The following is a 121,920-nucleotide window of genomic DNA, read 5'->3' as shown; positions in this document are numbered from 1 at the left end:
GAGGGCGCGCAGGGCGGCGGCAGCGCGCGCTCGCCGACAGGATCCCGCCGTGCGCGAAAGAGAGGCCGAAGCATCTCGTCTAGAAAGTCGCGCTTAAACCGCGCGTCGGCAGCTTCGGGCTGAGCTCGCTTGATGCGTTTTGCAGCCGCCTCGCGAGCTCTCACTGCATCGGGGTTTGCCTGCCGATACGAGCGCTTGCTTGCGGCCTCACGAACCCTACAACAACAACAAACGAACAAGAACAAAATAAAAGTTGATTTGTACAATGTACGCACACAGTCTTACGTCTTTCTCAATGATGTAATGGGCGAACTTTCACGGGAGAGTTACGGTTACCGATGATCTCCCCCTCGAGCTTCGCCCCACTTATCATTCATTCCGTGGATATGGCGTGATTTTTTCCCCCTTCAGGACAAAATGAAATCCGCCAGATTTAGCGGAAAATCCGCTAAATTGGCATCACTGGAGTCACTCGCTAAGTGAACCAAAATCAGCCTTGCTCGGGGGTAACAAATACATCCAAACAAATATCGGCCGTCATCTTTGCGAAGTGCGAACGGTAACAAAACTGCTCCTAATAAACAATCAACCTGATTTCTTTTGCAATTCACAAATGAACTGTTTACTTTTATAGAGCGCTAGATTTAGTTTGCTTGAAAGTAGAATGTTTTCAACAGCACATGTCTCTGGTGAAAGTAGAAAACAGCGGTAGGTAGGTAACTTTTTTCGTGTTTTAGTGCATCATTTAGCTGTGGGAGCTGGCCTATAGTTTTAGATCCCTTTTATAATTCAATTCTCGGTGTGCAGCAATGCGTAAAATACTGGGCTGATATTCAGAAAGCTGTTTGCACGTAATGTATAGTAAATATATTGATTAATCTGCGTCCGCATGACGTGTAATTTCTAACTAAAGTTTCTTTTCGACATCGAGCTACTAGCAGCTTCGTAAATCAGGGCCCGCTTTTTTTACTCCCAATGCCAAGAATTGCTACAATGGCAGTTATTCTGATGGAAAAATAGCTGTCGTACGGTCTACTTCATTTCGACAGATAGCAACGCGATGTCGGGATTGCGCCTAACTCCATTATCCTGGGCAGAGGTTCTCGGCCATGACTGCCCCGGGGACCCTTTTTGAGCTTGCGAAAGTGATAGGGGACCAATGATTTCCCTACACCCCCCCTAAGGGGTGTGTAGACCCCCCTAGTTTTGCTGGACACCCCCCCTTGAATCCCCAAATTTCACTCTTGTCAGTCCTTGTATGGACCTTTTTCAGTATCGATCTGCGCATGCGCGGGCTGCCCGTCTGCTATTCTTGGCAGTAGCCTCGGGCAAAATAAACAAAAGTGCACCCCCCGAGCTTGCTGTTAGCGTTGCACGTATTTATTTCCTTTTTTTCGACAGCTCGTGGCAAGTTCGTATGTGCACACAAAAAAGGCTTTCAAAGGAAAGGGGCAAAGTGGTTTGAGGCTGACCACGCTGCGAGCACATTGCTACCAGCCAGGGAGTAGCGAAAATGAAAGAAAAAAAAAAGTAAAGGAAAAGGGGAGCTTCAACGGCCGCAGATTAGTCACGGAAACTTTCGCCTGCTACCGTGACATTTATATGAAGGGTACGGGTGACGGGTGGGTGCGGGAGCAACTGCAGGACGAGAACATTTTGTGCACGAGTTCTCCGAAACCCAGATATTTTCGGGGGTGTGCCTTACTGCCATTTAAAAAAAAATGGCAGTAAAAAACAGCTAAAGAAACAGGATAAAAAAACAGCTTTTCTGTTTTTTTTTTGAGACACCCCCCCTTGATTCGATGCCTGGGGAAACCCCTGTAGGGGACCCCGCGATGAAGCACATACGTTGACATCGGTGTCATAATGTGAGACATTTTGTACTTGAATTCATGGGTGTCTTCTATTTGGCCTGCACTTTCTGCATGAGTTTTCCGAATTAAGCGCAGGCGCCGCCACTGCAGAACCGGTCCTACACTTCCTCCCTGTGGAGTGCAAGGAAAGTTGTAAACTCATCCTGCACTCTCTGCACAATCGGTAAATCGAAGAGGCAAGTTCAGGCGCCGCGCGCTGCACTCGAAAATCGAAGAGGCGAGTGCTGCACTGCCGGGATGGGTGCAGCAAGTGCAGCCATATTGATGTCTTTGAACACCTACCTATATGCTGCTTTTTGTGGGCCTGTGTGTTTGTTTTTGTTTTTCTCATAGCTGGCGTGTTGTGCGGAAAGCAGATGTTAACATATGCGCTACGCGAAGAAACTAAGCGTAATGAAACGTAATGCGGCGAAGCCACCTTTTTGCTTTGCAAGAAAGTTCTGGCAAAACTGAGAAAACATAGCGGGGGGGAAAGTTTTGGGGAGGCTTCGCGGAATCCTGAAATGCTTTCGCGGACCCCCGGGGATCCGCAAACCCCTATTTCAGAACCACTGATCCTGGGCAAACGTTAGTGGGACTTCTTCTGTGGAAATAACAGTGCGAAACGCGACGCTACTCTTCGCATTTTAAGGCGGCTCTGAGCATGGAGGATGGCTGTGAGCGACCGCCGGTTCTAGCGCGGCCGCTTCCGTTCCTTCACGTACGTCACGTCCGGTCGCCGGTAATGGCCGCCTTTTCTATTCAGTTTCGGTTCCGAAAACGCCAATGTCGTGAGCCGTTGGCGTCGTGCGCGTTCAGGTTTGAAACGTAGTATTTTGCATTTCGCATTCTTTTTATGTGCACTATTGGCTGACATTATTCTTACGTTGTCGAAAATTTGAGTGCAGTCGGCCTTTAAGACGACTTCAAGATAAACATCGGTATATGTCTTGTAGTAGATATCTTGTTCTGCGAAAGTTTAGACCTTAGAAGACAATTATAGATGTCTATTAGACGTTCAGCGGGTAAGTTCCTCGTATTTCTAGAAATGACGATTTTGCATGCCCACCACCGCATGGAGGCACGCTGGCCTCATTGCAACTACTAGATGGTAGGTTAAGTCCTCTGCGGGTGGCAGTTTAACATAAAGGGAGGGATTGTGAACGCTTTTACAGTAGACCCACTAAATAAGCTGATATAGTGGATCTAGTTTGTAGTAGATTGGCATCGGCGTTGCATCAGAATTGTGTGACATCAATTGCGGTGTGAAGAAGATCAACAACTCGGTGTCTGGCGTGCCGTATGAAGGTCTGTGGATTAATTTATACCACCTTGCTAAAATATCCGCGTGGGTGTTTTTTTTTTTTTTTTTTTGCCTCCATCGGAATAACAGCCGCTGTGGCCGACATCGAACCCATCTTCTGGGGCTAAGCAACACACCTTAGCCACTGGGTCGCCTCAACGCGTAATGATGACCTCGATGTTCATATGTATACATTACACCGCGCCATATATACCAGAACTTCATTCACAAAATGCATTGCAATAATTTTCGACTAACTGATTTCGGCGCACGATAAAGATCCCCAGGTGGTCAAAATTAATCCGGAGCCCTCCACTACGGCGCGCCTCATCGCCTGCGTTGCGTCGGCGCGTTAAACCCTACAATCATCATCATCATCAATTTTCGACTAACTTGCGTAATACATTGCTAGAGGAAAGGTTGAGTGGTGGCTATTGGCGGATAAGATTAGACCGGAAAAAACTTCATTGTTGCCACAGGTGGGACCTTTTAGGTGCGGAGCACCTTAGGACCGCACAATGTCCGTCCGCGTCCGTGAGCATAGCATTTACAATCGCAAAAAAATCTCACAGGCACTGGCAGGATTCGAGCCTGTGTCTGGTAGACCAGACAGAGTTGGTGTTAGTCTTACCCATTGGGCTACGACCGTGAGTTAGTACCCGAGAGTCAAACGGCTTACTCCCTCGCCTGTAACGGTGCGGAGTACCTTAGGGCCTCCCAATGTCCGTTCGCGTCCATCCTTGCGCACACCCCCACCAAGCGAAAATCAAGAGAAATTCGATTTTAGCCGTGAGTTGCAGTTTCCTTTAGGGAATAATCAATATGCAACTCGCGGCTCAAATCGAATGACGGCCGGGGCGGAACTTGGATGTCATTTCGAGTCCTCGTAATCCGCACCCTCGCCATCATCCACGGAGTGGAGATGCTGACGAATTCGATGCTAGACGAATTCGATGAATTCGTCTAGCGTATTGTGAAGGCCGAGAGAGAGTAACTTGTCTGTCGACAGGGTAACGGGGATACAATGTACTATAAGGTCGATGTGTGTCTTGCGGATGAAAAACCTATGGTGAGCCGGGTCCCTTTCCCGATGAAAAAATTGTACGGAGCGCAGGCGTTCGCCTGAGATGATGATGACGATTAGAGGCCCTCCCTTTATCGTGACGTTGGTTGTTACCAACCGACTTGCCTGTGTTGTTCTACTTATTTGCCCTACCCTTAACTAATCCAATGGGTTTGCCCACCTCCCTTTCGGTTTTAAACTCCCATCGCTTCCCCCCCTTCCTGCCCTTGCACACCTGTTTACCTCCCCCCCCCCCCTTCTGTTATAAATTCTAATCAGGTATATTACTTTTCCTACGTCCTGGTCCCACTCCCTTCCACACTTTTCTTCCACCACCACTTCGTCACCTCTATGGCCCTGAAGTTGAGGCTCCCCCTCACACCAAATCCCAAAGCCTTTGTCAACGTAGTTTCCCCATCGTACCGCCGCGCTCGTATATATATCAACCGTATCAAGAGAACTGCTGCAGCCAGCGCCACCTATAAGCTTTTAAATCAAACTAAACAGTTATTTGACGAGTTTTAGGAAACTTTACATCGTGAAATAAAGAAATAAGACTATGTAGGGTGATAGATAAGGATTAGTTTAACAAACAAAACTTCTGAAACCAACTAGTAAGCAGCGGCCGCCAGGGGAGCTGCTTACAACAGGAGTTCCTCAGCAGATATCGCAAAAGAGACCCCCCTAATCGGCCCCGGACGACACACCTTGCTCTTCAGGTACACTGTAACGGGGAGACCGAGGGCCTGTTTGTATGATTTACGTATCGGCTTCAATTTTGTGTGTATCGCTAGGTGGGGGGGGGGGGGGGGGGGGCGTATGCTATGTGGCTGAAAACGAAAGCTTGCACGATATGTGAGGTTGTTTTCTTTCACTCCTCGGCGTTTGGTAGCAATCCGAGTGATGGGTGGTGAAGTAAAACACATGCAAGGTTGCAAACCACCAAGCTGACTGCAAAACTATGAAAACTTCCCGGGCGAGCGACATCTCTGTCCAGGCGAAGTCATCTGGCGCCGAACCTGTCCCATCGGTTCGCTGTAGCAGCTTCGACGGCAGGCGCCGCTCGAACAACAGAAAAAGTATGTCAAGACTGCAGCATTCACGAGACGCCACCGGTTCGTAACAATCGTCGTTTAATTGGCGATGTCTTAACATGGGAGGTAACAAGGTGACCTCCTCTCGAAACAAAACAAGAAAAATACAACCGAAAATAAAGCGGCTCTTTGTGTTCTCTTCCCCCTTCCCCCTCCGCGTTGCTGCCCCCATTGTCTTGGGAGGGCTGACGTCACGTATGGCACGGCCGCCGCTCGCTGCTCCCTGGCCTCCGCGTTTCCGCCATTGATGGGACTGGCGTGGTGTCGGGCGGGGAGACGTTTTGGCGGCTCCTTACTTAGGGCGTCGCGCCGCCGACCTCGAACTCGCAGGCTCCTCCGGCGAACAGCGTCTTGGCAACGTTGGGCTGCAGGAAGGTGCCCTCGCCGCAGAACACGAACCTGTGACGCAAAGGAAGACGAGGGAACGGTTAATTAGGGTCGGCTCAGAGTTACTAGATATATATTGAAAAACTCTGGTGTCGGCTGTGTCACTAGATAAGGCTAAAAAGTGTCCGCACTCTTTTTCTCCTGTTGTTTCATGCTGCCGCAGTGATCATTGGTCAGTTCGTATCACGTGACATCTGTTTACACTGCGATGGTTCATGGGCTCCGCCATTTTGTTGTTTAAGCGTTTTCTGTCGGTCAACTGTGATAGTCTCAGTTTTTCCTCCCTGCTCTGCAGCTGCGCGCGACTGGCGTCGTTCCGAACGCGAACCAAAGATAACGCGCCTCGCAGCATTTTGGCGGCAGGAGTGTATCTGAAGATGCCGTGTTGCTGCGTCTTCGGCAGTGTTGTTTGCGAATAGCCTCGTCAAAGTTAGCAGTGAGACCGCAGTAGCGGCAATTTGGCAACACTCATAAACACCAAAATGGCCGCCGTTGCTCACTTGCGTGCCGCAGTGACGGTACTCTGTATCTTATTTAGTGACTCTAGTGTCGGCTACCTATAGGTAGCCGACACTAGAGTCAGCGAAAGCGCGACGTTTGAGTGTACTAGCTGATGTTAGGGAGCCTACATGCCGCCGTCTTTAAAAGACGGCGGCATGTAGGCTCCCTGGCTGATGTCGGCGTTGCGGCCAAGTTGGTGCACGGTGAAAGGCTGTGAACTTATCTGCCGCTCGCGTACAGCTCTCCGAAAGCTTAGAGCAATGCACCGAAAAGGGCGGTGGTGACGCTCTGTGCGGACTTGTTCATATCGTTTGCGAAGACCGCAGGTGGAGGGCACGCCGTGCATTAGGAAACCAAGTTGGTGCAAAGTCTAGTTAATATATAAGATACAAACGGATGCGGGCGATCCTGCGGCGTGAGCTCTAGACCGCGGTTTGGCACTGCGGCCCACGGCTGCAAGGTCCCATTTGTGTGCCTGGTAAAGCCTGTTTTCTCCGTGCTGCAAAAACGGACCCCGACGGAAGGGGTTCCGTAAAAAGTCGCTCCTCGACCGAACTCCGCCTTTACTCATTGTAACCGGTTTTTGAAAGTATGGAACACTTTCCGTTAGAGCTCGTTTTTGCAGCGCACGGAGTGAATACAACTGGCCCAAACCGTGGAGTCGGCCTGCGCATTTACTGCTTGGTCAGCCTTGTAGATGACATTGACATCGGCTCTGCATTGTACTACAACATCTTGCACCTTTCGGCGACTCAAGCTACTTAACTGCAGATTTTTTTTTATTTATTTAGACTTGCAGGCTTATCGGGTCTACAGTTCGTATGAAGTGACCAGGTTTTCCCAAGCTGATCCCCGTTCCAAGAAATTTAGCATAGCAATAGTGAGCGGTATTGTCTATAACGCAACAGTTCAACGTGGCGTTGGGTCCACGTGTGAGGAGGCGCTCTGTAACCCCGCAAATACTAGTGCTTTGACATCACCCCCCGGTAGCCAGACGGAAATTAAGTAAACAAATGCAGCTGCTGTTAGTTTGTGCGCGATGATCAGCGACGTCCGTATCACGATACCAACAACCGCGCCGTGCCTACATTCTGAACTGGACGCGGCGGCCATATCCTGCGCGAAGGCAGTTTATAGAACGGTGTCGCAGTGCAGGCGGCAGACAAAGCATCGTTTGGTTTGTGTTCCTTCCCCCAGAACGTAACCGTGAGGGCGGCGCTACCCGCCCAGTAGCCAGATGAGCGGTAGAACTACGTAGTAGAACTGCGCAAGAGGGCTTACTTTTCTCCGGTGGCGAGGTTGCGCACTTGAATGTAGTCTATCCAGAGTCGGGGCAGGTCGAAGCCCTGCGGCGCGGCCCCTGGCTGCTGCGGCTGCTGCGCGTACACCTGGTTCTGGTCCGGGTAGAAGACCTGGTCCGGCCGCCATTCCAGGTCCAGGCGGACGATGCGGCCCAGGTCTCCGGCGACCACGAGGAACTCGGACTTCTTGCCCGAGCTGAAGTCGTCGTATTTTCTGCAGCGTGCGCGGGAAGGTTTAAATCTCAGAGAAACGATACTGCTGGATTTGTTCCCTCGTCGCCCCTGGCCTGGATAGTTCATTAGGTTTACGCAAGAAACGCGTTTATGTAAATTCCAGAAGATACTTTGACACGTCGTCGTAAGTACAAGTCCTACCGCTAGCAGGTCTTCCCGGGTTTCATTAAAGGCTTCACTCTTTCCCTAAAGGTGAGGAAAATATTTTTTGGAGGAGGAAATAAGAGAGAAAACTTTTTTTGTAAAACTACCAACTGCACAAGGGTCCCTGCCTTAGTCTTAGAGGGTACAGCGTATCACACCGGGGCAATGCATACAGGCTGTACAGTTCTTGTGGGGAGGAAGCTGGTCCGAAAGGTAGACACGTAAGGTAATTTGCTGCCCCTTGCAGGTGTCTCGGGGCCATTATCAAAGGCAGCGAGCATACAGTCCAGCTTGTTGGTCGGGTAGATACCTTTGACAAGACGACGGTGCTTCAGTGTTTTAACACGAAAGTGTTTTATTCCCGGTTACACGCAGATTTCGCAGACGTCATATCCGTCACGGAGGTGAAGCCTGTACAACGAAGCAGACGGCCTGTACAGGGTGCATCCCTGCACAAAAGGTCTGCTTGCGGGGAAGCAACCTTTTGTACTAAAGAGTACGTTATACTTGAAGTTGTTCGTTTTCGGTTTTTACATTTGAACACGAAAGTGTTTTATGCCGGGATACACCGAGATTTCACTGACGTCATATCCGTCACGGAAATGATGCCAGTACACCTTTGCCGAAGCGACCCGCCAGCAGGACGTCGCTCGCGAAGCACACCCACAAGACTGCCGCCGACTCGCAAATCATGTTCAGCAGCAGATTTTGCTGCACATTTCACTTTCGTGTTTGGCTGATTCCTACGACAAAGGAATCGACCACAGTTTTAAGTGCAATGCACTTCTTAAGCGACCCTGAACCTGCGTCCACCGGCGATGTCCGCGCACGTGGAGATGGGCGCGCGCAGCCTGGCCGCTGACATAGCACATACCCACGTGGGGGATTGGCCAGGAATCTCCTCGTCTTCCTTGGCAACGGGGGGAGATGTGCGCGCGCTGCCTGGCCGCTGACATGGCACATACCCACGTGGGGGATTGGCCAAGAATCGGGCGTGAGAAGGGCTAATGCACCTGCTTAAAGGAGTACTGACACGAAATTTCAAAGCTGAGATCCGCTCTAGCAATCAAGTACAACAACAACACAAATAGGTGTCTGTGAATAAATGCATCTTTCTTTCTTTGTAGTTGTGTGTGTGTGTGTGATCTCTCTTTCGCGAACATTACCGAACCGCGCAAATTCAACTCGTGCATTCGCACTTTCACATTTTTCCCCTCGGGGAAATGCGGGGAATTTTTTGACCTGGTAGCCAATCGACCAAATGTTCAAGTCTTCCTATCTGGATTCGCTTTCTGACTTTAGTCATCGTTGGCTATCACTATCACCTCAGCCGATGGATGTACAAATGTCCGAAAGGTCTAAACCGGCAAGGGTTTATTTCTTTTAAACCCAGAAGGCTTGAAGCGTCGTTTCCTTTTCGATACAGTGGGTGCGGGAGCCCAAATAAAGGACAACCAGGTCTTAGTAGCCTGATATCATGCACACCTGTAAACAAGTCAATGTAAGCATTTTTATGAAGACATTTCCTGTAAAACATGGAGGCTACTGACGACTGTACACCTGAGTCATCTCCTCCTATTGATCCCTTGACAAGAGCGCGGTAATTGGAACTGCAACACTCAAACTCAAGCAGCCTAAAGTTGATTATTTTGCAGGGCTCCGTGGTAATGCAAACTACCCAATTTCGTTTGAAATGCTGGAGATGTCGTGTGCATGGGCGGTTCTTTTCTTTTTTCACAGCAGGCGAGTCATTACCACACTCAGGATTTTTGTCTGGGGGGTTTGAAATTTTGACAACAAACATAAGATGTAATAATATATAAATAAAAATATAAAAGAACATTTACAAACAAATGCAAATAAATAATATAAATACATATAAAGAATAAAAATGTAGCACAATATAAAAGAGCAGTCGAGTATTTCTTGATTTTCACACGAAAAAATTAATCTTCGAGCATCCGCTATATTATATAAAACTCGCCTGCAGGAGGAATATAAAAATGGACACACCTTTACATAACAAACAAAATTGTGATTGATTTCTTTGTCATAGGAATCGTTAAAATACGAGTGACATGTGCAGCGAAATGTGCAGCTGAGAATGATTTGAAGGTCGGCGGCTGTCTTGTGAGTGTGCTTGGCAAGCGACGTCCTGCTGGTGGGTCGCTTCGCCGTCATTTCCGTGACGGATATGACGTCAGTGAAATTTTGGGGTATTCCGACATAAAACACTTCCGTGTTAAAATATAAAACCCGAAAAAGAACAACCCCAAGTATAACGTACTCTTTAGTATTAAAGGTTGCTTCTCCGCAAGAAGACCCCATGTACAGGGGTGCACCCTTTACAGGCTGCTTGCTTCGTTGTACTGGCGTCACCTCCGTGACGGATATGACGTCAGCGAAATCTTCGTGTATTCGGGAATAAAACATTGTCGTGTTAAAAGCAGACACAGGTAGCCTTTTTTCCATTGCCCGAAGTCTGGGCCCGAGTTTGGAAGTAGAATGGGAAGGAAGGGATGATGGGAGATCGGGGTGGGAGGGAAATGCAACTAAAGCATTCCTGCATTTCTACTTTTCTGATGAACTCAAGCAAAGCTTTTCTGATGAACTCACGGGGAGTCTCCTCGTGACCATTACGTTTGCAAAAATGCAAAATTAAAAACAACTTTGCAGTGCAGGTATTATTCGCTGCTATAGCCGATAAAAAAAAAGGCTGTTCACCTGTCTACCAACTGTACAATATGGTTTGCACGGCGAAGCCAGTTTCCTGGAACAAAGGTAGAGCCGAACCTTGAAATTTGTCTGAACGCGAAATTTTACTCAAATTCGGTCTACCTGGAAGTGAACGCAATCTGTTAGTATACGTTGGCACAATTTGCGCTGAGAAGGCAAATGAACCCATATTTCTGGATAAGTGTTCAACGCGACATTATTGCTATCCGTGTTCACTAGTTTTCTTAACTGCGCGCGAAACGTTTCCGCTTTCCTCGCTAGGATTTATAAACTCGGTCGATATATATATAAATAAAAAACCGAACCCTTTTTATTTAATGGTACAGTGCTTAGTATTAAAAAAGCAGTTGTTTTACTTTTGAAAAAAAAAAGAAATTCGATCTGATCTTGCGAGATTCGAATTGAGGTCAGAAGGCAAGCTCGCTGATACTGAGTCCCAACCTATCGGAAATTTCAGTGTCCTTTTTTTTTTTTAGAAGTCGAGGAATGATTCAAATCTCGTGACGGAAGTTGCACACAAAAGTCCAGAAAGTGGTATAATGTGTCCCTACAAAAATTGTACTAATAGCGGTTTAACGTGGGCTATGAGGCGCGCTGTAGGGGGGTGGAGGGGGAGGGGGGGGGGGGCTACAAATGAGTTTAAACCCCCTAGCTATCCTTACGCATTCACGAATTTCCTACTCACGGACACTTTTTCTGTCGCTGAGAAGCACAGTCTTAAAAGCTCGTGCTTCTGTTTTCTTTTTTTTTTTTGTAATTTTCAACACCAGTATAGCTCGACCTCGTTATAACGAACACTTATATAGCGAATTATCGGCTATAGCGAACTAAATACAAATTTTGGCTGATCACGCTTCACTTCAATGACACTTCTTCTTTTACAACGAAAGTGAAACTGAGAGCCCCGGGCTGTCGGATATAACGAAGAAATATTTGACGAGTACGCTGAGAAGCTACTTGGAAAAACTCCCGGCACCCGAAACTGCAGAAGTATATACAAGCCCTTTTGTTCGTCGACACTGTGGAAAGCTTCATCCTGCTCAGCACTGTGAATAGCCACCAGACAGAGATCACATCCCTCCTCGAAAAAATAACAATTCAGGCCTGCTGTTGAAGTTTGTTCTGTTGTGATTTCCCGTTTAATGATCTGGTTCATTGAGCTTGAAATGCCTCAAGGGGACAGATTAGGGTTATCTTGTTTATAGTAGGTTCGAAGAATAAAATAATGCGTGTTTGTGTCAATGATTTTGATGGGAGCCAGATTACCGATCGTTTTAAGCCGATTTTCAGCTTTACTGTTACAACGAATATCGGATATAACGAACTAAATTACTGTCGCGATACTACTTCGTTTTAACGAGGTTCGGCTGTAAAACAATACTGTTTTTCAAGATTTAAGTAAGAATTTCCAATAATAAAAGCTTCCGAGGCTACAGATTTCGCTCCATCAACTTCGGTTGTCGGTTCAGTGGAAGAGAGGGGGGAGGAAAATTGGGTTGATGAACCTCTGAGGGGGAGGGGGATTACAACCTCCCTCCCCCCTCGGTAGGTGCGCCACTGAGGCGAGTCGCTCACACGCACACACACAAAAAAGGTTGGGCCGTCGCAGCCTTGTTTCGAACGAGTGACTCCGAAAATCGAACTCCGCAATTGCAGCACGAAAAAAAGAAAGAAAAGAAAAGAAAAGGCCGGACGAAAAGCAAAGCCGCCGTTGGTGGGCTGTTGAGTCCAAGGTCGCGGGTTAGATCCCAGCTGCGGCTGCCGTTCTATGGGTGGAGGTGGAAAAAGAAAACGGCCGTGTGTCGAGATTTCGGCGCACGTTGAAGACTCCCTGTGGTCGAAATTAATCCGGAGCCCTCAACAACGGCGCGCCCTATAGCCCAGGTGTAGAATCAACGCATAAAACTACAAAAAAATGTTAGAATTTCAATTTAAGCCGAGGGCCGCACTACAAACGCTGGCAGAGGCAGAGATTGTGACAATTGTGTTCGCCTCAGCTCTTGTTGTTTGGGGCTGTATAGTTAACGACTGTTAGGTCGACCGCGTAAGCCCGATCATGGCAGCTAATACCCCTGTCAAACGGCAAATCTAATATTATTGAAAGTGAATGGCGTTCGGTTTCGCCGTGAGGGTCTACACAGCGAAAGAAAAGCCATTTGAGAGTGATTGCGGTGACGATTAGCAACCTCGCAAAATTGCAAAATTATAGCCCAAGTGCGCCCAGAATGTTTTCATTTTTTTAATTAACCAGAAAAAAAAATCACCGTTTTAGGTGACTTAAGTAGGTATCATAAGCCCAGACACACCGCAAAAAATCCGCATCAGGGTTGGGGACCAGATTTTTTTTTAGTACTTGTTTGTCCTTCTTTATTTGAAAAATAACATGAAAGGTAAAATATAAGTATACTAACAATTTTCAGAAACAGTATTCTTTGGTTTATTACTGAGCTTTCTTCTGACACTCCACTGCTATCGAGGCTACTAATGAGCTCCCGAATCTCAGTTAGCCGCTAAATGTCATTCGCCGCAAGTGTCATTCGGTGTTCTCGTGTACATAGCGCCGGGTTAATGACATTTAGAGGGAATGACATTTGCTCTTAATGACATTACATCTGCTGTGGGACAGGGGTATAACAAAGCATCGAACTGAGTGTCATCTCCGACCAGGAAAGGAGACAGGATTGCGACCTCAGACAGTGTTGCAACCCTCCTCCTACCGTCCCCCAGAGACAGGGGGAACGTGCACGGTACCTGATGATGACGTTGGCCAGCGAGGCCTCTGGCCTGGATCCCTGGAGGTGGACGTAGAGCGACCCCCGGTTGCCGTGCTGCTTGCGCGTCTCCTCAGTGCTGGACACGCCGATCTGCACGTGGTACTGGTTGCCTGCGACGGGTACCCGTTTGCGCGCATGGCGCGGAAGCCCAATGACGTCAGCCGAATGCCATGCTTCCGCAAAATCGGCATAAACACACCATTCTCTTTATCTATGAATCGCGCGCGCCCATTTTGGGTGCTTGATTTGAAACTGTATGACCTTCTAAGACGCTTTCGGTAGCACATTGAGGCACTGGTCACTGAAGCACTTCGATAAGGGTTATCGTCCCAGGCATTTGAAACCATTCCCGATGCTTCATCTATAATGAAAGCGTTTTACTTTTGCTCACAAAGTCTGCTACCTGCAATGGCAGACGTTACTCGTTAGTTGCGAGGAAATAGGCGAATGGAGAGCTGAATATAGGAATTTTAGACATGTCCATGATTGTCATATAAGCTAAACGGATGGTGCGCAAGAAACAAACGGGTGATTTGAAGTGGGGTCTTATACCAGCGGATGAACTTACTGCAGGTTCCCTCTGAAAATCACTGCATTAGACGTCTGACCTGCGGATTGCCTAATTTGAGATTTCCAGGATTCCAGTTTTTTTACGAGTGTATCGATACTGTGCTTTGTTTACAGGTCCAGCCTGAGAAAGTTAAAAAAGAATTGTACCGTTCCACCTCAAGGATATTCAAGTAAAACCGGTAATCAGAAGAGAAATAGTGTACTATCTGGATTACCCGCCGGCAGCACTCGAAGGACAGCGTATCGCCACCACAACAGTTTGGCCCTTCATAGCTGTACACCTGCTCACATGTACAGGTGCCGTCATAAGTATTGGAACAAGGATTTGTGAACATCACAAAATATCGGCTTTATGACAGCCATTGCCGATTTACAGGAAGGTTTTTCTATTAGGGAGGACTCCTTTACACGCACACCAGAGCAGCCAGGCAGTTTCCGGAAGAAATTCCTGTAAATTTACGAGACTGTGTTCCAATCACTTTTGACGGCACCTGTACATCGTATGTTTACACCTGGTTTCCTTGCCCAAGCAGATGTTTGCTTTGTCTGCAGAAGGACCGAATGTTTCCAGTAATGGAATCCCGACTTTTGTTACCGATTGTACACGGCGCAGAATTTCCGCTTAGAAAACTTTCGCCGCCCAGGCTTACCAATACTCTTGCTGGGGGCAGCCCCTTCCCCTTGCATTCCGTCTGGCAAATAAACGGACGCGTCTCTCAACAAGGAAACCGTGTAGTATATACACACAACCTGTTTTTGTATTCGCGCGTAGTACAGTCCCTCGGGCAGGCCTCCGTTATTGTCCAAGCACCTGCCAAGTTATGCTTCCTATAGCTGTTAGAAGCACCAGCCTTTCGTAAACACTGACCTCTCCACGTTTGCGTCGGACTGTAGGCCCCGGATATTTTCCCTTACCAACGCTCTTCAAGCGGACGAAAGGGCATAGACCTCTTCAACTTCTTCATCCGGGTAGGGGCCGTTTTATTACTGGGCTGTGGTGGCGCCGGTTTAAATTAGCGCAGTCTACAGGACGACCCAACAGCGCATGCGCAGCACAGTCCAGAACATGCCAAGATGCCCTCAGTGTTTAAAGGATGGTCTATAGACCTTTCCAACTTCCTTACAGGAAAGCAGCCATTTTATCCTTAGTCATGCTAACTCAGATTCAACTGGCGCAGTCGACAGGACTATTCAACTGCGCGTGCGCATCACACTCAAGAACCTGGAGAGGCGTCATCAATTGTTCAAAGAAAGTTTGTAGGTGCACTCACGGCAGTACGGCGTCGTGGTGGCCGCCGTGAGGAACATGCGGACGCTTCGGCTTTCATCGGCGAAGCGGCGCCAGTCGACGGCCCGGTATCCCATGGGCGCGCACTGCATGCCGTCGGCGCCGCAGCCGGCACCGCAGGCTCCCGCGGTGAAGTTGGCGTAGCTGTCGCAGGCGAAGCCGTAGAAGGGGCAGTCGCTGTTCACCGACTCGGTGAAGTACTGCTGCGACCGCTGGTCGTTGCAGCTCACGTAGCGCCGGATTCCTGGTTCGCGCGGATTCCGCGGGGATTGAAGAGGAAGGGGGAGGAGGAGGAGGAAGAAAGAGGGGGAGGAGGGCACAGTGAGGAACAAGGGAAGAACGCACGGGATGGGGGGGAGACGTAATTTGACAGGTGGGATTTAGAACGGGGGGAAGTGCACACGGCGTAAAGGTGCCGGAGGGTTGAGCCCCAAAGGATTGCCAACAAGGGACCAGTAGGGGTAGGGGTAGGAGCACGTTTTAAAGTAAAACCAGGTTAGGCGTTGAGGGCCAGATAGCCACGGAACGTTTGGTGTAGGGAGACGGCGGGGGAGGAGCCGTCCACATTGGAGGTAGAACCATAGGAGGAACGCCACAGAATAAACGTAGTTGAGGGTAGATTGTCACCAGGTGGGTTCAGAGGTCAGTGAGGCAGCGTGTAAGTTGAACGGCGGCCGCAGGTAAATGGACATGCAGCCGCAGCGGAAGTGACAGAAGGTTAGAGGAACAAGGGCATGGGGGAGCGAATGAGAAGGCAGCGAAAGAGAAGGCGTTGAAGAGTGTAGAGCAAATCGAGTGAAGAGGGAAGCAAAGAGGCGCGCGGTTGCCAGCCGGAGCGCAGGCGCAGAGCAGTACAGAAGGACGCAGGGTGTGAGGTTCAAGAAAGTCGTGTGTGCAACAAGGTTGGGCAACAGGGAGGCGGAGGTACGCGCAGGTAAAGGAATGCAGGAGCGTAAAAAAGAAAAGAACACGGGTGCTGCAGTACAACCGCAATCACGATGCATTTAATGGAGTTATTAGGCATACGAAAAAGCATCCGCGGAGCAGTCTTCCTCGCTTCTCTCTGAAGATATTGCCGTAGTTGACGCGTTACATACCGTCGTTTGGGCCATAGCGATCCAAGCAGGCGTGCTTAAAACATGGAACTAGTGCTTCCTATTTCGTCTGTATCGTACTTATTCTTCACCTGTACGTTAGTGATGTACGAACAGCATTGCTGAAAGGACGCATCTAGCTTGGAGTTATGATGGTGTGGCACTCTATGTAAGGAAGCAGAGAGCTTCAGATGTGAAATGACGATCTTTCTTCTCGGTTTGATGTACCCGCTTGACTAAGACCATTAGTGAGCGGTTCCTGACAAAGGAAGTACACGGAGGTCAATGAATTACCTTTTTTGGTAGCCCTAAAACAACCGTGTTTGGTAACATTGTTCTTGCAAACTTAGTTTTGTGTGCTGGCGGTTTGGATCTGGGTTTTTCACGGAGAGGAGAGTTACTTCCTCGCCCTGCAAGTCTTGAGGAGAGGGAATAAATCGGTGTATGAGAGTTTTCAAAGGGCGTATCCTCTAATGATTCCTCGCGAACAAAATGGTCATTGTAGACATGGCGTGACGACACACTTCGCCATAGCGTCTGTTAGAAAACAGGCATACGGTGCTTTTCATTATCACCGACAGGTTAGGGTGGGAGCAAAGTTTCCGGTTTGGCGACCAGGAGTACTAAATTTTACTGGCTACGAAGTTAGCGTCACACCCAACAGGAATAATTATCGGCACAAGTTGCTTCACGGAATTACACCTGGTGGCTGCAAGAGAGTGCGCGATATATACATAATTCATTCTACGTGGGAGCGCGTTTGGTGTGGCTGGCTAGGGCGAAGGGCTACGGAGATTTCTTATGGATGTGGTGACACGTGGAGGCAATTTTAAACGCTGCCCGGTGAGGTACACTCCAACGTCCATGAAGTAGCACTTCAAATTCCCGGTGTTACTGGCGAGCAATTTCGCTCCATTGTACAGGAGGAATTGGTCATATTTCGCCTTTATAGTCTTTTACACACTGTCAAAGAGCAGAGTGCCAGCAGGCAGAATTTGATTTGATGTCCCGGTTCGTCCTCGATGCCGTCTACACCGTCTCCCAGCCACGACGTGCACGTCGCCTCACCCAGGCCCCCCCAGTCTCCAAGTGCCCCGAACCCTCGCGTACCTTTTGTAGGCGTTGAACAACACGACCGTAATTAAGTCTTTTAAAAGGCATGTATAAAGACGAAGAAAAGAGGAGGACTGGTACAGGGACAGTGATATTCTTTTCCTTTCAACCTTTCGTGAGTGGTGGTGGTGGTAATGATGTTTATTAACGGAAGGACCTAGCCTTGCAAGGTATGCCGGCAATTGCTCCCGCATTCAACACCTTTTTGCCGTTATGCGCTGGAAATCACCAGGAGGCGCTGAGGCTCGTGTCCCTTAAAAACCGGAGGATCAGGCGCAAAATGTCTCTCCTTGTGATCCAATAACGATCTCATGTTGACCGACAGTACAGCTATACCAGACTACAACACTTCAATCAGAACAGCATATCGGCTTCCGAGTGCCGAAGCCTGACTCCTGAGTACCGATTAACTATTTCAAAACAGCGCTAAGTTGCCTAGGTTCACCTTATAGGTTCACCTTGTTCACAAGGCCGGGTTAGTGAAGCATTTACACCGCCGCATAAGGGCCTCAAGTCTGCATCACAGTACGCACTAAGTGGAAATACAAGACATTTCTCTGAGTTCGTGCATTGACTCTTTTTGCCACTTTTCGAGGGCAAACACGCCCGCGGCTCTGGCGTGTCGGGTGAACAGCAGCGCAGCAGCACAAGCGGCGGCGGCAGCAGCAGCGGCAGCGGCGTACCGTAGACCCAACCGTCGTTCCTGAGGAACTGCTGACCTGGTTCTTGGCATTCGAGCGGGGCGCCGCCGTTCGGGTAGAAGTCCAGGTGGCCGTAGTCCTGCACCGTCGGACGGTCTGCGAGTAACGAGAAAAACAAATCGGCTGCTTCAGGGAGAATGTCTCTGGATTGTATTATTTCGATACCGCTCTTGTGGTGCTCCTGTAACCCGAGTACACACGTGTCCCACACAAGCCTTTTATGTGGTCATTTTATTTTGATCACAGTTGTGTACCGTGTACTGTGTTGCGTCGCTGCAAGTATGCAAGTATGCATCACTCCTGCCTTGGCCACGAAGATGTGGCTGGCAATGTGTATCAAATAAATAAATAAATAAATAAATAAATAAATAAATAAATAAATAAATAAATAAATAAATAAATAAATCTCCGTAGATGACCCAGGAAGCGCCTTAATTGTACTTGTACTGAAGTACACGGTGAGGCGCCATCATGACTAGCACAGAGGAGCACGCAGAGCTATAGTGGTTGGATATCGGACTAATAGTAAAATTATCACAGAGAGCTTATAATGTTCTCATAATAAGGATGAATGAACGTTTATTAGAACAGTCAAAGTTGTTTAGTTGACCACCAGGTGGAGGACCTCTTGTCCAGGCAGTTTTGGGTCTGAACCATCTGAACGGCCTGTCTCGCCCGGTCCCCTAGATGTTCGTAATACGACTTCGAGCTGGACAAACGTGGATAAACAGCAACATATGATGGGCCGGGCGATAAATAAATGATTAATTAATTAATCAATCAATCGATAATATGGATAACGGGTATCTTTGGGCTACCGCAGCAAGAAATTAGCGTATAACAATCATGATATATCATTACAGTCCCGCGTACGACTGGGCTGGTGCATGAGTCATGACAGTGAATGCCCCGTAAGTGAGCTGAAGATCATCTCAAATTTGCCGAGAAATAAAAAATAAGGATGGTTAAAATTGCAGTTTTATGGTTCGCAGCTCTGTACACCTCTTCTGTGAGTCGCGTCATGGGATATGGGATTAATTAAGCCAATTGCGGATATTTAACGTGCACTGGAACATGCACACACGGGTAATTTTGTTTCAGGCTCGGTTAAAATAACAGCCGCCTCAGCGGGAAATCCGTCACATCGCTCTCGCATTGCGAAGTTCGGCGTTCGGGGTGTCTTGTTGCATTTCATGACGACGGTCCCGCCATGCGGTGGCGAGGAATGCATACTACCTCGCAAAACAGAACGCGGCAAGGCGCTACCGAGTCAAGGAAAATGTGGAAGAAAAAAAGAAAAGTAATATATACATTTAGCGCAAGGACATCGCAGCGTCGGCGGTAACACTGTTTCGAGGGTCAAGGCTCGTGTATATTTTCTCTCGCTGCCACGCTCGGTGGGATACCGCGGGGATGGAAAAGTGGCTGACGTGTTTTGCCACCGTGAGGAGGCGGGTTCGTGCTACGGCTGAGCTGAAGTGGTCGCTGTTGTTGAAACGCGTTTATTACGTAAAAATTTTCAAAAAAATTAGCTGTGGCTTAGCTAGGCTATGCCATGGCACGGCCGCTGGATGAGAGCGCACTCATCCAGCGGCCGTGGCCATGGTGTGAGCTAAGGTTGAGCTGGTTATTCTTAGGTTTCCTGGTTGTCCAGGATTAATTTGATTGATTGTAGGGTTTAACGCGCCGACGCAACGCAGGTGATGAGGCGCGCCATAGTGGAGGGCTCCGGATTAATTTTGACCACCTGGGGATCTTTATCGTGCGCCGAAATCTCGTACACACGGGCGTCTTTGCTTTTCGCCTCCATCAGAAAAGCGGCCGCCGCGGCCGGGAATCGAACCCGCGACCTTGTGCTCAGCAGCGCAACGCCTTAGCCACTGAGCCACCGCGGCGGGTAAATTGTCCAGGATTAGCTGATTATCATGCTTACTGCTGCTCTAACAATTTCCAATCCAATTCAATTTAATCCAATCCAATTCAGACCAATCCAATCCAATCCAGTCGCGGCGGCAGCGGCTCCGGCGCGCCAGTCACTGCTCCTCGCGCATGCGCAGCACGGCTCTCCAGGAGCCACGCGAAACTGCTCAACCTCGGCCAGTGTAGCTCACGCTACAAAAAGAAGCCGCTCTGGACGACACTTCCGGTGGGAAGCATTCATGCAAAAAACACCCGCGTTCAAAACGTTAGGTGCGCGTGTCTTTCTTACCAATCTACCGTAATCAGCGTCAAAGTTATCGTCGGCGGTATCATCATCATGCGCCGCACGAAACTCATAGCGCAGCTTTGCTTCCGCGAGTTAAGGCGTTCACTCCTGGTCCACGGCATTTTTCGTAGAAGCTAACAAGAAGCGCGCACTGGATTTCTTCGTTTCCATAGTTGGCCTAAAAAAGGGTCGAACCTTAGCACTGTCGAATAGTCTCCCTGTAATCTCCCCATATGATAGGCCCCATTACTTGATTGATATAAAGTTTTACCAAGGCACCAGGTCAATAGTAATTTGTCTCATTATCGAGTGACCGTAATCCATGTGTCATTAGAGAGTTATAGCAGAGCGGAGAAACGGTCCTGGAACGATACCCGCCACAGCTGCGGATGCGCACAGCCAGTTATGCCGCCTCTGCGCACGCGCAGTAGCGCCGGTCGCCTACCGGGTACCGTACCAAGACCGCTTCTCCGCTCTGCTATAACTCTCTATTAAGCACGCGCTACACGATAGTTTCAACCTTATACAGATGCCTGTTTAACCTTTTTATTAGATGCGACGCTCAGAGCATCTCTTGTCGGCGGCCCTGTCCTTCCTGCGTGCGTCCTTTGTTGTACGCGTGCGTCCGTTGTTGTCCGCAGCCACTCTCCCGCTCTCCTCTCCGATAGCGAACACTCTCTCGCGAGGGGAATTGGATTGGATTCAATTGGATTGGCTTGGCTTCGCTTGGCTTGACTTGGATTTGATTTGGATTGGATTGGATTAAAGTGGATTGTGTTGGATTGTGTTGCGTCATAGCCGCGGCAGACGCACGGGCGCCGGCGCGTGCCCAGGTGAGAGAGTGTGTGGCCCAGCGCGCTCTCACTCCGCCGGTGGGCGGCGCTGCGCGCGGTGCTGCGCATGTGCAGTACTCTCTCTCTCCGCGGTCTCCTCTCCTTCGGGCGCGCTGCGCATATAACCGGTGTGCCGCTCTCCGGCGGCCTTTCGGTCGACGGTTGCTCTCCGCTTGCGCTTGAACCCCCCTCAGCGTCGCATCACACCAGGGTTCCCGCGAGGGGAGGTGGGCGTAATTTTTTCCTATTCTGTTGAGCGTCCTGTTTCGGACGACGGCGCTCTACGATGACAGCGCCTCAAAACAGAAACAAGGCTTGAGAAGGCGAAATGGAAATTCAAAATTTTGCTGAGCCTGTGAACCCAAGCAGCCTTAAAAACGCGAACCATCACTGCAATAAAGTGCACTTTTCAGGATGACTGCTTAATTTAAGCGTGTATAGTTGTGGTACCGCTCACTCCAAACAAAAATGGAATCTTCTTCTGGAGAGCAGATTTTTGGCAAAGAACATACAAATAGAAGAGTCCGGAAAACTCGCAGAGTCTATTCAATTTTCTTGCGGCAGCATACTCCAAAAGAGACTGCTCTAGCTGGTGCGCATTCTGTGACAAGAAGCTTCCTCAGCAACTTCAGTGCGCTTACTTTTAGGGGCGAAGCCCCTTAGGGGCTGGGGCATTTGCCGTCTCCTGTCGTCGTCGTAATCGTCGTTTTATGCGGTCACGGCACTCAAATACCAGGAAACTCGTTTACGCCTCGCGGTAGAACGTAGCCCGTACTAAAAAAACAAAACACCGGGCACTCGTTTACGCCTCACGCTAGAGCGCTTCGTAACGCGTACTAAAAAAAACACCGGGAAACTCGTTTACGCCTCACGCTTGGCCATCCTTCTTGGCCATCCTTCCTGTCCCACCTGTTCTTCCTACCCATCCATCCCTCATCCTTGTTGGGATTGCACCCCGCCATCTCTTGCCCCATCCTTTGCCTTCATCACTTCGTGGGAGCTCTGGCGGTCCCCCCCCCCCCCCCCCCCCCCCCCCCCCCCCCCCCCCCCCCCGACAGTGAACGCCCAGGCTGCCCAGGAAGCTCTCTGTGAACATGTGCACCGGATCCGCACGAAAATTCTCCAGAATTACGTGGACGCGATGAATTGAAGACTGAAAACAGGACCTGGACATTTAGTATGCTGGTTACGAAGGAACAAGAGAAGGTTCAGCTAGAGACGCACACGCAACACCCTAATGAAGGATTCGACACTTTCCTTCAGCAGACACACAATGTCTTGCGGCGTTAGAACCGAAAAAAGAAAGAAAGAAAGAAAACTGCGGTTCCAAAGCAAACCTGTTATGCCTTACACATATCGTGTGCGTGGGAAAAGTGGGTCCTGCGGACAATAAAGTTTGTTCTCTCTTTCCTCACGGTCAGAGCTATCGCTGCTCCGCGTACACCGGTTCTGCTCACGTACCGTCACGAGCTCCGCATTTGAAGGGGAACTCATCAGGCTTATTGTGGTGCCGCATTACGCAGTGGTTAGCTCACTTATCTCCTGCTTTCGAGGGCCGGATTCAAATCCGGCATTAACCCGAATGTGTTATTATTTATTTATCCTCTCTTTACAGCGACAGCCGTTTTGGTGCCCCCCTCTTGACGACGTCGACGACTATGACGACGACGATTACGGTCACTTTTCGTGCTCGATGAGACGCCCGAGGCTTTCGCTTTGAAATACGCTCTTCGAAAAGGGCCTCGGTACTTTCTGGTTGTTTAGATTGTAGTCAAATAAATTCAAATAAAAGAGAGACGGCAGGGAATCTCAACAAGCTTCTTCAGATTTTTTCGCCCGCACTCTCTTTCATCCCCTGCACACCCCTTCGCCAGTGTCGAGTAGCAATCCGGGCTCTAAGCCTGGATAACCTCTCGGCCTTTCCGTTTGCTTTTCTCTCTCTCTCTCTCTCTCTCTCTCTCTCTCTCTCTCTCTCTCTCTCTCTCTCTCTCTCTCTCTCTCTCTCTCTCTTGGCGTGACAGAGTTACTACAAAACGAAAAAGAACAGTCAAATACTGTATTTGTTTCTGAAAGATCGATTCAGTAAGCTCTTGTCCTAAAAACTCTCTGTACGCGGGTTGTTAGTGACGGCGTAGTAGCTGTCGTCGCCGTCGCACTATACACCCAGACTTCTCCAGCCTATAGGAAGTGCTACGTTACACTCGCGCTAAAAGAAAACGAAAAGGTCTTGATCGAAACGAAAGTAAAGAGTAAAAAGGCGTCATGGAGAAACTGGCCGCAGAAGGCGAGAAGGCGACGGTGATTAGAAACTCAAATGGGGTCTTTTCGTAAGAGGTGCCGGAGGCACGCCGGACGACCCTGACACGCCTGCTGCTTACGCAAAAAGAAAAAAAAAATAAAGAGAAAAAAAGGGAGAGGAAAGCGGGGAGTAATTGCTAAAGGCAACCGTGGAAATAACAGTAATAACTAAAGTAAGCGCGGCCGTCGCGCCGTGATGTGTCACGCAGCCGAGGAGGACAGCATCTCGCGAGCGCTGAGTCAACGGCACTCGCTGCAGCGCTCGCAGCGTAAGTTAGGACCTTTCGACACCACATTTTGCATGATGCGGAGGACAACGAGGGGGCTGGAGGGAGACGAAACGGCTCGGCGAAGGTGGGAGCAAAGTAGCGAGCACCGTCAACGACGGGTTAAAAGCGAGTAAGGAAATACGATCCGAACATAATTAAGCTTTGTACTGCCGTTTCAAAGCTGTATGATTAGAGCGCGGCGTGTTATACGCAGGGTATCGCAGCTGTCATGCACCAAGATTTTAAGTGCAGCGCACTTTAGGGGCTCGCCTTGTCGTCGTAGTAACGGTCGATGCCAAGCGACGGCCGGAATCAGGCGGTGCCGCGAGATAACGGACCCAAGTAGAACCCGGCGTTCCGTCGTAGGGCGTCACGCGGAGGCTTCGAAAAGCTCAGAAGGACGTAGAATGGGGCTAGTTGGTGGTGCTTCCTGTTGAGTTGCGCTAAGTATACAGACGAATAGGACGCTAACAGGACTTGGACGAGGTGCAAACTTGCAAGTGTTTATTTAAAAAGACGACAGAAACGGGGGACACCTAAATATACACACAAGGGCGGCACTTTGCGCTTGCGCAGTAAAACCGATACAACCTAAAACCAAAACGTGAAGGTGCAGAAACATATCTACTCATCCGACAACAACACACGAGAACACTGGCAGGAAAATCTGGGAGTGGCTGCTTGCCATATATCCTGTCTTTCTTATTTATCATGGTGGCTCTCTCTGAATGAATCTTCGTTCCTCACCAGTAAGCAGTATTAACGGAGTGCTAACGCACCCTTCTTTTTCTGTGCTTATGTGATGATACGCTTCTATAATCTCGCGCGTTATCCTGTCTTTCGCGCGTGCCAGAATGTGCGTGTTCTGGAACTGCGGCATGCACTCGCGCGGCTCGCAAGTTTTGCAATGGAGTCACAGCAAGCGGTTTATATAGCCATAACAGTTCGAAACTCACATCTCCCCGTTGTTCAGCGCTAAGAAAAGTGCAGGTACATTTGAGGCAAAATATACGGAATTAACCGGCAGTGCCCGCGTTCATTTAGTTAGGAACGCTCGTTGGGTTGGTTTTTGCGATAGTAAGCGAAAAAAATGGCAGTGCAACGCCGGCACGTGCGGGAGGAAAAGAAAGCACACAAAGAACACAACTCCCCCTGGCGCTGTTTCAGGCAGGGGGCGCGCGAGCACTGCGAAGGCGGGAAATTTGAATTGCATTGGATGGTAGCAGTGAGCGGATAACGGCGCTACACCCCATTATGGCGAATCACTTTCTCTGCACTTCCGACAGCTTTTACGTTGAGTGGAACGGCTTTAATTTAAAAAAAAAAAAAGAGCGATGGTGTTACTTCACGAGAACCGAGTGCATAATGTTTCCAGTGCAGTGAAGTATCGGCATGCAAATTTTTGGTTAATGAGGTCTAATTATTCAGTTGTAAATAATTATCCGGCTGGAGAAGTAGTGTCCTAATCATCAAAGTGTCAGTGAGGCACTTGTAGGTACCCACGAGGGGCGTCCAACTGCAGTATTTTCAGCGACGAACTAATTGCGTACTCATTTATTTCGACTCATAAAGAAACCCCGCGAAATATGAAAAATACCACCTGCCAAAAATATCTGCCACACGCGCCCCACGAAACTTGCTGTTGCTGCTCCTTCCGTGCATGCCATTATGAAGGTGATGCGCTGTCTATTCGGGTGTGTGACAGGCAAAGCAGTTGCTTTCAATCAGCTTATCTGAGGGCGCTGCTTTATGATTCTGGTGAGAGCGCCGTCACGTGGTATTTTTCATATTTTGCGGGCTTTCTTTATCACTCAAAATTAATCAGTACGCAGTTAGTTCGTCGCTGAAAATGCCGCAGTTGGATACCTCTCGTGGGTACCTAGAAGTGCCTCATTCGCACTTTAATGATTAAGACACTAGTTCTTGAGTTAGATAATTATTTGCAATTCATTAATTATATCTCAATAAACTAAATATTACCACCTCCCCTCGCGGGAACCCCTGTGTAGATGTGACGCATAGGGGGTTCCGTTGTTGTTTCCGTTAGGTTGATTCTCCCATCGAGTGAAACGTGCCGTGAACCCCCTGCCGTGGCTATGACGCAACGTGGCGCGTCTATGACGCAACACAATCCAACACAATCCACTTTAATCCAATCCAATCCAAATCCAATCCAAGCCAATCCAATCGAATTCAATCCAATGCCCCTCGCGAGAGAGTGTTCGCTATCGGAGAGGAGAGGGGGTGAGCGGCGGAGAGCGCAGCTCACGCGGCGAGGAGAATGGGGGAGGGGTGTGGACGGACAACAACAACGCCGTATGGAGGGACAAGGCGAGTGAATGAGATGCAGTCGCATCTAAAAGTTACAGGCCGCTACTCCACTGTACTGGAAACATTATGTACTATGTTTTCTTGGGGTAACGTCGTTGCTCTGAAAATATTGGTGCATGATAGCTGGGACACCCTGTATGTAATGTTCAGGGTGGTGCGACGGTAATTGGAGCATTTAAAAAATTTCCTGAGCGAACCCCTGCTCGCTTCGCGCTCAAACTTCACACGAAGGTTGAATTTTGTGGTCTATTTTATTTGATACCGGGAAAAACGACGGTGTTTACCTGTTTATTCTGAAAATAAATAAAAACCATTTTCGCCTATTGGAAAGTGACGGCCGATTTGAACGTGCGAGCCAGTGCAAGCTGATCTTGGAATGGCGGCGCCACAGAAACGGACGATGGAGATGCTTGGTAGGAAGGAGTCAGGGACCAGGAAGGGAAGGGAAAGGAAGGGAAGAGAAGGGACCAGGAGCATTGACCATCTGCTCCGGGGGGAGTAGTAGGAGTGGGCGTACACTCCCCCCTGCCCGCACCCGCCTCCATGTGGTGTCCCACGGGCAACGTCGGGTTCACGAGCCCGACTGCTAAAGGGGTGCGCGGCAACTGGCCTAAGCGGCCGTGGGGTGGAACAAAGGGTTTTCAGAGTTTCAGGAGCGCCGGGCCAACTCAGCCCGGCCTCCAACCACCACACACCCGGGGTGCGGGTAATCCCGGATTTGTCAACCACTTCGGCCTAGCCGGGGTGGCCACGGACTCGACCTACCCACCTAGCGGCTCATGCACAAACTGTGTCAGGGCTGACGTCTACCCCATCCGGGACCCCCGTGAGCAATCGGCCGGAGGTCTCCGTTCGGGGGAATGTCACCAGTTGCTCGTCTGATAGGACAGAGTTCGCGAGTAGTTTCCCGGCCCTGAACACTACGGATGGGTGGTTATCTGTATTGCACACTACGCCCGCGTGGACGCGTCAGGCTACTCGGGTACTGCGCGCGCACTGGGAACTCTGCTGGAGGCCAGTCCTCAACTGCTAGTCGCCCTTTGCGCAGCCGTACAGGGAGCGCGTTCCATCTTGCGTGTCCCGAGTAGGAGACGATGGGTACGCCCTGTCCCTGCGATTCGGCAGGTGGGACTCCGGTTGGCTGTGCTGGCGCTTCGGGCAGCCCCCACCTCCACGATTTTGACCCCCGCACCCCAAACAACCAACCATGACGTTGGCTGAGGTTTCCACCCATTTCCATTCAGGTGAGCGTATCTTTTTTTTCCCGAGAGTCTTGTGCTCCCGCCTTACCCATCCCAGATGAACGGTACATGTCATGTGGTTGGGCAGACCGGTCTCGTGGGTCCTCCTCGATCCGGATTCCTTCTCACCGCGGGTGGTCTCCGCATTACAGCTCGTCGCTGCAAAGCGGCGGGCGCATCAAGGTACTAGCAGACGGTCAGAAAATCTCTCGTCCCTAGTTTACGATGGCCAAAAATAGTTGCATAACAGCTGATACGAATCACAATAAAATATTCCCACGGTTCATCGTCGCCAATAATTTATTTCCTCACCTGCTTTCACATTTTCTGATCGTCTGCTACCCCATTTGGCTCCTTCCTGCCGTGGAAGGAGTGTGAATCCACATTGTCCGTTTCGCTCTGCATACCCCAGGTGGCGCCGTCGTTCCAAGATCAGCTTGCACTGGCTCGCACGTCCAAATCGGCCGCCATTTTCCACAGGCGAAAATGTTTTCTTTTTAATTTACTTTCAGAATAAACAAGTAAGCACCGTCGTTGTTCTCGGTGTCAAACAAAATAGACCACAAAATGCGACCTTCGTGTGAAGTTTGAGCGCGAACAGAGCGGTGTTTCGGTCAGGAAAAAAGTGTAAAGTGTTCCAATTATCGCCGCACCACCTTGTACATGTATTGTGAGGTGGCAGCAGACTCCGCCCAAGTAACCAGCTCCAACGGCCACTTGTTTTACTGAGGACGACGGTGACTCAACAGAACCCTGCAACCCGCGATGATGATAATGCACAACTGATGATTATGACGGGTACACGTGAGAGATTTGTCCCACCAACGTTTCCTCGAGAGAATCGGGAAATGGGCCTTGCGTCACTGACACGGCACCGTCACGGCGGTGTCGTTTTTCTCTCTTTCCATTTTCAATTTCCTTCTATTTTGTTTTCTATTTTTCTATTTTTCTATTTTCCGCAGGCGTGCAAGCGTGCGGATTGTTTGCATTTCGTGCTCGGTGCCACGCGCGCGTGCGTCGCCTCACTTAAGGCGCGGACGGAATGATAAGACACTCGAGCGAATGGAAGGAGGACTTGGGGTCTCTTTGTATACGTTGACACGCGTCGCGCCCTCGACGCCCTTGGGCTAAGCCCGCGCACCGTAACGCGTTGACCAACGCGCACTTAGAGACCGGCCACTGCATGCATGGTGCGGAAAACATGTGTCGTACAAACTCTCTGCTTCCAGGCAGTTCACTTCGAACACGTATGCTCTTCGAGTTTCGACCACTGAAGTTTCGTTTCGGTTGTTGTTGCGTTAAATGTTCAAGTCGAGATTTCACATCTTACTGCTTTGCGCCCGGGCCGTGAGGCGGCGACGTTAGCTATGTAACGAAGTCCTCAGAACTGACTTCTTTATAAGCGGTATTTCGTTAAAAGCGAGGATGATTTGATCTTTCTACACTGCAGTTGGGACCGTGAAAAACTTCGAATAAGGCGAGATATCGAATAAGCGAGTTCGTTACAGCGGTGGTTTTTTAGTGCTTTTTTTGAGGACGCCTCCCGACTTTTGACTAGCGATAAAACCCATAACACGGAGGGGCGTTTGTGCTTTGTCTTTACCAGAAAAACAGCCGCCTTGGCTGGGAGTCGAACCCGCGGCCTCGTGCTCAGTGGCACAACGCCTTAGCCGCCTATAGCCACTGTTGTGGTCCGCGCACCCTTCGGAGGCACGATTCCAAATCATGTATGGTCAGATTAACAAAGCGTTTCGGGTTCACTCAAGGAAACGTTACCACGGCGAGAAGCGTACGCTAAGGTGTACCAAAACTGCTTAGTATAAACGTGGCCGCTGCTCTCTGTGGATAAAGCATCATTGTCGCGATTTGTTTGGCAAAGGATTAACTTTATTTCTCTACCGAACACGCCAGACAGTCGTGCGTTTACTATAGGGGCGACTATATAGGACCGTGTTCATGTCTGCCGCCGTAGCGCTGTATAGGACGAGTTAAGAAGTCCGAATATTTCGCGAACTAGAAAGTCTTCATGCGCAACTGAATGCCTCTTGATCGCGCCTGGCAGGTAAAACACAGGGTCGAATTCGGCTGCGGCGAACACCGGTCGCAAAAGGACGAGAGGTTAAAAAAGCGGCACAGAATTGGGTCTGTTCCAACAAAGCCGCGATGCTTCTCAGAGATATGACTCGCATATAAAAGCCGTGACCGGCTGAAAAACGCCGAAAACCTCTTTTCAGGCCTCCTCAAGCTCACGAGAACCCTTAAAAAAGGGCGTGCCACAATTGGATAGTGCGCCGGTCTTCCATGTCTGAGCCAACAAACCGGGCTCAAAGCGCGTGTGCCTGATTGAACGCCTTTGTCCTGAATACTGTTTGACCGGTGTATTTTTTTAAGGCACCATCCAGGAAGTGTTGGCGAGCCCATCTTAAGAGGACAAGAAGTCGTTTTTTAAACCAAAGTAGTCCGGTGAACCCACGCCCGGTGTACATTTACTCTATTCTCATTTTATTTTCAGCAGCAGTCCGTGCCTCCTTTTGGAGTGTGACAATGTCGGGTTCACACTCACACACGGCCGAAATGCTTCTTCTGGAAAAAAAAAAAAAAAAAAAAAAGCATTGGACGACAATACCGTCTTCTCTTGTTAGGCGACCCCTTCGTCTTTCTTTTGTCCTTGCATACCGGAAAGAGTTTGTTTTCTTCTGAGGGGCCTTACCACCTTTCCAGGCAGGTGCTCCTCTTCTAACAAAGACATTGTCTTCGGCTACCGGCCGGGTGGGTAAACAGCCGCTTTTGTCTCCCGCGCCGCTTTCCTTTCGCTTTCGTCCCATTGAGGTTGGAAGCGTATCCGGCCCTAAAAACAAAGGGTCCCGGATGGCGGCAGGCGGCTCACGTTCTATTTTTCCCGGGATGGAAGCAACTTCCGCGTCACCAACTGGGTTTTCACACCTCAGGGCCGCAGCCGCTTACGCGCCCTACAGGCGGGCAAGGCCACGCGGGTTGCGGCAGGTGCGTCCAATGTTTCGCGTCAATGGAGGGGAAGTACACCGCTAGCACTTCTTACAGCGAAGCTCTCTCGCGCTGGGCTCTGACCAAAACTGCGTGTGTCTATCGGGTCGCGTAGACACATCAACGCACCCGCTCCTTGACGAGCTAGTGTAAAATTCTCTGTAGCTATTGATCTAATGTAGGTATACGAGAAAAAAATTGCCCTGGAACTTGTCGCTAAGACGACTCTGCCTTTATGCCGAGTTTAATTTACTTGTCATAATGAGCTAGTTCCCAGTGAAGTTGTAAACGCTACAAAATTGATTGATTGATTGTAGGGTTTAACGCGCCGACGCAACGCAGGCGATGAGGCGCGCCGTAGTGGAGGGCTCCGGATTAATTTTGACCACCTGGGGATCTTTATCGTGCGCCGAAATCTCGTACACACGGGCGTTTTTGCTTTTCGCCTCCATCAGAAAAGCGGCCGCCGCGGCCGGGAATCGAACCCGCGACCTCGGGCTCAGCAGCGCAACGCCTTAGCCATAAACGCTACAAAATTCCCGTCTGCTGTCAATACATAGACGTCTGGACAACTGCTGTAAATGTAGTTTTATCGAAAGTATCCCGAAAGAAAGTATATGGGAATCCCAAGGAATTAATTCTAGTGAGCTTGTGTGTATCTGTCTTTTTTAGATCAGGATAGTCAGTCACCATGCATAAGTCAATATATAGTCATCCACGAATACATCATCGCTGGTCTTACATCTTCACAGCAGCGGAAGAGCTCTAATTGTTCTTATTTTAACACGAAAGTGTTTTATTCCCGGATACACGAAGATTTCGCTGACGTCATATCCGTCATGGAAGTGGCGCCAGTACAACGAAGCAAGCAGCCTGTAAAGGGTGCACCCCTGCACATAGGGTCTTCTTGCGTGGAAGGAACCTTTAGTACCAAAGAGTACGTTATACCAGAGTCCTTCAATGCTTTTCTGGTCACGAAACTTCTCCGTAACCCTATGGGAGCGCTTGATATGGGGACCAACGCTCCCGCGCGGTGGCGCTACGAGTCTGGTGAAGGCGGCTTGGACGGCGGCGGCCGTATTTCCGTGCGTTGGAGCGCGAGTGTTTGCTGTGTGATATAGCTTTCTGAACTCATCACGATGGGCAAACTATGTGAACTACCGTGCCTCTGACGTGCTGTGTACCTGGTTGCCGCTCTGGCTATCGGAATACAACGGAAAAGGCTTCGTTGTTCTGCCTCCAAAGCGACCGCGAATAACGCGACAGGTGGAAGCGAGCCATTCCACGACAGGAGACGGGCGCTTTCAGCTTCGAGTGGAAGGCCGTTCGTGTGTTCGGGAAATATTTCGACCCCACGGACATTATTCGAGCCGATGAGTTCAAAATAAGTGAACAACCTGTGCTTCTGCAGCGAGAAGCTCAAGCTCCGCGTTGCCTCGGATATTTGAAAACCTGCCGGCGTATCTTACGAAGCCCAAGCCACGATCGCGCTCACAACGAGAAAATCCGTCTGCTAAACGTCGTCGCGTTTCGTCGCCGCACAAAGATCGGACTGCAGCTACTGTGATTTTAGTTATCCAACCAGATATTTTGAATTTGGAAAGCGGAGCATGGCTATCTTTGCCTGCATATATTTTTTTTTACTTGCCCGCCGCGCTTGCCCAGGGGCTAAGGCGTTGTGCTGATAAGCCCAAGGACGCGGGTTCCCAGCCGCTTTTCTGATGGAGGCGGAAAGAGAAAACGCTTGTGTGTTCGAGATTTCGGCGCAAGTTAAAGATGCCTGAGTGGTTAAAATTAATCCGGAGCGCTACACTACGGCGCGCGCCCCATTGCCTGCAGGTAGCGTGGGCACGTTAAACATCATAATCAATCAATCAATGTTTTTTAACTAGCCGTTTGGGTGGGAGGGGTGTGACAGGCACTGAGCGGGCGAGTTTTTATCTGTTGACACCCTATGCCGATGAGAACAGCCGAGAAACTAGCTCAAAACTGTAGCATTTACTCCTACCCTGGCCCCTCCGCAAGCCCATTATTCTGCTTTCATTTCGTGAGCGTTTTTTTCCCTGCTGTCCACTCTAACTTTCCGAATCTCTATTATAGTTTTACATTATTAGCGCGCTATAAAATAGCGCAAACACAGCGCTAACCCAACGTGCTGTACGTTTGCACACCTATTTGCTCAGCGCAGCATGTCGCGCCCAGGGGTGAATGCAGATTTAATTCTGGCGCTAGTTCACTCAAATCATGCAGGCGGCTGCAAAGGCTAGTCAGTAATTGAAAACGCCAGATGACCGCCTTTTCGAAGTGAGAATGTAGCGGTGCTTGCCGGAATGAACGAACACTGCAACATATGCGCCTCAGTAACACCCGTGGTCTCGCCTCAGTTTCACAGCTGAGCTACGGGACAACAAATGACTCAAAAACAACAACTGACTGACTCAAAAGCTGACTCAAAAACTTCGCTCGCATTTTTACTGGTGGAAATGAAGAGCAGATGAAAGTAGGCGCGCGCCGGCGGAGAAACAGCCGGCCAGGAAGCGTCGTCGACCGCCGGCGAAGCCTTCACGTTAACACGGGCGATCCTAGCGGCAGCTTTTGTCCCTGAATGAAACTTCGGCCGGAGTTTCGTGACCAGAAAAGCATTGAAGGACTCTGGTTATACTTAGGGTTGTTCGTTTACGGGTTTTATATTTTAACACGAAATTGTTTTATGCAGTGATACACCAAGATTTCACTGACGTAATATCCGTCACAGATATGACGCCAGTACACCTTTGCCGAAGCGACCCGCCAGCAGGATGTCGCTCGCCAAGCACACCCACAAGACAGCCTCCTACCCGGAAATCATGCTCAACTGAAGATTTCGCTGCACATTTCACTTTTGTGGTTTACCGATTCCTATGACAGAGGAATCAACCACAGTTTTTTTACTAATGCTTTTACACTTTTCTTTCGTTTTCGTTTTCTTTTCTTTTCTTTTATTAATTATCGGCTTCAATAAACGTTCCTTCTTCCTCTCCCTCTACGACTGCCATAATTAGAAACAGCGCAAGAGACAGGGACAGCGCCCGTCCTTGTCAGTTTCCTCGTCCTGTCTCTTGCGCTGTTTCTAATCATGAATCCTTACCGACTCGCCCAGCTTCGCACACTTGTTCGACTGCCATAACTTGAGTTCAGATACGACTGTGCGCACCAGCAGCGCAGTTTCATCGGGAAATTCTCGGTCATTCCGAACTTTATATAGAAAAGGAAAGTGCCCCATACTTCAAAATTAGCTCTAATGATGACACTAGCCAATCACAGCAGGGCATAAGTGTGCGATTAGGCCTAAGGTGCGCTTAGGCTTAGGACTAACCCGGCAATTAAACCTAATTCGAGGTAACCAACGTGGGTTGATCAGGCTTGATCTCAGTCCCGTGAAGCTTGATCTTCATCACGCCTTATGCCCCCCAAAAAGGGCTAATATCACGATACCGCTTCTACAATAACGCAGCGATTCCAGTGTTACAACAACAGCGAGGCGCACCTCTTTCCAAAACGGTGAGTACCCTAATTCCTTGTGGCGACTTTTGATAATGGTCTGGAGTACTGACTTTCAACGCAGTTGGTGGTAATGAAACCTATGATACCACGATCAGCGGTTCGCCTACCTGGCCAGGAGACCACCGCACTGCTACTCCATGAAACCCCCTATGGTCTGGTGCCTGTGCAAAGACCCTCCGCATGTGCGCACGGTGACTCAAGCCAAGCTCTCCTCGAGAGGAAAGACAATAGGCTATCGTCAAGCAACGCTATCGGCGCACACGATCTCTGTGGTCGTCAACGGCGACGATGGCTTATGTATAGCCAGGAGGCTGCTGCTGTTGCTACTACCGGCGGGGAACACTTAGCCAACGTCACACGCGCGTCGGCACGCGGCAACGTCGTGCGTTCTGAACGAGGAGCTCACCATAGTCGATGCCAAATTCAGAAGTGGAGTCTCGCCAATATTAGTGATATTCTGCGCGCTGTACACGCCGGGAGGCGCACCGGGCAAAACCAGCTGGCAGGCGTCCCGCTGTGCATGTTAGTCTCGCACACGCAAGAGAAAAAAAGAAAACTTTTCCTTGGATGCAGCGATCAAAACCGCATATCCTCAGCGCTCTATACGCGTTGAATACGAAATGAACGCTGTCTTTCTTGCCCTGGTTTCAATGTCATAGTATTTCCAGAAGAAACTTTTGCAACCCGGGGACGGATCTTGATACTGTTAATAATCATCTCGGTGATCCTTGGCTTTCACTTTGTATTTAGGTCGTGTAAGCCAGAACCTCGCCCGGTACGTTTAACATTTAATCGCATATGTATAAGTTCCTGCTATCACTTTTCCCATATTAATCTACTCGCGCTTCGTCCCGAAGTAAAGCAGCTTTTAAGTTCCGACATTTTGCGTAGACGTGTCTTCCATTAAGTATCATAAAACATGTATATTCTAACTCTTCTGAGGCACAGACGCATTAAGAGGCGCACGTGAACAAAAGAAAATGGCTGGTTGGCAGGCGATACTACTGTCTCGTTCGGCGGGAATTGACACTACCGTCACGGGGAAATTTGCATTGAGAGGGGAGGATTTTTAATTATCCGAAATATTTCCACCATAATGTGACTTTTTCTTTGGATGAGGAGGAGCGGGGGGGGGGGGGGGGGGTTACGCGCCGAAAGCGTTATGACGCTTACCTGGGCGATGAGGCGCGGCGTAGTGGACGGCTTATGGTTAATCGTAACCACCTGTGGATCTTCAACGTGCGCGGAAATCTCTACACACTGGCGTTTTTGCTACTTGCCTCCGTCTGCATTATATGACACAATGGGCGTGACTTTACAACGAAGCAGTCATACAGCACGGTGACTATACGCCGACAGGGAGAGCCCAATGGAAACCGCAGCTAGACTGTAGGCGAGAAAATCTAGCAAAGCGCAGTAGAAGATGCATCATTCCTATTACGGTTATGGCCTTTGGGTGCTCTACTTGCTTCCGGCAAATAAATTCTCAATTACAAAATTGTTACCATGTAATACGATGGCTTGAGCATTACTCAACATCCAATACTTGTAAGAAAGATGACTGTCGCTCGAAAGTAGTAAGTGGAGCGAGTTTCTTCATGTTCTGCTTTCGTCGCGTTTGACGAAACGCGCTGACCGCTGACCGCTGACCGCTGACCGCAGCACGATAGATAACCCCTTTTCTTTATCTTTTCTCTTTGATCAGTTTTGATTTCGCCTTTCTCCGACGCCGATTTTAACCCTACATAGTCTTCCTTTTAGTTAATCGCGTGACGGCGCCCAAACTTGCATAACTGAGCTTCACCCCTGAACACCAGGTAACCAACAGGTAGGCTTCACTGCATCGAGTTCGAGCAATTTAAGAAAGCCAGCTTTACAAAAAAAAAAAAAAAAGGCACTCTATAAGGGGTTTGACTGCTATGCACCTATTCCTCATAACATTGGCTTCACTACGCACAAATGCATGCTGAGAAGACATTTTAAAGAGTGAAATATAATCAATCATATATCAGAATACGACGGTGGTCCTTGCGTTTGCATTTTTAAAAAATTTGTTCTGCGATGCCGAGCACGCACATTGGGAGCCACATGAACCACGAGCAGCAATCTGTGCGTGGTAGCTGAAAATCCTTGTGTACCGACGGAAGGCCACTATTTTAACCTGAAAGTAGTGTTTTATGCCCGGGTACACCAAGATCTCACCCGCGTCATATCCGGATTCGCGCCACGGAATCTCGCCGCAACGGGAGGTACGCAGCGCTATGCCCACTGCGCTATCAATTCAAGCGCGAGTAGGCTTACGAACGAGCCTTATATCTTTCCCACTACCTTATTCATTCAGATGGTGCTGCCGTCTAGGAGAGGCGAAGCGAAGTAGTTAATCATGACACTAATGAGCGCCGACAGTCGGCTCCCTCGATGCCAGCCTCTTCGTGTACGCGGGACGCGGGGGAATTGTGGCACCCTCCGCCACCTACTGCTTTCGGTTTCGGTGTCGGTTCGGTTTCGTTTGCGCGGTTTTCAAAGGGCCGTGATTTCAGTCGCATTTACGCAGTGTTCCGGCGCGTGCAATCCAGTGCCTGACGTTAATGCGTCTAACGGTGCCACACCGACGTAATATAAATAGCGATGTGCAAGATCATATGGATGCACAATAAATGCTCCTGTGAAAGCCCATTTCACTTTCGTGTTTTACCGATTCCTATGAAAGAGGCATCAACCACATTTTTTGGCGGAATCAGACAACCCTCACAAGCTGCACTAAATATGTAATCGTACTACAAGTGCTGGAAAGTCATAGGGTGCCATCAGTATTCCTGCTTTTATCTTTAGTTAATTAGCTTTAATTAAATGGAGTCAGCGTCGAACTTCAGTGTTTGTCATTCCGGCAGGGCACCAATTCGAATGTAGCAAAGTTGCATATAGTCTCTGTGGCCCACATAAGAACGATTAATTCCGCTCTCGTCGGTAACCAAGCTCCGCATCGCTCGCAAGGTGCACGAATAACAAAAAGAAGGTATCGTCCAGACCGGTCGATAAAGTGTGTCGCATACATTTCGAGTTTATTTACATAGCATGCGCAAAAAAGTTTCCAGACGTGAATCTCCCCGTTAACCCATGCTATGGGCGTATTCCAAAAGATAACGTGACGCAGCCACAAGCAGCGGAAGACTTTGCGTCCAAGGCGGGTTTTCACGCCAGCCACGCGCGGTGAGTTCAAACGTGACAGTTTGACGCAACGCGTAAAGACCACGACGGAAGATAAGCTCGCGTTAAGTTGCAGGAAGTTTGCGCGTCTCTTCGAGGTCAAAAGAGGTATCGGCTTTCCGGGCACGTTCACATGTGGAAAAGTAGGAGTAGGAGAAGGAGCGGACGTCTTTCGTTGCAATGCCAATAGAAGATTCTCCGATGCTCTATAAAGGTATCGGTTTGCTACACTTGGGGTCTTCGGAGCGACCGGTAGCGTTGGCAAGCTCTTTAAACAGAGTGCTGTTATCTGCGTTGAGGGTCGTGAGGCTAGAGTTTAAACATTTTTGGTTTCCAATGTTCTTCGACAAGTTGGATGCGGACGTAGTTGGGCTCTTGTACAGGTTAGATTAGCGCCTGCAAGCCAACACCTGGGTTGAGTTTCGTTTCTTTCAGCACTTTTTGCCTTTAGCCGCGCTTATCAGAACGCCGTTGCACTCGTTGAGGTCCGTGAGACGAGCTTTCCTGACCTTGAGCATCACCCAAGAAGTGATGGAAGCCAATGTTCTGAGTCACCTTGGATATGAACACAGTAAAGCTCTTATACAAATTAGATAGAAGCCTGTAAAGAAACGTCTCTCATATGCTTCCTTCGGCCACATGTTGCCTTCAGCTGTGCTTCCTCATTTTAAAGCGACGCAGTTAGTGGTTGGGGTAAAGCTGCGGTACAATGTTTGTGGAGATTCGCAGAACAAGAATTCTGCTTCCACGACTTAATTTCGCAGTTTTTGTTCGACTACTTTTATGTCTGTGTTCTCTGGGCATTAAAATGGATATTATGCTTCTTTATCTTTATCTTTACCTTGAACCTGGTTGCGTCTGCTGCAGGACGAAGTCCTCTCCCAAAAATCTGCAGCCACGCCTATCGAGTGCCTGAAGGCGGTTAGTGTGATTGTATAATTACTGGGAGGTTTTTAGTAAATGTACTCAACCGGGATTGCTAAATCCTTGTCTGGTGAGGAAATGCTGTTTGTGTCGCAGGGAACCTCACCGGTTGGACCTATAGTACAGCCCCCCACAGCCGATCTCAAATATTTAAGGGCTTAAGATTGGTCACTACTTGAAAGCACTGGAAGATGCGCTGGTGCTCTGGTGCTTTTTTTCTTAATGGTTATGCAGGTCGCGGTGACTTTGTTTGCTTTATCTGTTCAGAGTTTATGTGGCGGGGCGTGTATAAGCATTTCCTAGTCGCTTCAGTTTTTCTTCGGCTGCGCGATCAATTTCTTCTCCACCGCTGCATCATTACGATGCACTTCAGTGACGTCACATAATAACGGTACAACTAACGTCAATAAATAACGGCACAACTATGAGCGAAACTGATGACTTAACTTGAGGCTATGGCACCGCCAGTGACAATGCTTCGGTCAAGACGTTACTTCTTGTTTTTACGGAGGATCACAATGGATGCCGGTCAGTGCGAAGGGCTCATCATTGAAACGCCGGAAATTCAATTTAAACGAAGCAAACAACGTTAAGCAAATAAGAAAAGCCCATGAGTGGAGGGCGACTGACTTGGACTGGCGTCGAAGGTGGACCCGCCGGTGTGGATGACGTCAACGAAGTCGGCGTCCGTAGGGTCCAGGCGAACAACCTTGTCGGTGTTGGCGAAGTACGGGTCAGCCGGGTCCAGCCCTGCGAGGTGGACAGACGACGCATGCGCGAAACGGACACGTTTGAACGTCCGACATGCCTCTGCAATAGCTTTGTAAATATTGCGCTATTAGGCTAGCAAATGCAACGAAAGCGATGACGTCACCAACTTGTGAGCTTGCAAGTCGTCTGCGTTGTCGTTTGCGTGGTTATTTGTCGTAACATTCTAGTGAAAGGTTTAGCGCGAATGCGGCAAGTTCCTATCGTCACTGTAAACTTTCAAATTTAGGAAGATACATATAGATACACTTTTCTCCAAAGAAATGCCTTGAATGTTGCACTGCTGAGGGCTGCGGTCCTGGGTAACTAAGACTGTACGTCTAGCAGACCGACCATTGGTTGAGATAGAAATTCTATTCGACACAGAAAGGTGGAGTTGAGTCAGCTGCCTCGGCCGAGGCGGCCGCTAAAGGCCCTGGTGATGTGGGCTGGCAGGTCCCGTATAGTCGTTGAGATATCAACCTTTGAAGTGGCGATGTGGAAATGACACAGTTTACTTGATAGCTCCGTACAAATGAGTCTCCTAAAACCCACCGGTGCCACTTCCAGCCTCTCCCCGCTTATACCGCTTAGGCACGAGGCCATACAGTATACCATGTGTCTTGGTGTGGTTTCATGAACCCGACCTGGTTTTATTTAGATAAATCAAAGATTTTTTTAAAGATGTTTAATACATCGGCTCCAGTAGTGTATCTATATTTTGTTGCTGAGACTCCCATAACCTTCAATGTATTGAACCAAATTCAAAACAAAATACACTACGTTTTGGCGGTAGGAAAAATTCATAACTGCAAAAAAAAGTTGGTAAGCACGGCACGATGTAAACAAATTTAATCACTTTTTCAAGGTGTGACAATAATCTTTCAATCTTTGCATTTAAAATCTATTGCGGAAGCCAGCCTTGGCTCGCGTTTTCTTTCACGTATCTTTAAAAATTCATACCGCATTTGACCGCTAAGACGACTGTATGACCATTCCCGTGCTTAACTTTATTTCACTGCCTTCTTGATTAGCAATTAATTTTGAAGTAAGTATACGCAATATTATAGCTGCCGTTCTCGCTGCTTTTCTGGCGGTCACGCTGGTTTAGGAAACACGACTGCGAACCAAATTGAAATGCGAACTCCCTAACGCGTTCCAAAGAATTTTCCCCCCCTAGGACAAAGCTGCAAGCCTACCAAGTTACATAGCGCTAGTTCACTCGGAAGAGTGCCAAACCGCAACTTGAAAACGATCGTAATTTGGTACCTCGCAGCTATTTCGTAAAGACCACCTTACAAAGGCGTCCCAGTCATCTTGGCATCCGGCCACATTTGTCCATAGCTGCCGTCGCCGCTTGCGGCTCCCGTCGACGGCATGTCTTCGCTTCGTGGTTTCCGTGTTTCGTCACTCGTGAGCGTTCCGTTACCCATTATAGACCTTTTAAGCCCCTTCCTCCTAAAAGCAGTCGTTTTACCCCTTATTCCCTTTTCCCCGCCAGAGCTTTTTGCCTCTTTCTCATTAAAGCCTATCAATGAATGAATGAATCAATGAATCAATCAATCAATCAATCAATCAATCAATCAATCAATCAATCAATCAATCAATCAATCAATCAATCAATCAATCAATCAATCAATCAATCAATCAATCAATCAATCAATCAATCAATCAATAAATCAATTGTTTTAGGAATGATTAAATTGGCGCAGTGGACAGGGATATCTCACTGCTCATGCTCAGCATAGTGCAGCAGACCACCCCAAGAAGTTATCAAAATTTAAAGAATGAAAAGGTGCATAGACCTTTCCAACTTATGCGTCCTGGGAGCAACCATTTTGTTGTGCCAGCAACGATTCCATTGGCAGAGTTGGCAGTGTCATCTAACTGCACATGCGCCACAAAATGCAGATTTCAAGATGTTTCAAGATGTTTCAAGATGTTATGGAGACTTAATGAAGGAAAAGTGAGAATTCGAAATGAAGCCCGTTCCACATGGTGCGAATTTACCTGCGAATTCGCTTGTGCGGCTAAACGATCTATTTTCGTTGCTGCCGCGAAGCTACGAAAATAGGTCGTTTTGCCGCACGCGTGGCGCCGCCGAAGCTGCGAATTCGCAGTTAAATTCGCACCATGTAGAACGGGCTTGAGGCGATTTTTTTTAAGCGAAGGTTTACTGTAGCATCATCGCAAAACAAATGGTACATGATCGTAACGGAAGCGCCGTATTCAAAGTTTTTCGCGGCACGAACCGCAGCGCAGAGAGCACTAAGCATGCCCGTTTTTAGCGAACTACCGCTTATAACGAATTCAGTTCCTGCACCGAGTACTTCGTACTGAAATTTCGCATTACGGAAAAGGTTGATTGCCGGCCATTTTTCGGCTCGTTGTCAATAACTAAAGTCACTGCTTTTGCTTGAATCACAATTGTGTGTGTCCGTATCTTCAAAGGGCCCCGTAGCGGCTCTCTTACCGGTGATACGTCCGATGCCCTTGACCCTCTCGCCGGCGTAGCCAGCGATGTGGGCGCCCACGTTGTAGCCGATCAGGTGGAAGTCGCTGCCGGCAACGCTGTACTTGTCCTGCACGAGCAAGAGGCACAAAATCGGACACGTCGTCGGCGTCAAGGGTCACCGGAGCCTAAAGGACCGATGATTGCAGGGCTCCGTTATGATGAAGCCATGCTGCCAATGTCCAAATTAGGCTTATTCAGTTTAAAATCACAATAGAAATACCGCAAAACCCGAACAAGAATTCCTGTCGCACGACGAAAAACTTTGTTGTTACAACAGAAGTCCTGTTGTTACGACAAAGCCATCTGTTATTGCGACACACATTTCTGTCGCAATGACAAAGTCAATTTTCTAAGCGACAAATGTTCCTGTAGCCACAGCACAACTGCCATTTACGCTACTCGTCACAATTGACAATAACATTAAAACCGTGTGCAACTACTGATGGAACATGAGGATGACGACAGGACAGGAATTCGGCGTGACGGAAGATCAAAATCACGACAGGAATACGACACACGACTGGACATCAGAATCACGGCACGACATGAATACAAGACTACAGTACGACACGTGAAAACTCGACGAACTACAGAAGCTTTTGTTGCCGTCATTTTCGACTGGGTACCACCAAATTCAAACAGGAATGTCTACGTTATCTTAAATCTTTGAATGATGTTGGTTTTCGCATGCACTCGTATTATTTGCACAACTCGGCTTGGGGAGGGATAGAAGCAGTTCAGTGCAGATTCAGTCATAAACCTTACAGTCATAAACCAAAGGGCTTTGCGTAAAAACATTCAGGGTAAATTGCAGCTAGGCAATCGTGTAGCACCCCTGAAACGTATGCAACGCAGGGCAATAACAATAATGCATGTGGTTTAAACCATTCTTAGCTTCCAGTTTCTCCGTGGCGTAATACCGCCGCCTACTCCAATCCAATCCAATCCAATCCAATCCAATCCAATCCAATCCAATCCAATCCAATCCAATCCAATCCAATCCAATCTCATCCAATTCAGTTCAATCCAATCCGATCTAATCCAATCCAATCCCCTTCAAGAGAGTAACGCTCTATGCATTCATCAGCATGCGGTGCGTTCCAGCAACCACGGCGTCCACAGCAACGCGCGACATGGAGGCATAATCGACCGCCCCCTGCCTCTTTACATCTCTTTTATTTCTCAACCGCATTTACGGTGCCCACAGCAACGCAGTGCCAATGTAATCGGAGGGATTCAAATTTCACGCTCTTCCCCCAGCGTGCACTGCGCTCGAGCCCCCGTGGCGTCCGCAGCAAAGCGGACCCGGTGTGACGCCACTGTCTACGAACGTCTTCTCCCCTTGACCTCGTTTAATGCACGCCACATGTAAAAGAAGCGCCCGGCGAGTGGTCGAAAATCGTTTCACGCTAAACCCGCCACGTGCCTTCTCCAACGATTCCATACCACGCCATAAATAAGAAGCTTGAACGTCGAATAAAGATGACTTATAGTGACGCTAATTTCCGGAGTGTAGCAAATCGTACCCTGTAGGCGGTAGGTACTCTTTCTCCCAGAGCACGTTTACCAAGCCATCTGCTTCTACAACCGCTTTTGATCATTGCTAAGCCGCATTTCTAAGCCACGCGTGATTCTTGCGGCATCGGCGATCGATTTCAAAATGAAACCGGTCGAAAGCGCTACTCCGCTTAACGTGAAACGCTAAACCCAACGCCCGAATCATTTTTCTTCATTCTGCTGTTCTCTGGCGGCAATAAAATGTCGCTAGCTTCCTGGATCTACTTACATCGCGAGTGGACGCACAGGCTGCTGCGTCCGTTGCATTCTTAATTCGTTACATCTTCCGCCCCATGCACTTTGCACTTTGCGGTTTTATATTAACGGGCGGGAGTGTGGAGTTGGCGGCGTTTCAAAATGTTGCGACAGCCCAGACCGCAGTGGAATGGGTGGAAAGATTAAAGTGCTGGGACGGAGTTACTAAAGCAATCTAAATTAAGCGGGATAATTTCGCACACGAAAGCCACACTTTCCAAATTAGCGACTATGTTCTGCGTTGTCGAAAATAAACTTGCAGTGAAAAGAGCTTGTCCGCGAGGAAAGAAGGAGAATTCTTCCTCTGCTGCCGAAGTCCCCTTTTCTGGTGGTTGATTTTAAATGGCGCACCCTTCGGCTTTGGAACGCTAGATTTTGTACCACTAGACATTGGTGAATAAGTTAGAGGTCAACCGAAACCAAACTGTACTGAGCCTCGATAGTCTTACCTCACTTGTTTAGTTATCAGCCAGTGTGTGCCGATCGTAGCTAGGAATATATATATATATATATATATATATATATATATATATATATATATATATATATATATATATATATATATATATATATATATATATATATATATATATATATATATATATATATATATATATATATATATATATATATATATAATACGAGCGGACACGTTTATTTCGTCCCATATACCCGCGGGTGGACTATAATACTGGTGGTGTGTTTCTTTCTCCCATTGATTTTACAAGCTTGAATTCTAACCTTCATTTTAGGATCCCCCTCTTCTTTCTTTCCCGTCATCTATCACGGGTTATCACCACTCTCCAGCTTTTAATCTACCCCTTGTATTTTATCTACAAGATCCACACCGTAATAATCAAGCACTGGCCTAGAGGCGACGATGAACCGATGAATTAAAGGGGTCGTGAAGAGAAAATGCATTTGCTTTTGCTTAATTTTGTCTGCTTGAACGACCTTTTAAGAACATAAATTCCAAATATTTTCACAATTCATCGCTTCTGGAATTTAGGAGGCGCCGTTGAAATTCTCGTTCAGAAGTTTCACGTTCGCGCAACTCACATTAGAGGCTACGTGAGACACGTCGGCAAACTTGTGCAAGAATATCGGCTAGCAAAACGACAGTTTAGACTCGTGGAAAACAGCGTAAACGGTTTACGAATTCCCAGTTTAGATTAAACGTGGTTACTTCTGCCTGCGCCACTCGCCGGTGTTGTTGACTGAAAGTTCGACCATGTTGATCAGTCCTATCAGAGATCAGACGTCTCCCGTTCATTTGCAGGGCGAGTTTCATCATGGCGCCGATGTTGTAGCTTTATCTGACCCTTTGCAAGCCCGCTCTATGCCGACATATTGTGCAGACGAGGGAGAACTGTGATTGGCTGCTTACTGACTTACTGAAACGTCACTTCACGAGTTGAGGAGGAAAGCCACGGTGAAACCGTAACTGCATTTATTTACCTATTTGCCGATATGGGATGACGAAACGGGTATGCATTGTTTGTTTATCAAGGTTCCACGGTTATAAGCGCGCACAACACAGTTTTTTTTTTAATCTCTTCACGACCCCTTTAAGCAGCTCGCGCGGGTGGGACTCGGACAGCCAGGCAGGGCTTAACTTCCGTCGCATGTTTTCCCAACTCCAAGCTTGTAACTAACGTATTGCGATCCGTGGTGCTGCAAATATAGTAAACTCTGGTAATAACGAAAGCCTTAGAACAGAAAACAGACTTCGTTATAAGCGATACTTCGTTCAAAGAGCGAATGGTTTATTTTCTCGTGCGGTACAGTCGGTAACATTAAAAGGTTTGAATTAAGCGGGAATTCAAACAAAGCGATTATATTATAACGGGAGTTTGCCCCAACTGTCTTACGTTCCGCTTACAGGTGTAGTAGGGTCACTAAATAAAGGCTTTTATAGTATCGGCACTCTTTTCTCTCATTGTTATGTGCCGCCAGGATTTTCTTTGGTCGGTTGGCAACACGTAATATTTGTCTACATATGGGCGCAGCCATTTTGTTTCTGGGCGCCTCTCCTCTCCTCTCCTCTCCTCTCCTCTCCTCTCCTCTCCTCTCCTCTCCTCTCCTCTCTCTCTCGCTCTGCTGCGCGGACGCTAGAGCGGCCGGTCACACTCTTCCCGTCACAACTGGCGGCGGTTTTGTTGGGAGAAATGGCAACACTGCGAGCCAGAAACAAAATGGACCCCAGTCGCTTCCGGGAGCACGAAGTGGCGGTACTCTTAAGCGCAGCTTATTTAGTGACGTTAGGTGCTGCGCTGTCGAATCCGGACTTGTTCCTCTGCCGTCAGACGTATTAAAATTGCCCCGAGGAAAATAAAGTTGAACTTTCATATGGCTTCCCTTTCAAGATTCACGCTTCCGTCGTCGCAGATTGGCACAGTCGTGCAAGACGGACACCGACATGCGGTGGTTGCATACGAACGCAATGCTTCCAGTTCTAGTATAGTTGGCATCGCAGAGGGAACACGCGCGCAACGATTGTGGCGGCGTTTCCTTATGTAATGCATAGAGCTCTGCGGCAAATACACTGGTCGCTCCTACGGTTCCCTATGCTAAGTACAGACATCGACTTCTGAGCTTCCCCGGATGTGGACAGCGTCCAACGGTGAATCCGTGCGTGTTGAAGTATAGTTTGCACGCGGAGTGCGTGTAAGCTCTACAGGGAGTGCGCGTACACGATTTCCTTGTAGCGTCCTTTCCGAGCAAAGAAAACAAATTGAGATTCGGGAAAAAAACTTTAGCGGGTCGTTTTTCCGTGAAACAAGTTAACCGCACTTGCAGTTGCGTCAAATTTGTCCAAGGTTCTCGAACACCTATTTGTCACGCACTCGAATAAGCTTGAACCGCAACAGACCGAGATAAGCCAAGCCTAGCGATTAATGTACTTCACTCAATGCCAGTAGGGTTACATTAAAACCTTTTTGTTTTCACCAGCCATCGAAGATTACGATAGAAACTCTTTCTGTAAAAGGAAGGGAAAGCGTTATCACGAATTAATAGCGTTATCATTCAGATGCCAGAGAAACAAGTGAGATCTGGAACAAGTGCGGAGTTATCGAAGAATAAACGAGGAGTTTAGAGAGCAGCGAGAGTGTAAAATGCAAAGGTGCGCTCTTAGACTATTCCGCGGAGAGACTATTCTCCTTTTCTGTTAATTGCACTCCAGTCCTTGAAGTCGCGGCTTCGATATCTACAGGAGAAATCTGTACGCCTGGCAGTGTCGCCCACCGCCGTTTCCAGTTATACAGGCCCTCGTTGCTCGATTCAACCACACCCCTATTCTGGGTGTAGACATTTGAGCACAGAACAGAGAAATGACTTCTGTCTCAGCCAGCAGCGATCGCTCAACTCTAAATGGGCGTGCCCTCCTTGGTTCTCGGCATATTTCCTCGTAGAATAGCTTGATTGATTGATTGATTGATTGATCGACATGCGTTTATTTCATGTAATGTCACCCTGTGACAGTTTTGTGTAAAATGTGAAAAAGCAAACACGCTAACGGAGGGGATGTTCAGGAATTAAGGGAAGTGGTGTTCTTGGGAAGAATTTCGTAGATAATTGATTTGGCCCGTCGACGTGGCTCAAAATGGCCTCAAAAGAAGGCAACAGGTTCGCAGGTTCTCTCTTTTTAACGGTGGTGTCGGTTCAGTCTTGGTGGTAGCGCTGTAGCTGTCATTTTTACGTTAATCTAGCGTTAGGGTTAGGAAACCGATGCAATAGCCTGAGTGTACACAGTACATAGTTGAAGAAACTGGTGATCGCCGACTGGAGGTTTATTTAAAAAGGTTAAAAAAAAACCGTTTCGTATTCCACACGGAAGCCTTGTTCACTCATGTAATGAAGGAATGAGGGAACAGGGCTTTCGTATGGTAGCCGAAACATCTTTTTACCTTTTTAAATAAACCTTTGGTCGGCGATCACCAGTTTCTTCAATTACGCATCTTTTACCCGACCAGACGAGATTTCGTCGAATCCTAGATTTCAGTGTACACCGTAGTTTTCCTGCTTAAACCTGGTGTTTCCTCCGAACCGATTCGAACTTTATTCCGAAGCGAAATTGAACTTTACTCCGAACCGAACTTGAACCTTTCTCCAAACTGAGCTGAACTTTTTTTCAAACCAAATTAAAATTTTTTCTAAGCCCAGATATAAACGAACTGAGTTCGGACGTTTAGATCACAAATTTGTGATCAGATTCGGGGTGACTAGATTCATCACGTATAGATCACGCGAAAGTTGGTCAGGGGGTCAGTTCATCTTAGAACGTGGTGACGACGGTTTGCATGTGTCATCATGTCTCTGAACTTAGATGTTTTGATAGTGACAGACCGACAGACATGAGGGTTAAACACACAAACGAACAAACTAAGGTCTAGGGAGAAACGTTCCGACGCAATGAGTCAAGGACGGTGTTGACTTGGCGCCGAGCATGGCTTTGAGACTACCCAGGGGCGGCGGCCTTCTCCCTGGCAGGGAAGGCGACGATGGGAGCGAAGCAAACATTACAACATCCGCTGGGCCGGCGTTAAAAGAGGGGCTCGGCTTTCGTCCGCTTCTTTGCACGTTTCTCACTCCACAAGAGCGGGGTGTGCTTGAACGTCCTTCGAACGAGAACGTTCGACGCGGCGGCGGGCGAAAGCGATGTTCGAACTCGCCTTCCGAAGACCTTGGAGAGCTTTGAGGTTACGGACGTTCAGCCAACGCGTGTTTGTATTCGCGAAGGGCCCTCCAACCGACAGGTAGATGAATGAGAAAGCGATGGCTGCTTGTCTCACCGCCGTTTGTTTAGTTTTTGGTTTTGTCTATTCACTTCTTACTTCTTTGGTGGTCATTGTCAAGGACAAAACAAAGTCGAAAGCGAAGAACGCGGAGAACTGTTTTGCGAACGTGCGTGTAGGCAGGTTCGGGGCTGGGTTTGGTTGGAATGCTCGAATGATGAATTATAGCCTTGGTGAAAGCTGAAGTTGTTTAATTCATTAAGCTTCCACTGACACTTCAGCACGGAATTTTTTATTCTTGGCAGGAGTTTTTCGTTAATAATACCGGCATGACGCACTTCACTCTTAATAAAAAAGGTCGTAAAAAGGTAGTAACGGCCGTATTTACTAACTCCTTACGAACCTTACTACTCCGCGGTTTTGTACGTAGGCTCTGGCACTAACAACTGCATGGTTAGTAAATTAACTGAGTGTAGGAAGTGGTAGCACTAGATTAAGGTCGTGCTTATGACTAGGTTGTGCATGGCCAGTTAGTAAACGCATGTAGCTCAGAAAAGTGCTATAGCTGGGACTTTACTAGTGGGGGTAGTGGTGCTTCCTGCCTGCTTCGGTTAGTAATTTTAACTGGGACAAGTAAGTTGTTAGTATTCCATTAGTGAATGCTCCGACCTTTTTTTTAAGAGTGTTGTATTTTTTTCGAATGCGGCAGAAAAAAAAGGGGGAGGAATGTCAACAAGAAACATAAAACAAGAAAATTGGTGTCAGTTGCTAAGCAAAGGGAGCGCACTTATTTTCCAAGAAGTACTTAGAGGTATGAGGCACATACCGCAAAGTGTGCGTGCGTATGCATGAGATCCTAGAAACACTTAGAAGGTGCATCTAATTGCCGAAAACGTGCTGCGTTAGCTCCGGAAAACAAGTCCGTCAAGGTTACAACGCATTCCTCGCAGTTCAAAGGCGTGGCGGTCGTTTTTTGCGCATGAGAACCACGCTCCGTGAGGGTGGTGTGCCTGAGGATTTCACCATCGCAGTAGAGTGCCAAATTATTCCCGCTTGTGACGAAGTATTCACTAATAAAAAAAAGAGGCGAGACCAAAGGCCGCGACGTCCGGGTGATGAGGTGATGTTCTATTTTACAAGATGGCGACTAGACGAAGACGAATCAGCTCGAGCGTGAGCTGCTCGCGCGCGAATACGGGCACCGATGATGATGAACTCATCGGTGCAGCGATGATGATGATCTATAAAGTTTTAACATTCACTATAACAAAGCCAGTTCCTGTCGCGAGGGCTGTGCTTTACAGCGAGGGTTTACTGCGCCTTCGAAAAGCTTCCGACAAACAATAGTGATATTAGAAAAAACAAATAAAGTTATGACGTCACTGTGACGTCACTATGACGTCACAGAATCTTGTTTGTGCGATTGGCAGCCGTCGGCCAACGCCATCTCAACAAGTGGGTCCTCTGTTGCAGTTTGATCGTACACTTGAATTCTAACGAGCAGTTCGCACACTCATAACTGTTTCGATCGCTGACCCACATCACGTTACTCCTGCCAATATTACTTCACTGCAGCGTGAAATTTGAATGTTTTTAAATGTTTCTTTCGTTTCCTCAGCAAAAAAGCGTGTCTTGTGGCTAGAATGGAGCTGGGTGAGTTACCAAGAGCTAGTAAATTCTTTCAAATTATATATAGAGGGCTATTTTGTATTCATGGTGCCGTCGAGAGTAGGCGCCCCACGTTGGGCGCCAATTGTGTGCAAGGGGGGAATTCTCACCTGGATGTGCATGATCATGTCGGCGACCAGAGCTCCGACCATGCGCGCGTTAGCCACGGCCTGCGTGTACGGAGGCTGCGCCGCCTGGCCCCAGTCGACCACGATCACGTTGTAGTTGTCCTTGGTCAGCAGCTCGGTGGACATGTCCTGCGAGAAAGGAAACGAGTAAACGGATGATATCCCCCTGGTCCCCTTGAGCTGCGCAAACAAGGCGTACACAAGCCGAGCGAAAGAAAAGTTATAATTAAGAGCGAGGAAGGATTGTACACCAGCTTTCAGTCCTGTTACACTGAAGGTCATGCACTGAAAGCAGGGTTTGGGCGGTGCCAGTTAGCCGAAAGCGCTCCCGGCCGGTAAAGGTATACATCAGCCGCCTTCTGCGGGGCGTGCAATGTTTGCGCCTTCACTCTCCCATCGTCACGCACCAGTGCACACTTTAACTGCATGGTGCGAACTGTAGCTGTTGTTGCGTGCGTTGTTTATTGGCGTACGGCTGGCTGTTTTGCCAAAGAACGCCAAAGAGCAGGGTTTTAATGGTCACTTCATATTAGTTACAAGTTTTCATGTATGAGTTGTTTGTGCAATGGCTGAACGAAAAAAAAAACACATGGTGTAAAGGACAGTGAACTGCAAACTAAGATTGAAGTATAGGACCATTTTGCAAAAAAAAAAAAAAAAACAGTGATAGTAACTGGGCATGTACTTGAGCAGCTGTCTAATCAACTACCTAAGATTGAAGTTCTTAAAAACAAAGATGCACCCCTAAGGATCGTGCTGGTCGAACACGATAGCTTTCTCGTGAGGGATTTCTTGGCTGTCGTCTGAGTTTAGACTTTGACTCGCAGGCGGTTCGGAGTTTTGATCGCAGCGGCTTTGACTTTGACCCTTTGCCATTTGGTTTCGCAGAAGAAAGCTTCGCGTTCAACCATTTTCGCCGTTAGGCGGAGGGGTGCATCATTTTTATGCCTAATTTTCTGCGTCCACGCACCCCTGTCTAAATCCAACCTGCTCCGAGCGTGCGGGAATGGCGTAATCGGATAGACGGCGGTTTCATAACGCGACGGACCCAGGTTCGATTCCGGCCATGAGAAGCGTTTTTTTTTTCTTTCACTTCGCCCACAATAGTCATCACCGTCAGAGAAAGTTGGCTTTCGTGCGGTGCGTTTTCGATCCGACGTACCCCATCAGTGAGACATAGATAGCTTCGCTTTAAAAATGGATTTGTGCAAGAAGACCGAAGATCTTGGGTCAACTGAGCCAATTCTTCAAGGCCTTCGTTACGCAATGACAGGTGGTAATTATGGGCGGTATGGGAAGGTCTTTAAAGACTCGATGCAAAATGAGTAGTCTACATCATGTTAATGAACAAACAAGCGTTCAGCTGCAATCAAGTGTGATGCATTTAACCAGGTACTGCCCGACGTATTTTAGGGCAAATTGTAACCGCGACCTTTTCATCAGCCTTAGATGCTTCCAAAGCGTGCTTACTTTCGGTTTCTGCTGCGGTGGATCAGCTGTGACGCGTAACTTCCCATACAGACCTGACCTGAGAGGGAACCGGGATAGAAAAGCCGAAGCATCTTTTTTTTCACGCATCTGCTTATCTTTCATTGGGCGTACGTTAACCGTATTGGTGCATGAAAGGGATGGATGATGTCAGTCAGCGCTTTTAGTACGCGAGGCTGGGCTGTTAGTCGGCATCAATCGTTTCTGGACTTATAGCAGCCGCGCACCCGTGATTCCACTCTCAGTTGAGTGCCCCTTCTCTGAACCCCCTCGACCAGGAGAGGGGCCGATGATGACATCGAAATTCACGTCGAAGGCTGATTTCTATGGACTCTCTTCGGGAAATTGAGCCAACTCCTTCAAAGTTGCTGAAACGCGTCCGTAGAGCACCATCGCTGCTGAAGGGGTGGTAGAATTGGCGGCGGGATTTTCGACGGCCAAGAAAACCGAACCATCAAGCCAAGTTCATGCTACGGCTGAAGATGAGAGACAGGGAACGTCTAGAAGACTGCAGGTTCGAAAACTTCGCGCGCCAAACCATGCACAAGCACCCGGAAGCTGTGCAAACGAGGCTTTCGTTGAAACGCTAAGTACCCCATTATATACCGCCAGCGGAAGAAGACCCCAAGACAACCCGCGTCAACTTCCCTGGCATCTACGAAGGGCAATGTTGATATCAATCGCACAGCACGATGTCGGCCACTTGAACAGTGGCGCATCTTAAGGGAGGGAGGGGAAGAGAGGTTGTAAACATCCTTGAGACTATAAACACACTGGGAGTCCTCGATCTACCAGTCCTGGACAGTCCGCGGGCAGTTCGAGGACTGCCTCCGGACCGGAAGTACCATATGAATACATGGAAAAATCGAGCGCCAGATGTGACATACGAATCTTGCGCGGCCAGCATACTTTTACCTGCGCAAACTTTGTAGTGAGCGGTGCAACCACCGTATTTTTTTTAGCCCTCAGGGCTGGACACAAATGGCAAGTACCGAAATAAGCCTTCTAATCTATTAACGTAGACAAAAACACGAGCAAATGCGTTTTATTTTCATTTGTGCACGCTCCAGATGAGTCAGCACTCCACCTGCAGAAGTATACATCTGTCACCTTAGAAATAGATATATTCGGAGGGTATTGCAGCAGGGTTTCTAGCGTTCAGACAGCGAAAATGACGACGACGAGTCAACGAGTCAACGTGTTAAGATGAAACAAGCCACTAATGTCGTCCGGAGAGAAAGGAAGATCATCCGGAGAACTTTCTTTTATGTGTTACGTTACGCCGATTGCCAGACTGCCAGAAATGAAAACCGAATCTATGATGTAGCTTTTAAAATGTAATAAAAACACTTAGTTTTGATTATGCTTATTTATCTGCGACTCTGCGCCCAGCGGAAAGATTCATGAATTTAAAGGCGCCATGAAGACACAATACAAGTTTGGTTCATTAGAAAAAACTACGTTGTCCTGATAACAATAATACAAATTTTAGCGTAAACTTCAAACACATAATGGATATATTAAAGAAAGCGTGTGAAGTAGTGGTGAATCCGCAGCCACTTTCCGGCAACTTTCGATGACGTCACAGAATCTTGTTTGTGCGATTGAAGGCGTCTGACCCATTGAAAAACACATGAGGCCTCTAGTTCCATTTGATCGCATCACTTCAATGTTAATGTGCAGTTAGCACACTGATAATTATGTTTTAGTGCCGGCCCTTATTACGTCACTGCTGCTTATAACACGTCACTGTAGCGCGAAATTTGAATTTTTTCGATACCTCTTGGGTTTTTTTTTTGTTAAAAACGTCGTTCGTTGCCGGCATTGATCTGAGTGAACTACTGAAGCCTAGCTCTTTCAAATTAAAAAAAAAAAGTTGTATTTTGTTTTCATGGCGTTTTTAAGCCTTCAAAATTTGCTAGATAAGTGGCGTCCGTACGCATCGGCAGCACGCAAATTAGTTGACGTGGTTTTGCGAGCTCTCTTCTCTAATCAGGAAGTCACCGTCGTGTATTAAAAGACGTGTATATAGAACGCGTATATAGCACGCCTGCAATCGACCATCTTTCCTGACTGGAAAGATGGTCGACTGCCGGTTGGTCGTTCACTTCCGTTTTTTTTCCCCTCCGTGTTCTGACCGAGGATCGGCCTCGAGCACACCATGCGCGCTTATACTACGAGTATGACAGCCGGGGAAATACGGGCTTGTCCTCAGGTGCGGCCGGTATCTCAACGAGGATATACTTCGCCCCACGGAATAAATAAATAAAAAAAAAAGGAACGTCACGCTTTCTTCTTCGTCCTTGTTTTCCTTGTCGATAGCGGCTAGTTGCAATACGCCTCGGTTACTATTCTCAGCCACAGGGCCCGGTGCAATAGAACAATCGGTCCTGTAGATCTTCGCAAACTTCTTTGTCGTATGAGCGGTCATTTTATCACTGGGCTGCGCTAGCGCCGACATAATTGGCGCAGACGACAGGATGATCAAACTGCTCATGCGCAGCAAACTCCAGACCGTGCCAATATGTTATCAAGTCCTAAAGAACAAAAATGTGTACGCTGACGTTACGCATGTGGCAGGTCTTGCCTTCTCTTCTGGGCGCGTCGTGGCGCACCCTACCCCCTGTATAGTTCCTCTATATCGAAGAACTCTATAGCTGTAGTGGACTGGCAAAACTTGGTTAATCTGGGGCGGTATTATCGTGTTTGTTTTGAAAACGTCCGTTTTGCGTCCGTTTTATTGTGACGTACTTCCAGCTGTAGGCGGGCTTTGGGTTGACTTTTGCACGACTGTTCTTGCAAACACATTTTAAACGACTAACCCTATTTTAAGTTATTTTTATGTGTTTATTGTTCCGCCTGCGAACCAACAGCAAGGCGACGATAAATCGTCTGCTCCCAATCGTCTGCTTCGAGAAGCCGCGGCTCATAGCTCCGCCGTGCCTGCATGGCGTCACATCCGGGTGTTCGCTTTTAGCCAATCAGGGGCGGTATTCTCGTGTTTTGTCCCTTTTGAAAACGTCCCTTTTGAGTCCCTTTCATCGTGACGTACTTCCTTTTAAGCAGTGGGCGTTGGCAGTAGGTTTGTTGCGCTTGCGTTACGTCACTTGCGGTTGTTTGCTTTTAGCCAATGAAGGCTCGCCAAAAGTGACACTTTTGAAAGGGACGCAAAAGGGACAAAACTCGAGAATACCGCCCCAGGTCTTGCTCGAAACGGACACTTTTGAAACGCACAAAAAACTGACAAAACACGAGAATACCGCCCCAGATCTGTATTGCGTGGTGTAGATCAAACCGATACTGCAGTCACTGACGTTTCCCTGCCATGAAACAGCTATCGCCCTCGACTAACGATGTGCCATTTTTAGACTCTCTATCGATTGCTTCATGCCTGTAGCATTGAAAGCGTGTTCCAGTTTGAGTCACTGCAAGGCGCGTGTAGCCTTGGGAACCGTACACCCTCTTTCACAACTCGTTGCACGCAGTACGTACCAAGACAATTGCTTTTTTTTTTATGCACGTCTACTGCATCCGGCCGCAGCGCCTTTTGTTAAGGAGCATAACACATTCCAACGTAACACTGATTTCTGATTGCACTTTAAGAAACCGCCTCTGCTTTCTTACCTTGGCACTTACGTTCTGTCCTGTTAACGACGTGGTATATATCCTCGTGGTATATATCCCAGTTAATATTGTTTCTTGGCCAAATTGTCAAAAAATATAGTATAGAGGGCAAGACACGGCGTATTACGTGAACCTAATTGTGTCCTCCCACTCATCAATTAGGTATACGGTTACTGGCGAAAAAAACTTTTGGCTTTGGATAGAACCAAACTGAAATTGACTCATAAAGCTGCGGTGGTCTGCCGAACGAAGCCTTCTGTCGCACAGTACAGAGACAAAAATATGAAAGTGAGGCAAGGCCTTTGGGATATTCCATATCATTACGTTTTTACGCGCCTTGCTCCACGTCAAGCGCTAGCAGCAGAAAGCCTTCGCCTGGTCGATGCGATGATAAATATATATTCCATGAGTCCCTATCTTCAAATAGGGAGGGCTAGAACATTGCACCTAAACTGAACCGAGCTTTTTATGAACAGGAAGGCTCGATAAGTGGCCTTGTATATCCTTGTCATGCGGATAGCGTTTGCGGCAGTTAAGTGCAGTCATAAATAACAGCGCTTACTAGCTGTTGACCCGCGGGGTAAACGGGGATTACCCTCGACCTCATGCTCGTTAGAGCAGCACATTAGTCAGCGCGGGTTACTTTTCCCTATAACGCGCAGCAAGTGATCCCGTGTCGCCCGTTTACACGGGCAAGAAGGTGTAACCGCCATAACTTGCACACATTTTATCACTTTGGTGCATGTTGCTGCTTTCATTAAAACACCCCATTAAGCTTTCAGACGCACGCTGCTTGAAAACTGCGCAGCCGCATTTGCAAAACGAAGTGCGAATTCGTCTGCGACAGTGTCGGACTACGGTGGCCGTTAACTGCGGTTATGTCAGGCAACCAAGGTTACACGTAACCGCAGTTGAGGCTTCCCGCGCGGTAGGAATATTAGCCCTTGGCGGAAAGGGAAAATACTTTCGGTGACAGCGTCGCCAGGTTGTCTGCGAGTGCCAAGAGCGCATGCGCACTTCCTTTTGGCCTGCTTAATTTATCGTCTGCGGCATGTACTGCTCCAACACAAACGCTGAGAAGTCCTCGGTTCGCGTTTATGAAAAACGCAACGACCGCCGACTTCCCCGTGGCACTAATTTTCGTCGTCACGCGTGCGAACCGTGTCAGTGTCGTGTCGTCTGCATGCTTCTGTCGTCTGCCGCCGCAACTCCGCAGCAGACGACGCTGTGGCGCGAGCCGGGAGGCCAGCAAAAATAAAAGGGCGCGCTGCACGCAAGGGCGCGCTGGCGCGAAGCCTTTTTGAAAAGACAGAGTCCCTTGGCACGTTCTCCGAGCGTTTCGCTTTCGAAACGAAACAACGGACTCGGCGAGTAATTACGCGCCGTGGCTTCGACTTAAGCGCCGCATTTGTTTGGCTCACGAGACCGCGGAATTCCCCTGGCTCCGACTTGGACGGTGGTAGCGCACGCTTGCGCAATCTTGTGCAATGCAGTAAGCACTCGTATGCGCAGACGATAATTTTTTCTTCGCAAAGGCCCGCTGCGCGGAAACACGGATTGAGTAAAAAAGGGCGTAATTCGGCACAATTTTCTCTTTTTTTGTAGGTAATTCTTTCCGAAGTATAACTCTGTGCCTCAGGGGAGAAGCTGTATTGAATACGAATTGCGAGTTTGCTCCCACATTTATTCGGTGAGCCAACCAATCCAATCCAGGAACTACACGCAACGCACGTATACTATACGTGCGTCGCGTGTAGTTCATAGGTTGGATTTTATGCGGAACACTGTTCCTCATAAAAGTTGAGAAAACCTGCCGCGTTCTTGTTCTGTCGCTAGGAACGAAGGCAGCGCATTAAGATTCGCTACAAAAGGCCGTTCAAAATGTATCTTGAAAGTGATCAGGAATTTCGTCCCATTTGACGTAAAACGAAGTAGCAGTAGGAAGTAGGAAGAACATGCCATAAGATTAACACTTGGTCAACTGAACGTGCACTGCAACGATAAGTGCGAATTCTTACCAAGATGGCTGGCTACGACATACTGTACAACATGAAACAAACAAACAAAAAAACGACGTACTATACTTCCATTTTTTGTAAGCCCTTCTCACTTTGGCAGTGCCCAAAATAGCTTAAACTTCTAGGCTAATGTTTCCAGCCTGCGGTAGGATTCTGGAGAACGCCGTAAGTGGAAGATACCGGCATAGTTTAAGTCACCTGGCTTTTAGCGGGGTCGTAGCGGGGTCGTACAAAAACGCTTTTTGGTCTTTCGCGGGGTTTGTGGTGTTGCGGAGGATAATATACTAATCGGCCGGGAGTAGAAGACTTCGGCGAAGATGCTCCGGCAATCTAAACCCGTACCTCTGTTCTAAGCCCGCAGCCGTATGCTAAATCAGGAGCTCTATACTATGATATAGTCATAGCAGAGGCAATGCGGGCGCGTGACCAGTGTTTCGTAATTCAACATTACTTCCGCCGTGTATTGCTTTGAAGCTGAGTATTTCGCAGTCATATGTAGTGCGCTTAGCAGGGAATGCAAAATCTTCTTTTATGTTTAATATCACGTTTGAACAACGGTTGTATCACTATTTATGGGGACGAAAGCCATATGATGTAGCTCTGAAAGCCGCAACCATTGGTGATTATGTACACAAAATTACTAAATGTGTACGCGGAGTCATGTAGCTAGGGTAGAATATAAGGCAAGATCTAGCGGCATGCAACATATCGCCTCGAAAGAAGTATTCTACTATAGGTTGGGAAAGGGACGCACCCAATGTGACTTTTAGTGGAAATGTTCTTTGCTGCTCTTAGTGACTGCTTTTGTAATTATCATGCTCAAATTACTCGTGTAGGCCTCAGTGTGTGTCTGTAACGAACGTTTGCTAAATCGAAGGCTACAACGCATTCTCTAGGACCATCTGAAGTAAGCTGATGTCACGGAACTGTGGGGGTGATGTGGATGAGCGCTTGTCAGTAGCTTCTCTGAGAAATACGGCGCCAGTTAAAACATTCGTTGACTTCTTGTACTGTGAGCCGTCGGTAATTTTGTGAACTTTCTGTAGGCCGGGGACGCGGGGTTTTCGACGTATCGGGTTAACTAAGGCTTTCGATTTGAAATGATTTCACGCCGTCCGTGAAAATTTTCCTTTTCTACAAAAATGCTTCACGCCAAAGGGCTGGGTAGATGAAAAATCTGGCTCCGTCGTCGGCGTGACCGAGAAGTGGCACACGAAATTGCCGGCGGCGCAAAACGAATAAAAGTAAAGTAAAATAGTTGAAAAGACAGAACATCGGGTAAATTTGGGTCTGGCTGATACCCACGGCTCTAGCTGACTAAAGACGTGCCTAATGAATGCGTTCGGGACTTCGATGTGGAAACCTGTGTTACATATGTAGCGAGGCTTACAGGAGTAATGGAGGAGCACGGCCGCGGAACACGCCAGATGGACGCCGCCTCCATACATTCTGCGGACAATCCTACCATGCCCGTAAGCTGTGAGCAACGAAGTATCGGGAACAGGCGCTTGAAAATGTCTCTCCCCTGCCTTCTGTAAATATGTCACCTCTATCCTCTGTCTCTCCTCTCTATTAATCTGTCATCCTCTGCCCCAACTCCCACACCAGCAGGCGTTCCGGTGTCCACCCCTAGGTGTGACAATTTACTCCTGCTGGTGGTCTTTCCTTTCCTTTTCCTTGACAATAAATTCATTCATTCATTCATTGTGCGTGACCCAGGAGTACGTGATTCCTTAAATAATATTCTCCTCTGCGTCTAACTCCTCTCACCGTCCTGAGAAAAAAAAAAATATCGGGGCGTTTATGTCTGCTTGCGCATGCTTCGAAATATCTTCGAAGTATTTGGTACTGCTACACCGTGTCGGCGTCTTTTTCGGTTTCGGTTGGACGGTTGGTAACCTTTTTTTTTTTTCGCTTTCGTTTCTTTGTCTTTTGGCTGGAATTACTTCGACCGGTTTATTTTGTGCTACTCAGGCGCATTCGCGTTCAGGTGCCACGCGGCACGCACTATATCCTGGGACTTTTACGTTTCCAGTTCACAGTTTCGGGAATTTTGCGAAACGGGCATGGTAGCCCGTAAAAGCTCCTGATTCCTGGTCAACCCCCAAGTGGGTGCCATATAGAGTTTCTTAGTAAGTATACAAGAGAGGAAACTGCGCTTAGGAATCCATGTCGGCTTGGGGGGTTATGGGAAGACCACAGCTACTGGCTTGGCCTTGGCATGACATTTGGATTCTAAGCGTTTCTTCGTGTTTGCTTTTTTCACTATGCATTGATATGTCAAGAGAACCATTCCGACAGACTCTCATTAAATGGAATACGCTTGACATCCGTTTTCGTTCGGTTTAAAACAGCGTGTTTTATTTCCTGCATATATAACAAAACACCCTTCCTGGCGTTTTTGTGATGCTGCGTTTGAATTTACGGTCAATAAAAAGCTTAGATCCAAGCCAATGATGAAACTAAAGCGAGCGCACGGCATAATGGCTATCTATGACGACACAGACGGCTTTGATGTGAGCCCCATATAGGGGCCAACACCATATTCCTCTCTAGTGGGTATTGTAAGAAACTCTACGGTGGGTACCAAGGAATAACAATAACAACAAAAGCGCAGTAGTAGCACATCGGGCGACTACAGTAGAGACACGGATTCAGATCCCATCGGATCGCAGTCGTGTTCTTTATTTAATCTTTAGATCAGCGACCATCTCCATGATCGGACAACTACAATGTCTCGCAGAATGGGTCACTTACGGATTTCGCCCCCTGTCGTGCTGCCTCCGCACGTTTTTCAAAAACCTTCACTGTAGATTGACTAGAGCTTCATAATAGCAACTTCCTTCACGAGTTTCACAATACTCAACAGTTGCATTAAAAGTGTTGTTGCGGGGAAAAAAAATATGTAATTAAATGACCCTTTCGCGTGTCGAGAACGTCCAGCGGGTGGGAAATAATAACTGTCGTAAGATAATAACTGATAATAACCGCCAACAAGGCGACTCGTATGCGCAGCAGAATCGGCATGGTTATTGGCGTTCGTTCAACTCTTTAAATGACACGCGAAGTACAGAATCGGAGGAAAAGTAGCGTCACTGATCGAGAAATGAATGCGTATAATTGCTCGAGCAATCCGACGCTTGGCGACATACACAAAACGAGCTTCTGGCGAAGCATTCATCCTAAGTTGTCGCATTTGGACTCCATGAGCCTGGTGAAGTTCTGGGCCTGTTTTAGTACCGTAGTAGGAGCTGAAATGAAACGGTTACAGTGCCGTGACCTTCGTAGGCTATTTCACCCGTTAAAAAATACATTCCTGCCAAGGTGAAACCTCTGTATAGAAGGCAGAGCGCAATTAGACGTTGCGGTCACAGGAATAGAGTTCTATTTGCAAACCTCCCCATTTGCAAAAAAAAAAAACTGTGGTTAATTTATCTGTCAAAGGAATCGGCAAAACACGAAAATGAAATCTGCAGCGAAATCTGCAGCTGAGCATGATTTGCCGATCAACGCCTGTATTGTGGGTGTGCTTGGCGAGCGACGTCCTGCTGGGGGGCGCTTCGGCAAAGGTGTACAGGCGTCATTTCCGTGACGGATATGACGTCAGTGAAATATTGGTGTATCCGGGCGTAAAACACTTTCTTGTTAAGATATAAAACCTGAAAACCAAGAACCCTAAGTGTAACGTTCTCTTTGGATCTAAAGGTTGCTTCCCCGCAAGAAGACCCTACGTGCAGGGGTGCACCCTTTACAGGCCACTTGCTTCGTTGTACTGGCGTCGTTTTCGCGACGGATATGACGTCAGTGAAATCTTCGTGTATCACGAAGTAAAACACTTTCGTGTTAATAAATAAATGGCCGCCATCCTGCCCTGTGAAGGGGGATGTCCGGCGAAGCAGTTGTAAACCACTACATATGCTGATGGGGGAGGGAATGAAATGTTCCTCATCGTCTCAGGAGGTTTGTTTCGCTTTAAAACACGAAGGAAGTATTGTGGGATCTGCGAAAATGGCTGAGCATCTTATACCCCTCATTTAAGCTCTTGAAGTTTGGCCGGGTGCGCACGCCTCGCTCCGTCTTCAGAAGCCCGCAACACGGCGTTTCTCACGCCCTTCTCGCCTTCCGTACCAATTGGCTTTGGGTCCTAACCGTCTCAATGGTCACGTTCACCCGCTTTACCAGATGCATTGGCTACCTGTCGCACCTGTAGTTGTCCACGAGTATTGGCACTTCGTCGCCGTCATTGCTTTTCTACACTTGTTTCTGACGTACTCGATCGTGCACTGGCAGGGCATTTCATTTTACAACGCGTATACAAGCCAAGCCTTGGCGGGACTTGTTGAGAAGCCGTGCGACGGGCGCGTCGGGCGGAGAAAGGGGAGCCGAGCTTCGACTTGACGTCACCATAGCAACTGGGTCGGCAGCGGTGCGAACGCAGCGCCACTGCAGCCAATTTCGTTCCCGGCTGAGCAGGCATGCATCATCCCTCGCCACGCGCGCACTGTCGTTCCCCGTTCCCCTGCTGCTCCTTCTCCGCTGATAGATGGCGCAAACATCTGCTAATTCACGTCTCTTGCCAACGCAATAACCATCTTAAGCCGTGGATCTATATACTGCGTGCCTTCAAGACAGCCGGCGAAGTCATGTTCCACCGGCGTCTGAGAACTGCTTCAATCTCACAAAGGGTGCTCAGCCCATGCACACTGCCGACACTTTCACTTGTGACTCCTACTAGGGATACTGGCATGCAGCTACTAGGAGCAGAACGTGTCATCGCGTACCAGGCGTAAGCACGCAGCTGCTTTATGCGACGCTCGACGTTTTTGACACGTATATGCAGCCCGAATGACCGCATTTCATGTTCACATATTCTCAGTGGCGACACGATTTCTTTCATGTGACGCTTACGCTTATACGATTATGACTTCAAAAAATGGCGAGTCGAACAATAAAGGGAATTCTACAAATAGCCTTTTCGCATCAAACTGCTTTCTCGAAAACGATCTGAATAACTGCATGTTTGCTTGCGCTGTGACTCAGTGACATTTCTTTGAATTTCACATCTCGGACATAACGCATATATTTCAGCATCTGCGAAAAAAAGTAAAGTATGGCATATTGCCTGGGTTTCTGCGTGCGTGAGGCGTTCTTGTCCCACCTGGTCTGCTTTACAGGGTTCCGCCTACATCGCTTAAAAACCGAGTATCTAAACATTTCATGTTTACTGATAATAAAATAGTGTTATAATAGTGTTAGAACAGAGTTAGAAACACGGGAGTTATTCCGGGAATTTACATAACGTAAGACAACCAATCGGCATCCCATACATCTCCATCCATCAGCCCCTCTCCACCGTGCTCATCCAGAACCTTCTTTTCCTCCACCCAGCGTCCTCATCCTCTCACCCTGTCACGCCTTCTGTTTAACACGTGCTAACCTCCTCTCTCAGCTGTCAGCCAATCAGCTGTGAGTCCTCCTCCTCCCTGCTAACCTCCTCCATAGGCTTCACTTCTTTTGGGCTTAACTTTTCATGACCCAAGTCTTTGACCGCTAGTCTAAGAGCGTTCCACGGTAAAAAATGGCTGCGGCTTAGTTCAGCTAACCTTAAATATGCAAAGTAGAAGCTTGGCCTAGTCTGATTGAGTCCTGGTTTCGCTTGATTAACTTTTGATGTAGCTGTATTGCCGACCACGGCTCAAAGCCGTTCGGTCCCGTGGAACGCTCACAGAAGGAGGCCCGGCCTCACTTTCATTCACGGCAAACGCGGCGTTCCTCTTTCGCGGCGAACACGGCGCAAGATGAGTCACGTAGGCCGAGACGACCCAGCGGCGCATGCGTGGGATGCTGCGGGGGTGGTCGGCTGCCGATAAGATGATCGGCTGCAACCGCCACGGCCGCCGCCGCTCATGGGTGAGCAGAACGACTGAAAACGGGGCAAGGCTTGTGCGCAGCGCCAAAAGCGGGCCCGGCAAATCACGCGATGCGCTTCGAGGGGTGTGCCGCAAGGGGTGAGTCTCCGGTCTAAAGGTGAACTTGCGCATCCTCAGCGAAACCGCTGGACGACAGTAGTAAAGCTTTTTGCTTTAAAACGTAAGTCTTCTGGGAAACATACGCAGACGTGGCAGGCATTTTAGACGAGTTTGGAGTTAAAAGGTCAATGCGCATGTTAATTTTACCAAGGGTGGCAACGTGCGAATTGCACGGACAATGCGTGGTAGCTAGTTCGCGTCTCCACTTACCAGGACCCACTTGAGATATCCGTGCTCGAGGTACCCGTGGATAATGAACATGGTGGGTCGCGTGCTGTCGAACTTGGAGTCGGCGAAGCTGTCCGCGTCGCCGGCCTTGAGCCGCTGGTAGTACTCGTTGTTGCGGCGCGTGCGGAGGAAGAACTGCACGTTCAGGGCCTCGGCCGGAAGCGGGAACAGGTTCAGGGGCCTCTGGATGGACAGGAACGGCTCGCCCACCGAGAAGCAGCCGTACTTGCCGTAGCACCGCGTCAGGCTGTTCCCGCTGGGCGGTGCTGCAGGGGGGGGGGGGAGTGGAAATGGCAGATTAGGCTTAGGAAAGGTCATCATTCTCTGGGTAAATGTCTATGGATTAAAACTGTCCCTCATGAGAAATGGCTCCGGCCAACGCAGCCACAGGAGATAATGCGTTGCAGATGATGCGTTGTTCCTTAGATTAAGTGGTGATTTGAGTGAGCCCTTAAGCGAGCTCAATAACTCAGGTTAATGAGCCTTTAAAGGCTCATTGTGACATGGCTCGGGATTGTGGAACCATTGCAGAGGAGGTACAATGGGGCAAAGGCGAAACCACGTCAGTACAAACGTCATCCTATAACGCAAATGGGTTCCCCGTCAATAGTATGAGTCCGCACTCCTAGCCGACATGGAGCATTGCTGACATAGGAGCACTAAGCACTGATGAAATGGGCCGAAGGCTTCGGCGCCTTGGAACCACGTCGGTTGTTCTGGCAGTGACATCATTCCAAGAGGCGCGCATCACCTAACGTTTTCATCAACAAGGGTTCGGTGAGTCGGGGTGGTTAGCGGTAGTCGCAATGAAAACTGTTGTGTTCTTGCGTAGTTCTTAGCCTGACTTCATCAACGAACGTCTTATCAGGGTCATCGGGGGTAAAAGACGCCTCATTTGTCATTTGCACGCGAACTAACGGTACGCGAATGCTACCCTTAAAATTACTTGAAGGGCCACCTGGAGGCCAAATAACCTAGTTGATTACGTTGGTCACCCCTTCAGAACTAAATAAATGGTTGCACAGACGATGGAATCATGTAAGGACACCGCACTATGTGGAAGCAATGCGATTGCATGTGTACAAAAAATTTCCGCCCGATAGCAGGCTTAGCTTGGCTTGGTTTGGCTTGGGTTGGCTGTGCACCTAGAGTCCTAAACAGCATCGCCAGTGCGCTGGCGGACTATTCACTACCCTCGCTGTGCCTTATTTCCCGTGACGTGCCTTGCTTCTTCGACGGGGTAATTTCCGTACAGATGCCTCGAGAAAGCATAATAAGTGTACCTAGAGGGAAAAAGACACCATCGAAACGTTGGCGAAACTGCCCCCGAAATATGTTGATATTTGCGGAGCTTTTTATTTCGTTATCTGCATAGTAATCCCTAGTCGCAACAAGGTCTACGGGACAAGAAACTTATTTTGGTATGAGCGATGCTTCGTTAAAAGCGGGAATGTTTGCTCTCCCGGCGACTACTGTTGCGACCATGAAAAACTTCGAATAAACGGGTATATGGAATAAAGTGATTTCGTTATAAGGACAGCCGGGTAAGGAATTAGCATATTTGGTTTTGCATGATGATTGACTGATTTTTGAGTTACACGGTACACAATTTAAAGAAAAACGAATGAAGTGGGCAGAACGAACGCAAACTAACAACTGATTTATTACAAGCACAATGTTTGCTTGGGATTGAAAACACGTGAACAGGGTTACAAGGTACAAATGGAAATTGAGGGGAAATGAAGAACCCCCATTTCCATCGGTATTAATTAATTAATTAATTGATTGATTGATTGTAGGGTTTAACGCGCCTACGCAACGCATACGATGAGGCGCGCCGCAGTGGAGGGCTCTGGGTTAATTTGGACCACCTGGGGATCTTTAACGTGCACCGAAATATCTGTTACACACGGGCGTTTTATTTATTTATTTATTTATTTTTTTGCTTTTCGCCTCCATCAGAAAAGCGGCCGCCGCGTCCGGGAATCGACCCCGCGTCCTCATGCCCCTTTCCATTTGTTTCTTGTAACCTTGTTCACGTGTTTTGAATCCCAAGCGAATATTGTGCTTGTAATAGATAAGTTGTTAGTTTGGCGTTAACATACCTTCGTCTTTTCGTCCATTCCTTTTTGCGCATTGTGAACACGAACTTAAACCAAATCACCCAGCTATCTGTTTTGATGCCTTGTTTAAATTGCGTACCATGCAACTTGAACTCAATTATCGTTACAACGAGCGTTTACTGCGTATTGTTTCCAGGAATTCAGTTCGTAACTGACGTGGGCCAGGGTGCAATATCTATCCTTATCTGAATTATCGTTAAAGGATGGGCACACCGGCATGTTTTGCGGAGTTCCTGGCAATTCCCTTTTCCAGTAGCGGACACAAGTAGACGACTTTCACATCAATTTGGCAAGGGCCAAAATGGGCGCAAACTTGACTACATAAAGCATACGCAACGTCTACTTGAGCCGTTAGACCATAACAACAAAAAAATGGCAGCATCTCCACTCCGTGGATGATGACGAGGGTGCGGAGTACGGGGACTCGACAGGACATCCAAGTTGCGCCCCGAGTGACATCCGATTTGCGTCCCGACCGACATTCGATTTGAGCCATGAGTTGCACCTTGATTATTCCCTAAATGAAACTGCAACTCACGGCTCAAATCGAATTTCGCTTGATTTTCGCTTGATGGTGGTGTGAGCACGGATGGACGCGGACGGACATTGGGAGGTCCTAAGGTACTCCGCGCACCGTTACAGGCGAGGGAGTAAGCCGTCTGACTCTCGGGTACTAACTCACGGTCGTAGCCCAATGGGTAAGACGACTGACACTAACTCTGTCTGGTCTACCGGACACAAGCTCGAATCCTACCGGTGCCTGTGGGATTTTTTGCGATTGTAAATGCCATGCGCACGGACGCGGACGGACATTGTGTAGTCATAAGGTACTCCGCACCTAAAAGAACGGCCTCCTGGAGTGCCCTGACGGTGAAGGGCCACAGCTTCCATTGACAAAAACGAAAGCGTACTGCTGCAAGAGATTTCAGCATTGACCAGCCAATGCTTCCGGCTTTGAATGCCGCTGAGAGAAGGAATTCGAACGGCGGCGTCTGCGCACTGCAGTGATATTTTTAAATTTCTGAGAGAAAGTCAAAGCATATCCTCGCCGACCTTCCACCTATCTTTTTCCCCCTTTAGTCGGCGACAAGCGGGGTAGTTCTTCTCAAGCGACTTATAATGCATGTCCAACGTGTGGCTTACATAAGAGTGCGGGCTCACCAGACGAGAAAGAAAAAAGGAAAGACACATTTTCTACGCGTAATGTGCTTCACGTCTAGTGTTAAACAATATTTATCTACTTCGATATTGCGTAATACCGGGGTCATTACCTTGATCTTAATCTCTTTCGTGTCCCGAAGCGGTGTGCTTTAGTGTTAGCGTCTCCTCACTCGCTCGCTCGCTCGCTCGCTCGCTCGCTCACTCACTCACTCACTCACTCACTCACTCACTCACTCACTCACTCACTCACTCACTCACTCACTCACTCACTCGATCTCACCCACCCGCTCACTCACTCACTCACTCACTCACTCACTCACTCACTCACTCACTCACTCACTCACTCACTCACTCACTCACTCACTCACTCACTCACTCACTCACTCACTCACTCACTCACTCACTCACTCGATCTCACCCACCCGCTCACTCACTCACTCACTCACTCACTCACTCACTCACTCACTCACTCACTCACTCACTCACTCACTCACTCACTCACTCACTCACTCACTCACTCACTCTGCAAAATCGAGCACGCCTGTGCTCGATTTTCTCTGGCTTTCTTCAGGAAGAGTCGGAGCCCCTGTTACAAAAATTATTCCTGTCTTCGCGTTTTTTGTTTCCGCATTTGCATACATTAATATCCCAAATTAGTGCCACCCAGCGAACGGGCGTTCCACTTGCATCGGAAACTAGACAGCCTCTCTCCCTGCACACTCGTTAAACCTGCGAGCTATGCGGTATCGAGAACACCAGCCATCCTTCCGGCCAACGCTTCCTCATCGCTCAAGTCACCGACGTTTACCGCGCCTTCATAAGCGCCGCTCTCTACCGGCTCTCTGGCGAGTAGCGGGACCCTGGACAAGTGAGAAGAGACGAGACGGATGCTGTTGCAGTGGCCTCCTTGCGCCACCTCCCTTCACTTTTACTGCATTAACTAGTTCCTCCTTCTCAAGCCTCCAGCAGCGTTCGCTTCGCGCTGCTCTGCTTCCGTGACATTCTCCCCTCTTCCTTCCATTGTACCGTATACCCGAAGCCAGCTTATCTGGCAATGCCTGTTTATATCCTCCTCGCTATTACGTACCCAATGAAGCCATTGGCCGTGTCACACCGACGCCTCCTAGACGTGGAAAGCACTTGACTACACTCGGGACATCCCGAATCCGGCATTGTTTGTCGTCAAATACCAAGAGGGAAGCGTATATCAAAGCAGTGGGAGGGAGCAAATGGCTGCTCGAGGAGTTACGTGGGTCACTTTCGTCTTAAGTGCTACTTCCCACGCGACTTTAATCTGGTGCAACCCGAAGGGCGGCTACGCGCAATCACAAGTCCCACGCTTGTTTTAAGGCGCAGACCTTTTGGTCTACAGGCAGCGCGTTCGTCTCTCGAGCAGCCGTTTAATACCCGTCGTCGCGTCCATTGTTAGGCTTGCAGATCCCCGACCCGATCAGTATTCGAGAGAGGAAAAAGGCATGAAAAGAGGTCACCGAGAGACAAACTCAGCACCACGCATAATCCGTATGCTCTCTCTCTCTCGCCGGTGTGAGTCCTTTGATCGGCCGGTTGTCGCTGCCCGAGCCGTCCTTGAATTCCGGTGCGGCCATCTTATCTGGGCGCGATCAGCGGCTCTCTAAAAGCACGTTTTCTTGTACGCCCCGCCACGGAAATTCCCGCTACCCTTAGTGATAAGCTATACCCTTCAACTCCGAGCACGTCTGCCCTATTTCGTCGATGACGTGAGTGTTACCGCACGGGCTGTGTTCCTGGGCGGTTGTCGTTTTTGCGGAGCATTAAGGCACCGAGATACGCCATATGATCCGACAGAAAAGTCGTGTGTTCCTGTTAACCGCTGGCACGAGTGATTTCTCTTCGCGATCGTGCACTACTCTCACGAGCTTCCATGCGCTGGTTGACGTGCTCTCCTGCCACGTGGTTCTGGATACTGCGTCGATGGTAGGAAAGAAACGTGCACTGAACAATTTCGTCATTCTGGGCAATTTAACCACGCAGTGATGCGAATGTGTTTAATGCGGAAGCGTTACTTGGCTTGGGTGACGAAAGCTCGTGCCCAGCTGGCGTCCGCCAAAGGCGTACGAAAAAGCCGTGCCCTTAAAGGGGCCATGCGGACAAAATAAAGGTTTGTTTTATTCGAAACATTTCGTGTTTTAGTGCCCCCAGCGCTTGTCCGGCATCGAACGATGCCGTATTCACTGAGAAGGGAATGGATGACTTTATTATAGGAGGAGGCCAATAGGCCCTGTTGTGGGACACGGGGAAAAAAGGAGGGGAAGATTGTTCATACAAAGTCTGCACTGCACTGTGAGCGTTCACTTAGCACGATATGCACAGGTGAAGTTGTGACGAGGACACTCTAATACGGCCATGATTGGGGTATCCAAAAGGAGCCGTTCAGGAGCCACAAAGGGATTCACTGAGAAATTAATCCATTTAAGTTAAAATTTTCATCCTCCCGCCAAATCGCGTGTTTTCGTTACGAGGGCGGGTATTCAAACGAATTTCCAGTGCGTCAGTCCTCCCAGATCGCGCTACCATACTCATCCACGGACTGTTGTCCGCCGTTGCTTTGTTTTTGAACGTATTTGCACCTGGCTTGTTTTCGTTACTGTAGAAAGTAATCGTTTCGTGAAACATGGGGTATCCTCGACAAACAGGGTCACGTAAGACAACGTCGCTTACGTCAATCGGTCAGTGTCTTTTCCTACAACTCCAAAGCAGTGGAGTGCTGTGCATCTAAAACAATCATAGTGCGCCCAGTACCAACAGCTGTCCGCATCGGTACTGCTATGTTTACATGTATTTTCGTAACTTTTATTCTCTACACCACCATTCTCACTGCCGTAAGAGGAATATGCATTACATTTAAGCGCAAATACCTCGTTCGGTAAGCTTATAAGCCCTGCCTGATTTGCGTTTGCTTTTGCCGGCCTCAGCCAACCGCACAGCCGGACATATGGCATCGTAGGATCTGCTGCGGGAAATGAGCTGGTGGGTCGCATGGCCATTCCATTTTTTCGCTAATTATATAGCTTTTTTGAGCGAAGGGTGCGTTAAAAGTGGTGTCAGTGTGATTCCAACGAGACAGACTTTCGAATGAACCAAACTTGTGTTTTGTCTGCATAGCCCCTTTAAAGCACGTGGCTTCTACCAGCGGAACTGACGCTGTCCCCAACACCTGCCGCAGTAGCGCGTGCATCAGAAATAAAGCGCAACACGTGGCCACCGATATAGCATCTAAAAAGGAAGTGCACTCCCGGCGGCAGTCTGAGTTGGCATTCAGCTTCAGCGGAGGTAGTGCCGCGGCAGCACTCATGATGATACTGCAACAGGTAGCTGCAGTGAGTACGAAATGCCGAGGCTGTAGGCTTAGTGTCGACATCGGCAGAAGATTTGTCGACGGATCTAGCAGCTGGGTTCGTACCGCTCAGATGTGTCGCGCATATTTGGGCAATAAAAACGCCACTGGATGCGATGAATGGTCCGCACAAGTTTTGTGTGGACAGACGTGAAACGGTCGTGTAGGCTTAGGTGAGACACATAAATTACGTGAGCCCTCGAGTACTGTTACTTATAAGGCAAATGGCCACGAAGGATGAAACGGCTCCGGGACGTCGGGTCTTGTATGGGCAAACAGTTCCGGGGTCTTATCGTTTTGTTGCCGAAGTAATCTTTGCAGGTCAGGAAACGCCGGCGCAACAGAAACGAGATATGTACCAGTTATGTGCATCGCAGTCGGTGCTTTTTACCGAAGAGGAGAATGCGTCTGATCTACAGTGAGGTTGAATTCCTGAAGACGTAGGGATGAGTGTGCAAACCGACCGCAGCGGTCACGCAAGTTGGTCAGCCATCATAACGAGTGGTAATCGGTGACTATTAGAGGTAAGCATGAAAGCTCTGTGTAGCGAAAGCCATGCAACCAGACACAGCTGCTATGGGAGCGACTGGTGTAGGCGATGGCAAGTTCGCTCGAGCGAAGGCGCTGAACAAGCGCGGCTCGCAACCGCGTGATCTTCGGTCGGGGCGGAAACGTGGAAGTAGCGATGGGTTAACGTCAAGAAAGATTTCGGTCGGCGAAAAGGGGACTCGCACTTCAGAGTCTAATATAAAAGAACGCCTTTTTTTTTTTTTTTGCAGAAGACGGCGCAATGTGTAGACTACTTTATCAAAATTATAAATACGTTAACGAGAACCGAGGGTTTTTTTTTCGCTTTTGTAGTTCTTGGTGGCCGGGATATGAAAATTTCGCCGGTAGTAAGCCTGGGTGATCAAAGTAATGGCATCGTGGTGTCGCCGTTCAACGGAATAGAGTAACTAGGAAAGTGTAGAAGAGAATGAATTTTTCTTTATTTAAGATCAGTCATTATGATCAATGGTCTCTCATTCGACCCGATGTTGTGCGCGCACGTGCTTCACTGATGAGCAGTAGAATAACAGAAGTCCGGCTGGCGAATAGTAAATGCTACGACTTCGACGATTCTGCGGTACCCAAGCGTCTTTGACCAAGTATGTGTCGAAAGCGATGACGGTTCAGCGAGACCGTGAAGCGTTGTGCAGGATTTAGTCAGTTTCATCTTCGAAAGAAAAAAAAAAGCGAACACGAAAGGTCTGAAAGCGAGCCAGCTGAAATGGACCAAGACAGCGTGAGAAATCATCGAAGGCTTCAACTTCTTATCATCTTGGGTGTCCAAGGTTTCGCATACCTTAATCTTTCACGGAAATCGCGAAGACGCGACTTTGCACCGGCTCCATCTTTCGTCATTTCCCCTTCCGTCGTTGCCGAGTGCATATGCTTGAATATCGCCCCAGGCTATGACCGACAGCGGCTAACGGGTTCCCTTTCAAGTGCTGGCAATAAATGGGGTCTCGCTGTCGACGATGAATATGCGTCTCAGTCGTTAATGCTAATCTCTCTCGGCGAGCGGCGCCCGCAATTTTTTTTAACCTCCTTGGTCCAGAGTCGGTAGAGTCTCCTCACGCAGAGCAGTACGATGTAGGGCAGACCGAAAACGGGAAAGCGTCGTCTCTGGAAAAACCTATGTGGGAATGTCACGTCTTCTTCCGATACCTTGTTGAGCGCCTGGTTGGAGAGGGTGCCAGAAAAAGTTAGAAAAATTCTGAGAACCCTCTGCTAATGCGTATGCATTCTTACGATGCATCTGTGTTTCCCAACATTACGCTTCCTTGGATGCATCGAAGGAACATGTCAATCCAGTCAGCGTCTCCTTTTTTTAAGTGCAGAGCACAGTAAAGTCGTCGTAGCCGCTGTCGTCGCGGCGTAACACAAAGGATTCTAAAGCCAAGCGGTTTATACAGTCAAAAGCGTTCGAAACTCGTGAACCTCTGGCGCTTGTCATACATCTCCCTGTTGTTTAGCGCAAAGAAAACTGAAGGTTCATTTGAGGCAAAATATACGTAATTAACCGGCAGCGCCCGCGTTCATTTAGTTAGGGACGCTCGTTGGGTTGGATTTTACGATAGTAGGCAAAAAAAAAAAAAAAAAGTGGCAGGGAAACGTCGGCACGTGCGGGAGGAAAAGCAAGCACACACACAAAAAAGAAAACACAACGCAGTTTCAGGCAGGGGCGCACGAGCACTGCGAAGGCGGGAGATTTGATGATTTGATGATTTGATTGTGGGGGTTTAACGCGCCGACGCAACGAAGGCGATGAGGCGCGCCGTAGTGGAGGGCTCCGGATTAATTTTGACCACCTGGGGATCTTTATCGTGCGCCGAAATCTCGTACACACGGGCGTTTTTGCTTTTCGCCTCCATCAGAAAAGCGGCCGCCGCGGCCGGGAATCGAACCCGCGACCTCGTGCTCAGTAGCGCAACGCCTTAGCCACTGAGCCACCGCGGCGGGTTGGCGGGAGATTTGAATTGCGTTGGGTGGTAGCAGTGAGCGGGTAACGGCGCTACAGCCCATTATGGCGAATCACTGCTCTACACTTCCGACAGCTTTCCCATTGAGTAGAACGGCTTTAATTTTTTTTACTGTTCTTGAGTTCATTGGGTGAGAATAAGCTCATTTCTCATTTATTTTACATTCTTTTTTACAGCGTCTTCATTTTTGCTTATGAGTTTTTAGTTAATCGCATGAGCGCGGTGGATTAGATGGTCCTTTGTGATTTTGTGAGGTCATTTTCAGTTTTTTTCTAGTTTTATAGGTTTTATTATTTTTTTTAATTGACAGCGTGAAAGCGATGGGTTAGGTACAACTTTGTGGTTTCATTCGTTCGTTATGTGTAGTTTAAATGTTTACATTTATTGTTTTTCTTCGGTATTTTAGGTTATTTCTTGAGGACACTAGATGAGGTAGACTTTTGTGACTTCCTTACCTAATTTCAAGTTTTTTCTGTAGTTTTCTACTTTGAACGATGGTCGCAAACTTTGGCTATCAATAGCAATATCGGGCGACTTTTCGTTTCGTTCGGTTACCTTTTTAGTTTTCCTTGGAATTTTTACGCTTATCTAAACTTTATTATAAGAATTAACTATTACAAGGATTAAATCTCTGAACTTGGACAGTTACATTTTTGTGCTCCTACAAATCATTACACTGTTCGCGCAGAGGCACCCGGCAGAGCAGGCTAACGCACTAGAACGCTTTATATTTTGAACGTTGGTTCCTTCACCTGGTCACATTAATCCTCGCTCTGCCTTTTCATCGCCCGCACAAACGAGATGAGACAGTCAGCGAGTGCGATTCTTTTTTTCTTCCACTCTTCGGGTTAGGGATGTATTCACCGTTTCGCCAGAAAACATCCTTTATTTATCAGAAACGCCAAAGGCCTTTCTCGCATGGGGAGTACCCTACTTCCTTACGCTACTCTACTGTGCAAATTACTCTTAAGCAACTCTACTGTGCAAGTTACTCTTAAGCAACTCTACTGTGCAAATTACTCTTAAGCAACTCTACTGTGCAAGTTACTCTTAAGCAACTCTACTGTGCAAATTACTCTTAAGCAACTCTACTGTGCAAATTACTCTTAAGCAACTCTACTGTGCAAGTTACTCTACTCTGCTGCGCAAGTTACTGTGCAAGTTACTGTGAAAAGTAAGTACTCTACTGGGCAAGTTACTAAAATACTTTAGCGGCGAAATATTTCGCAAGAGTTAAAAAAAAAATATCTGTGTATGCAAGGAACGAAAAACATTCTTAATTGAAGAAGTGCTGCGTTTCTCATAAGTCTCTCTCCCAGATTGATGTGTTCATTTGACTGCTTTTCGAGGTCAAGCCATCTCCCCAGTCCAAGACGAATACACGTGCAGACAACTCTTTCTTAATGTACAGTCTCTTAAAAGCAGACCAACCGTAATCGCCACACGCGGGCGCCAAAATGAGCCCTCGAACCCAGACGCGTAACTCATGACGTCGTAACTGGGCTTGCTGGATTATTATGCAAGCGAAGTGCATAGAAACATCTGTGTCTCGTTCCAAAGTTAGCGTCGCATCAGGAGCTGGAACGAGTCATTCCTAGTTGCTAAGCGACAATGTGCTGACGTTCGCCGGTGTTTTCCATCGTGGGTGAATTCTCACGCGGTCTCACGCGATTGGCTCTGCGCGCAGTTATGCGCGTCGTCTTTTGCGCGCGCAGCCAATCATGCAAGAGCTCGCGAAAATTCAACCCCGCCAGGAAAGTTCCAGCGCCCCCGCAAAATACGGGTCCAGGGTCAGTAAAGAAAACCTGGCACCAAAGATGTGCCGCTGGAGTGTCTAGCAATGTATGCATGACTGCTGTCGGAAAAGTAAACAAACTGTACTGCGTCGCCAGAAAGTGCTCCTGCTTCGCTGCCAACCTTGCAGACGACATTTTGCCAGCATCGTCTGCCAAAGGCCGGTACCTACCTATCGCACTTTCGTATAGAAAAAAAAAAAGAAGACTTTTCGCAATCGTAGAGCTTTAGTAACCAAATGTAGGTGCCTCACATCCACAATTTCGAGGCAATGCTCCAAAGTAAGTATGTATTTTTCGCTGAACGGGCGACCTGCGTGCCCTTTTTTTTCCAGTGGCGGGGCTCGCGCAGTATAGCAAGTGTTATTTCTGCCGAAAGTTAACGTAGAATGTAGCCAAAACGCTTTAACTTGGAGAAGACATACCGGGACGCTATAGATTCTAAACCGACTTAGGCAATACGAGAACGAATTACAGAATAGAATAGTTCTTAGTTCTTGTTTCTTGGTTCTTACGTTTCGTCGCCGCCCTCACGAGCTTGTGCAGGGGCGTGTCGCAATTCGTGTTCCAACAGTCGCTTGCACGACCAGTTGTCTACACTTCGAGCTTTCTTTTTTTGCTTTTCTTCCCTCCACGCCCGTCACTCAGAGATTTCAGTCTCGGGACGCATGGCCTTGCCCGCCTGTCTTTCAGGGTGCTCACGCATCACGACAGTGACCCGTGAACCCCCGCCCTCTTTTGCGAGCATTCGACACAAGTGACAGGTCGATGACGGCACGTGTCAGAGGCCTCTATCCACAACGTTCGCCGCGTCCGACGTGACCTGGACGACGCGTGTCTTGCGAGCGAACGCGCGTGCGTGTTTGCGTGTTCGCTCGCTTGATTGCATACGGCGCTCTTGGTTGTCTGTCTCTCTTGATTGAGTGCTCTCTTGCTGATTCTTGTCACCCGTTACGCCGTCTTTAGGGTTTGATGTGGAAGGCCGAAAATAGGCGAAGTCAAATGTTTCGAACAGTCCGTCCCACAATCTTTATTTTTGCTCAGAATCTACGTTTATTTGTTTTCCTAAAACGGGGGAGGAATAAACGTGTATGTATACTTCCTATTAACACATTTTCAACTTTTTTTGGCCACGCGGTTGAATCATGTGTCAGACATACATACATACATACATACATACATACATACATACATACAGACAGACAGACAGACAGACAGACAACCCGCCGCGGTGGCTCAGTGGCTAAGGCATTGCGCTGGTGAGCACGAGGACGCGGGTTCGATTCCCGGTGGCGGTTGCCGCTTTTCTGATGGTGGCGAAAAGCAAAAACGCCCGTGTGTGCGAGATTTCGGCGCACGTTAAAGATCTCCAGGTGGTCAAAATTAATCCGGAGCCCTCCACTACCGCGCGCCTCATCACCTGCGTTGCGTCGGCGCGTTAAACCCTACAATCAATCAATCAATCAATCAATCAATCAATCAATCAATCAATCAATCAATCAATCAATCAATCAATCAATCAATCAATCAATCAATCAATCAATCAATCAATCAGAAAGACAGACAAACAGAGTGGCCCCGTGTGAAGAAATGAAATGGTGGAAATGCAGAGACTGAACGTGACCCAGCCGCTCACATGCTTCTGGAGAACAAGAGAAGAGGGTGAACGCGATACAGTTGCTCACGTGCCACTCAATATCAGAGAGGCTGCCTCCCTACTGGCCCTTGCGAGGGAAGGCCGCGTGAAAACCGGAAACACGAAGTCTTCAAAACTACGCCACGAACACGTGGACAGCCAGCTGCATGCTCACGTGGACACCGCCGGCTGGCAGTGCGCAGCAGCAGGGGTGTCGCGAAAAAGGAACTGTAGAGACGGAGAGTGCAGAACGAGCAGCTAGGCACCTAACTATATTCGGGAACAAGTTAAGAACGGCAATAGCTCATGTACGGTATCACTCCGCCCAAGCGACAGACCCGGATGTCAACGGGCGCGCGCGCTTTGAAAGGAGATTGCTATGAATACGTGATATCGTCTGCCTTTCCTCACGTAGGGTATTTTTCGTCGTTGCAGCACTTTATTAGCATATTAAGTTAAAAAAATTACGAAAACGGCTCGTTCCTTGTTCAAAATATTCCCAGTAACGCGCTATACTTGCGGCGCGCGGAGTAACAGCCGGATGCGGTGATGAGGCACAGCGGCAACTTCCATGTTTTTTTTTGTTTTGTTTTTTTTAGTAAGATGACACGTCATCACCCCGCGACAAATGAGATACCACTATCAATCATCATCATCATAATCATAATCATTGTCGTCGTCGTCGTTGCCGTTCTTAACTTGTAGCCGAATATAGTTGTCTGTTCGCCAGTAGTCTGGGGGTTGTATGCTTACGCTCAGAAGAGCGACCGGCCAGCAGCGGTCCAACGTACAAGATTGCGTACGTCCACGAACTTCTCGTCCCCCTCCCCCCGCAATTCTACGAACACCTCAGAAACACGCTGACTATTTATGGTGCCAACCTGACTTTTTATTGTCGTCTGCAACCGCAGTCACCCAGAGGCCATATTGTGTTTGCTCTTCCCTCTCGCTCCCAGACAAGCAACAAATGACACATATCTCCTCGCTATCTGCGTCTGATCGCCTCAACCTCCCTCCGGTCATATGCATACATACACCAGTCCATCCCCATTACTCGGTCCGCAAACCCACCATACCCCCATGTTTTCTGTAACGGTACGGAATGGACGTAGCTGGCGAAGTAGCTCCAGGCGGATACAGCAACACTTTCACACCACGATCCACAAACAAAGAGAAAAAAGATAAGAAACAAAAAAAAAACAGATCCGGGTCGTTTCTTTTCTCTCTTTTCCCTTTTTTTCTGCGCACATTCTCCCTCGTTCTGTTCTTCCGGCTGCGTGGCGGCTGACCTCGTCATTAAGATGTCGCCCCCGATTGGGGTCAAGCGGCACAGCGCTATTCGGCCGCCGGGCCCAGAGCAGCTGCGTCCCGATTCGAGATAGGGACCGGCACCCTCGCGCCCCGTAATGCCGGCGAAAGGTCCTGCAAAGACGGGCGCGGACCGAGCAACTCTCGTTTCAAAATAAACTACTTTGGGACGTGCTTGGTTCCTTCACCGAGCGCAGTCCGAGACTGAGAGGAGGGTGAAGTGAGTCACCTTCAACTCTGATGCAGTTTGCTGCGAGCAGCTCTGCTGTCAGGTATTGGAGTGCCCTGTCTTGCCGGCTTGATCCAGGTCAGCTAGGCCCCACGTTTTAATAGTACGCGAGACGTAATTTAAAGCACCCGCGCATTCACGCTAACGGGCGGGAGAAGGGCTGTGTCTGCAGTCGACGCTGGTGGAGCTTGCCAACATACGCGATGATGTGAGAGTTTTGTAGCGTAAGCTACACTGGCCGAGGTTGTGCAGTTTCACATGGATTTTGAAGGGCGGTGCTGCGCAAGCGCGAGGAGCATCGGATTGGATTGGATTGGATTGGATTGGGTTTGGATTGGATTGGATTGGATTGAATTAAATTGTATTGGATTGGAAATCCAATCCAATTGGAATACGGGTGTGTAGAGAATTGTGTCAGCACATTCGCCGATCTGCGCATTCCAGAGGAGTGACGTCAGAGCCGCGGAAGACGCACTGACGCCGGAGCATGCCCAGCTGTGCGCCTCCGTTGCGCAGTAGCCAAGTCTGACGCTGCGCCGGAGCCGCTTGATAGCTGTTTCACGTGGCTCCTGGAGAGACGTGCTGCGCATGCGCGAGGAGCAGTGACTGGACTGGACTGGCTGACCGGACTGGACTGAACTAGACTGAACTGGATTGGATTGGATTGGATTGGATTGGACTGGACTGGACTGGATTGGATTGGATTTAATTGGACTGGACTGGACTGGACTGGACTGGACTGGACTTGACTTGACTTGACTTGACTTGACTTGACTTGACTTGACTTGACTGGATTGGATTGGTATGGATTGAATTGAAAATCGTTTTAGAATGATAATCAGCTAATCCTAGACAACCAGGAAACCTAAGAATAACCAGCTGAACCTTAGCTCACGCTACGTATATCCTGGCATAGCCAAGCTAAGCCACTGCTAATTTTTTTTAACAACGAGGCTCTTTAGAAAATCGTAATTTTTTCTGTTCGCAGTCAAAAACACTCGTGCGTGCGTGCCTCACGGCGACCGCCCAGCGTCCCCGGCGCACGTTTGTCAAGCCAAGCATAAATCGGCAAAAAAAGCTCCAGCGTTCGCCGTAATCGTGGCAACACTTGCTCGGAAGGAGAAGGACACGTGAGGGGAGGAGAGGTATCTTTTTTATTTCATTTTATCGTGAGTACATCGCATGGCTGACGATAAAAGCTGCATAGAAGCAGCTTGACAGGCCCGCCAGCCTGATTCAAACATCAAGCAGCAGACGGCAATATGCATGTTGTACAGTTTCTACAGCAGTCAACACAAAACACACTAAAGTATCGGACTCATATTGCGATAACAAAAATATCCAAAGAAAAAAAATATATGCACATCATGCACATATAGCGTACGCCCCTCTAAGGTGACTTCCAGTAATTATCACTTCAAAAAAAATGGAAGAAGCATAGCAACAATGACGAAATCAAGGTAGTTGTGGCAGCGACGAAGAAGCAAATCGGCGGCAATCGTGGACTTAAACCGTCACGGTAGTCATGAAGATTGCGTACAGATTCGCTGCCTTTGATTCTTGCGCTTTAGTGTAAGCTTCCGTCGTTTTTTTTTTTTTACTTGTTTGCCGGCTTCTGTGGTGACTCACTTTTAAAAGGTGGGCACCATGAGTGATCCATTCTGGGTGTTCCGTTATTTTATGAAACGGTCTTTTGCAGTACCACACCACGTGCTGTATCTCTGGTCTGAAGCCGCGGCCATCAACTACAGATTCTGTCTTCGTTCCCTCATCTAGATGAGCTGGATCGGGTTGGCTTCCCGATTTGATTGGACTGGAAAACGTTTATTGGGCATAAAAGTGGGTGACTTTCTTAGTCCAGATAGCCGCGAGCTAGCGCAGCTGCTTGGGCGCGAGTGATGAGGTTTTTTTTCTCGGACATTTTTTCCTGAACGTGTTCTTGCGCTCATGTCTTAGCTTTTTATTAGAGCTACCGTCACGTAAACGGAAATATTAATAGGCCTTGTAAAAGAATTGCATGGCCTGATCCTAAGGTTATGACCATAAGATGATGGCCTAACAAAATCATAGTGGGGCTACTTTAGACATGAGTGTCAACATTGTAAAAAATTGTGTCTGTAACTAACCACCGTGCTAAAATCACTGTAATAGGGATCGCAGTATAAAAAAATTGTCGCCATCCCGCCCTGCGAAAGTGCATGTCCATCGAAGCTGTTGTAAACCACTACACATGCTCGCTGCTGAGCACGAAGTCGCGGGTTCGATTCCCGGCTGCGGCGGCCGCTTTTCTGATGGAGGCGAAAAGCAAAAACGCCCGTGTGTACGAGATTGTGGCGCACGATAAAGATCCCCAGGTGGTCAAAATTAATCCGGAGCCCTCCACTACGGCGCGCCTCATCGCCTGCGTTGCGTCGGCGCGTTAAACCCAACAAACAATCAATCAATCAATCAATCAACTACACATGCTGATGGGGGAGGGTATGAAATGTTCCTCGTTTTCTCGGCGGGCGTGTCGCCTGCACTCGGCTTCTCTGGCGGAAAATGCTGGCTCGTGCCTCGCCTGACGCATGCGCTCGGTGTCTTGGACAAGAACTGCTCTATTTAGTGACACTAGTCCTGCCTAGCCTTCAAACATAATCTGCAAATATAATCTTTACCAGCAGCACATGGGGGGAGGGCAGGTACCATTGTTCATAGGCGCCTTATCATCCATAATGCGATTCAGATACTTGTTTTGTGTTTTTTTAAATGAATAGTGAGCTCTATGCTGTATGCCAGATTAGCCTGATGCATGCGCTCTGCGTCTTAGGCGAGAACTGCTGGGTCCTGTCTGTTTTTTTTGTTTACGACACGAAATTTCCCGACCAACGAGAGGCTAACAGCTTCGCTGTAACAAACAAACAAACAAACAAACAAACAAACAAACAAACAAACAAACAAACAAACAAACAAACAAACAAACAAACAAACAAACAAACAAACAAACAAACAAACAAACAAACAAACAAACAAACAAACAAACAAACAAACAAACAAACAAACAAACAAACAAACAAACAAACAAACAAACAAACAAACAAACAAACAAACAAACAAACAAACAAACAAACAAACAAACAAACAAACAAACAAACAAACAAACAAACAAACAAACAAAGAAACAAACAAACAAACAAACAAACAAACAAACAAACAAACAAACAAACAAACAAACAAACAAACAAACAAACAAACAAACAAACAAACAAACAAACAAACAAACAAACAAACAAACAAACAAACAAACAAACAAACAAACAAACAAACAAACAAACAAACAAACAAACAAACAAACAAACAAACAAACAAACAAACAAACAAACAAACAAACAAACAAACAAACAAACAAACAAACAAACAAACAAACAAACAAACAAACAAACAAACAAACAAACAAACAAACAAACAAACAAACAAACAAACAAACAAACAAACAAACAAACAAACAAACAAACAAACAAACAAACAAACAAACAAACAAACAAACAAACAAACAAACAAACAAACAAACAAACAAACAAACAAACAAACAAACAAACAAACAAATAAATAAATAAATAAATAAATAAATAAACGGTGACTGTTGTATGAAACGATGCTTCAACGTACGTAGCCGACAGAATCGCCTCGCAAACCGTGTCCTACATCGATAGTCAGTAATAAACGGAAGAAATAAGAAAGTAACCGTAAGTGGGCGCTGACGTTCAATTTTGAACGCGGAACGCCGCCCTATCGTTCTCCCCGTCCCGGTTTTATCTCCGACTCGCCACACACACACTCTACGCCTTTCGGAAGCGTTTGGTGATCCAATGCGCGCGATCGCATTCTTACCTTTTTACCTCGTTTTTTTTTTTAATCAATTCGATTCGCCCCGCAACTGCGGGCAAGTTTCGCGAAAAACGACTGGGTGCAGCAACCGCCATTTCATCGCAACGAACGCCGCCCCTCAAAACGTCCGCTCCGGAACCGGCAGCAGGCGGCAAAAGAGGCCGGACGATATCGCATCATCGATTTAATTTTCGTCAGATAATTGTCGAAGCAGGAAAAGCGCAACAGCGCCTTCTAGCGCAGTGATGGGTGCGCGAGATGATTTGTTGTCTGAAGAAACTGTCAGTCTGCCACGCCTCCTCTACGCGGTTCCGTCACAGACACGAGAGAGGGGGATGAGTGAGGGAGGAAAAGACGGGAAACAAATGGAGTAAAATGAAGAAACAAGCCGAGCAGCGAAAGTGACCTCTTTTCTGCGGCGATGGACAGCTGGGGAATTATTTGATCTGAGCGGTTTCATTTTCCCCGGTCGCCTTGATTCGGTTTTATTCCATCAATCTGAGTGTCGGACGTTGCGCCCCCCGAGGCGTGCTCTCAATTGGCGAAGGTGGACAGCTTGTCGACGCCGAGGAAAAACCCGGAGGAAAGGACGGAGGCTGGCTTTATACATTTGCCGAATACACCTTCCGGCCTGAATTACGATTATTAGCCACTTCTTGTTGCTACGTGCGAGGTAAGAAAAAAAATAGCGGTGGCTTAGCTCGGCTATGCCAGAATATACGTAGCGTGAGCTAAGGTGCAGCAATCCAATTCAATCCAATCCAATCCAGTCCAGGTCAGTCCAGTCCAGTTTAGTCCAGTCCATTCAAATCCAGTCCAGTCTGCTCCTCGCGCATGCGCAGCACGGCTCTCCAGGAGCCACGCGAAACGGCCATCAAGTAGCTCCGGCGCGGCGTCAAACTTTGCTACTGCGCAACGGAGGCGCACAGCTGGGCACGCGCCGGCGCCAGTGCGTCTGCCGCGGCCATGACGTCACTCCTCTGGAATGTGCATACCCAATTCTCTACACACCCGTACTCCAATTGGATTGAATTTATCCAATCCAATACAACCCAATTTAATCCAGTCCAACCCAATCCAGATCCAATCCTATCCAATCCAATCCAATGCTCCTCGCGCTTGCGCAGCACAGCCCTTCAGTGTCCACGCGAAACTTCTCAACCTCGGCCACTGTAGCTTACGCTACAAAAAAAAGAGATTTAAGAAAAACACGTTACGGTCTTGCTGAAACACAGTCTCCGACATTGCACCTTTCGGCGTGTTTCGGATAAATATGAAAAATCTTAAGCCGGCAGTAATTGTGATTTCATTAAATTCACGAAATTCCGAATTCCATATACAGTTGAATCTCGTTATAACGAACACTGATATAGCTTATTATCAGCTATAGCGAACTAAACACGAACTTTGGTTGGCCACGCTTCCTCTTAATGACACTTATCCTTTTATAACGAAAGTGAAACTGTCAGAGCCGCGTGCACTATTGGTTATAACGAAGAAATGTTTGATCAGTAGGCTGAGAACTACTTGGAAAAACTCCTGGCTTCTGAAACTTCAGATATAAAAAAGGCACTTTTCTTCGTGGACACTGTGGAAAACTTCATCCAGCTCAGTGCTGTGAATAGCCACCGGACAAAGCCCCCATCCTTCCCCGAAAAAATAGGACCGCAGGCCTGTTTGTCAAATGAACTTTGCTCTGATATAATTTCCCGTTTCATGTTCTGGTTCAATGAGCTTGAAATGTTGCAAGGAGAAAGGTAAAAGTTTTTAGGTTAGAAGATTAAAATAATGCGTTTTTGTATGAAGGATTTTTGAGGGAGCCAGATTAACGATTGGTTTAAACCGATTTTTACCTCTGCTGTTACAACTAATATCGGATATAACGAACTAAATTACTCTCTCGATACTACTTCGTTATAACTACATTCAACTGTATCTGAAAAGAATACGTAAATTGTACGGGCCGCGTTCGCTTGCACAATTCTGGTGTTCTTGAATTCATGCGAAAAATAACGATTTCTCAGTGTACGCAAACCCAGCGTCGGTCGTTGCTAAAGACAGTGCGAGTAAATTGATAAGAACAAAGGGGATGTCTTTCAGAATAATACGTTAGCATGACGTTGCAATCTCACCAATCGGGAAGTATTTTCAAGAAGGTTTAGCATCTCGCTGTGGCGGTTATAGCTTGCCAGAAATGCTACATCGCTGGATGACAACAGCACCAGTGCGAGGCGTTTGTCACACCGTACGCAGGCAAGAGGCGGCTACTTCATTTCGCTCTCATCATGGGAGGACTTTCCAGAGGAACACTGGTTCAGTAACATCACCAAGAAATCAAGCATCGTCCCTCTGTGTACAGGCCACAAACAAACGTGTGCGCACACGCGCACATGCCAAAAACATACATACATGCGTAAATGCATACAAATACATAGATACACGAGTACATACCGTACATACATATGATACATACACACATACATACGTGTATACGAGAAGAACTTCTTGCTGGGCTAGTTAGTGAATAGTGGCCATGATTTGAAGCGCAACAACAACAACAAACAAACACGGACGAAGAAACAAAGTAGCGCCTGTCTCGTCTACTCTGTTCTTCATCCGTGTATTTTTGTTACGCTTCAAATCATGGCAACTGCACATGTATACATACATTCGTGCATGCGGACATACATACATACATACATACATACATACATACATACATACATACATACATACATGCATGCATACAGCATACATATACATGCATACATACATATATACGTACGTACATATACACATGCATGCATACGTACATACATACATACATACATACACACACGCACATACATGCATACATACAAGCATGCATACATACATACACACAAGCACATACATACATACATACATACATACATACATACATACATACGTACGTACATACATACGTACATACATGCGTACGTACATACATACATACATACATGCATAGATGCATGCATACATACATACATACATACATACATACATACATGCATACATACATACGTACATGCATACATACATACGTACATACATGCATATGTGCATATATACATACATACAAGTTTTCCCCTTCATATTCAGAGAAATGCATGATGGGCCGTTACCCAAGTTTTCGGACATAACACCTGCCGCTTGTCCACACGTAACAGCAACTTGCAAAGCCCAGGTGTAGACGCAGACGTGTTTTCGCAGTCGCACGCCATCAGCATTAGATAGCTATAATGTAAGTAATTCCACCAATACAGAGCAAAATAAACAAAAATAAACGAGCAAGAAGAGCGAGGGCAAAGATCGAAACGTTTTGCTCGCGAAGAACTGATTGTCCAAAAATGACTCCCCGATCCCGGAAGTGACGGAAGTTCACGCGCCCCTTTGGGCTCGATCCAAGGCGCTCGGCGGTCATCATTACCGCGTTCGTCACGCGTCTGGCGGACAACCAGTTTCCTATAGTTAGTCGCTGTACGGTTCGCGAGCGGGTTCGTGCTTGCCGTGAAAAAACCCGCAGATGTGGGGCGTGGAGGCTGTCTGCATCACGAATCAGCCGCACGGCTTTGCAGGAAGCGGCACTCAAGCAAAGTGTGCATCAAACAACCGCTGCTTGTGTTCGAAGGGACCCTGCAGCACTGGCGATAAGCGCTTTTGCCCTTATCTCTGTGTCTGAAATCACTTCCGTAACTATGGTTATCGCCAGCAAGCACAGAGCGGTACTGCGAGATTTGCTCTTCGCGAAAGATACGTCTTGCAGTGTAGGCTTCGCATTTGCTGCGGTTTCCTTTTCATTGGAAATTGAATGCGTTTATTGGTGCTACACTGGCTTCCAGCTTTCCCTTCACTCACTCACTCACTCACTCACTCACTCACTCACTCACTCACTCACTCGAACACACATATGTCCACCACCACGACCGTTGTCGTTGTTGTCGTCGTCGTCATCATCATCATCATCATCATCATCATCATCATTGTTATCGTCATCGTATTTGTTCCCACTGCTGGACGAAAGCCTCTCTCGTTGAGTTTCAACTGCTTGTACCCTGCCATGGCCAAATCCAAAATGTTCCACCAAATTTTCTTGTCTGGTGCCTCCGTCGTGTTACCGGCCTTCTGTGCCGTCTCTCGGTAGCCATTTCGTTACCATTTTAGCCCACCGGTCGTCAGTTCTGCGAGTTACATGCCCAGTCAAGCTCCACTTGTTTCTCATTTGTTTGCGTGTGTGTGTGTGTTTTTTTGTATGTCTCTCTCTTTCTATCTTTCTCTCTTTCTCTCTCCCTCTCTTTCTCGGCTACCGAGAGAGGACGCTGCTAGCTATGCGTATGGTAAGCTAACTCAAAACTTGAACGTGCCGCAGTTGCATAGGACTCCTTCAATTAAGAAATTAATAATTGGCGCAGCTTGCACTAGTGGTGCAAGGCTGGAGAAACAGCGGAGCTGGGGGTCGACCTAGCATCTCCCGTTTTCACTAAGTTCTGCTAGGTTTTTCTAGGCTTTGCTAAATATTGTTAAGTTTTGTGATGTCCTTGCTAGGCTAGGCTGAGGTTTGAGGGGTGAGGAAAAGTTTAACAGGAATATACGAGGCTGTTCCAGTGTGTCCCCCCACACTGGCAGCAGATCCCAGGTGGGAAGAAGCTAGGTCGACCCCCAGCTCCGCTGTTTGTCCAGCATTGCACCAGTAGTGCAAGGTACGCCATTTTTCTTGCGTTTTAGTAGCCGAAAAAAGACTACCACCTTTTAGAATGGTATGATAAGGGGTGCGCATCCGCATATGGCCCTCGTGCTTGCGCTCGAACCGGCGCGAAAGCCAGCTTCCCTGTTATAATACCCTCTCTGTGGTGGTGCACCACTTACAGGCGGCGCGGTTTTTTTTTCGTGTTTTTTTGCTAACACCACAGGACCAAGCTCAAGCGCAAACAGCTCCCCTGTGAAAAAGATTCCCAATAGCTAGAAAATATCCAAAGAAAGGTGGTAAGATTTATTTTCTGGAAATGCAAGAGGTGGGACTCTTCAACATCATTCATGAAACTTAATAGCGTTCCCACGTTAGAGGCACGCAGGAAACGTAGTCGACGGTCATTCTTACATGATTGTATAACTGGCACGTGGAAAATAGCTCTCCCACTACTCGTCAAACCCCTGACGACCCGGACTACATGACGCAGTCATAAATTCGCTCTAACACCAATTTTCGCTCATAAAACTGTTTTTAAAAACAGCTTTTTCAAAAGCACAGCTTCACAGTGGAACTCTCTGCCCCCAGATGTTATTGAGTCTGGTAAATTTTTTACACGAACCAGCACGTCTCTTCTTGCTTGTTCAGAACTGCAGTCTGACTATGAAGTGCCTTGTTGTCTTTTTTCTTCACTGTGTGATCTATAGCTTGATGTATTCTGACGTATTTGATGTACTACTTCCTGCCTCGTCTGTGACGATGCTAGTCTCGTACTGCTTAGTCTTTTTTGTTGTTTTGTTGCCGCTTCTGCCTGGTCCTAAAATAAAAAAATAATATTTCTTTGTATATTACAGCAACCAATTCTTTTGTGCAGGGCTGCGAAAGAGACATAGTGGTATTGTAGGACCAATCGCACACCACGCACCGTTCGCCGTGGACGGGATTGCCGCTGCTGAGAAGAGGAACGTCAGCTAATTCAGAGCAGGTACCACTTCTACCTGTAGTGTGTTGATACAAAGGCGGTGACCTCATTCGCATGGCATGGTGATCGTAATTCTATAGGAGACATCGTAGCATGCCTTGTGAGCGACCACTAGCCGTATTTAAATAACGCAACCCGCTTCCTTTCCCAGTTCCCACGCGGTTGACTGAATGGAACAGTGCGGGGTGCACCAAGTGTCACGGAAGCAATAGCGAGACGAGTGTATGCGGTCCTGCCTGCCGCGCCAGCTTACATAACGGCCTAGCGGACACTGGCACTAATGCGGCTTTATTGCCCGTGATGCCTTTGCTGCATCGAACCCTTGCGGGTACGCCGTACTGCGTCGTTTGCTGGGCATGATACGATGGAACGAGGGGTACGAACAATGAGGGCGGAGGAGGAGGAGGAGGAGGAGGAGGAGGAGGATAAGAAGAAGAAGAAGAAGAAGAAGAAGAAGAAGAAGAAGAAGAAGAAGAAAGCCATTACGAGGGCGACGGTGACGATGATGGTGATGATGATGGTGTTCATAGTGATGTTGTTGGTGGTGGTGGGTGTCAATTATTCTACGTGGTTGCTGAGAATGTCTGTTCATGTGCTTACGTTTTGGCTGCACCAATTCTTATAGACTGGTGTCCAGAGCAAAATGTCAAGAAGTGGAATTTAAAATGCGTTCAATAAATCGCTTTACCACTGTATCAAGACCTTATGTTGGGACGGATGAAACAAGAACTTTTTCTGGAAAGCGAGGAAAAATTTAAGAGAAATTCCAGTAATGTGATATTTTCTGAGTCGCGCGGTACTGGAATATATTGAATAGAACACGTTTCCAGGGGTTGAGGGTATTTTTTTTTCACGCTATCGGGTTTATAACGTAAGAGCAAACAGTGACGGGCCAAGTAGTTTTGCACGCTAAGAAAGTGCATGAATAGGCACCCCTCCCGCTGAGAACCCTAAAAATCCCCACGAACGACATAGCAGCCATAACCGTTGACGCAACCAATCTAGTCCCTGCACTACGCTGATCATGCGACGAACACGTGTCGCTACGCGAGCGTGATTGATGGTGCACATCTCAGTCTTTGCACGCTGACAACACAAGGGCCCATGTGTTTGTATACGGGATGTGATGGATGAATGGCCAGCAGTAGTGTCACTAGATAAGATACGGATTACCGTCACTGAGGCACGCAAGTGAGCAACGGCGGCCATTTTGGTGTTTATCAGTGTTGCCAGACTGTCGCTTCTGCGGCCTCGCCGCTAACTTTGACGAAATCATTTGCACACAACACTGCCGAATACGCAGCAACACGGCATCTTCGGACACACTTCCGCAGCTGAAATGCTGCGACTCGGGTTATCTTTGATTCGCGTTCGGAAAGACGCCAGTAGCACAGCTGCAGAGCAGGGAGGGCAAGCTGAGACAACCACAGTTGACCGACAGAAAACGCATAAACAACAAAATGGCGGTGCCCATGAACAGTCGCGGTGTAAACAAGTGTCACGTGATGCGAACTGCCCAATGATTACGGCGGCGGCATGGAACAATAGGCGAAAAGAGGGCCGATACTCTGTAATCTTATCGTGACCCTAACCAGCACGGTATACGGACGAGCAGCTTTCGACTCGACTGTCCACGCATTGCCGGCGAAGACGGCGGCGACATTTACGGTTGTTCACGCTTGACCTCTCGGCTGGTTCCCACAAGACAAGGGCTGCGAAGGCAATGTTGGCAACAGCAATGGTCATTTTAAGTGGACAAAGCAATCACGGGAGTACGCAGTAAAACAGTGTATCGATAACTTTCCGGATCTGGTCGGAGTTCGCGTCGACATTACTAGTCCATGTTCGCTAAATCCAGAGATAGCTAAAAAATGCCAAAAAAGCTTAGGAAGCTCACACTAACGCGTAAGACTTGAAGGGCACGACCATCACGACAGTTGCAGTCCACGATTGCAGCGCATTTGCTTCTTCTTTGGTGGCGCAACTACCTTTACTGCATCACTGTTGCTATAACTGTGAGCTTCTTCAATTTTTATTTTTTGAAGTGATACTCATTGAACATCACCTTGGAGAGGCGTACGCTATGACGTGTCTTTCTCGTTTCGAGCAAGTGTTGCCACGATTATGGCGAACGCTGGACTCTTTCTAGTTCCGAGCAAGTGTTGCCACGATTATGGCGAACGCTGGACTCTTTCTCGTTCCGAGCAAGTGATGCCACGATTATGGCGAACGCTGGACTTTTTCTCGTTCCGAGAAAGTGTTGCCACGATTACGGCGAAGGCTGGAGTTTTTTTTTTCGGGGGGGGGGGGGGGGGGGGAATCTCGGCCAATCTCTTTAAGTGGGCATGCTTGGCTTGACAAACGTGCGCTGGGGACGCTGGGCGGTCGCCGCGAGGCACGCACACTTGAGCGCTAGGAATTTCCTTGGTTCTGTTAACTGCCGGGCGGTCGCCGCGGTCACGTGCGCGCTCTCGGCAGTTCCTTGGTATTTTTAACTACGGACACGAAAAATTACGATCTGCTAAACAGCTTCGCTGTTAAAAATTTCCTTCGCGGTGTTTGCTCTTCAAGGGCGCCTTATGCGAAGAACAGTACAATCTGAGACTAACACCAGGTGAAGGAGGAACGTTATCGATGGGAACACGATTCTATTGCGCGTTCTCCATACTTGACTGGCAACGTCGGTCAACCAGTCAGCCCGAAAAAGGCGCAATCGTTCGTCCACGCGCTGTCCTCGTTTCGACGCCAACGCTTCTTAGATGATCTATCGCCGTACAGACGTCCTAAGACAGATGACCGCATGACCGAAAGGCTGGCCGGTTTTCTTTGTCTCGTCAGGCGCTTTCCCATTGAAGGCGGCGGCCACTTCCCGTCTGCTCGTGCGCGCGCACGCAATAAATTTTGATCGGCAACCCTTCCGGTCAACGCCACCTACCAACGAAGAGACCCTTCGGGAGTTTTGTCCGTCCACGGCCCACTTCTCTCGCGCGCCAGCTCAAGCAACCGCTGACGACGCGCTTTCTTACTTTTCAGAAGCCGCCGAGGCGGATGCGAGCAATTAAACCCGCCACGCAGGCCACCTCTTTGCCGACAACGTATTTGGCGCAGCGCGATCCGGCGTACGCGATGGTGTCTCGACGGCGTCGGAGAAATCGTTCATTTCGCGCGGCCAGCGCGGGCAAATAACGTCTCGCCATCACCCCTACTCTTTCACATCTTGCAGCTATAGCCGCGCCTTCGAATGCCCTGTCGCTTGACTATGTAACATCCCTTAGGTGAGAGAAAGCCTGCGTGTCGTTTTATCGCCCCAGCTTTCTTAAGTTATCGACAAATTGTACTCCACTTAGCGGCACTTTCTTAAACCGCGATTTATGTCAAAAATTTTTCATCGGATATATATGGGAGGCTTTCTTGTCTGCTAGAGGGCGTTGCTACAGCTTGCTCGACCGCGATGATCCGAGCGTACACAGAAGCCTGCCCCCACCCACCCAACGTCCTTCCGGTTCTCCACTTCTGGATCGTCGTTTCCGACTTCTCTTCGCCTTTTTTGTTTTCCTCTCGGTTTTTGTCCGCAGGACGCGCAGAGGCGGATTGGAATCAGGGCGAGATTTTATACGGGCTGGCTGCCCCAGATTTTCTTTCTCGTGTGCTTCTGCGAAAGTTTGCTGAGCTGGCCGGGCGGCCTGGCATCGCTGTCAAAGACGAAGAAGGGACAGCGCCGAATGCAGCGAACGAGATTCAGGGAGGCTCGGCCACCGAAGCTTCTGACAAGCGTTGCTTCGCAAGCGCGGGCGTGCAGTGTACCGAGGCCTCTGCGCGCACTTTTTTGTAGTTGATTTTATTGATTTCAAGGTTTAACGCGCCGACGCAACGCAGGCGATGAGGCGCGCCGTAGTGGAGGGCTCCGGATTAATTTCGACCATCTGGGGATCTTTAACGTGCGCCGAAATCTCGTACACACGGGCGTTTTTTGCTTTTCGCCTCCATCAGAAAAGCGGCCGCCGCGGCTGGGAATCGAACCCACGTCCTCGTGTTCAGCAGCACAACGCCTTAGCCACTGAGCTCCTGCGGCGAGTTTTTTGTAGGAGTTTCAATATTTGGGTTAGCGAACAGGTACCCCGTTGTTTTTTGCGTCTCTCCCTTTCGTTCCACCAGGACAAGCTATCGGCGCGTGAACACAGAGACACTAGGAATCAATCAATCAATCAATCAATCAATCAATCAATCAATCAATCAATCAATCAATCAATCAATCAATCAATCAATCAATCAAAATTGTTTTCGACGCCATCAGCCAGTTGGTGTCGACTGCAAAAGAAATGAATTTCCTGCTGGTGACGCTGCACCGCCTGGGTACCATTGCCTACCGACAAGTTCTTCGCTCTGAGAGAGAGAGAGAGAGAGAGAGAGAGAGAGAGAGAGAGAGAGAGAGAGAGAGAGAGAGAGAGAGAGAGAGAGAGAGAGAGAGAGAGAGAGAGAGAGAGAGAGAGAGAGAGAGAGAGAGAGAGAGAGAGAGAGAGAGAGAGAGAGAGAGAGAGAGAGAGAGAGAGAGAGAGAGAGAGAGAGAGAGAGAGAGAGAGAGAGAGAGAGAGAGAGAGAGAGAGAGAGACCGATCTTCAACGAAACTGGCGATGTCATCCGATCTAAGATTCCTGGCTTGCTGTGCCAGATGGTGCCAGATGAATGCGGTGACGATGACGATTGTAATGATGAAAAGGTGTACATATGCGTTTAATTATTTACAAGGTCTGATAATGGCTTATTCTGTAGTTTTGCTTGACGCTCTGCACTAAGGCCATTCTAACTGGCTTGTCGGCTGGGGTTAGGGCTACGCCAGGAGCTAATGACGTTTTGGAGCCCTGGCCAATCCCCTTCTTGGGTATGCTGTGAATTCGCCGAGCACGTGGTCGAAACGTTTTCTGCGCTGGAGATGTCATGTCAGCCCCACGGGTGTAGTGATCACCGAGCAGTCACGCTTTCCAGGCTCTCGCGAAGACCGTGGGATAGAGGAGAAGAAGAAGACGCCATGCCGGTCAGCCGGTGTTCGATGCGGCGAGCTCTCGTCGCGGTGAGCACGACGTTGTTCTTACTGCCGGCACCCGCCGAGGCCTCGGTGCCGCTCGCTTCGAGCTTCGAGGTCTTCTACACAGCGGAGGACGGTAGCACCCTGGTCACCTGCGAAGCGATCCGAAGCCACGGGGCGGTGGGCGGCGGCGAACTGCGCTTCAGCTGCGGCGTCTTCGGAGCCGGGCTCTCCGGCGTCTTCTGGCGGGTAGAGCCCGAGCAGTGCTGCTCGCGCACCGAGCGCTACCGCGTCACCGAGCTCGAACAGGGCAGAAAAAACGCCGACGTCCAGCTGCTCCTCAGGTCCGCCGAGCCTGTGCGAGGAACAGTCCACGCAGTGGTCGTCGACGCCTCGGGAGAGCAGGAGCTGCTGGAGACCGTGATGGACTTCGTAATAGCGCCGCCGAACGAGACGTCGGAATGCCACTGCATGCGTAGAAATATGATGTGCAGCGCGAACGGTAGCTGTCGCTGCATCGACACGTCCCTTCACTACGACCCGGTCCACGGCGTGTGCTTCAGCGCCGTGCCGCTGGGCGGGGCCTGCCGCTACCACCACCAGTGCCAGCAGAGCGACACCACCCTGGAGTGCATCAAAGGCCGCTGCGACTGCGGTTACGCCACACAACCCGACAACGGCCGCTGCTTGCAGGTGGCGCGCTACGGGGAGCGGTGCTCGAATCGGTCCTTCTGCATCGCCGGCCACTGCGGACGCGGTGGTAGGTGCACTTGCGGCGACGGCCAGCGCCTGGTGCGCGGAAAGTGCGTCGGCCCGGATCCGGCCCCGAGCCAGCCGTCGCACCGTTCTCTACTGGACTTCCACCGGCACCTGCTGAAGCTGCCTTCGTGGCCGTCTGCGTGGTGCTGCTGGTGGCCGCTTGCGTGGCGGGGACCACGTCCCGAGCCGCCGGCTGGTTTCTGTGGCGGCGACGGGAGCCGGACACGTCCTCCGAGCGTCGGAATGCCGAGCGCGAGCCGACGCGCGTGCAGCAGCTGACGGCGACACTGTACCCGTCTAGATACGGCGGCATATTGGGGCCGCAGCGCCGCAAGGCGTCGGTCCAGGCTGCACTATGAGCGCAAAAAAAAAAAAGAAAAAAGAAAAGAAAAAAAGTCTTGCGGACCAGTATCTTGAGGCCAACTCCTCGAGCGATTTTTCTGTTTGTTCGCTTTGGCCACGGACGCAAAACTCTACCCGCAGCGTTCAGAATCGTACAAGCGGTCAACCTAATTAGGCGTCCTCTTGTTCCACGATAAATGTTCTAACAGCGGATACACGACTCTGAATGCGTTGTGGGGAATTATTAACACCACCCATCAGGGCACTTTTTGCGGAACTTATGTGCGCCGTTTCACACGGGGTTCACTCGCCTATGCTTACGCCCTGTGGAATAAGGTATACGGAACAAGCCTGGTTAAGCGCCGTGGATTGCCGGGAGAAACAGCAGCGTGACGTTGCGGCTTCCTTGCGCGAGCGGGAAAGTGGGGCCCAAGCTAAGCTATAGTCGTTAGCTTAAGAATGAAGCCACTGCGCACGGCTCTTAAAAAGAGCGTGTTATAAACATATATATTTTGGATGCTATGAGCACTTAAATACGAAATGGGCACTTATGCGGAGTTGCAAGGCGCAAATATTCAAAGAAAAATGTGCCGCGTAGTCGTTAAAATGGCATTAAGACTGCAAAATTGCATCTCCACGGAGCGCGGCAGCGCTCCCGTTAACCGACATGAAATACACCAAACGATGCTTATTTAGGCAAACATGTGTGCAGTTCTTGTAAAGGAGCATTGTTTTACGATAACATAATCACAAAACTTAGCACGGAACTAGCGACACCCTTTAAGTCATGGAGGGCCTACATGCCGAGTCCTTATGAGCACTTGTTCAAAAATATATCGGGGAATTTTCGAACCGGATCAATGGAGGGCACTATAGGCGTATATATGATGTACGTGTTCTGTACCTATAAAAAATCTCCCAAGCGAAATCGCCTCGATTGTCAACTTCTATACAACTATATTAACAATTTGTTAACCAACCACACTATTTTGTCGTAATTGAATGACGAAACCTACGCAATAATGTTAGTAGTCTCTCCCTCAGTAATGAGGGAGCATTGACACCTACACTGTCACCAAGGCTAAGCAGCACTGGAATGATGGCACATACCACATCCTACCAATATTTGTAGAGGATGGCCAAACCAAGAAAAAAAAAGAACGTCATGAGTGAAACTAGACAGGCTATACACTACACTATGATGACTCCCTGGGACACACTCTTTCACTAGCACACCGTCTGGCTACCCTTCCCTAATCACCGATGCAATAAAGAGCGTTACTACGCACTGGATCCGAACAGGTCACCACTGGGATTTGAACTTGGTAACTTTCACCACTAGAAATTCCGTGAGTGAAGGTAGCTCCAGCTGCGCTTTTACGCGACCTCGCTAGCACGAAATGGGGCTTAATAGCACTCTTAAAAAAGGTAGTGGCACGTACTGACAGAACACTAACCAGTTACTTGTCCCAGTATAAACTAGATGCTTGGTGGATTTTACTAACTGGCCATTCATAACCTAGTAAAAAGCTACGCGTGACAGTGCGGCCGGATCGGCTGAGCGTGCAGCGCGACACAGACACATTGAACACGCACATATCACACTTAGAAAAGCAACAAATAAATTGAGCAAGAAAGCCAACGGAATGCACGAAGAGAGCGAGTATAACTTTGTTACCTTAGAAATACATCTGCTCTTCTTGCTTTTATAGCCAGCAGCGGAAAGTCATTTGGTAGAGTTGGTGGGCTTCTCGCAAGAATCAAATATTTTAGCGATAATTTTAGAATTATGCATTTTAATGCGAGCATATGCAAGTCAGCGTGCGGATTTGCAAAAACTTTTTAATCGTGATTTCGAGTTGGAAATTTGGTGTAGTTATTAAGTTCAATTATTCACGGAAATTTGTTATTGTCAGTGAATGTTAGTATCAAGCAAGCAGCAGTTACGAAGTGCACAGTTTAGACTAGTAACGGTTCCCACTTAGTGGCAGGAAATAGGTACCGTTCTGGGGGTTATCAAAGTTCGTAAGGAGTTAGTAAATACGGCCGTTACTACTCTTGAAAGCGTCCCCCCCCCCCCCCCCCACACACACACACACACACACGCGCGCACGCGCACACACATTGCATTGCAATGTTTCATGGAACATTACAATGCTTCCACCTTGCAATAGCTGTCCTCCCTTTACGCTCTCCTGCAAGGCTACGTTGACCTGGATCTGAGGGCCTGTCAGCGAAGCTCCAACAATACGCACTACGGTTTGTTACGTGTGCTTCCCTTTATTTACCCCCTCCTTTGCCAACACACCCGTTTTAGGTGCGCCTTGCTTTCCGAGCGCAGAATTCCATCGCGGGGAGCGTTTCCACCATCGGCGGTCTTATCAATTAGAGCAAGGATACGGAACCCGTGGCGTTCGCTCGCCGCACTGCTGCACCAGCGCGAAACAAGGCGGGGTGGTGGGAAAAGGCCGAAAAATAAACAAAAAGAGAAGCCTTGAAACATGACCGGCCACGGAAAATTTCGCGGAAATTGGGTGTCGGCGGCGCTGCTCGGCGCAGGAGCGCGCGCGCTTGTGCTTGGCGTCGCAGAAAACAACAGAGGTAGGGCGACGGAATGTATCAGCCTTGATACCTCAGAAGCGATATTATGTGCCCAGATCATATAGTTTCATACTAATATACACTATAGGGAAATCTGGCGCCACTGCAGGAGCCGCGCTTCGTCTAGCGTTCCGTCATGTACCGAGCAGGCACGTTCCACATGTTCTTGGCATGGCTAATGAACAGGCTGAAAAATTGGCTCTGGCTGCAAAAAGCAACAATATTACTGTAGAAGCTTCATCAAATTTGTTTTGTTATTGTAAAATTGAACCTCCAGAAAGATTAATTTGTCAGTGATTACGTAGAAGCTTCATGCACGATGAACAAGAAAAAAATTTTACCCTTTTTTGTTTGTTTTGGCTTCGAGACAAAAAAGAAGCTATGTGGCTAGCTAAGCCTTATCTCTGTGAGATAAGCCAAGTAGGCGAGGAATGTAGCTAGCTGCAATGGCGCCGCCAACGGCGGCCCGCGACTGCCTGCAGCGACAGATTTCCCTCTAGTATATATTAGTACGAAACTCTATGGCCCGGATAGGTACACGTCCTACACTTGCAGTGTGCACTTATAACCTGGCTCTCTTGCAACTCTAATTCTATTCTTTTGAACAAGTGGTCAACATTCCGCGCTATTCGACCTCAGTAGCGTGTGAGGTATACCGCGGGCTTTGAAGCGAACGCCCTCGGTTCGGGCACTAGCAATGGTGAAATTTTTTCAAGACCTGTGAGCGAAAGGATTTTATTTTATGCCCGAGATGGGTTTCGAGAGGTAGACTAATCTTGGACGATGTCCATCGTTTAGCCGTGAGCCGCGATTCCTGGCATCCTATCAACGGCTTCGACCATTCGGGCCGCGTGTGGCTCCGGAGCAGAGCTGAGCAGAATGGTCTCCCAATCGCCTATTGTCTTAATATTTTATTTTCTATGTGTATTGACAGCTTCATTGATATTACAGGTTGAAGTTTTTTGCAGCTCATGTCAAGACCTATAGTCATGCGAAGCAGGTCGGCTCTGTCGTTGCTCACCAGTAATTTTAGTTTACTACAAAATGTACTCTTCTCAATTCTACCAATTCTTTTTGTATATAAGGGAGGTTCGTTATCCTTCGGTTGGACGAGGGGCGGGCTCAGAATACCAATGCGTCTGATTAACGTTCTGCATCGCGCCGAAAGTGCCAGGATTCTTACCATCTGGTAACATAATATCGAACCTGAGAACGCAATTATGGCTGCTTCAAAAGAATACCAATGACCATGCCAGTTCCGTACCAATGTATATTCGAATCTGCACTTTTCCCCCAATAAATAAATAAATAAATAAATAAATAAATAAATAAATAAATAAATAAATAAATAAATAAATAAATAAATAAATAAATAAATAAATAAATAAATAAATAAATAAATAAATAAATAAATAAATAAATAAATAAATAAATAACAAAATAAATAAAACAAAATAAAACAAAATAAATAAATAAATAAATAAATAAATAAATAAATAAATAAATAAATAAATAAATAAATAAATAAATAAATAAATAAAATGTTTTCAGGGAGGTGGAAACCGTAAATGCCCATTGGACGACATAAACTTCGTTGCTTTCCAGTACAGCGCACCGCATGGCCCTAGAGTAGATGGGACGTGCAAACCGCAAAACTGTGAATTTTTGGCGAAGTGTATCTCATGCACTGGGCATCGGGAGGTAAACTAAAAAAAAAAGACCAAACAAATCTAAAGGAGCCATCGGGGGATCTATAATACTTCGGTAGGCAGCAGACCACTAAGGACGGCAAGGAGGAACGGAAAAAGAAAAAAAAATGCACTTTTATGCTCAATAAATGTTCTTTCCATCAATAAAGAATACGATATTTCTTCTTCTGTCCCATTCCAGGCGCCGTTGTTTTGATTCTAAGTGGTTATGTACCAACGACCGAAATTTTAACACTTTTGAGGTCTGTAGGGAAGTAATGGTTTGTCGCACACGGTTTGTAATAGCGCGCCTAGTTGCGTTTTCAATAATTGACGTCATCAAACAAAGGCTCTTCTCAATTTGACTTCTAACCATAGACGACGAGTGAAACAGCAAGACAGCCTTGTCACGCCACAGGCCGTACTCTACCGTGGTGCGTACTGTAGGTAGGTTTCCGTTACATTAATAGCAGCTTAAACATAGAGTATTCACGATGGTGGTGCGTGAAAAGTAAGTACTTTTTTAAAATCTGCAATCTTTCCAGTATTTAACGTCCTGTCGCAGAAAACAAAAGATCTCCCTTTTACAACCTCATGAGCAGTGCCGGATTTAAAAAATTCGGGGCCCGGGGATAACTGTATCCTTGGGGCCCTAATGACGGAGACAACGACGACGATGAAGATGACCGGTTTAAGACGTATGTTTCAGAGCCAACATGTTATTCTCCCTGTTAAAAAATGCATATACCTATTTCTTAAAATTTTAGACAATGAATTCGAAGATTGATTTATAATATTATCAAAGGACTATTATTTTACATGCAAGTTGGTATGTTTTACTAGTAAGTAATCAGAAATTCACAAATAAATGAAGTGCCTCATCTGACTTATCAGTACAGGCAAAAAACAGAAGAGCATTGCTTCAAAACGAGAAATATTTTGTTAATCATTCAGTCTTCAGGCTGAACAATTAAATAACGACACGAATCATATACAATGATTTCACTTACAAAAGAAAGTCTACATGCAATATAATTAATAAAAAAACAACAATCATGCCGGGCTCAAACTTCAGTCACTCGTGCCAAAATTGGAGCAAAAAACAATTTTGTTCTCACTCTTCCTTGATCAAAAACAAGCAAAGGCGAGAAACTAGCCCCAAGCTAAAGCATGAAAAATATAACTTTTCGAACGACGTCCTCCGGCTTTTCAAACTTGCAAACTTAGATATTCCATTATCAAACGAAATATCTCTCAGCAGATCTCTTTTGATAGATATGATGGCTACAAAATTCAACTTCCTCTTGCCAAGAGTGGGCGCGAGCAGTTTTTCATTAGGCATAGTTATGAAAACGAGCGCTCAGTCTCGCAGTTTCTTACAGAAACAGGCAAGTATAGCCTCCTAAACACAACGCAGACATTAGATAAACGCACACAATGTATTTTAGCGCTAAAGTTTTGAGCAGGCCGCTCGCGCTCCTGTCTTGGGAACTGCAACTCTCCAGATAGCGAAAGATCTGGACCAGTTCAGAGGAAACAGTCTGGCACTACTACTAACCCACTAGCTTGATTGACCAGGATGTCAAATTTCTACCAGAGAGTGGTGTATGCAGATTTGCGAGCCCGTGACGCTATGCGCAAGTCATCAATTATTATACTCAGCATCCCTCAATCTGTTCCACTTTATGATACCAACATGGGTGGCCTTCACACCCACAAACTTCTAAAAAATGATCGAGATGGACCCCTGAATGGTGCGGGCTTACGGCTGCAGAACCGACAGCCTTCACCTTAATCCGGCACTGCTCATGAACAATATTAGCCGACTTTTGTGAAGAAATAGCCCCCGCAACCAGTTGTTGTCCAGGAATAATGAGGAAAAACAAAAACAAAGGGATCCCGCGAGCTATAACGTGGGTAATTCGTCGAGGTCACACAAGGCGGCGAAGCAGGCAACCGCAATGGCTCTGTGAATACAGACAGAAGGAGCAGAAACGATAGCAAATGAGCAAAAGAAAACGAGCGGGAACAGAGTCAACCCTTGCGGTACCCCGTCGCGTGCACCGCTTGACGTGTGACTGAGCACTGCAGCCAGCACGTTAATCGTTGTCAAAACTGTCCACTACATAGCTAAGTGGTCCCCGTTCGTTGAACTGGTTTGTCAGTCTTAGAAGTCCGCGGGCAAGGACTGACTGCCTCCTGACCAAAAGTTATTCAGCGGGCACCCGAACTTCTCCGGTTGGGTTGATTGATTAATTGATTAATTGTAGGGTTTAACGCGCTGACGCAACGCAGGCGATGAGGCGCGCCGTAGTGGAGGGCTCCGGATTAATTTTGATCACCTGGGGATCTTTAACGTGCGCCGAAATCTCGTACACACGGGCATTTTTGCTTTTCGCCTCCAGAAAAGCGGCCGCCGCGGCCAGGAATCGAACCGGTGGGGCTGAATTCTCGCGCGGCATTGCGGGGTTAATTGCTCGCACAGAAACGTCATGGATGACTGCGTGCAGAGCCAATCACAGAAGACTACGTCGCAATCACGCTCAGGTCTTTCCGCGGGCGGTACGGGGCTGGAAGTCAAGGAGGGATATACGAACCCCAGTTTTGCGATTGCCGGGCTTCCTGTTAGGTGCAAACATACAGACACTCGCGCGCGATAAATTTGAACAGGAACTGAACTGAGAGCGTTTTATGCGCAACGTTGGTTAAAACTGACGTGAGCTGTAACCGTTAAATCTATTTGGTGCCAAGATCCGGCGCGCTGGCCGTATACGTGCGTGCCCAGCACTGAGGGCATTTGTATTATGCAGGGGAGCAGAAAGCTTCCTTTCATTTCCTCGCTTGCATTTTTATTCACCGCATCATGACGCCGGCGACCTCGCAGCTGGCGCGCCTATGACGCACGCATCAGAGCGGAAGATTTCACGGTAAGAAGGAAGGAATTCCGGATGCTTCCGGTTTCCAGGCTCCCTCTCTCTGTCTACGCTGCCTGCGTATACGGGCGCCCGACATTAGTGGTTTTGGGTCGAAGCTTAACAGCGAAGCCGTATCACTACACGCGCTCGACGTCATCTCAGCGAACGCCTTTTCTGCGCCCAGAGGGGCTGAGTACGGATGAATCATGAAACAACGAAAGGGGAGGGCCGTTTGTCGGATCTGTGTTTGCAGGGAGAGAACGCCGCTTATTGAGGCGAGGCGGACGGAGTTTGATCGAGGATGAAGTGAGGCAGCAAGCCGGAAGCTCGGATCAGATTAGCCACGTCCACGTCTTTAAAGGAAATAGAAAGCTTTGATTGCGCACAACGACGAAGCGGGGCGATTTTCGGGGTTTTCCAAAAGTGTTCCGGGAGGAAACAGCCAGACACGATGTGTACGTTCACACTCTTGGTCGATACGATCTAGGGTCTGCGTTATGAGCAACTGGAATTGGAGAAATCATGTCAGGAACACTATTAACAGGGTTGTACCCGAAAGCGGGAAGCTTACAACGCACATATGCAACACGCACGTATGGAAATTACGCGAAACAACACACACATACACACACACGCACGTACGCTCAAGCAAACACGCACACACATGCACACAGGTGCGCGCGCACGCACGCACGCGCGCACACACACACACACACACACACACACACACGCGCACACGCACGCGCACACGCACACGCACACGCACGCACACGCACACACACACACAAAGTCGCGATTCCAAATGATCAGCGTTGTGTGTGTGTGTGTGCACACACACACACACACAACGCTGATCATTGCGCTGCTGAGCACGAGGTCGCGGGTTCGATTCCCGGCCGCGGCGGCCGCTTTTCTGATGGAGGCGAAAAGCAAAAACGCCCGTGTGTACGAGATTTCGGCGCACGATAAAGACCCCCAGGTGGTCAAAATTAATCCGGAGCCCTCCACTACGGCGCGCCTCATCGCCTGCGTTGCGTTGGCGCGTTAAACCCCTCAATCAATCAAATCATCAACAACGCTGATCATTTGGAATCGCGACTTTAAGCTGTGTTTACCGTCAACTTAGTTAACTAAAATGGGAATTCAATGCTGTGGGTGCTCGGGCCTTTAAAATCAATCTAAAGCTCTGTATTAAACAGCGGTATTCACAGCGCAGACAACTTTCTGACTTGTTATAATGCTCCGTAACATCATACTCGTAATTCCGCTACTGGGGCCAGTGTACGGGCACGAAATCATTGTAGCAAGGAAGATGTTAAAGAAAAAAGTTATCACCCACCACAGAGGAAAACAAAAGAAAAAATTTGGTCAGACGCGCCGAAGCTGCTCCCGGGATTTAGGGCACGCCGAATAGGAGCGCTCCGGATTAATTTCGACCACCTAGGGATACCGCACGGGCGAGGAAATATCGACACACGAGGGTGTTTTCGTTTTTTTGCCTCTTTAGGAAAAACGGCCGCCGCGCCCGCTACCGAACCCGCGCCCTTGGGCTCGGCAGAACAACGCCTCATTCACTGAGCTACCGAGGCGCGGGTCGGGGGAAAAAGCAAACAAATCGGTTTATCTATAACAGACACTAGGGAATCGGCCGTGCATCACACAGGGTGTGCAACCCGATGTCTTGCCGCTCGGGTCGCCAGCTTCAAAAGCGCCGAATGCTCGGCTCGGGCGTCCTTGAAAGGACGAACAAAGGGGCAAATGAAAGCGGAAATCGGGAGCGCCGGACGAAACGACTCGAATCGTGATTAAGAACGTGCACTACGTGTTCCGCGGCTCCCGTACGCCGTCCACGAGCACACACACACACCTGTGGGGTGCGGCTGCGGGCAGCGTTGTGCGCCACCCCCACTTTCTTTTTTTTTTTCCGGCGTGACTGATCCCGTAATGAGGACGTTTCCGTCACGCGTGCCTACACGAAAAAGCCATCGGACCGCAGTGAGTAGGCGCGCGTGCGCAGTGGCGGCTACTGCGGGCAGCGGCTTTTATAATAACGCTCTCTCCCTCCCGATTGCGCTCGAGGACGCGGGGATTACGAACCCCACCTAGATATCGCGGGGACGGCGCGGCGATTTATTATTGCGCGAGCAACAGATAGGGCATGTCGGCAATGAATTCACCGTCGATCCGCGAGCAGTCAGAGGAAGAGCACTCTTAAAAAAATGGGCTGGACATTCGCTAATGGAACACTAACAAGTTACTTGTCCCAGATACACTATGTACTTAGTAACTGGAAGTAGTAAATTTAGTACTAGTCAGGGTTACTAACTGAAGCAGGCAGTAAGTACCACTACCTCCCCTAGTAAAGTCTCAGCGATAACACTCAGTGGCAGAGCTTACGTACAAAACCGCGGGGTAGTGAGGTTCGTAAGGAGTTAGTAAATACGGCCGTTACTACCTTTTTACGACCTTTTTTTATTAAGAGTGAGGAACAGAGAACGACACAGCGCGTGCGGAGAGGGGTGACGTCAGCCTATCCGGCGGTGCCATTGGCCGCGGTCGGGCGGCACTCGCACCGTCACCTATGAAGATTTGTAGTCAAAACGGTGTCGGCTTGCCCCTTGCCCTCGCCCGACGCGCCCTTAGCGCGGCGTCTAGACTCGTACCGTCAGCCGGAGTGTACGAGTGTACGAGTAACCGCGAGCTTACGTACAAAACCGCGGGTAGTAAGGTCCGAGTAAGGTTCGAGTGTACGAGTAAACAGCCGGAGTGTTTAGCGAGTGCAGGGCCTTGTAGGGGGCAAAAGAGGATGGAAAGTGAACGACGGCGACGAAGCACCGCTATTGGTGGACAACAGTAGGAACGACAAGCAGCCAGCGCCCACACTAAAGCGAGCAAACAGGACCACTACGACACCTAGGAGCAAAGCACAGCTGGCGCAGTGTGCGAGGGGTGTGCGAGAAACGCCGTGGGGTGGGCTTCCAAATCTCGAGCAAGGCGTGCCGAGCCTCAGGTTTGTGAGGGAGAGGGGGGGGGGGGGGGGGTGCTCACGCACTTCTAAAGACCCGGCAGTAGATCTTTTACAATTTTTGCCAAATGATAAGGCCCACACCACTAACGCGGGCACAAGGTCGGAGGCTATAGGAACGAATAATGAAACGATTTGAGAAATAGGAGACAAAAAAATATTTCACTGGCAATCATTGCGACTGGTGGCACGCAGTCTTCGCTGCCAGTGCGATTCCAGTTGTGTGACGCTTTTGTGTTGACGAACAGAATTCAATTCTCCCGGCCGTTGCCTCCCCTCCCTTCTCCCACCATAGCTCGTCTCTTCAGTCGACCCCGCCACTCTGTCCACCTGTCCACATTCGCCGAGGTAACGCGCAGACAGCAATGCCTGATTTTTTTTCGAAATGACGCTACTGTTGCTAGAACAGTATAAGTAGCACAACTGCCGTTAAAGGCAGGCTAGTGGGCTTTCATCTCCGAAAGGCAATCGTGACAACTAGAGAACCACTCTTTTCTAGTCGTCAACACTGCAAAGACAGATTCAAGTCATAATACACGTGGCGAGACGTACGACCAATTCGTCGTTGTCGTCATCGTCATCATCATCATCATCATAATCGTCGTCGTCGTCGCCGCCGTCGCTCTTGCCCCCGCGTCAGCATGTGCATGTCGACTGTTAGGCGAATATCTATCCCAAATACTTCCAACCGCTTCTATCTTGCGTAATACGAATACACTTTTGACCATACAACTTTCTTATTGCAACCCTACATTGAGTTAATTGTTTTCCCCTGCCTCTATTCCCGTCCTTCGCTAGCCATTCTGCTGCTCTGGGTATAGTCCATGTGTCAGCGGTCCTCCGTACCACATGACCAGCCGAGCTGCCCTTCTTTACCTTAATACACGCTAGCATGTCTTCCAGACAAGTTTGTTCCCAAACCCATTACGCTTACCCCCCATACTTGAACGTCACAGCTGTCATCCCTCTTCCTAGTGTCCTTTGGGTTGACTGGAATTTCCTTGAAAGGTGTCTACTAAGCCCGTACATTTCTGCCATTTACGTTTGCATTGTAATTACGCATTGTTCGTTCACCATTCTTTCTTATGCCACACGTGTACGAGGACCTAACATATGTCACAACCTTTCAAGTTACCTTCAGAAATGAAGCGTCAGTGATAATGTAGACTTTGTTCAGCGAAAGGCGCTCCTTCAAGAAAGAAAACGCAAGGTGGAATCACAGTTGCCTCCGGATATGCTATGGTCACGTTCTGCAACTGAAGTCCTCGAGGAATGAGTGGATCCTCCGAGCTGAACGCAACCGTTACCACAGGAGCGTCGATGACTTGGGCCTTCATCCGCAGCGTTGCAACGCCTACCGCAACGACCAAGTGTACAATCGTCCCGAAGGCTCTTGCCTTGCACTCCCCCTTTACGCTCGAAGTCTGTGGCCACAAATCGTGGCCGTCCAGGTTACGCAAGGGCTGTAGGCCTGATTTTTATCGCCGGTTCTGCCTCTCGGTTATCATCCATTTTTTTTTGTATTTTTCTCGGGTAATAACTGCACCTATGGGCAGTCGTCAGGAAAGGGGAAGACTGCCGTGAGGCCTCCCGCCTTCCGAAATGTACAGAAGGGAAAGGCCGACCTATATTGCAGTCTCTTGCTAGACCGACGCGACTTCGAGCTCCTTACAGAGAGTGGCAAGCTTCACCGTCGTACTGTTCTTCTTCTTCTTTTTCTCCTCCTTCTACTTCTTCATCATCATCGTCATCACATCATCATCATCATAATAATAATAATAACAATTATTATCATGACAATGGTCATAGTGTAAATATCATCATCATCACAGATCGTTGTCGTCGTCGACAATACCAGCAAGAATTGTCACAATTATCATAGCCATCATCAACATCCTCACAATCATCGTCGTCGACATATTCGTCGTCGTCATCACGGTAATCCTATTTATGTCCAATGCAGGGTCACAAAGAGAAAGCGTAAACGGTGGTTAACTGTACCGGACTGGACCGGGTTGCGGTAAATTTATGGCGATCATATTATTATACGCGCACAACGGGCGTGCCTACGAGAACGGCCCATTTTTTGGTCTCTTTACGCAAGCGCAGTAAGTGCCGTCCGACGACGGTCGAACTCTTAAGACTAGGCTTGCACAGTGGCTGACCGTCTGCCGTTGTGGTGTAGAGGTTCCGTGTTATCTTTCTTATACCAGGAGCGGTGGTTGGATTCCAGATGTTGCCTGCTTTACGTTTTTCATCCCTTAGTTCTAAGCATAATTTTCACGGCTTAGGTTAGTTTTCGGTATTTTAAATGACTTCCATTTCTTCGTTAGGTTGCTTTAGGCTAGGTTCCGCAGGTCAAAGTAGGGCAAGACGAGGTACATTTTTTTGCGAAACGCCGGTGGATGTAGCTTTAGTGGGTTGTTATAGAGCCGTCAGATGGCACTCTAAACACTCCTTCTGGGAACATAAAAAAAACAGTAGGGAGGATAGAAACCTGGTCAAGATGGCTAGTCAACAAGAGAGAGAGAGAGAGAATAAAAAGAAGCCAGCCTGGCCTGTGGCCTGGCTTTTAACCGACATAACTGTATGCCGATAGGCGGCGAAGCGCGTTAAGGCGCTTATACTATAGGCAAAAGGTGGACTCGGTTAAACCCTCAGTTCCGCGTAGCTGGTGACCGGAACTAAAGACTTAATTGATCCCGTCCTTTCTTCAAGCGACTGGTCCGGAAGAGGAAATAAAATCGAGCGCGAGGGACGGACGCCATAAAACTCGCCAGCTCTTGCTGCTTCGTTTTTCCAGTAACTCGTTTTTCGCTCGTCCCTCCACGCTGAAGAGAACAATTTAACCAACAACAGCGTACTCCCTATCCCATCTTTCCTTTAACGATGTCGGGTAACAGGAATCCACCGTGGTAAGATTTTAGTCGAATGAGGTCGTGTCATGGCGTAGTTCTCTTTTAGGTCTTGGCGCGTGATAACCTTCCACCTGTGTTTAACAAAAAGGTGAGCAAAAAATGGCAGCATCTCCACTCCGTGGATGCTGGCGAGGGTGCAGAGTACAGGGACACTAAATGACATCCAAGCTGCGCCCCGAGTGACATCCGGTTTGCGCCCCGACCGTCATTCCATTTGAGCCGTGAGTTGCACCTTGATTATTCCCTAAATGAAACTGCGACTCACAGCTCAAATCGAATTTCGCTTGATTTCCGCCTTATGGTGGTGTGCTCACGGATGGACGCGGACGGACATTGGGAGGTCCTAAGGTACTCCGCACCGTTACAGGCGAGGGAGTAAGCCGCTTGACTTTCGGGTACTGACTCACGGGTCATAGCCCAATGCGTAAGACGACTGACACTAACTCTGTCTGGTCTACCAAACACAACGCTCGAATACTGCCGTTGCCTGCGTTTTTTGCGATTGTAAATGCTATGCGCACGAACGCGGACGGACATTGTGCGGTCCTAAGGTACTCCAATATCGTTCGCATCACTTATCAGAACTGCGATATCATGCGGCCGTTAGAATTCTCGTAATGGGGTTGTATTTGTCCGCGCTAGCGATTGGGGGACTTGTTATTGCTATACTAGTGCCTTGTAATGAGAGTTCGTACGCTAGTCAACAGACGACAGCTGATCGGCCACAGTGCTGGTGCCGGCACATAGACAAAGACATTGTCACGCCTCGGGGCACGAAAGTGAATTCACTTCGTTACCCCAAGGGTGCACCCAGCGGGAAGGTCGTCGACAGTGTGTACGTACGTAGCGTGTAATGTTGTGCCCGTTTTAATGGACAGAGGTCATTCGGCCCGGAGTGTCTGGGGACGGGGAGAACTGTAACGGGGCGAGTTTTCGCCAATTAACCGTGCTCCGGGCGTAGATAAGAAAGAAAGAGAAAAGCCAGCACGCTTTCGATCGTTCGACTTCGTGACCTTCGCCCAACGGAATCGTCGGTGCCTCCGCAACGCCGCAACACTTCCCGACTCCTCCATTACTCCCGACAGGCACGCACAGCGCCGTGGCGATTTATTCTGTTAATTACTTTCGAATCGCTGAAGTTATTAAGGACGAGATAATGTCTCGTACATTCGCAGCTCCCTCACATACGAGTGCTACACGAAAATAACGTGACCTGCTGCAGAAAGTTATTTTCGAACGTGCAGCGTTATGGGATTCGCGTCCGCGAGAGGGGAGCTGATTAGCCTACTTGGCTGGGTTCAATACATGTACCTCTTGATCCTCAAGAGATCACGGCATCCACTGTGCCACGGAAGCGGGATCTATTCCCTATACAAAGAGTTAAATGTGGCAGTGGTCGTCGTCGCCCGTTGCTGTGGACGCCGAGGTTGCTGGGACGCAATGCACACTGGGAATTAAGCGCGTAATTTGAAATCACTTCGATTACGTGAAATCACTTCGATTAAATTATCGTGGAGCTACGGTCATTTCTGGGAGACGTCCGCGCATCGCACGTTGCTGCGGACGTCGTGTCTGCCAGGGAGCACTTCATGCCTGGGGAAGAATGTGTGTAATTTGTTTGCATGGAAGTGGACTGGATTGGAATAGCAGGTGTCACGTCGTCCTAAAAGGTTTTCACCAGCAGTCATAAAAGGTTTTCACATAAAAAGTTTTCACCAGTAGTAATAAAAGGTTTTCGCCAGGTGTGCTGGTGTGATTGATTTAGGTTGCATACTGAAACGTATGCAACACACTTCCTTAGCGGCAATTTGCCCTTGGCTTTCTTAAAGGCTCGACGCTGCAGCAGTGATTGCGAATCATCAGTTGCAACTTTTAAGTCGGGTAAGAATAGCTTTAGCTAAAGGTCACCAAGTTCATTTTAAATATAAGTAAACAAATACAGAAATATGTGAGTGAGGAAGTGAGTCAGTAAGTAAAATAAGTAACTAAGCAAGCGATCACGTAAAGGACATAAATAAATAAAATAAGTAATTGAGTAAACTAAGTAAGTAAAGGAAGTAAAGTAATCAAGTAAAGTAAGCAAAAAAACTACGCACACAAGCAAGTAAGCGCGTAATTAGGTAAGTAAACTCATTAGGTAAGGCACGTAAGCAAGTATATAAAGTAACTAAAGTAAGTGAGTAATGCAAGCAAATTAAGTAAGCAAGTAAATTACGTAAGTAAGTAAGTAAGCAAGTAAAGTACGTAAGTAAGTAAGTAAGTAAGTAAGCAAGTGAAGTACGTAAGTGAGTAAGTATGTAAGTAAGTAAGTAAGCAACAAAAGTACGCAAGGAAGTAAGTAAGTAAGTAAGTAAGTAAGTAAGTAAGTAAGTAAGTAAGTAAGTAAGTAAAGAAGCGCCTGTCCGTGTTGTCCTCCGTCTTTCGTCTACGTTGTGCGCTGTACACGTGCGAACGGAGTACCAACTCACCCGAAAGTCCGCCTTAATCGAGTAAATATATTCAAGCGGGGTGAATACAAAGCGCGGAAACGAAAAAAAAGATTAAGTTCCGGGTAACTTGCAGTGTTTCCAAGGTCCTTTTGAAAGTGGGTTCGCTGCGTGTCCGTGAAAGAGACTGCTTCCCTGAGTTACTCGCCGTTTTATTCGGTAGTTCCAATGCCACCGACCTGTGCACAAGTGTCTAATCAATTCTCGATTTCTCGTGCGTATCTTTTGTATTGCAATCTGCATCAGTAGTTCAAATCGCGGTGCGATTTTGTCTCGTTTTGCTGATTCCTGTATTTTTTTAACTCATTTAGAATTGGTTGCTGCCACTCGAAAAAAAAAAGTTTTTTTTATGAGCAATCGCATTTCGTCCGATTCAGTTTCGAATAATTCTGCTCGTTATCGATCACGGACGAAAAAAGTATCCGCCTAACCTTTCCCAGTATAAGTCTCTAAGCGCATAAAATGCTTCGGTTTTAAGCGCAATCACAGCAACAAGTCGTCTACCTTGCTTCAAGGGGACAAGCTGGTAGAGATAGTGCAAGAAGCGTGGCGACCGGGGGAAATAAGAACAGTATAGGCCCATTACCAACCCTGCGGTACACCGCCAAGATACGGCGGCACACCGTGGTGTATGTTTAGGGCCTAACGGCTACGAATCACAAAATGACGATCGTTCCCAAATTACAATTTAGCGTACTCACGAGATAATCAGCGTACTGGGTATTGATAGAAGGATGGATAATACAGTGCATGAAAGGCAGGGAGGTTAACCAGGTTACAGTCCGGTTGGCTACACTACGCATGGGAAGTCCGGAAGGAGGAATTTAAAGAGAAAGAAAGGGTATTGAAAAGACAGGGAATACAGCTTGATGAGCAAGAAAAGAAAAAAAATAAAGATAACTACAAAACCAAAATCATGGGCGATAATAAAGCCTAAACGGAAACGGCAAACCAACCAAGCGACAAATGAACAATAGTACACAGTGTCTCTACAATCGTTCAGACAGGCCTGTGTCCTTTAAGAAACGAAGTAATGCTTTTGTGGCCTTTTGGGAGTGTGATGGGCAACGCCTGGGACACAAAACAGTCTGCGCAGTTAATGGCTGGTTGTCGAGTTTCCGGAGTGCGGCTGACAGGTGCAGTCTGTGCGTTGCAAACCGGGCACAGCGACATAAGAGGTGTTGTATGGAGCAATAGTTTCGTCCTAGTGCAAAGCGTGCTGTAACGCTGCTGTAAAAAGTATCATCACAACTTCACTGCCGTTTTTCTGATAACATTAGCGGTCGCCGTAATGGTGGCGTAATCGGTGTTCTAACTGTTATAAAACCACTGCTGCTAACTATCGGTGAAAATGGAGGAGGTTAAAGTCGGCACAGATTTAGGGCAGCCTTAGTATGAATCACGTGCGTCATAAAACGAGTCACAGCAGATTTTCACGACAACAATCCTCAGGTACAGCGTGGGTTAAGAAAAATGTGGGGAAGCTAACGATAATTTGATAACATTTTTTCAGCGTCACTCCGAACAAAACCAGAAACACATGATGCTCAGCGCGGCTATAAAGACATTGCTGAGGCCGAGCGGGGGAATAAATCGTCTTAACGATCCCCGCTGACCCAGGTGGATTTTGTTTTTTAACCTTTGCGCCGAAAATGGCCAGGTACGTATGCACACACGAAAGCGGAAAATTTGAAGACGTCTTGTGCAACACTAAAGTAGTGTAACGACTAAAAAAATATCCCGTTAGTGCGAATCACGAACCGCGGCAAGCAACGACAGGAGCACGCATATAAAAGGTGGCATCAAGACATAGCCATAGCCAGTTTCCGCATGTGGAAACGTGTTTCGGCCACGGTCAAGGCGTTCGGGGGGCGCACTGATCCATGGTGTGCGAAGAAAAAGGGGTGTTTCCACTGCCACTGCCTTATATGATGTAAGATTTGGATAAGAAACGCGGGCGATGGCGGTTATAGACGAACTAGACGCCACCGCCAACCTCCCCCTTCCACAATTACCCCCCCAACAGAAGGAAGTTCCCCAACTTTACAAACTACAAAGCTTCCTGAAGAAATTTCACGCACTTGCTGCCCATGAAACACGTTTCAGGTGTACGACGTCTAATCGGAGATAAAACAAAACGAAAGATAAAACAAGATAAAAAAAAAGTGTGGGAGAATTGCGATGCCTTGTGGCGCTACCACAAGATGAAAACGAGAGGAGTTAATCGTAGATTGCATACTTGCCAAAGCTCCCTGGGCACTGTGTTAAATTCCGACGTTAAGTTACCGAACGTGTTCTAAAAATGCTAGTTTCAGGGCTTCATGGAGAGCCAGAATAATTATTGGGTTGGGGGACGTCGTCGCGAGAACAACCAAAAATCCGTTTACGCTACAAATCTCGAAGATCGTAATTTGCGACCCCTCCCCCACCTTTGAAAAAAAAAAAAAAGGAGAAAAGGCGCGCTCACGGAGGCCGGTACTGGTATACGGATAAACGGGCGTGGGCTACCCGAATGCCACGCGGTGTTGCATCGCACGCAAAGGTTGTAACCCCATTAAAAAACAGCACGTTTCTGCGGGTATATGCCTGAAAAGCTAAGGTTACATCATCCACGCTTATTCAGACGGTTGGATGGCTGATTGGTTATGGGGTTTACGCGTCAAGGCTACACTTAGGCTGGGGCTGCACTGTAGCGGAGGGCTCTGGATTAATTTCGACCACCTGGGTATCTTTAACGTGCGCCAAATATCGACGCACGGGCATTTCCGCTTTTCGCCTTCACTAGAAAAACAGCCACCCCAGCCGGGATCGAAGCCGCGTCCTTGGACTCAGCAGCTCATCGCCTTAGCCACTGAGCCACCACGGCGTTTTTTTTTTTGAATGTCACATCTTAGCTTCGGGCGAGTCTTTGGCGCACTCTTATTTTCTTCAGACTACGTTCTCTGAATGATCCTAGCAGTTAATTATGTGCTCAAAATTCTCATGCCTGCTGTCGCAGTTTAGAGGAAAGCCCCAATTTCAAAATGTCATAAAACCACAATTTTGTCTCAGTCGAAGCTGTTATGAAATTTTACTGTTTGACCAGAAATAAAATGAGATAATTTCAACTCTTCCGTACAAAAATTATCCTGCACTGAATTACCCATCTTTCAATTATCAGCAATTGCACGTCACAAGGCGTGTCTTAAGACATTGAACAGCCCTTGGCACTGGGGGGACATACCACTGGGCAATGCACGTTGCAGCTACGCTTGCGCATTAAGATTTACTTTATAAAATGCGAAATCTTAAAATTATGTCGCTAAAAGCAAGTTTTGAATAAGCTGAACAATTCGGCAGGTCACCGGTGGACATTGTCCACGCGCGCGAGTTCGTGCGCATGGCCTTACTTTCACCAGAAATTTGTTATAGTGAAATTTCCGTTATTCCCCTCTCAATTGAAATCTGTTAAAACTCACCGTCTGTGGAGTCGCCGTTGCCATTCTGCGCCGTCACGGCGGTCACCAAGGATGCAACGACGATCGTCACCCACGAACCACTCCGAACGCACATCATGGTGGAACCTCTCCTCTATCTACTGTCTCTACTGAGAACAATAATAACGTTTCGCGAGAGCGACTTTTTACACAAATCGCTCGTACAGCGGGACGTTCAATGAACTAGACGCGACGGTGACTTGAAGCTCTTGCGGTCTTCAATTTTGGTGCGACGGCACTCGGAGGTGTCTCGTTGGTGGCTTTTACCCACCGCGAATAGTTACGGGTGCGCCCTTGCTCGAGTTGCACCTTGCGAACGACAAGCAGTTAAGGAGTCTCTCCTTCCGAACGCCAGTCTGGGTCACAGCTCTCCTCTTCGAGGCGACGTAGCCCTGCGAGGCGGCGACACGGTTCAAGAGGACTCTCCACCGTCGGCGGCACAGATGGGCATCACCGGCGAAACTTGGCGGGCCGGAGTAGCTGGAGTACGGCGACGTCCGGCGGAAGGAGGGTGCGGTCGACGACGCTTTCGGGGTCGGCGCGAAAGCGAATCTGACGCCGAGTCGCCGCGGAGAGGGCTACCGCTGGTCGGTCAGGCGTGGTGCTAGCGACCGGTCCGGTGGTGGAGGGTGCCGGGCCCCTCTCTCTCCCCACAGCGGCCGTGCTTCTTCCCTACCTGCTTAGCGGCTTTCTCGGTTTTACCGCTACTGGATTCTCGTGTGCGCCGTTATATGCGCGCGTACCTCGGATATGTTTCTCAGCGCTGATACAAAAGCTGTGAGGGGGTGGCAGGTAGTGCTGTATTACTAAGCAACTACAGTGCCACAGCTGCATTCGTAACGGCATTACAGACGGGTGGAAGTTACGACTAAGCGTCTATGTTTAAGCCGATCACGCATATGGGGCAATATAAAAAAAACAGAGACAAAGAAATAGACTGATAACACTAACTGGTAAATAGCCTGATAAATAACTAAATAGACTGATAACAGCCACTAACAGATATAGTGGCTGTTAGAAGGAGCGCCAGTGTGGCCAAAGGGGTGTGTGCTCAACTGAGACCGAGGCTGACTGTCAGGTGGCGTCAATCCCCCAACTGGGTCTATGTGCAAGGCTCAGCCATCGGAGCAGCCCCATCGAGAACGATCTTGCTGAGAGACCTGCGCGTGGACTATATATATATATATATATATATATATATATATATATATATATATATATATATATATATATATATATATATATATATATATATATATATATATATATATATATATATATATATATATATATATATATATATATATATATATATATACATATATATATATATATATATAGAGAGAGAGAGAGAGCGTGAAAGAGAGAGAGAGAAATGATGATTTGTTGGGGAGTTTAGCTCCGACCTAAAAAGACCTGGCTACTCCGAACACTGAGCGCAGTAAGGCGAAAAATTGGCCGCGTATCTGGTCCTTTCGTTGCAAATGTCGACAAAAGACGATAGTCTTTGTCGACATTTGGCTAGCAAATGCCTCCCTTCGCTTTCCCGCTCACCGCTCATGCCGTTTCTCTTTCGTCGCGTTCCTCCCAAGATAACACGCTAGAGGTTTGCTCAAGTGAATTCATATTTACCGCGTTCTACTGTTCCAGGCCGGGTGCCTCTTAAAACCATGTTTTAGAGTTCGAACCACAACTAGCCCATATTTATGCGTTGACAAGTATTCTCCGGAGCTCGTTACGCCGGGAGCCTCCTGTTAAGTAGCGCGGTAAAGACGGGACAATAAGTAGAGGCCACACAGGACTAGCGCTAGACATTAACTGAAGTTGATGTCTAGCGCTAGTCCTGTGTGGCCTCTACTTATTGTCCCGTCTTTACCGCGCTACTTAACCATGTTTCAGAGCTGCGGAGGGTGCTGTCCAGGTGGCCGGTCAAGTGGTGGCGGGCGCGGCCTCTAAGTACAACGGAACGTTCAACCGCTGATAAACAGGGCGCCAAACTAGGCTTCCGCCTTCACATTTTTAGAAAATTCTACACTAACCTCGTAATTTTTTTCTGCGGTCCACTGTCGGCAGTAGTCCTCCAATTTCCCATCCCTGTCACGCTCAGGTAACGCGGCACAGACACTTACGCTGGGAAAAGTCACCACGGGCACTCACCAGAATAGCCTAAAAGAATGGCATGTAAACGTCGTTCTACCCTCCCGCCAGCGTGCCCACTACACACACTGTTTCCGTAAACGAGGAGTCTGTTCGCGAAATCAGGCTGGCGCGTGCGAAACAGGTAGGTGACGTAAACATCATGTTATGTCAACTAGATAGCTCGTAGTTTACAAATGCCGTGTATTCTGAAGACACTGTGTATTTGTCAAGCGATATATCGTGTGTTACACTCAGAAGCGGTGTAAACACAGATACAATACAGTACAGTACATGCACAGAAGTGTACACAGGTCTAAGCAGTGTAGACACAAATACAAGTACGGGACAATAGACCAACCTACACATAAAAAACAAAAGATGATAATCCAATAGACCAACACAATTACATGTCAATGGACCAGTACAAGCAAAGGCAAATAGATCAATATGCCGATGCAAGCCCAAAGCAATAGGCTATTACAGCGGACCAAGAGACCGATAGAAGCACAGGTCAATAAACCAGTAGAACAGTACATGCACAGGTGACACGCGGGATTGAACGATGGCGGGCAAGTCGACGGACATCGCACTTGTTCCCTTCAAACGCCCGTTCAGTGCTTTTTGATCCCCGAAAGACGAAGCCGTCCGGGAGGCGACGCCGTGCGCACGTTGTGTGCGATCCAATAATCCACGAATCAACCTTTTGCGCTCTTTTAGAGTGAATTTCATGTAGACGCCGAGCTGATATAATCCTCGGGTCATTTTTTGAAGCTCCTCTCGAGCAACCATGAACAATACATTGTATGATTTTATTGGTGGCTATTGTACTTAAAACATAACAAACAGCAAGAAAAAAAAATTGGCGCAGATTGCACTAGTGGTGCTGGGCTGGATAAATAGGGGAGCTAGGGGTTGACCTAGCTTCTTCATGTATTGCTAACTTTTGCTAAGTTTTGCTGGGTTTTGCTAGGTTTTGCTAGGCTTTTCTAAGTATTGTTAGGTCATGCGATATTCTTGCTAGGGTGGGCTAAGTGTTGAGAGGAGAGGCCAATTTCAGACGGGTTTTGCAAGGTCGTTCCGGTCGTTCCCCCAAACTGACAGGGGATCCCAGGGGGGAAGAAGCTAGGTTGACCCCAATTTCCGCTGTTTCTCCAGCCTTGCACCGCTATTGCAAGCTGCGCCAATTTATGCTTTGCGTTTAAGTAGCCCAAGGAAGACGATCACCTTTATAATGCTATTGTAAAGGGTGCGCGTACGCATACGTCCCTCGTGCTCACAATCGAGAAGGCACGAGGGAGAGAGAGATAGAGAGAGAGAGATCTTTAATGAAGTCTGGCGATGTTAGCTGGGCTAAAATGCCTAACTTGCTACGCCAGTTGATGACGTGATGAAGATGATGGCGATGATGTTCAAGAAGTTGATGCGTACAGATACGGCGAGTTATTCACAGCGACTGGTCTAGACCTGTGTGTTGCAGGTACTCTATCAGAGCTTTGGTAGCCCGTAAAGCACGTTTGGGACAAGCCCATGGTCCTAAAACGTCCTTTGTCTCCATGTCCACGGAAAGCGGCAGTCCCAAAGCCACTGCGAGGGATACTCTTTGAGCACTGAATCGAGCACATTCACAGAGCAGGTGATGCAGAGTTTCTCGCACATCACAGTGTGGGCAGAGTGGCGACGTAGCCTGTTTTATCTTGAACAGGAAGTTGCACATGTATGCGACCTTCGACCGCATGCGATGTAGAATTGATTGATTGATTGTGGGGTTTAACGCGCCGACGCAACACAGGCGATGAGGCGCGCCGTAGTGGAGGGCTCCGGATTAATTTTGACCACCTGGGGTGCGATGTAGAATTGCTTCTACCCGCTTGGAGAGTCCTGGTGGCATTTTAAATTTGCAGTTGGGATCGATGAAAGATAGCGGCGCGTAATGACGTGATACGTCATTCCAGACTGCATGATGCATGTTCCATGCCACGATGGATGCAAGTATAGATGCATCTTTCCTGGAGAATGGTATAGCTATTGCCGATGCACGATGCGTATGCGCAACGGATGCAGCAATGTCCCCCTTCACATTGCCAGTTATAACACAATGGGCTGGAATCCACTGAACTGCAATGTGATGGTGCGCTTGTAGAGCTTAAAGCCGGCTTCACTGTTATAGTAACCTAACTATACGGTGGTTCACCCTTTAAAGACGGCGTAGTTTTTTTAAAGCAAAGCTTTCCACCTCTACCAGCCAACGGTTCCTTAGTGGCGTGCGCGAAAGAAACTTCCAACACGGCTGGGCAGGGGGAGGGCGGTTTTCGCTTACGGGTCACAGTGTAGATGGCGCGGCGAATGGTTACCCAGCGTTCCCCGTGCGCAGGTGCCTGCCCACACTGGCGGGCGTGTAGGTGGGACGGCTTTGTCGTCTGCTTTAGCGTCGGTTGCTGTGGGCCTGTTTTGGCGCAGCTTCCCGTCCATTGCGAGCTTTCTTCGCACATCCTGATTAAATTGTTCGACAGCACCTCCTGGGTAACCCGCACCGGAAAAAATTAAGTGGTCGTACGGCAATGATACGTTTAGGATTGGTTTGCAAAATGGTAAAACAAAATGCAGAGACCACATACACACACCTGGACGCTCGAGAAACGCTACCTTTCGCGCACTGCTTGCCGCGAATGGGACTCCGTTTTATAAATTGGTGAATACCAATTCGATTGTGTTTGAGGGGGTATTACAAAAGGCGGAAGAAGCAACTGGTTCTTATTAATAGCGATTATACAGGTTCTGTCAGCTTTCTCGCAATTCTCAAACTTATTAAACTAACTAGTTCTAATCGGTACAAATGGGAATAACTAAGATTACATGCCGAATTGTTTCGGTGTCTGCGCTTGTGTCGCGCGCTGGTGTAGCCCCGAGCTAGCCCATCAGGATGGCTAGGTTCCGCTGTCTCACTCTTCGAAAAGAGTGAGACAGCGGCGGCTCCGTTTTCTTTCGCCCGACTCACGGGCGGGCTACAGCGGCGGCGTTCACCGCTCTAGCCCGGCCGGGGCCGACGTTGCTGCGATCGGGACACCGCCCCCGCGAATTCCAGGTAACGGCTGGCAGAATCTCTGGTTTCTCTCTTTGTAGATCCCCGTTTGTGAATTCAAGTGGCGTCGCATGGAAAATTGTTGTGGGCGTCGTTTAAAGCTTTGCTTTCCAACCGCCTTCACGGTGTGGAATGGAGTCAATTTTTTTTTTTGCTAACGCCACCGGACCAAGCTCAAGCTTAAACAGCTCCGCGGTTCAAACTAGAAATGGTTCATTTCGCGATGAAAACATTGATGGTGCGCACTATGGGAAGAGTAATCGTTTAGTTAGTGGGCTAATGCGGATTAGAGGACTCCACTTTGGGACACATATCTTCAAGTTGAAAGGGACGACGTGCGCAGAAACGCCCTTCGGCCCTCTCCACGCTGACTTGGCGGCTTTTCCAGCAACTAAATTATTGTATTAAGTGCCCACTTGTTGCCCCAATTATAGTACATGTAGTTTTCTTTATTCTAGCCCTGTGTTTATCATGCTTGTAAAGGTGAGGAAGAAAAAAACATAGGAAGTGTGAATTAATGGTGGCAAGGGGTCTACAACTGATTAGTAGAGGCCGGATATTTAGGCATTAAAAAGCGCGTTTTAGGTGCCAGAAATAGGTAGTCAAAGGAACGTTTGAGGTCTCCAATGTCGTAAATATACCTTCGGTATTTTTTTAGATAAATGCGAATATGATTTCAACCGAATACGCATGCGACGTGTACCTACTAAAGAAAACCATAAATTTTATTGTTTATGATGGCACAAAGGCGCCAACAGTTGAACACAGCCGTTCAGTTGTGCCGTGAAACTTCTGTACTAATAGCGACCGACCGGCTTTATTCAAAAAGTGCACTGCTCGCATTCATCTTCAATGGCCACTGTCGAACGCTCTAACGTCGCACATAGTGAAACAGACGTCGAAAAGAATACTTAGGAGCTGGGAATTCCGAATAAAAATAGCGATAATTTATATTTGTCTGACGCAATTTTATTTCGGCACAACAGAACAGACATAAATAATTAACTCAAGAGAGACGACTTATGAAAGAAATTAACATGATCTTACATAAGGACTGGGGAGCGTAAAAATGAAATAGACTTCATATTATGCGATAACCCTGGCGTCGTGGAGGATGTGGAAGTGCTCTGAAAGGTAAGGTGAAGTGACCACTGTATGGTAAGATCGCGAATTCGGTTAAATTTGAAGAGGGACCGCAACAAGCTAGCACGAAAGAAGCCGATTACTCAGCTAACAGTAAGACATAAAGTAGAAGAATTCAGGATCGCGCCGCAGAACCGATATTCAGCTCTTACCGAGGAAGCAGAGTTTACGACACAGGAAGCCAGCGACAACCTTACACGCATTATCACGGAGTGTGCAGTAGAAGTCGGGGGCACGATGGCTAGACAGGATACTGGTAAACTTTCCCAGGAGAAGAAAGATCTAATTAGGAAACGGCAAACCATGACAACATCCACCCCATCTGACAGAACAGAACTAGCGAAGCATTTAAAGTTAATCAGCGTAAGACAGCTGGCATACGGAAGTATAATATGGAGAGGATCGAATACGCTGTAAGGAACGGAGGTATAGCCTGAAAGCAGTGAAGAGGCGTGTTGGCGTGGGGAAAAATCAGATGTATGCACTTAAAGACAAGCAAGGCAATGCCATTACAAATAGGGATAAAATAGTCACAGTAGCCGAGAAGTGCTATAGGGATCTGTACAGTAGCTGGGACATCCAGGATAATGCCGAACGAGAAAGTAGTTCAGAGGAGATAGATATCCCACCAGTAGCGATCGAAGAAGTAAGGAAGGCTTCGAAAGAAATGAAAGGGGGCAAAGCACCTAGTGAGGATCAGATAACAGCAGACCTCTTGAAAGATGGCGGAGAAATTGTACTTGAAAAACTGGCAAACCTGTATACGCACAGCCTAATCACCGCAACTGTACCGGAATCTTGGAATAACGCGAACATCATCCTAATTCATAAGAAAGGTGACATGAAGGACTTGAAAAATTACAGGCCGATCAGCTTACTGTCAGTAGTCTACAAGGTACACTTACCAAGATAATCGCTAACAGAATTTCTGCAACCTTAGATTTCAGTCAACCTAAAGAACAAGCAGGGCTCCGCAAAGGCTATTCAACAATGGACCATATTCACACGATCAATCAGGTGATAGAGAAGTGCGCTGAGTATACTGAACCCCTATATATAGCCTTCATAGATTATGAGAAAGCATTTGACTCGGTCGAAACCTCAGCAGTCATTCAGGCATTACGGAACCAGGGGATATATTGCCGCGAACCATGCATTGGGTTTGTTTATTTGTGTTTTGCTTTTACCGCCCGGCTGCGCCGGTCTGTGTTATCTGTGTGCCAAGGGAAGCGCGTGTTCCATTCTTTCTTTCTGTGCCGCATGTGTTATCTGTTCTGATAGGGAGAGCATTCCGGTCTAACGTGAACAGCCCAGAATAATCTTAATGAATCTGCAATGTTATAAATGTGAATCGATGGTTCGAGAACCACGCGCGCCGAAAGATAAAAAGCCTGCAGAGCAGACGCCGGGGTATTCGATTATGCGATGCTCGCTGACGCACGTCACTTTGTTGACTGCTGATTCGCCGCCTGTGTACTTTTGAGTTGTTAGGGGAGCACAAGTTCGCTCCAATAAACGTGCTTTTCCTTCAAGATGACTGCCTCATCTTTGGCTCCGTGACAATATGAGCATTATGTAAGAATACTAGAGGATATCTACAATGGGTCCAGAGCTACCATCATCCTCCATAAGGAGAGCAGAAAAATACCTATAAAGAAGGGCGTCAGACAAGGAGACACAATCTCTCCAATGTTATTCACAGCATGTTTACAAGAAGTATTCCGAACGTTGGATTGGGAACAGTAGTGTCACTAAATACGGTTTTATTTAGTGACACTAAGGAACAGGTGGGGGTAAGGGTTAATGGAGAATACCTCAGTAACCTCAGATTTGCTGATGACGTTGCCTTGCTAAGTAGCTCGAGGGACGAATGGCAAAGCATGATTTCTACACTTGAAAAACAGAGTAGAACCGTGGGCCTGGAAATTAATATGCAGAAAACTAAAGTAATGATCAATAACCTCGGGACAACAGAACGGTTTGAGATAGGTGGCCAGGCAGTGGAAGTGGTAAGCGAAAAAGCCGCCCGCATCTTCCCACGGGGGGAACTCGAGTAAATGCGTCGCATCTACTCGAGGCAAGCAAAGCATCACGTCAAGCGAAAGCCAAGCAAAGACGCCCTTGACTGAATTCCGAACGCGCGCTCCGCTGCTTATATACGTTGAAGGGACTGCGTAAGCCGGTCCCAGTCGACGACGTTTGCGTACTTGTAAAGCGGCGAGGACCCTAGGTGTTTGAGCCAAGCGCGGATGTTGCTTCGCCGGAGAACGGCACACCGGTTATATGCGCAGCGCGCCCGAAGGAGAGGAAACCGCGGAAGAGAGAGTACTGCACATGCGCCGGCCCCAGCGCGTCTGCCGCGGCTATGACGCAACGTGCCGCGGCTATGACGCAACACAATCCAACACAATCCACTTTAATCCAATCCAATCCAAATCCAATCCAAGCCAAGCCAATCCAAGCCAATTCAATCCAAGCCAATCCAATCGAATCCAATCTAATGCCCTCGCGAGAGGGTGTTCGAATCCAATCCAATGCCCCTCGCAAGAGAGTGTTCGCTTTCGCCTCGACTCGACGCGCATGCGCAGTGAGCGTGCGGACTACGGACGCCAACGCGGGTGACATCGTGAGTTACTGAAATGCTCTGCATTTAATATATCTACTTTGGCCAAGTTGTGACCCCGTATCCCAACCATGAGGCAGAGATACTTAGAAGGATAAGAATGGGGTGGAGTGCATACGGCAGACATTTTCAGATAATGAATGGCAGTCTACCATTGTCCATGAAGAAGAAAGTGTATGGCACCTGCATCTTACCGGTACTCACCTACAGGGCCGAAAATTGGAGGCTCACTAAGAGGGTGCGGTGCAACTTAAATTGAGAACGACTCAGCGGGCAATGAAGCGGAAGATGATATGTGTAAGATTAAGGGACAAGAAGAGAGCGTAGTGGGTCAGGGAACAAACGCGTGTTAAGGACATATTAGTAGAAACTAAGAAGACGAAATGGACGTGGGCAGGGCATGTAATGCGAAGGCAAGATAACCGTTTTTCATTAAGAGTAACATTGTGGATCCCTAGAGAAGGCAAGAGTTACAGGGGGCGGCAGAAAGTTATGGGCAGAGGAGATCAAGAAGTTTGCGGGGATAAATTAGTCGCAGTTAGTATAGGACCGGGGTAATTGGAGAATAATGGGAGAGGCGTTTGCCCTGCAGTGGGCGTAGATAGGCTGGTGATGATGGTGATGACATGAGGACTGTTAGGTAACTCTCTAGCAATTTACATGCAATGATATTATCCGAATGGTTAGGGCAAGACGTCGCTACACTGCCAAATACACTTACACATATTTGAAGAACCCAAACAAGATTTTAGATGGGATATCCACGTGTGCCATGTCACATCAGCTGCATTAAAACGACTGTTTTTCCTTCGTAGAAGTCTCGGTTCCGCGCCACACGAAACAAAACTTCTCGGCTACAAAACATTCGTCCGACACGTCTTAGAATATGCAAACGTCGCGTGGTTTCCCTTTACAATCTCATAAATGCCCTAGAAGAAATACAACGAAAAGCGATAAGATTTGTCTATAACAAGTACAGAATAACTGACTC

The 121,920-nt window shown here is 48.1% G+C and overlaps 1 protein-coding gene across 2 annotated transcripts; it reads right to left on the bottom strand.

The window, feature by feature from the left end:
- Positions 1-5,335: 5,335 nt before the first annotated feature.
- LOC144162836 (inactive pancreatic lipase-related protein 1-like) lies at positions 5,336-112,509 on the bottom strand. Of its 2 annotated transcripts, none has more exons than XM_077693518.1 (10): positions 111,928-112,509; positions 62,987-63,270; positions 49,600-49,746; positions 41,232-41,340; positions 38,642-38,761; positions 18,139-18,252; positions 15,232-15,492; positions 13,368-13,500; positions 7,483-7,716; positions 5,336-5,712 (listed from the first exon to the last, which is right to left on the bottom strand). In XM_077693518.1, exons 1-10 carry the CDS (start codon positions 112,022-112,024, stop codon positions 5,610-5,612), a joined length of 1,602 nt encoding a protein of 533 aa, XP_077549644.1. In that variant the 5' UTR covers positions 112,025-112,509; the 3' UTR covers positions 5,336-5,609. The 2 variants fall into 2 exon arrangements, with proteins under 2 accessions (XP_077549644.1, XP_077549645.1); XM_077693519.1 differs by having other exon boundaries at positions 18,175-18,252.
- Positions 112,510-121,920: the final 9,411 nt, after the last annotated feature.

This window comes from Haemaphysalis longicornis, unplaced genomic scaffold (assembly GCF_048455015.1).
Source record: "Haemaphysalis longicornis isolate Haplotype H1 unplaced genomic scaffold, Haemaphysalis longicornis Haplotype H1 scaffold_12, whole genome shotgun sequence".
NCBI classification, from domain to species: domain Eukaryota; kingdom Metazoa; phylum Arthropoda; class Arachnida; order Ixodida; family Ixodidae; genus Haemaphysalis; species Haemaphysalis longicornis.
The sequence above is the reverse complement of the archived record's forward strand: the minus strand, read 5'-3'. Positions and strand labels throughout refer to the sequence as shown.

Excerpts from the sequence above, each read along its gene's own strand:
- LOC144162836 (XM_077693518.1), bottom strand. The coding sequence starts at position 112,024 with ATGATGTGCGTTCGGAGTGGTTCGTGGGTGACGATCGTCGTTGCATCC. Across the intron at positions 63,271-111,927 it reads CAACGGCGACTCCACAGACG|CACCGCCCAGCGGGAACAGC; the intron begins GTGAGTTTTAAC and ends CCCCCCCTGCAG. Across the intron at positions 18,253-38,641 it reads CACCTTCGACGCCAGTCCAA|ACCGTCCGACGGTGCAGGAC; the intron begins GTCAGTCGCCCT and ends CGTTACTCGCAG.